Consider the following 140,313-nt stretch of genomic DNA (forward strand, 5'->3'; position numbering starts at 1 on the left):
TGCAAAGAAGCTAATAAGCCACTTGCATGGCCTCACAGAGTGCAATGGCTGTTGAAACACTCATGCATGAATATTACATTGGCCACACTGGGCTTTCTTTGCCCCACAGAGAAGCTCAGTGTGTCACATATCAAAGGATTATTTCAAAGAGGCACTGTGGAGATTAGACAAATACCACTAGTGTACAGCAGGGTGTTTGTGTGTGTATGGGGGTGGTGCGGTGGTTGGGGGGGGGGGGGGGGGGGGGGCTATAAAAAACTAGCCTTAGTGACATAAACACAGTGGATTCCTCAACGGCAGATTTCAAGGGTGCTGGTCCAAATTCCTGTAGGGAATCTGAGAAAGGGATCATTATGCAAATAAACAGGTCAGTGCCAGGAGGACGCCTGCCTTGGCCCCAGTGCTTCTAGAGGCCCCGGTATCTGGTTTACACAACAAACATGGGACACGTCGCAACGGAAGAGCCTTACCTGGATTGTACTCTCAGTGGGTGAAAAAAAATGTTTGTCAGATATTTTTTTACATGAAATTCAGCTGCGAATGGACCCAAGCTGAGATCCAGCTAGAAACTGTTGAAAATAATTTCAATCTTCAAGGTCTTAACCAGTCTATTGAGACTGGCCTTCATACTGCACATCTAAAGAATGCATACATACTGTAGACATGAAACCTGATGCAGATCAGAATGCATTTAAGGTGTAATACACAGTTAAAAGCTTTCCAGACATAAGCCTACTATAATGATATAACTTTAAAAGAACAGCAAAAATACCAATATGTTGATTCACTGCTCTGGATTTTGCATTTATTTTATGATCATTTGATGATTACAAAATTGTAATTGTAGAATGACTGTAATCCATTTTTGCATTGCAATCTAAAGCTTTCAGATGAAAAAGACTCTGTTTATGCTGGTGTGAATGTGATCAGGCAGACATGTGAGAGGCAAGCACTGCATTTGTAGAGATGCTGAAATACATAAACCGATCAATCAATTGATCAACTGTTAATTTCCAGGCCCAATAATAGACAACACAAAGATTATTGTCCTTATTACGTAACATTAATACTTACGTAACGTTAGTACTTGTTATTGTTATGTTGTCCTCCAGGTCAATAGGAAGGGGTGAGTTGGTGGTTAAGTATTTGGATACAACGTGAGGGAAAGAAGAGGAGAGGAGTAATGGAACCACAGTTGACATGACCCTCTAAGAATGGAGTTTTCTGCATTCCTATTGAGCCATTTTTCCTTGGTTGATTCACATCTTGTAAAGGAGACTATGAATCATGGCAGTGATTCAGAGTGATGATAGCATTTTGGGAGAGAGTCCCATCTTTGACTCCCAATCTCAGTCTCGGAGTAAAAATAAACTTCCCATCAAGTGGCATCGGAAATTGAATTAGTTGAAGAGACTGGTCATATGATGTGTGTGTGAGTCAAGTCCAGATTGAGACACTGTTTAAAAAAACTGTTAACCAATGTGAGGAGCATTTGGGCATCATTTCCAACCTGGGGTTTTTGACAATATACATCTTTACCGTAATCACAAGAACTTGAAAGAGTTCCAAAATCATTACATAGATCCACTACAGAACTTCAAAGCTACAGTGTCAAGCCACGTCAAGTCGACTTGTTTGTATATCCAGGGCATGACATTATTTACTGGGAGCCTGAGACAACAGAACTGGCCTCCTTAGCATGGATAGACTGGTTTGTTATAGCTGGGAGTCCCATTTCAGGGTCATAAGATGACGTAAAAGAGGGCCAATTGCTAGGAGTACCAATGCAGTGCTACTTCTACTGTAGCTCTACTGCCCCCTGGTGGAAGTGCATAATGTAGAATAAGATCATTACAGAGACTACAGTGAGAGGTTAGTGGCTGAATTAAGAATGCTGAAGTTCTCTGAAAAGTTCCTGTGATCACTACTGTCCTGTAACACCCCAGTGCTGTTCCAAGTTCAGCTTTGTCTAAAGGAAATATTCCCGTGAACACTACAGAGTCCTAGTGAGGAGTGAGAGTGATGTCTGGTCAGGTAATCAGGTCCATTCACGGTGCTCATCTTTAAAACACAAGTAGAAATGTGCTGCCCATGGGGGATTCCCACTTGGCCTGATACTTCATTCCAACCACGTCATAGAGCATTATTGTGTAACTTACTACACAATCTTTATACCATAAACTACACACATGGATATGGCTCTGTTTTATAATTGGCCTTCTGTCACTGAAAATACTCAAGATAAGAATGTCAATCCTGCTCTTGTTTTTCATGTAATCTACAAGTAATCTATGATCAAAGAGCCATCATGCACAAGCAAGAGTACAAGAGATCAAACACCATAACATTCTAACACTGAAAAAGTTGTGTCTGCCGTGGTTTATTTCTTCATTTAATCAACAGGTTGATGGCGTCATCAAAGCTTACAACAGTGAAGAGGAAACAAACATTCATGAATTCAGTGATGACCTTGACCGATCTCCCATTTCAAATTTAAGAAAGAAAATATAAACAAATTTAAACAGCTCACTTCAAGCCCGCAAACAGCCATCACACAATATTCACAAGAATTTAAAATGCCAAAACTTTGACTAAAAAAAAACTCAAAACATTATATCACTCATAACACATAATGGCCTGGCGCCACAGAAAAAGACAACTTCCAATGTCAGTCAAGTGCAGGATTTCAACAGTTATGCATGTCATTTACTGCAGTTGGCGACACTTACTGTAAGGTCACATCTTTCGTTTTTCATAGGACGGCTGGATAATCTACCCTGCTTCAATGTTTGGGTGGGTTCCAACTCTTCCCTTCCACCTCCCTCCCACAAATTAAAAGAGCAGACAACCGTGTTTACTGATGTTGAAAACAGCCCAAAGGTAATACACACAGATAGACTCTTGAATTAGCTGGCATCTGTTACTGAATTGATCAACTGAGATCCACCCTGAAACCCAACTCGGGTAACATTATTCTGATAAAGATAAGAGAACTTTTGACTGGTAGAAATACTTTAAGTGCTACCCTGTAACCATGGGTTTTAAGATCAATTAAACACTGGAGTTCAGATAGCATAGGTGCACTTATTTAAACAGGCAAAAGGAACAATATTCAACATAGTATGTTGAAGTGATGAGGGCAGTAGTTTAAAGTAATGTTTTCAACACTCAAAAGGTCAAACTCATTCCCGGAAATGGGAAAAAAATTTCATAGTGGCCAAATCCTTTGGGATACTATACCACAGTAAATATGACCACACTGCTCTCGACTCTTAGGTTTCATTAACCAAACTGAAAATCGACATTAAAGTAGAGCTTGAGGACATTGAAGCACTCCTACTGCGGAATGTGAATATAGTACCTTTGGATTGGTGCTTATTTCCTTACGTTCCTTTCCTTTCATTCCTTTTCAGAATCTGTCTTTAAATAACGAATTCATAAATAACCTCGTTGCCCTTTTGAACATTTGAACGAAATAAAACACTATGGAGAACCATAAAAATACCATAGTAAGTCAACAAAGCAAATAAAGCAAGTAAATAAACAGAAACACATTCAGCAGGCTTCAGGCTCACCATGTCAACATGGATGAGTTATACATGAATTAACAAACACTTGTATATTTCCCAACTTACAGTTTGGTCACTGAAATAAATATGCCAAAAAGAATTATATAAAAGAAAAAGTAATTAACTGAGGACCTTTTAAGTCATCTCTTAAAGTTTTGACCTGTAATGTTCCTGTGGCCAAACAGTATCAGTTCCCCACACAGCTCCTCCCCCTCACAGAGGAACTCCTAGAACTCCTGAACCTATCGCACTGTCCTCCATTCAGTGTCATCTTGCTATCTCAACTCAGATTTGTGCAATACACTTCTATGCTTCAACAGAGGATTTAACATAATCATGACCATAAACAACAAACAGGCCCATGTTCAAATAAGGCAGAACACGAAAACAAAACGGTAAATAAAAACTTTAAATAAAAAAAAAAGACCACACAGAACTGCATCCCTTATGGATGAAAGCCATAGAAGCTGTTCATATTTAGCCAGCAGTTTAACAGCTGCTCCCTCCATTTTACATCACTGGAGGTTAATTGCAACAATCCACCCCAAGAAAATGTGGTTGGAACTATTTGCCCATTATAGCAAAAATAAAAAAGGACAAAAAAAACAAACAAAAAAACCCCCACCAACAAAAACAAGGTACATCCCTCATTGAGAGCACAGACACAAAGTCACAGATTTGTCAAAGATATTGACATTATACATACAAATACAATGGATGTACACAATAATATACATGCACGCACACACACACACACACACACACACACACACACACACACACACACACAATCTCACACTCGCTCACACACACCCTTACCTGATCCGTTAAGGCAAAAGTGCTATGGATGTGTGGCTTGGCCCACACCGTTTGGAGGCTGCTACTCTGTATTAAAAGTCTCCAGGTTTAGAATGGCAAAATGTCATCACTACTCTCTAGTTAAGCAGCTACTAAATGTACCCTAACCCTTCTTTAAGCGTCTACGATAAAACTCTAGTTGGGCCACTGCTTTTGGGTTTTGTCATAGTAAGTATAAAAAGGAAGAAATCAGCATTATCAGCATAATTCATTTACATTATACACACATATCGTTGTTGGCTGGGGCCGCAGAGCTTCCGGAAACTTCCTCCAGATATACTGCAACCTCTTCTGATACAGGTATGTAAGGGCTCACTGGAATACACGAGCCGCACTGTCTATTGGTTAAGTGTGTGGAGTTTGTCCTCTACTCCAGCCTTCACTCTGCCACTTCCTGGTTGGCATCATGAGGGGAAGTGAGGCGGGTTCACAGCATGCCAAAGCCTTCACTCCCTTCACTGATGGCCAGCTTCAGCAGTTTGTGCAGCTCCTCATAGGAATCGTATGTAGGGAGGCACAGCTGGTTGAAACTAAACAAGGAAGAGAAGAGGTCAGAGGGGTAATCCTTCAGCAGGACAGTTTTGAACATTCTATCGGAAGGTTCTGTTTGGCAAACAATGTAAGGTTCTAAAACAATGTCAATGATTAATGATTCAATCTACGATACAATATGCAATATGGCCACGGCGGTGTTTGCGAATAAGCCCAATAGCCTCATGAAAATAAACAAATACCATAATATACCAACCATAACTCATAAGAACCACTTAATTAATTAAGTGTATGCTGAACAGATGTGTCTTTAGACCCCTCTTGAAAGACCTAAAACTATCACTATAACTATCACTGGCGCTTTTACCCAAGGCCACTTACAGTTATTGCAATGGCCACTCTCCCTAGAGGGTTAAGTGCCTTGCTCAAGGGCACAAAGATGGACACCAGGAATGTAAATGTTTGAGTAAAGTAAGTAATGTATGTATGTGTGCGAGAGAGAGAGAGAGACACACACTCACCAGGTGTGTGCAGTTGGCAGTGTGCTGTGTGTGGGTGCGGCGATGATCTGGAAGGATGGGCATAGCGTATTGAAGCCACCAGGTGGCAGCTGTGAGGAGCCAGTGGTGAACTGCAGCAACCGCGCCAACTCCTCCTGTGTGAAGGACGACACCACTGCCCAGAACCACTTCATCACCTGAGCAATACACACACACACACACACACACACACACACACACACACACACACTTCAGACTGGCATCACAATCACCATCATACCCTCACAATGTCCGCAGTCCTGAGGTTACATCTTGTTCTTACTGTAAGAGATGAGTCAGAAGAGATGGGATGACACTTACCTTCTCTCTGAAGTGCCACGAGCCTCCAACAATCACCGCATGGGCTTTGAAGTCCTGAACATTAATGTCACCTGTACCACACATCAACAACTACACACACACACAAACACACACACACATACCCACACACATACACAAACACAAAACAATGCTAAACGGCACTTCCAAATTGTGGAAGAATCAACATATCAGTTAGAAAAGTGAACATACCTCCAACTCATTTTCATCAAATATGGCTAGAAGGTTCTCTGGGACCAGTTCATTTAAACCTGTAAATAACAAGTTGTTGTACTGAGTACTGAGCATGGACCAGTAGCAACTTCATCAGTGAGCTCTCCTGCAAGCTGTAATGCCTCTGACCCTCACCCTTGAGAAAGTGTTCCACTTCGTCTCGCACCTGACTGGCCAGTCGGTACTGGGCCAGTAGGTTCAGGTAATGGATCTTGTTTTCGTTGGTGACCGTGATCTGGGCACCTCCTGAAATCAGCTCCACCACCTGAGGGGAATTTCAGTAAAGCCAGATCAGACCAAAACAAACAAACAAATATATATAAATATATCACAATATGACTCATGGGTACAGCACACACAAACACAAACCCCCACACACACACACACACACACACACACACACACACGAGTTGTGCAAATGTGGTCAGAGAGGAGGGTGGTCACCTTCTCCAGCTGTCCGGACTTGCTGTACTTCTCCTCAGCAAACACCAGGTCCATCTCACTCACGTCGTTGTTCAGGATGAAGCAGACCTTTGTCTTGTAGAACTCTTGGTCATCGGTTTCAAAATACTGCACAGAGGCATACCGGTCAGAGGTTTTAAAACACCCGATGGCTTGTCAAAAAAACTCATCAGGACAAGAAAGAATAAACATCATGACATGACTGCCTTGTAATAAGTGTTGTGTATGTGTGTGTACCTTGTAGTTCATACGCCAATGATCTGGGTGTGTGTGTGTGTGTATGTGTGTGTACCTTGTAGTTCATACGCAGGCCAATGATCTCTGTGTGTGTGTGTGTGTGTGTGTTTATGTACCTTGTAGTTCATACACAGGCCAATGATCAATGTGTGTGTGTGTGTGTGTGTGTGTGCGTGTGTGTGCGTGTGTGCGTGTGTGTACCTTGTAGTTCATACGCAGGCCAATGATCTGTGCCAGGAAGGATCGCGTGAACCGAGCACGCACAAGCTGCTTATAAGCTCCGCCCAGTGCTGACTCATACAGGCACTTCCCAACCACACGTCCAGCAAACTCATACACCTTCAGACGGAGGTGAGTGGGGCGGTCAGCGTTGGGGTGGACCTACCAGAGATAGAGGTATGGCTATAGTTATGGTTGTAGTATTTATGGGAATATATTACAGGATGTAAACATTACAATGGTAAAAAATGTTTTTTTTTTTTTTTTTTTTTAAAGTTGGTAAGTTTACATTAAGCAAAATAGTTAGAGAGGTTTCTTAATTTATCTACATTCAGAGTTACATACTAATGTATTTGCCTTGTTAAATTAACATCTTAAAGTTACACTGAGAACTAGCTTTGTAGGATAAAGCCACAATATATATATGGGGGAAAAAACTTCAACCAACCAGTCCCTGGTTGGTGTCACTGAAGCGCGTAAAAAGCTGATTGTTGGTGTCAAAAAGACTCTTGCAGATCAGCTCAAACCATTCCCGACGAGGACCTCCCCAGTCCAGGGCTATCAGAGTGCACACGCACACGCGCACACACACACACACACACACACACACACACACACACACACACACACACACACACACACACACACAGAGAGTAAACCTCAAAGAACACCGAACACAGAGAGAGTGTGAGATACTGTAGAGAGACATGAACTAACCTTCTTCATCCTGGAAAACCACCTCAAAGTTCTTACTCCAGTCCGACACTGAGAAGTTCCTGGTGGCCTTCAGAGACTGCAGAGGAATAGCACGACATTCAAACATTAAGAATTTTCTCAGATCTTTCCGTCAGACAGTCACCATCACTCAGACTGAAATCCACAACGGCTCCAACTTACAGAATCAAGAATGGTTTGGCGCACGATCTTCAAGCAGGTTTTCGTGCGAGGTCGTTTGGAGTGCATGTGTCGGAGCTCTCGCTGGAAGAAGCTCACCTTGTCTTGAAAAGTCTCGGAGCCACCTAGTCCACATTTTGGGGGGGAAAGAAGAAAGTATCTCAATTATACATGCATTCAAAGGAGCATGCCTGACTTTCAGATACAGAATGTGATAAATAATTGCTTTGAATAGTAGCTGCTCTGCTTAAACTCAAGTTGTCAAGCAACAGCAATAGTGTTTGTTACTATGCTAACAAATGCAAAGTGTACATTTTCATTGCTGGCCTTTCGGCTCCTATATACTGAGCCTCACCGATGTTCTTGTGCAGGAAGCGGATGAAGGTGGCTGCCATGATGTTCCTGTCTTTACAGCTGAGCTCCACCGGGGGCTGGATGCCGTCGTCCACCACCAATGTCAAGTACTTGTGGATGAGGTCAGGGCCGTGATAGGTGAACTAATTGGATTGACAACAAAAGTCATTACACAAAACATAAAACAAGTCTTTATCTCTGGAACAGTGCCTATTCTTAAAAACCTGTTCGCTCCTGTCCATTTCAAACAAAGAGGCACACAGACAACATTTTGCTCTGGTATCTTGAGTGCCCATAAGCCTCATCTTTCCACTCAAGAGCGTAAACATACTCTCCTAGATACTACTGACATGTATTCAATCCCCCTGAAAGTGGACCTCATTCACCAGCCACTCTTACAAAGGCATAATATTAAACTAATGTACACAATGAATTTACCTTCGTTCCTGGGCACACTCGGAATGTGAACAGGCGCCATGGGATTATCTTCAGGTAGAACTCCTTCACTGAGAGTTGCTGAAAGTGAAACAGTCAAATGAAACTGTAATCCATACTTATTTATTTACTTACAGTATACTGTATGTGCATGTTCCAATCTGCTATCACATATTATCACTGGTATTTCCCCTGTCTGGAAAGAGGGACGATAAAGATTGTGTACCTTTGGCGATATGTAGCAGTAAACCTTTTTCGGTTTCTTGAACTTCTCGGGCTGGCCCTCCACTGGGGAGTCGTGGTCATCGTCCTCGTCGCCCACGGAGGGCCGCCTCGGAGGCGCGAGCAGAGAGGACGCAGGAAACTGGCAGTGGGAGCTGTTATAGTTCCCCGTGCCGTACAGGTAGGCCTCAAAGTAGATGCTGATGCCTGGCGTGGACACGTTTTTCTCCACACAATTCTTCTCATTTTCTGTGTGGGTGTGAGGGGGAAAGGGAGATGTATGCATTTTTAGTAAGTCTAGTCAATGAATTCTGGAATTGATGCTCACCCAATCAAGTGTAAGTCTACTAAAACTCATGGACTACTCTATGAGGTTCAATGCTTTAAACATTACATTCTCCCTTATACATACTTCATTACATTATCCATTTTACATAATAGCAGCACATAAACACAGCAGCACAAGTCCACCAAACACAGACTCACCACTAAGCACAATGATGTCAAATTCTCCATTGCTGAGTGGCTGGTCCTTGTAGGAGATGCGGGCTCTGAAGCAGCCCATCTTCCTCAGGGTGAGACGCAGAAGCACCTGGCAGAGCTGCTTATTGGACACAACCGACTTACTGTAGTACTCCTCGTCACTGTTGTCTTCTGTAGTTCCCAACTGCACACAGGCGGAGAGGGAGGAGCAGAGACAGGTGGAGAGGCAGGAGCAGAGACAGGTGGAGAGGCAGGAGCAGAGACAGGTGGAGAGGGAGGAGCAGAGACAGGTGGAGAGGGAGGCAGGAGCAGAGACAGGTGGAGAGGCAGGAGCAGAGACAGGTGGAGAGGGAGGAGCAGAGACAGGTGGAGAGGGAGGAGCAGAGACAGGTGGAGAGGCAGGAGCAGAGACAGGTGGAGAGGGAGGCAGGAGCAGAGACAGGTGGAGAGGCAGGAGCAGAGACAGGTGGAGAGGCAGGAGCAGAGACAGGTGGAGAGGCAGGAGCAGAGACAGGTGGAGAGGGAGGCAGGAGCAGAGACAGGTGGAGAGGCAGGAGCAGAGACAGGTGGAGAGGGAGGCAGGAGCAGAGACAGGCAGAATAGCAAGAAAGCCGGACATGACATAATGATGAGAATAGCGACTTAGATCACACAGAACCATAAATCAGGTTTAAGTCGGAATGTGTGCATGTGCAGTATATAACAATACACAGTAGCTTGTGAGAATGTGCTCATTTCTATAAAAGTTAGCCAATACTTTATTAGTTTGCTCAGGCGATTACATTTGTGTGACGGTGCCTTTATTTTTTGTCTTACTGAGTGCATGTGGACACTATAGTTGACTTCATCGACAAGAGACGTAGAGTTGCTGGTAGGGTTGCCGTATTCATCTCGAGGCTCAATCTGAAGCGTGTGCTGTTGGCCATATGTTAGCACCAGTGTAGAAAAGTGGTATGCAATCTTTGTTTTGGATGGAACCACATTTCCTGAGAAAAACATAAAAACAAAACAAATTATTAATATTTCAAACAATCGTACATGCAACATAATTGTCCTGAAGCAATGGTACAATTATGATTTATTTATTTTTGCCGTCGTTTCTGCTCCCTTTGAGATATAGACACTGCTTTAACTCTCACAAGCCTTTGTAGTGCCAGTGACTGGAACACTATGCTGTGTGAGACTAGTATCAGAGACCAGTAATGTCTGTATGTGTATGTATGTTTGGATGTTCAAAATCGCTTTGGACAAAAGCGTAACCATAACCATGTATGCATATTTATATGTATATATACATATATGTGTGTATATATTTATGTATGTATGTATGTATGTATTTATGTATGTGTGCATGTATGTATATATATATATATATATATATATATACACACACACTTCACACTTGGTGGGTGTATTGCCAAGGACACAAATGAGTGCAGTATCAAGTATGATGAAATGTGAAAGAAATTGTAAAAAAAAAAAAAACTCTAGCATAGCAGTGGGGCCCTAGCAGTGGGACATTTCATGACTTAAAAAACTCTCTGAGCCACAATGAGGAGTTCTGATCCACCATGTTGAAATGAAACAGATAGCAAAATTGCAGTCCACTATCAACATCACCATTCACTTGCTTGTATACAATTCAATTTCCACTGAAAGGCATGCTTAAGCAACCCAGGAACCCAAACTGTCTCACCTGGTTGAAAGATCTTGTAGTAGGGGCTGTAGGCCACATTAAGGCCACCCAACTTAACGGCGACCTCATAGCGGCCTGCTTTGCGTACAGTGAAAGCCACCTTCACGATGTTGGCCTCGGGCTCCTGCAACACCTCCTGTGTGACGGGAATGTCCAACGCCAACTCCATGTGAGTGATGTTCACCCGCAGGCCAACCGGTCGGTGAGCAGGGAATGGCTGGCCATTTTTATAAAACAGCTAAGGAGACAGAAATAAATAATCAATTTCCTTAGTGTGCTATATCAGAGCTGTTGTGAGATGCAATATCCCATCCAAAATATTGAATAAATTAGATTACAGTCACTAGAAACAATACTGGAAATAATTAAAATAGTTACTGCATGAAATAGTTTGATTGGAAATGACATTAAGGTTGAAATTATTCTGCTTGTCTACTACTGGGATGGTAACAGGCATGTTAGACCTATTTGCTAAATTCTAAACCACAATTCCTCACTGGCAGCCTTAAAAAAACACACAAAACAAACCATATAAAGCATCATGTCTTTATCAAGCAGGCTATCTCTGTCATTTCAGTTTTGCAACTGCACTCCATGAACAGTTGGCATGGTAACATTTCCAATCCCCAAAACAATGTTACTATATCTGTATGAGAGACAAAACAATACGGAGACAACTCCCACCTGCACACGGAAAGTCATGGTCTGCCCTACTTCCTGTGGCTCCTTCCAATCCCACGCCACTTTGCAAGAGCGCGGGTCGAGGTAGTTGCCCCGTACATAATCGTAGATGCTACGATCACCACGACGTCCTGGGTCCTCATTCTGGAGAAAGCTGACCACCCGTGCAGCAAGCTCGCACAGGAATTTAATGGTGAAGACAAATGCGATGATGGACACAGTTATTCCACCTGAGAAGGAGAGGAGGAGTGAAGTGGGTTCAGTCATCATCAGGGAGATACACAGACAGATGGATATAATGAAACTATTCTTCTATGCACAGCCACAGTGCAAAGCTTGTGCACTCACCAATCACGTAAAACATGAGGTCTCGAATAAGAAAGCACAGTGCAACAGTACAGCCAAATATAACAGCTCCTGCTGCAAAAAGAGAGAAAAGTTATTTATTCATTCAACATGAATCTCATTTTTATGAAATCCATTATATTATCATTTAACAATAAGATGCTATTTTACTCAGCATTTCTTCCCACAAGTTTATTTTCCCAGCGTTTCATCTTTCCATCACAGTGGCCCTCATTTACGAAATGAATGTATGGAATAAAACATACGGCATTCGGCAACGCAGGTGTATGGTAATTTCCACGCAAAGCTTGGCATTTATCAAATCATGAATGACATAAATAGGTATTTTTCAAATTGTAAGGTATTGATGAGCGAATTGCCATCTGTTTGTACGTGGCTTAATTAGTTCAACTGTGATTGCAGTCTGAGAGTGGCTATATCGAGGTAAGAAAATGTTCTGTTCTTGGACATATTATGCATCTCCATGTTGTGAATGCTATGGCCAAGGCCTCTAACCCGAGAATATTTCCGCACAACCCCCAATGTAAGGTACTAACAGCAAGTTATGAATGTAAAATAACTTATACACGTTTTAACACTGCATTGCCTCAAGGAAGCTGACAATCAGCACACACTAACCAAAGGACCACTTCTCGTTGAGACGCCTCTCAGCGAGGCTGCGGACCAGTTGAATCTCGTAATCCTGATCACGGTGATTTCTACTGGCCTGGAGGACCTTCACGCCGGTGGACAACTTGATGTAGTCCTCGTAATAGTAGCCCCACGCGGCCAAAGACAGCTGAAGTTGGCTGTCAAACTGGGCCAAATCATCCAAATTGATGCAACCCAGGGTTTTCAGCCTAAACATACAAAGATACAAAGATTCAACCCAGTGTTTTCAGCCAGATAATGTATAGAACGCTGGTCATTATCGGAAAATAAGTCCCGACAGGGCGAACAGGACCCCGACACGCCAGTTGCTTTCACTTTTGAATGAAGTTCCATTGCACAAAGTGACCGGGCTACTTGCGAAGTGATATGAAAGACTTAAATCAGAAACACAAAACCCGTTACCATTGACAGGTAATTATATGTTTGCAGTGGTATACATAATTTACCGTAGAACGTTGGGAAATACCATTCAAGTCAATGGAGCATTCTACTAGCATTGTGAAGAGCCGTATAACAAACAAAGAGAATTCAACCCCAATGTTTTCAGCCTAAACACACACACACATACAAAGAGGATCAATGCAAAATGTCTGTGACTGATTCACCATTACTTTTGCTGTTAAAACAGCAAATGACAAGAGAGGGCAAAACACGGAAGGCTACAGTGGCATGACTTAAATAGGGTAAGAACCAGTGCAACTTTTTTTAAAGGAACCGTATGTAAGAAATGTATTTCAACTAATCATAAAATGGCCCTGATATGTTAGCCTGGGTGCCATTCCGAACTTAGTCCCGCCCCACGGGAAGTTCGGTCTGGCATTGCTCCATTGTGGGGTAAGTATGCTCGCCCTAAATCAGGCGGACCAATCAAATCAGATCAAATCACGATGATGGACAGGTGAGAAACAGCGCTTGGTCTATCACGTCATCTGAGCACGCTTAGATTAGGCTTATGTTTGAAACAAAAACGCTGTGGCTAGAAGGATACATGGCTTTTAAGACCCCATTTGGAAAATTCATATTATTTTGTATGAGTTTGTATCACTGAAAACGATTATTTCTGAAAACTTTGGCCAAAGTTGAGATGTGGGAAAACTGGTGGTTTCACTTTAATCAAGGGAAAACAGCGCTGTTGCATTGCGACATGTTCCCTCGTTCGTTTGAAATCTCTGATTGACCACCTGTTCGAGGGATTTGCGACAGCCTTTCCCAGCTGTTTAACATGTTTGTAGCATATCACTGTTCAACAGAATTATTTTAAAAACGGAGGGGATAAAGGAGCAGAAGGATGGTTCGTGTGTTTTCTTCCTACACCTCATGGTAAGCTATTTTGTTGCTCTGATTGGTTAGGTCTATCCAATTGAGTGCAGAGGCATTCCCCCCCTGTATCGGTTGAAGCAGGCCCCATAATTACGTCCCAATGGAGCAGTATCAGACTCATATTCTGACTAGAATTTGAGTATGACAACGTCAGGCTACTGATATGTCACTAGACATTAAGAAATCATGTTCATTTCAAATACTTATATCACTGACAACAGTAGTCCGGCCAGGATATTGTCATTTAAAAAGTAAAGTTGCAGCCCTCAACTGATGTTGATGTTGTGTTTTGTCATGTCATGTTGTGTTTTGGCCTGATGCGCCACCCTCTACCTATCTACTAATCACAAAGTCAGTAGTGTTTCGGCATCCGGGTTGGCAACCTTGAGTCAGGGGGGAGGGGGAGGGGATACACCACTCTACAGCAATTTGAAAGTGATTGCAGTACCAGTTTTGGCCACAATCTTACATATGGTTAAAAAAGAAAAAAGCCACATATGGTCTCCAAAATTGCAGCAATGTCATGTAACTGGAGTCTTATGGCGACATAGTCAGAAATGTCATGCTGTCATTTTTGTGGCGTTCCACTTCGTAACACAGCATAGTGCATATTCTAGATGACTGGCGGAAGTGACATCTGACCTTCACATGACAAAACACCATCAAAATGAATTTCAAGATGATATCAAAAATACTTGCCTGATAAGAGCATACTTCAAAAAGTGGCAAATTGTTGCATAGTGTTCTCACAACAGAACATTAACATTCTACACTGACAAAGTGCAGAATGCAAAGTAGCTTTTTTTTCAAAGACAAAAAGCTTTTACTTGACATTACCACCCCCCCACCCCACACTCTTTTACATCTGTGTTAACATAATCATATCCCATCCAGACTATATTGGGACTGGGAAGGTGCAAACACAGCAAATGAGAACAGTCAGCTTTGTAATGCTTTGAACGTATGCAGCTTTGTTATGTCAGCTATGTCTTTTCTAGAGTCATAGTACTACTGCAGGGGGCATAGGCTGGGGCATAGGTAATAGGGCATGTTAGAGGGAGAATGTGGTGGCTATAGGTGGCTATAGGCTACGTGCCAATGCAGCACTGCAGTAAACGTTGTGCAGCACTGGGTGACATCCCTTCTCCAAAGAATGCTCACTGCAGCAATGACCCTCTGTGCTGCAGTTGTTACAGCTGAAAGTCATTGGACTGATAACAGTAGGAAAAGCCTAAGGCTGCCCTCTAGAGGTGGACAGAAGAAACACCAACATTGCCTTCAGCCATCCTGCCAATACAGACTGTACAAACCCTTATCTGAATATTACCCATTAACAGAGTACTGTTCATTTGTCCATGAACTTAAAACGATAATGAAGTTAAAACATCTTTGCGTTAACTCACTTAACTGACGTCCTTGTACATATAAAGTTGAATATAATCTAATCTAATCTAGTTGTGCTGTGGGCAAGCACTTAATGAGCAACCACACCTAAGTAGAATGGAATTTAATCTTAGGCTGGGAATCAAGTATCAGAAATCAAGTAGATCAGGTTCTACATTTTTCAACATATCAGAATCATACGCCTCATCAATTCCTCTTATCCATGTCAGCATGTTCTTCAGACCATGGTCAAAGACTCTTTCTGAGAGTGAACAGAAAGTAAAAGTGTTTTTCTTAAGCAGTAATAAAGGTTTTATGTGCCCAAACCTAAAAGGTGTTGCAGTTCGGCTATACATTTACTGGACCTTACACTTTGGATTTGCAAAACTGAACGAGCTGAGGGGTAAACAAGTGTAGGCTACTAAATGCAGACGATGGTACTAGGCATACATGTTTATTTTTTAAAAGATGAGCTGTTACTTTATCTAGCAGTTATGGATATGATTGTACACTGCATTCAGACAGCGATAATAACAACTGTGTTGATGCTGAAAATGACTACCTTTCCCAGAAAATTGATAAAGAGGGAACTGATAGGGAATTGATGGCATCAATAAAACCCCATCAATCCCCATCTGTAATATGAGTTGTTTAATTTGGGCTGTAATGTACAACACGCCTTTGGTCACTTTCACACTAAGATTGGAAGAATATATGTATACACAGAACATAACATATCATACCACATATATAACAACATATGGTGCAGTTGAAAAAGAAAGAGCAAAATGCTAATACAGTCACACCTAAACATAGATTACCTCAGGGTACACAGCAGATTGCTCAGTACACCAATGTTTGCCCAAATGTTCCTTTGGCTCTACCTTACACATATCAGTCATGTATGATTGATCTTGCCTGTCCCCAGTCTATTTACAGAGCAGGATTCTCTGATTAAGCATTCCATTGAGTCCAACAACACCACATAACCAGTTCCGTGTATTCTGATTGGGTGATCATGATAATTGGCCAACTGATGATTCTCAGAAAATAAAATGTTGCCCAATATCAGTGGGAGTGTGCGCCAGAACAACTACACTCAGGAACACTGCCCAGCAACATTGCTCAAAGAGCTGCTTTGTGTATCATCAGTTTTAGATTTATTCATTCGGCAGATGTTTTTATCCTAAGTGAGGGCTATGCGAGCTACAAAAATCAAAAGGAGGAGACTCGGTGACTGGACATCTTCATTTCTAGTCAACTTGACGAGGTAACAAAGTCAATTCAAAAAAACAAAAACAAAAAAACAGTAGGCCTATCTGCTTGGATAACTTGTTTAGGTATTGCATCCTGAATGAAGTGAGGCCCAAGTTTTGGAGTGGAGGTCTGTACTCACGTGTGGTAGTAGTGCTCCAGACTCTGGGAGCTGAGCCACTCCTGAAAAGCAAAGTCTCTGAGGAGCTGGATGTGGGCTTCAGATATGTCCCGCCAGTGTCGCTGTTCTTGCACGACCTCCTCCAGCCTTGTTAACACATTCAGACTCAGCTCCTCCAGTGTCTGTACATCTACATACACATACACATACATTAACATATACATCTACATGCACATACATAAACATAAACATATACATACACAAACATATGTATACATATACATACATAAACCTATACATACACATAACATAAACATATAGATAAACATGCAAATAGCAATAACAGCAGGATCAAATCAAACGCATCGGAGTACAATACCGAGTTCTACAAGTTTATAGGCGGATATAACGTCATCACCACAACAGTTAATACTGGAAAGGCCTTTCTGCAGACACACTCTTATAACCATGGTGAGTCCCCTAATGTACCACAGAGTCACAAAAATGTCCGTGTTACTATGGTAGCATAAAGCCTTTTGTAACTTCAATGTTTAAGACAAAAGCTTAGAGCAGACCAGCGAACAGGTGATCTGAAAGTTAAGGACTCCTACACAGAGCACAAAGACATTACAAAACACGAGTTTAAATAAAAATGAGTGTCATTGCCTGGAAACAAAAAAAACGTTCCCAGGTTTCTCACCTCTACTGTGAGATGTTTTACTTAAAATCTGGAAGCCAAATCTCAAAAACATATCAAAGGCTGGAACTAGACCTACACCATTCTGAACTCAAATAGCCTTCATTAATCATTAATTAATCATGTTTTAAAAGGAAACTGATATGGATAACATCCACACCGAAACATCAATTCTCACATCAGGGACAGCTGAATTCTGACTGGTTTTAGAGGCTTCTTAGCATTTACACTTAACAACCACTCTGTTACACGCATGTCAAAATAAATAAATAAAAATACTACACCATGCAACAATATGCATACACAGTAAAATCACCCAGGACTGCCTGATATTATCAATGTATTGAATTAGTTATGACTAACTAACTAACCATATGGAAAGGAATATTTCTTACTACATTGTGAATTATATATACTTGCTAAACTGCAAAGAGAATCCCACAGACTCTACAAAGGATCAATAACAGATCAAGCCAACTTGGCTTGGCTTTGGCCTTGGCTTACTCCACTCCACCACAATCACCAAGCAAACAAATCATGTAGTACCACAGTGGACAATCAGGGTCAATTGCAAAATGTCATCAATCTACTTCTCTATTGTAGTGATGAAAGTGCAGTAGGCCTACTCTCTTACTGTCGTTTGCAGCAGTACACTGTCTCTAAACCAAATTTCTCCCAAGGGAGACGAATAAATGAACTTGACCTGACTTGACAATTTCATCACTGTGCCAATGTTGTCTGAGCTTGTTTATTTTATTCTATTCATCAGTGGGGGATACTTTTGGACCCTGCACACAGCCTATTCCACAACATTATCATGCAAAAAAGTCAAATCATGGTGCATGATTATCACTATATAATATATGGCAGAATCCTACTATCACAGTGTAAGTGAAGTTCAATCCATTTCCATACTAACCCTCAAATAAGTGCTTGTACTCGGACAAGCGGTGTTTTTGGAGCCATTCTTCTATCTGAGTTCCCTTCGATTTCTTCCAGCGCACTTCCCAGAAGAACACCCAGGACACAGAGCAGAAGATGAAGGTCAGCACAAAGCGTCGGTCCATCAGACCATCTTCAGTCTGAACTTTGACCTCCGGTCTTCGCAGCCCACACGCTCTGCCACTTAATTAATGTTTCTGATTGGCCTGTGATCATTAAAGTTCCCAGCCGGTTTTCTTGCTCATGTTTCCTGGCTTCACATGTGTGCTTGATTGAATCTAAGAATGAAGACGACAACGTGTAAAGTTATATCTAAAAAAATGTGCCAATAATATGAAATGTATTTAGTTCTAGAGACAAGGGGTGATTCCACGTTAGCAAAATATTTAGTGGAAACGACAATCACGTAACGTTACGACCACAATGGCTGACACATTACTCTGTAGCAAACATTATAGACGACAAACTACCATGTTCTTGTGACAGGAGAAGAACAGCTAACGTAAACGGTACAAATAACTTTACTCGCCACATTTAACACACATTTTGAAGTCACTCACCGTTGCCAAATGTTAATTGTCACGTTAACATACAATAAACACAAAATGACCCCAAGGGGCCCGAGTAAATTGAAAGCTCACGTTAAGTGACACAGAAACGAAACATGCAACGTTATTGGCATCACTAAAACAACAACAACTTGACACAAAGTAGCCCGCAATGTCTGCATTCTTGTGAACAGTATTAAGCCATCATTGACACAAGCTATCAATGTCAACGCTGTTGGCTAAGACGCTAACATTGACTGCATTTTAGGGTTAACGTTAGCTGAACAACGTTGTGGATGCGGCATAAATCAGCCAGATCGCTGTTCTCTCACGCACATTGTCGCATGTTAAGAAAAGAGACAAACTGTGTATTGTAATTAGATCATGCACATACAGTTATTCTAACCTAGACATTATTTACCAGTTACTTACGTTCTGTTATTGACAGTCGGAGTATCAGAGCACGTCAGACCACAAATTTCTCCTTCTACACTTCCGGTAGAGTGAACTAACCCTCTCATGCGAATTGCTGCCACCCACAGTTCAAGATGTGTGAACGTTTTAGGGGCCTCATTCAATTCAATTCAGTAGCCTATTAAAAATAATATTCTCATAAGAATAAGCAGAATTATGAAGCAGAAAACAGTCGAGACCTGATTTGTTAATATTATGGGCGTAGGTAAGGAACATGGAACACAGGATGTTTCATAACAGGTTGCATAACAGTGTGGTGCAAATGGCTAGATGCAGAGGGTTTCTGCATCAGAGAGAAGAAGGAAAGATGAACAGCATCCCACAGTGGAGATAGCCTAGAGTGGAGAGAGGAAAAGAAACAACATGGTTGGACAAAACTCAGATTATTATATCATCTGATATATATATGAATATATATTTCCATACAAAACTATTAATCTGAAATACAGTTAGGAACAAAAGTATTCTTATGCGTACATTTATTTAGCCTAATGTTGGTTTTCTCTTGACCAATATGTTTGTTCTGACTGTTCAATGACACTGCCACATGCCAAAAGATTGCAAGACAATGTGGTAGAAACATGGGATCAGGAAAATAAGCGATTTTTTTAAATGAAAAATGGCGTGTCCAAAATTATTCATACCCTTATAATCAATGGAAACATCTTTATTTGCCATCACAGCTCTCAAAATAGTTCTTATAATAATAACCAAGCCTCTCCATGTCTCCACAATGATTGTAGACAGCACCTTTTTAGCAGTAATCTGGGTTTTGAGGCAGGCACGATTATTTGCCATAACTCTGTCCTTGTGCTCACTTTTTTGGATTGAGGTCTCGACTGGCTGGGCCACTCTAAAATGTTGATATTGTCTTGAATCCTTTTGGCATGTGACAGTGTCATTTTCAGTCAGAACAAATATATTGGTCAAGACAAAACCAACATTAAATCAATATTTGCCAGGGGTATGAGTTTTGTTCCTAACTGTATGTTAGTGTTTAATGTGTTCTCAGGCTCTAAGGTTTACCAAATCCATTCATTAGCTATTTAATTAATTTGCTGAAATAATAATTTATTAAACAAAGAAATGTAATACATTTCCATTAGCCCTGCAGATTGTTTCATTATTATATGTCTAGTAGTAGATATTACACCCAGATATATTTCTGGGTGTCAAGGAGATAGTTTAGCCTACTGACTGCAAAGCTCTGTGTCAGCTAGCCACTCTTAGCTTAGGCTACATACACAATCCATTTAAAGGCATTACATTACCAATACAGTATGTATGAAATGCAGTCCCACTGGAGTCAAGAAAATACAAGACAATGTAAAGTGCAATGTGATAGTGCAAGCAGCTGTGATCTGTAAGCAGTTAGGTTTAGCCTGAGGCTAACTGTGACAGATGTGGTTTTGACAGAAATAATTGTTTTTGATTAGGTATTTTTTCCCCAATATAAATTAAATTCAATATAATTCACAAAAATATTATTTAAATATTATTATAAGCCCTTTTAAGAATACGTTTCTCCACACTCGAGACCAGTAGGTGGCAGTGATGTTCGCACAACCTGAATGTCGATTGTTGATGACGTTTAAAGAAGTCGACCCAACACAACACGCCGACCGAACAGAACACGCCGACTTATCAACAAAATGGTGATTTTACCCCTTTTTGTACAGCTTTTTAACAATTTCTGAAATATTCCGAATCTATTGTTAGTACACTGTACTCGACTAGTTTAACTGTAATTCACGTTACAGTATAGCCAGCGATTTGGCGAAATGCTGGTGTTTTAGGTCAGAAACCAATGAAATAGCCTCCATTCTGCGCCTCTAAAGCAAAGTATTGATTGTCTGGAATTAGCATATGGTTTGGGTGTGTAGAATTCCTTCTCATGATTTGAGAAGAATTTGTCATATTATTGATCTTCATGATGACATGTTTACATATGTGCTGCCAGGCTGGTTGTTCACTTGTAGGCTAGAGCCAGAGCAAGAATGAAGAAATGTGGAGCTCAAACTGTAACTGTTAGACAAGGAAGAAGAGTTCTGATAAGGATCAACTTGTACTTGTGTTTTACTTGTGTTTGCTCTCAATGCTGTGTGACTGTTGCGGAGAAAATAGTCCATGTAATGTCGTCCATCCCTAGGATATGGCTCACATACAGATTCTTTGTCTCACATACAGAGCTGATAGGACCTGGGTAACTACCTGGGAGAGGATAACAGTTAGCAAAACAATAACACACAATAGTTTCACAATAGCCATTCACACCAGAGTTGACTGTGGTCCAAAGCATGTCAAGAGGTGGGTAGCTAAACAGGGACTGACAACCCCAATCAACCCTTTTGGATAATCAATCAGTGTGTGGAGGCCTTGGTATGGAAGGACATGGTATTGCTACAGTGACTTGGTTTGAACTAAGAAAATTCAGAGACATGGTAACCCTAGTCGGACCCTGGTCTTTGGTTTAAAGGTGGTAGGCAATTAGATTCTTTGTATGTGCACAAGTCCAACTGTACTCACTTTCTATTGTAGGGTAAACAGAAGAAGACAAAGAAGTTTGCCACAATGAAGAGAATGATCAGTCTCAAGGATGCACGATTGTAAGTATAACATTACTTAGTTTATATCATTATAACTGTTTATGGATTTATGTCACAGTAACACTTCACCTGTGCTACACCTATGATTACCCATTAAAAAATATTTAAAATTAGCAACACAATTAGTGATTTTCAGTGACACTTGATCTTGTCAGGTCCAGCAACTAAGTAAGCAAATATCAGAAACCCCACCTGAAACTAACTTTTAAGGCCAGTGTACACCATGGTCAGACATCTGATAACGTTGAGATGGTTCATTAGCGTCTGTGGCCCAAAATTGGTGTGGTGTGTGCTGTATTGTTGACACCAGCAGAACTCCATAAGTTTGGTTGCAGCCGCATTGTAGCTTTTGGTAAAGGTAAAAGGGTCGCTCTGATTGGCTGTTTAGCTTGTTTACCTGTTGCAAGTGTGGTGTAATCATCAGATATCCCCCTATGGAGATATGATCCTAGTAGTTTTGTTTTGGCTCTAGATGACTGGATTTTCAAATTACAATGTATTGAGTATTGCAGAATTGCTGTATTGGGGTGTTATCGTTATCATGGGCAAAGTATCGTCATGGTATCGATTCCTGAGTTATTCTGTGATTCCCACCTCTACTGACAACACCGGTGCCATTTGCAACTTATCAAACATATTCTTTGTTAGAAGAAGATAATTTACAAAACTGTTTGTGGTGAACAAGAATCATGTAAAAACAGTAAGCAAACACTGTTTTGTTTGCATTTTGTATGTTGGCATTATGTACAGGCACAGAATCACGTGCAAGTTGGCCCCGGATAGTAGTCTTTGCAGTGTGTTCCAGTGCAGCTTTTTTGGCCCAATACAGGTAATGCAAAGTGACTCAACAGTCAGTCAGCATTACCGCTAGTGCTTTGAAGGCTGCATGGGGTGCACTTGGCACTAGGTCAGTGGTGACAGTGACATGTCTCTAAAGGACATTGGAAAAAAAAGCCAATTAGCATGGACGGACCAAGGGTTATTCAACCATGGTTTTAACTTGTGTCAAATGAAACAGGTTATACCTAGATTGTGAAAATTCAGATGGGGTCTGGAGTGCAACCTTGGTTCAGTACTTAACTAATTAATCCAGGGTACAGAATGAGGTGAAGGATTAACCCTGTTAAGCGGTCAGATGGACACTTTAACGCATTATAGACACAGGTGAAAAAAAACAGCGATATGACTCCATCCATGCCATCCATTCATGATCCAATTTGGTTATTAAGTCATTATGCAATAATGGGCTGATAATTCTCTTTCCAGGTCCAACGGCTCGTTTTTCTCCATAGACAGTAAAATAAAATATTTTGTCCTGCTATTCAGCGTAGCCTTTGAGAAAATGGTCATCCTACTACTCACTTGTTGCCTCAAACTAACAAAGTCCTATTTTTCACGGAAGCCTAAACGTTACCCCTTGATTATATCATCTGGCTGCCCAGCTACAGTAATTACTCTGTTAAAGTTAAGGGATTTTGTTTTACCCTCACTAAAATGGAGGCGATGGTGACAAGGTTTACAAGTTGTGAAAACCGGCTTGTTTTGCTACTAAGCAAAAAGCTGTTTTGCCCATGATGCCGGTCTTAACAAGCGAACAGTAACATTTCAAAGCAAAGTGTAAACAGGGCCTTCCTTGCTGCCATGGTAACATGCAGTTTCTTACTTCATTCAGCAAACCGGAGAGTAAATAAATGGGCAAATTTCAGTTGCTGAAATAGATGTGGCCTTTAATGTCTTTTTCTTAATCTTAATTAGAGAATTACCCAAGAAGCTAACTCATTTCAAACTGTTCTGTTATGTGATTTTCAGAAAAGATAAGGATAAATCAAAAAAAGAAGTGAGAAAGAAAGAAGACCCATCTGAAATGAAAGAAAAGGAGGTGTAAGTAATTTCTCCAAAGATATGTTATGGTTTCTGTGGAGATTCATTTGGTAAATTCAAGAGAAGCAAAAATATTGAATCCATGATGTCATTTTTTTTCCTCCAGGCCAAAGTATCCATCCTGCCTGTTCTTCCAGTACAACACACAACTAGGTCCCCCTTATCACATTCTTGTGGACACCAACTTTATTAACTTTTCCATCAAGGCCAAATTGGATGTAGTGCAATCTATGATGGATTGCCTATACGCAAAGTGTAAGTACCTGAGTCTAAACCCAGTATGTTTAACATGAGCACTTGGGGTTTGATAATCATAGAGGCCTGTCCACACCAAGTACTATAACTGGGTCATTCAACGTCAGTTCAACCAGGGCCCACGCACTTAGGTCTCAAAAAATTCTGAAAAAATTACCAGGTGTACCTATGTTAGCCAGGAGACACACTGTAAAATTACTCTTATGTAAGATCAATACTTTCCAAGATACAGCCAGTTTTACAGGGGGTGTCGATTTTGTCCAGCCTCTTTTTTTTGTCAAAGTTCACAAGCCTACAGCGCAAGAACTAAACCATGTAGGAGGCTCAAATTTTGCATGGTGGTACATAAATAGGAATAGTATGTAGCAAAATCGTCACGTTTGGTCTGGATAATCCTGCATGGTCATAGCTGTCCCTCAAAGTTAATACAAATTTTATTGGAGTTTTTGGCTGGGCTCTGTTTAAGCCTTCAGAAGACATATTTGTACTCAACATAGGCTCTTGATTTATTTTCCTTACTGAGATAAGTAGAAACACTCTCACAAAAAGCAATGAACAGAAAATAAACCCCCTTTAGGGTCTGAACAGCAGACCTCACAAGTCTGAAAAATCATTTTGGTTATCATTTTCAGAGCACCCAAACACCTTGTGGGAATGTAAAAAGATTTTTTAAATATGTTTTTCCTTATTCTCCATGATCCCTTATTTTTGAAAACACCGATTTGACTTATGCAAATCTTTCTTTTTTATTTTCCACCCTGAACATGGGCAAAATGCCCCATTGACATCAATATGTTTTATATAGAGTCACCACACTGTCACCTGTGGTTGAATAGAGTAACCTGTGGTAGCTCTATACAAAACATATTGATGTCAATGGTCAGAGTCTATTATTTGTATTATTGGTCCATGTCAATGGTTCCATAATGGAGATTTTTGACCATCATTTTCAGTTATAAACACAAGGTTGTAACAAGTGCTTAAAGAAAATTGAACATATTTGGAAGTGGTTTACAGTTTATGATTTACATACAATTTGCCAGATGTATATTAAATAGTATTGTTTACTTAAATGATTCTGTGCACCTTTAAACGTTTAAAAAGCTTAAGTGTGGTTTGTGAACTCATTTGCTTTGCTATGTATTTTGTTTGTTTGCTAGGTATCCCTTGCATCACAGATTGTGTTTTAGCGGAGTTGGAAAAGCTGGGAATGAAGTATAGAGTGGCATTAAGGTATGGAATTCATGCACAAGGCAAACTCCAACAAAGTGAGAATAGGCTCTGCAATGAAAGTGTGTTGTAAGGAGATGGATGGCTAGAATAGATCTTGAGTGAGACAGAGAGAGAACAGATCGTCATAGATAAAATAACTAAGTCAGAGAGACAAAGTATGAGATGTTGAAATAAAGATACAAAATGTTGAGGTCACAAAGATTCTACCATTTGTTTTTTGCTGGTTTACCACTTCAACACAGATTATTAACACAACTGTTGTCTTAAATGAATATCTGCAGAATAGCCAAGGACCCACGCTTTGAGCGTTTACCGTGCGCACACAAAGGAACATATGCCGATGACTGCCTAGTCCAAAGGGTGACACAGGTACCTTTTCTTGATGTATAGCTCACATTCACTTTTCATGTCATGATGCCTCGAAAGGGAGTATTATTTTGGTAATTATTTTTCTTCTGCTCTAGCATAAGTGTTACATTGTGGCAACAGTGGACAAAGACCTGAAAAGAAGGATCCGTAAGATACCTGGTGTTCCAATCATGTACATCTCCAATCACAAGTTAGTGTTCATTTTTACCTCAAACAAAACATTTCTGTGGAGTCTTTGGATTGATGCATTCTACCATGTGTGATGTCAGATTGTCAGAGTGTTAAAAGGTGCGTTCAAATATGGCAAACAGTGGCGAATGTTCGTGGTGAACATGTTTTCTTTGAACAGTTAAGTTTGAACAATTTGGTGTTAACATTCCATTGTAACGGTAATTGCATTGTTACCTTCATAAAGCTCACATCCAGTTCCACCCTATGTTCGCGGAGAACTACCTCCGCAGACTGTTTGCGATTGTTTGCAAGCGTTCCCCCGAAAACCCAAGGCAAACGGAAAACTGTTCGCAAACGTTCGCCTATGTTTGGGAATTTGAATGCACCTCAGAATTCCCACTTTAAATACATTTTACTCTAATTTGTCAAAAAATAGAATTATCTGAATTTGGACCTGACTTAATCCAGTCTTCATTTTTGTTCTAAAATGTATGCAAATTAGTACATAGCACATATTAGATACATATTAGATTTTTACACATCAAATTTGACCAAACCTGCAATACAAAAAATTGATTGACTAGTACGTAATCAAACGGTGATATCTATTATTTTTTTTTTTTTTTTTTTTTTTACCTTATTGCCCATGGGGGGCTATTTTCTTATGTTACTTCACCCTTCACCATCAGCACCCCAAAATTACAAGGAATAGCCTGCTTATTTTCCACAAATTTGCTGACAGAAGTTCTCTTTAGCGAAAATGGTCCTAGTCTATAATATAAGTGATGCAGTTGGCTCTTGAGATTAAGGCATTGTAATGTTTTGTGATTTAGACATTCTTCACAACGATCAAAAACTCAAATTTATCTAAAAAATCTTCTGGATATCAGGAAGTGGTTTAAGTTGACAAGACATTACTGCATAACCTGATAATTTTAGGATTTTTACAGATTCTTAAATGCGAGAATTAAATGGCCTCTTGTCCCCGTCTCCCATTCAGGTACAACATAGAGCGCATGCCCGATGATTATGGAGCACCAAGGTACTAAGTTACAAGAGGTTGCACCAGATGGAGATCATGTTAACCTGTATTATTTTGAACTGTTTACACATTTTAAATTCATTTGTGCATTTTCCATAAGCAGCCCTAGTACAAATGTTGTAAATAATGGTGATTTTGTTTCTGTTTGAATAAAAAAGCAAGTAAGAAATCTGTTCGAATGAAGAAAAAAATACATGTGTGGAATGTTATTTGGCATGAATGATAAATAGTCCAAAAGAAAGATGTGTGCTCCTCAATATGGGGTTGGGGGCTATAGTTAATTAGCTCACTTTATAGTTTACAGGGAAGCTGGCACCAGATGAATAGAGTGCATTTGAATTTGCTCAGCCAGATCCATCTGGACAGTGTCCCATTGAAACCGATAGCCAAAATAATCCAAATCCTAGGAACCAATCACAACCACTTATTATCTATGTGGCAGACAGAGACCACCGTTGTTGAGCACCACTTTTGTTTTTGTGCCTGTCAGTCTTTGCACTACAACCCCCCCCCCCCCCAAACACACACACAACATACTATTCATTCATTATTTATTTTTGAGGAGCAAAAAAACACAAGTATTTTACTCTCTTATACCCATATAATGAGATGTAATAAAGACAATCTTCAAGAATCAAGAAACAGTGTTCTGACAGTGGAAAAGTAAGTCACTCATTTTGGATGGTGACTAGTGTGCTACTATCTAGCTTACATGTAGTGTTGAGTGTAATTGCCACTGTTCTTTCTTAGCCACAGTAAACCTTTCTTTCTCAGGCTCTTGGGTTTGTCACTAATGTGGATTATGCAGCAAGGTGCGTTCACTCAACATTGTTTTGACTGTGAATGGTGGAATCTGTGTCATGTTTTTGAGTGAAGTATGTATGATTGTCAACTTCTATGCTGGACAAATGGACATGTATGTTTAATGTGTTGCTGAGAAGAGTCGTAATTTGTAATGATTTATGTGATCCACTGTCAGTCTCAATGATATCAAGGAGGGGATCCTATCCTGTGACCAGGTGGGAGGATATTTTAGAGTGGGGGACATCATTTTGAAAGCTAAACTGTGTTGGAATTTGCACTGATGTGGCCAGGACAGGAGTATGGCTGGGTTTAGTTTGTGTTAGTGGCTCATGTTTCCATGGTCTTCAAATTAATGTGACTATGAAGATATAATGTATAATGCGTCATCCACAGCAAAGCTTTAGCCAGAAAAGCCTTACAGCATAACCTAGGGCAGGTTTTCATATGCTTGTGGTAGTTGCGAATCTAACAAAAAAAAAGTGACCGCTACACTTAAGGCTCTTTACTGAGCTGTCGAAGGAAATGGGGATAGAGAATGAACATCTGCTCGTTCACAATGGAAAAAGTTCTGCAGAGTCAGAGTGTGGGAGCTGAGAGAAGATGTCATGGCCTACCTCAAGAATGAAGACCCTAATCTGGCCAAGCATTTTCAGGACAAGCAGTGGCGGACCAGATTTGCCTATGCTGTGGAAATTTTCAACAAGCTTGACACACTGACCACAAGGAGGATTTTGGAGCTGGAAGATGCAGTGCAATGATTCAGTGCATAGGCTATGTGCGTTTGGCTGTAGCAGTCCCAATTAACTGGCAATGTTTCTGGTGTTCTCTGCCAACCTAGAGCATTGTGCACACGTCTGGCCAACAGGAGAATTGAAATGGTATTTCCCCTGACCTGCAGGGATCGCAAAACCTTCAGTGGGAGAGGCACCCTTTCCAAGCTGTGCCATCACAGCCTCTGTCAGATTTGATGGCACTGGCCAGACTAGAGGTCAACAGTACAGTGCTGTTTGAGACGGTCACCCTTTTACAGCTTTGGATTGTTAATTTCCAGCAGGAGTTTTCCTGCTTGGCTAGAAGAGCTACAGATGTGTTGATATAATTTGGCACCACATTTGTGAGAATATGCATTTTCTACTGAATAAACAAACATATAACAAACGAAACAAACTAAATGCTCAGTATGACATCAGAATGGCATTCTGAAAACCAAACCCAGAAAAGACCTGCTGGTTAAAAAGGTCAACTTACCACATACATCTAATTAAATTCCATTGTGTGCCAATGCCAGCATCATTTTAAAATAGTTAATTAAGTAAAACTGTTGGTGTTTGGGCTGAGGGATGAAATGTAGTCTACGTGTTTGAGCCCATGAGTCTGAGCAGTGGTCTTGTGGTTTTGGTTTTGCAGACCAATGTTAGGTCGCAAACTGAATAAGGTCGTTCATTGCTGCCATCTTAAAAAAACAACTCAGATCTCAGGTCCTAATGGCTACATACCAGCCTAGGAATTTATATTCAGATGACTGGCATACAGTAACCTACATAAAATAAGCGCAATATATAGTATAGAAGACAACAGAGTATGCACACAGACAATATAAAACTGCAATGTCTGTTTAGTGCATTCCATATGGCATGGCACATATGCAGTAGCGTTGGCTACTCAGCCACAGGGTGGACAAGCTGGCCTGTCACTGAGCATGCGCACATGTAGGAAATATGTAATGCGTAAAGCTTGGCCAAAAAGTCTGGATTGGTTGATAAGCGGCACAGTTTGGTGTCACAAGAAGATAATCTGAGTTAACATTAGGAAGGGCGTTACGGAGAGAATGCAAGGGAATTTAATTTATGACAATAACGGACCGCCTCACTAGCTGGTAACATTAAGTATTTTAATCAGTTGCTATTTTATATCGTGAAGTTGTCGTTAGCTAACGGTAGATGCCGGGTATGGGTGATCTGTGGCATTCAGTCATTGTTTTCAATCATCTATGGGCAGTGGCCAGCATTGTCGGTTCATCGTGCGCGGCGAGCATTTATCGATTGGAAGATGTTCTGTGGCCAGAAATATCGCTTTAGTGAAATTGAGCTCTAGACTACTTAGTTGAGCAAATTGTTTTCTGTAGTTAGCTGATAAGCTAGCTGTTGGCTAACGGTAGGTTATAACCTGAATGCCTGTGAACCAAGAGGACATTTAACGATAGCCTATAACGTTATGTCGGACTGAATTTATTCTCTTTGGAGTCAACGACTTCTAATGTTAATAGCTAACGCTAACTAAAAAAAGAATATGAACTAGTTTACTTTCGTAACGTAAATGTGTTGAAGTCGCTCCTTGCCTTAACGTTAGTTTGAAACCCACATTGACGTTAACGTTAGAGCCACACGTTAACGCGGCGTTCGCTAAGGATAACGTTACTCGGTCAACATTTTGTGGATGTCAAGAATCGTAACCTTTTGCGATTTCTACGCATCTTGGATTAAACGAAGACAATAGAGCAAGACCGAGGTGTCTTCGGTCATTGAGTGCTCCCAAGTCAGAAGGCTTCGTTAACATGTTCCGAGTCTGCTAGGCCATCATAAATAAAGGCATTGTGCGGTGCATGGTCAACCAGACTTCTCTACCATCGAGACTGCTTTATAACTCAGTTTGTGCGTGCCTTTGGCGTTGCATCTTGATAAACAGTGGTTGACGTGATTCCAGGTTGACCGACATCGGTAATGTCATGAACTGTCGGCGTCTGTCACCTGCTGCGGGAGTGTCCATCAGAATTCAACGGACTAACGTTAAGTAGCAAAGTGCGCGACACCTCTGTGCCAAGTTTGAACCAAGACAACAGTTCAGAACAGTGGGAACAATGTTGCGGTCCACGGCAAGTTTGGGATGTGACGAGGAGAGAGAGGAAGAGCAAGAGGATGAGGGAGACGAAGATTTACGGGATGGAGGAGTCCCATTTTTCGTGAACCGGAGTGGACTGCCAGTTAATGACGAGACTTGGGAGCGAATGTGGCGGCACGTTACCCGTATACACCCGGACGGCGATGCAGTGGCAAAGAGGATACGTGGAGCCATTGACCTGCCTAAGGTAGGTTTGTTTTTGTTTACATTATATTATTCCGTTAGCCAAATGGAATAGAACGTTAGGAAGTAGCATCAATTTCTAACAAATAAACACAAGTTGATATAGTCAACAGGTAACTGTTTATGGGAAAAATAGGTTACTGCATCACTCAGTAAAATACTCACTCTATAAAAGCACTTGGATTTGTGGCACCCTCTGATAAAAAAAACAAACAATTCCCATATTATTTTGAGAGTGAGGAAATAGAAGGTCCATTTTCTAACAGTTCTAACAGTGTAAAGTCTTTAAGCTTTTAAAAGCAGTAGCTTAACGGATTATATCTGACACAGATTCCTTATTCTCTGAGCCTAGCTGAAGTGGTCTAAATCTAGTTGTTTTTTTAATATGAACGTTTGTGCAATCAAAAGTATGTGTATGTATGTCACTGTATTGCTCTGTTATGCACAGTTTGGCCATATTCAGCAGGTAGCCTTGTCTGACTCCTTGTGAAAAAAAAAAAGCCCAGGGGCTTTGAATGTGAAGAATTGTAGGGCAGCTCATCAGCCATGCCTTTCTGCTCACTTGGCAGATTCCAACACCAAGCGTGCCTACATACCAGCCAACCAACAGCATCCCCCAGCGCCTGGAAGCCATACAGAGATACATCAGGGACTTGCAGTATCCTTCTAACTAGATGAAATATTATACTGCATAGCGTCAAGTAAATGGATAGCCATGTGGTAGTCACACTGTCATGTTTTATTTTTACAATATTTGTCTACAATAATCAGAATGCTGTATTAAACAGCACCAGATGATGCTTGACATGTTGGTTTAAAAGTCTTGTTTTTCAGAGATTAGCCTGCATAGCACAAAAGGCTAGAAATGAAGCTACCAAGATGTGAAGATGTTACCAGGCTACTAGTGACCCCTGAAATATTTACTAAATATGAATATTTCATGACATGCTTGCATCCATGCAAAATGTATACTACCAGCGCCTAAAGTAGGAATTGTAAATTGGTGGATATTTCATATACAAAGTTACAACTGGTAGAATCTAGGTCACTGGGTCACGTTATTATACTATATTGTTTTAGTGAAAGAGTATCAACATTGCTGTATCAAATTATTGCCTAAAGTCTAGCAAACCATGCAATTACACATTAAGATTTGAACAAAAGTGTTAATTGATATAATCAACACTTTTGTTCAAAGCATTGGTGTTTTGTTGTACACTTAACAGTGTTTTCCAGGTACAATCACACTGGAACACAGTTCTTTGAAATCAAGAAAAGCAGGCCTCTCACAGCGTAAGTGCGCATAATTGTGTTATCAGACTTATATATATCAAGCTTACATGGAGTCTATAAAAGCTGATTTAACCAATCCACTCACAGCAAGGAGAAAGTTCTTGAGAGTTCTGGAGATTTTATATTTCAGAAAGACAGAAGAAATGGGAAGTTTTGCAGGTAGTAATAACAGCATGGGGAGCTTTGTGCCAGAATTACTAGAATGACCAGATATAGGTCTATTACATTGGTTAAGAATTATAAATGGTTCTGAGTCTTTGTTTTGATATTTTTGAATTTGTAAATATTACAAAAGAAAAAAAAGGGGTGGGGGGTTCATTCAAAACAGGTACAGTGTTTCCCAGACATTGACTTATTTGTGGCAGCCCACCACAATATCAACATTGACCACCACACAATGATTTAACAGGTTGTACTAAATTGTGATTAAAGCTGGTTAGCATCATGACCCCGCTGCGCTAATTTGTTTAAAAATGTTGCATTCAAGTTAATTCTGCAAACCAACCAACACAAATAGAATTCAATTCTGTGGGAAACACTGAGGTAAAGATAAAATCCTGGTTTATTCTGATGAGTGTCATGAAGTGAGAGTTCTGCTCCATTGCAGTGGATTCTCTGCTTAGTAGCTGAGGTAATGTATACTACTGAACTAGCCTGCTCTACCATTGCAGTGGATTCCCTGCTTAGTAACTGAGGTAATGTATACTGCTGAATTAGCTTGCTCCACCATTGCAGTGGATTCCCTGCTTAGTAACTGAGGTAATGTATACTGCTGAACTAGCCTGCTCCATTGCAAGCTAGCTGTGAGGCTTCATTTAGCAGCGTAAAATAATTTACCGTACGCAGAAATGTGATCTCAAAAGACGGAACTATTAAGTGTCTCTTCACACTTGTCACGTTTGTCATGGTTGTGTTAGAAAATGTGAGTAGCAGGCTGATCTTGTCACAAGACAGCTGTGTCTAACTGACTTTAGACGCTCTTACATTGAAAAACTAGTCAGACTACTTTTTGCATTAGGCGTGGTAGTACAACAGCTAGTATTACTGTTGACATTGTTATTTTGGTGAACATGTCTGCCCAATACCTGGCCTTACAATACAGGCCTTAGCTAAAGCATTGTCAGTTACATCAGCCCACCCCTTTTTACATTTTTGTAAAGGATTAAATAGAGGCTGCTGCCTCTCATCTAAGTGCTTGAAGATATCAGTAGACCTACTTGATTTAACCAAATTTATGTAGGCTAATTACTCTTCTGTATGATAATTAAAAATGATTCACGAGTTGATGATTGCTTATGACTTAACTGAATAGTGTTCTGTGAAGCCAAGATAAAATTTAAAATGAAAAGGTGTTCCCTGGTGAATGCATTGCAGTCAGGTGTGTGTTCACCTTTACTCTGTACATGGGTTTCTTGGAGTTCTTTTAGGGGACAGAGACCATTGCTGACACCCTACCCAGACCTAGAACAAGTCATAGTTGAGGGCTTTCAACTAGGTCCATACAAAAACAGGGCATGTTGTTTTTTTGGCTCGCTGAAATCTGTTTTTCAGTTCCGAAAAAGTCTCAGGGTAACGCCACACAGGGCATCTGCTATCTCCATAGCCTGTGTGTCTCACTGGACTGGCATTTTACAGACCGCCCATTAGAGAGTGGTCAGCCTGTTGATGGAGCAGGAATTGGAAGACCCCAGGAACTTCCAGAACGTTTATGGAAGAACGGAGTATTCTCAATGTTTAATCCATTTAGCAGCATTCTATGTTATTGCATTTAAATTGCATTTTGTTTTTAAAAATAGCAGAGCCTATCAGAACCACCAACATTCCTGAATCTAGCTCCATACTCCTGGGGGTTAAAACACAAAGCCTCATTGGTGTGTTTTTCAAACTTTCTTTCTAGGTTGATGGATATCGCAAAGGAGATGACCAGAGAAGCCCTACCAATCAAATGTCTGGAAGCTGTGATCCTTGGAATGTATCCTTATCATATAGGTTTGGAGTGCAACTGAACAAAGTGATGAGCAGGTTACTGTGGTTTGGTGCTGTCTGACTATGAGGCTTTAGTCAGATTAAGTATAACTGTTAAATACTAAGCATTGTGATATTAGTAAAAATCTATATATTTTTAAACATATCACTCCAACGTATGGACAACTACACTACATATCTTTAGTTTGATATCTTATCAATAAGTCAATCCACTTTGTTAACTTAGTCACACAATCACACACCAGATCACACCATAACACACCATTACTTCTGTCTAGCCATCCAGGCTGTGCACCATGGACGGCTTTCCTTCACATGAATTAAGTCTAGTCCTTCACTAAATGCTTTTTTCAATAGAGTTGAAAGTTTTCATTTAGTCTAATACTAGGCTTAATCTATGTACAGGAAACCAACCTTATGAATGTCAGTGGTCTGAGATGGAACACCCATGGAAGAACAGCTCTCACAGCGTGCCAGAAATATTAGTTTGCATGCTAGCAATCTGTGTCAATTGGTCTGTTGGTGTTTACAATTAAATTCCAATTCAAAACATTATTTATCCCTGAGTAGCAATTCCAAAGAAATCAGGCATAGTAACGTATAGGCTACAACAGGACGTGTAAAAACAGCACATGTCCGACAAGAAATGGCAGAGGCGGTACAAGACAATACAAGAGTGACATGACAACTGGCTGCAGGGGTTAGTGTCCAGTGACTGGTAGCCTAATGAATTAGAGACAGGTGTGGTGGCACAGCGACTGGTAGCCTAATGAATTAGAGACAGGTGTGGTGACACAGCGACTGGTAGCCTAATGAATTAGAGACAGGTGTGGTGGCACAGGGTTTGCTGTACACTCCTTGCTATGTGGTCAGAATGACCACATTTGCTTTGTCTTGGCTTGTGGCAGTGTTCCTAGCACACGCTGCCTCTGTACTTAACCCTTAAAGGTGTAGGTTTTTGAACGTTCTAAGTTCCGCAACAATTGAAGGTTCTAAAATTCTATGTTGAATTCAATGAACCCAGATATTCTTTAGAACGTTCATTTCTCAACATTCCCGTCACACCAGTGTGACGGTACTCCTTTAAGGGTTAACCATTTTTTTTTGCCTTTATCGAAACATTGTTCAGCATTGTTTCTGTGAATGCTCGTTTTCTGTTGCCTTCTCTGATGCACGTCTCCTAGGTTATATTTGGAGTTTGGAGAGCTCCAGCAGGATATCCTGTAGATGGCCAGAGACACTTCCGTAGTAGGGCTTCCGCAGAGACGCCTCGGCCCACGCCAAGGAAGCTCATGGTGGCATCCTTGTTACTCCAATGAATAAAGTGGGCTAGTACTGTAAAAAGTCTGGGGGGTTCATAGCAACAATGTACTGTATGTTCATTCACTTTTAAATGCAGATATGAAAGAACATGAAACACTGACTTAAAAACAACAACATTGAGTAAAAACAAACAATAGACAAACAAAACTATGCCAGAAATCAGCTGGTCGCCACAACAGCAGCACCACGGCATCGCCTAGGAACCTTCATACCTCATACAAGGTTTTTTCATGCATTGTATGTAGTTTAGATTGATCTGCAGTAACTGTAATTGTGCAGTTTTGTTGATGGATTGTGCTAGTAAAATACAGCACCCTGCTGTTCCATAATGTAAGTCAGAAAGACAAAGTATTAAGTGATCAGACAGACTTGTGAGATTTAGACTTTTTGTTTGTACAAACCCATTTCTGAGGGATATTGTAAACCCTCTGACAGCATTAACATAATGCTATATTGAAAGATGACATCACTTGTATGGCGTGGAACGTCACTGAAAGTAGGTCATTTGGAGAGAGACTCGACTATAAATGGAATTACAATGATATTGTAGTTAGACTTAAGCTTTATGATGATGTGTGCACAGACAAATCACTTTGAATGGGCTTTTTACGTCATATCCAACTCATTCATATACTATACGTCGCTTTCTGTGTCTGCTGCTAAATACCATAAACATAAACATCCAAAACACTTCACACTCATGCTAGGTGATATTTAGGGGCAGCCGTGGCCTCCTGGTTAGCGCTTCGGACTTGTAACTGGAGGATTACCGGTTTGAACCCTGACCAGTAGGAACGGCTGAAGTGCCCTTGAGCAAGGCACCTAACTCCTCACTGCTCCCCGAGCGCCGCTGAATTAGCCGTGAGATTAGTGTGTGCTTCCCCTGTGTGCTGAGTGTGTTTCACTAATTCACGGATTGGGATAAATGCAGAGACCAAATTTCCCTCACAGGATCAAAAGAGTATATATACTTAAAATGTAAACATCCAAACACACTTCACACTCATGCTAGGTGATATTTAAACATCCAAACACACTTCACACTCATGCTAGGTGATATTTAAACATCCAAACACACTTCACACTCATGCTAGGTGATATTTATTGCCGTCATAGTTCTGCTTTGTCCCCTCCCCTTCACCCCACCCCATTGAGGACCGCAATGGAAATAAGCTTTTTAACTTTATGCATTATCCTTGATATCTTTGTAAGAATGCACATGAGAAGCAGATATTTATGTTGTTTTCCAAAATATCGAATAAAGTTTCTATCTATCTGTCTATCTATCTTTCTATCTATATATGAACAAACTGACAGACACATGGGCACACAGAAATCCCTTGCTTTAGAAGGAAGTTTGATGTTTTAGGACATTTTAGCAATACAGCCTAGTATAACAAATGACCACCAAATCTCCACTGATTGTAATGCAAGAGGTGTTTGTCTTTAGTCCTCAAAAATCACGTTTGCACCCCTTGGTTTATTTTTTAATGAAAGGATGCTCTAGTTTTTCTGTTTCAAAAATAACAAGAGCATGCCTAACATACAGTGAATGTGAAGACAGATCTCTTAATGGATGGAGTCAGGTATCTATTTGCTTGGAATGCCCCCCATGACCTACAGAAACGTTGTCCTTAACCCAGGTGTTGTCAGTTACCTCACCAACTGTATGGCCACGGTGGAACGCTTTCCTCTCAGCTTTAAAACTCAGTTCTCAGGAAGCCACTTCCGTCACATCGTGCTCGGCATCCACAGCGGCGGACGCTTTGGGGCGCTCGGCATCAGCCGACGGGAGGACCTCATGTATAAACCACTGGAGTTCCGTACGTTGGCCGACTTGGTGCAGGAGTTCCAGGGCGCATATCAAGGCTACTGGCACACGCTGCGTAAAGTGAAGATTGGTCAGTATGTGTCACATGACCCTCATAGTGTGGAACAGATTGAGTGGAAGCATTCTGTCCTGGACGTGGACAAGCTGTCCAAGGAGGAGCTGAGGAGGGAGCTGGAGAGACACACGCGTGACATGAGGCTGAAGGTGAGCTTCGGTCAGGAGTATGAATTGTGCTCTCCTCACCAGATATTTCACAGTGTGTTCAATTTGGATGAATGACCTTGTTGGAGTTTATATGCTTGAGTCCATAGTGTTGGCAAGTTGCTAAGGGCATTTTTACTCTTAAGGTGCTTTCTGACTGCAGGAGTTTGTGTTTTTTTTCACAGGGTCAAACCCTCAGGTGAAGGGCTGGCTTTCCTGCCCTGTGGTAGCATTTCTCACTTTGGGAACCAATAAGAATTCAATTATTTGTGTGCCGTCAGTGCTTTTTTCACTCTTAAACAGCCAGCCATGTAGCAAAACAACTCTGACATTTTGATTGGTTTACTCAAAGGTTGGTTTACTCAAAGGTGTTCTTTGTTATCAACTGGTCCATTAAGGGCCCTGTAGATGGGGACATCTGCTGGCCACTTCATGTATCTCACATGTGATTTAGCAAAAGTCATGTGCTTAGATGCCGATATGTCCTTTCCAGTAATGTTTTTTTTGTTTGTTTGCTTGTTCGTGTGGTCCTGAAAAGTGACACAATAGTGAAGCTGATTTATAAAATTCATGGCCAATTTTGAGAACATGTAAAGAACATGTAGCTGTTTTGCTAGTTAGCATATTTTAGGATACTTGGGCAAAGGTACAAACAACTGTTTGCTTTCTATTTAAGAAGTGTGTTTATGAATTTGACAAACATTCAGTTACATTAGACAAAGAAAAAAAACATTTGTTGAAGGTATTCATCAAAGAGAAGTGAAGAGTTGATAAAACCGCTTACTTCCATGCACTGCGTATTGATATCGCTTCACTGATGATGCGTGATATGTATTTTAATGACAATGCATCCTGTTTTCCCAGATTGGAAAGGCGATCCCCCCCTCCCCCACCAAAGACAGGAAGAAAGACACTGGCTCCCCACTACGCAACCCGGGCAGCCCCATGCGCCGGAACAGCCGCAGCGATAGACGGTAGGGTGCCACTGACTCAGCCCTTTTCCCTTCATGTTCACGTTGCAATGTCTGCAATGATAAGAACTAATGCACACTACAGAAGTAGCCATAAACAGGAGTATTTCAAGGGCTGCATCAATATGGACCGAAAGATTTTATTTATTAGAATTGGGGATTGAAGATTTTATCCTGTATTTTAGGTAGAATAATTGAGTGCGGAGTGTTTTGTGGCTACCCTTTTCCCCAGGCACTTTGTGCTATTAGCCTTTGTGGCAGCAATCTCTCGTTGATGTATCATGTATTTGATTCCTCTCCAAGTTGCTATTTGTGTACTAGATGATTGGATGTTAAATATACTGGTCATCACAGGGTTTTATAGGAAGAAGTTATTATATTACTCACTTCATTTTTATATTATGATGATTTCAAAACTGTGTACCCAAATGTCTTTTGTGGTCTAAAAGGGCCTGGGAACTATAGTCTGACTATGCTTTTGAAATAACCCTGTCGGTAGTTGGAAATGTATTTAGAATTGTTTGGACAGCAGCGTCTATACAGCCGTACTGCATTCACGTCATGGAATGCAAAGAATCCAAGAGGAGCAATCAGCTCTCTACATTTCTGTGTGTATGAATGGCCTTTGTTTCCCGTCCTTTACGTTCTGAAACTCAACACATTATAGAAGAAGACTTACTACATTTATCTTATAGCAGGATGGTGTGCACAAATAATTCAAATAAATGAAGAGGAGCTAATAATAACTGACATGTTCTTCAGTAAGAACCTACTAAATTTATCTTATAGCTATAACTGACACATTCTTCAGTAAGAACCTACTACATTTATCTTATAGCTATAACTGACATGTTCTTCAGTAAGAACTTACTACATTTATCTTATAGCTATAAGTGACATGTTCTTCAGTAAGAACCTTCTACATTTATCTTACAATCTTGTGACGATAACAAAAATAAGTTGACTCATATTCCTTGTCTAGTCACGGTAATGAGACGTTAAACCGAGGTCCTGACTCATTGTGGTCATTAAAGATCCCATGGCACTTATCGCAAAGAGTAGGGGATTTCCCGGTGTCCTGGCTAAGTTCCCAATCTGGCTCATTCAATCTGGCCCCCTAATCATCCCCCAGTGTAATTGGCTCATTCACTCCATCACTATCCACCTCAAGCTGGTGTGTGGTGAGCGTTATGGCTGCCGTGCATCACCCATGTGGGTGTTACGCATTAGTGGTGGTTAGTGAGGTTCCCTATTCAATGTGAAGCGCTTTGAGTGTCGTGAAAAGCGCTATATGGTTATGGTTATGGTTGTGCTTTTGTCCAAAGCGACATACAAATACAAAACAATATAATACTTAAAATTTAACAGGGAACAAATGAAGATGTTGGTCAGACTATAATAAGGAGAATAGCAATAATAAACAACCATGTCAATTTAATCAATAGCCTAATGAAATAAACAATGGAAATGAGGGAAAATAGCAATAATAAACAATAATATCCATGTAATCAATAATATAATAACAATAACATGGTAAGACTACATTAAGGAGAATATCAATAAACAACAATGTCAAATTAATCAACAGCCTAATGAAAATAAAACAATACTATACTGTACAGATCGTTAGCGCATATCGAGCGCTTAATGAACTAAGTGCATGTTGAACAGATATGCTATATAAATGTAATGTGTTGTTGTTGTTGTTTCATAGGAGGGATTTTATATATTTATAATGAAATCAACTTCAACATAATACTTTTTTGTTGTTGTTATGTCTTTGTTGCAGGCCGTCAGGGGAAAAGAAGACTCTTGAACCTAAACCTCCATCTGACATGAATGGATACCAGATTAGGGTGTAATCTGGAGAGGATGTGCTTCTTCTGCTACAAGTGGATACCACTGATTTTTCTACTTTTTTTACTCTTATACAGTTGATTGTGCAGTTGATAGAACTGTTGGATTGTTTTTTTAAACAATCAACTGAGTATTTGGTCGTACATGCTGACCACCATGGGACTAATTTTAAGACGATACAGAAAAGACATGTCTTTCAAGTACACAGGGTTTGAGTGATTATCATATGAGTGTGACGTTTTGCTGTCTTTAAGCTTTTCCGAAGGTTCTGTACTCTGGTGATGTCCCCTGGAAAAAATCTAGCATCTGCATGATGCTACAGTGTCCAGAACGTCCGATGATGAACGTTCTCTGTACCTCTTATATTCTTTTTTACTCATCATATTGTACCTATAGCCTTTAGACCTGTTAGAAAGCTTCCGACATTTTGGAGATACATGTTTCCATATCACATACCTAGTGCCTTTGAATCCTTGTCACAACATTCACCTTCAGTGATATGGTCTCATGTTGGAAGCCAAGACAGCAGAATTCCAGATATGCCTCCTTGTTGCAGATCTATGTAGTCATGCAGACACCTGTCAATGTTATCGGACATGTTTTGCCTCTCTCCAGTGCACTGTCTACTGCACTCAAAAGTTTCATGTACTAGACTCTGTTTAAGTTCCGCACTGTATATCGTAGTGACATAATGAGCCAGTCGCCCCTGCCATTTCATCTAGGGCTTGGCAGATTCCGTCCAGGATGTTCAAGGAATTCGCCCCTATTGGCTAGTAGAGCTCATTACATATCAATTTTAAATGGCTGAAATACATTTTACATGGCTACATGAATTGAGATCCAGTTGTTAAGAGACTTGACAAATTGTAGCTCCCTTGGATTTGGGTTATGTTTATGTGAATGAACCCTTCTGACCTGAGCTACACCACTACAGTCCAGTGAGACCTCTACATAGAATGCTAGCTCCAACCTTGATAAATCTCGAACTTCAGAGGTGTCCCAGGTCAAAGTACGTGATAGCGTGCCGATGGGGGAAGGGTAAAGTACAACAAGAATTGTTCTGGGAGACCTTTGAAGTGGGAAATCTGACTCAAAAATGAATTCCAATTCATGATGCCATCTGAAATTTTACTTTCAGTCATTTATCAACAGTACTCAGTGGTATCCAATACCTGTAATAACCCTGATTAAAGGTAAAATGTTTATTACCATGTACTAAGCAGCTATTTTAAGTACCCTTTTAAAGTTTTGCATGGCTGGATGATTTCCATGGATTTGTTTTCCATGGGAATTGTTGATGTGACCGGCCAACTCAAACCAACTAATCAAATTAATTACCAAAGTACCAAAAAGAAGAGAAGAATACTCACAGAGAGGTTTTGCATGCTCTAACATTTGCGTTACACCACAGATATACCGATGACTAGATTCTAAGCCTATTGCTATGTGGAAAATGTTACATTATTGTCAATTAACAAAAGGACAATCAGAAATGTTAACATTTGCCACTTTGCGTAGGGGAAAGCATTCAAAGCATATTTCCTGTGAGATGGTGGCACAATTGTTCACGTAATTGTTTGTGTATTTCTTCAGATAATAATGACAAATGCCTTTCCTCTGTCATACGTCTCCAAAGACTAGAGACCACCTTAGCCCTTGAGCAGACAAGTATCATGAAGCAATCTGATGCGTTGTGTTGTTTTTCTGCCGTCCCTATAACTAGTACATTGCACCAGACTGACAACAGCATCCTGCCAGCCTGTGACTAGCATAAGAGCGATGCTATTAGAAGACATGAATAAAGTCAGATTTACTCATTTTAACCACTTTATACAATGTTTTTCCATTGGACAGTTTTTCAGTTGTATTCTATTGAAGTGTCTTCACACTGTGCTGTTAAGATTCCTGTAGTGGATCAAAATAGAATTGTAATATTGAATTGACATGTGTTTCTTTGTTATTGACTACATTTTTTTCCCTGTTTAAGCCAAACATGTGAAAGAATTTGAAACGTACACCTGTACCTGCACAAGAAGTGCATCTAATAATCTCCCACGATACAATCTCCAGTAATGACAATGTCTGATATAAGCAATCATAGAGTGACTAATATCACGACTGATATACTATCACAAGGGTTTGTCTACTGATCTGTGTTTGCCATACATTATGTCTGAAAGTATCTCATTGGATGTTATAAATTACTAGCTAACCTCAAAGTCGATCATCCTCTTAGGCTGTCCAAAAGGAATGGTGCAGTTTTCTTAGAAAATGACATGTTTATTAACAAATTATTTCCATTGATAAAACAAAGAAAATCATTTTGCCGCAAAACATCAGGGTGGCTCAGAAGTCAGAAAATCACTTCAATATTGCTTTCATGAGGTTCATACAATCTGAAATAGAAAGTCTGTATCTTCATTATATAAATATTTTAAACAAAATTGACATTGATGCCTTGGAGTGCAAAAGTTTAGAATGTACATTCTGCAACAGAAGTCTGCTCCATTGATGTAATAATGGTTATCAAATTGATGAGCCAATTCAACATTTCCTTAAGCTATATTCCAAATAACCTCTGCAAATATAAAATTCTGAAGTTTTCAACTCAACTCTAAAATTGTGTTAAAAAGGAACAAAAAAAACCCCATCGAACTGGATCGAAAATGTCTCTTGCTGAAATTATGTACATTTCTGAATGCAGCCTGAACACAAACATATGGACAGACTGTGATGAAATCTTAACAGGATGTGTCTCAACATCCGACTTGAACTGGAAATATGCAGAACCCATCATGATGCCATGACGTATAAAATGTGGTGCATGTCCATTGTCCATTAAGGCCATTAATCTATACATTTCCTGTGTTGATGGCCAACCACAGTCACATAACAATCCCTCTCTGTGTGACATCAGAGTGGACTGATGCGCAGCTGAAATTTGACCAATAGGCTGAGATGGTCAGAGGTAAAGATCTCATTGGGCAGACCTCTCAAAGACCACAGGTCTGCCTCGGACAGCAGAGACAGTCTTCCTATCAGCTCCAGGCCTCCACGCGCTCCTTTGTCTATGTGAACATAAAATGCAATAGAAATAATGATCAATCTGTTAACAGACATTTAACTTCTGAACCATTTCCAATGTCTTGATAAAACACATGGCTATTCTTTGAACAGAATTGTTTTTTTAAACTAAAAAAATAGCATGGTTTTCAGTATGAAAGTTTTCCTCCTGGAGCAGTCAGCCTGACCTGTTTGGCTTCGGCTATGTTCACTTCTTGCGGTGTAGAAGATATAATCGACTGTTGCTCCAGCACTGGAGTGTACTGTCGTCACCTCAGGCCTGTCTGTTCCAGTGATTATATGACTATAGGCAGAATTCAAGTTCAGACAGTGGCAGATTGTGTTTCGGAACCTGAAAATGCAGCAGAAAATGAAGTTTCAGCATTTCAGCACAGACAGTTGTTGTTCTACAGAATCTTTGGTTTCAGGGTACATATCTGATGTCGGTGAACTTTCAAACATTTTATACTTACGTTAGAGCACATGGCTGCTTTTCATGTTGATCTAGAAGAAAAAAGAAGGAGGAGAAAAGTAAGTGGCAATAAAGACTCACACCATTTAAGAGTCTGTGATAACACCACGGAAGAGACCATGATTATAACACAACTCAACGATTATGATTATAACACAACTTTCTGTCTTGTGATTGGGAGTCTTCAAAGTCATGGGTGGACATGACATTGAGTTACTACTGTTGGTGGTAACTGGTGGTAATCTCATTTCGACATTTATAATCATCCACCCACAATGAGGGTCTGGGAAACGTTACTGTTGAGTGGTTTGTGTGTTTACCAGGTGCATTGTCTGTAACTCCAGGTATGTGCTCCAGGTCTTTTGGCCGCACACAAGCTGCCTGGCTGTACCGTAGATTGAGCATGTAGTCATGATTGTACTTTAATTCTCCTGCAGAAGAAAGATAACACCAAAATACTCACACAAATTAAATTAACCATAAAAACGTGCCTAATTGTAATTCCACTATCAACCTCTAGCCAAACACAATACTACAACTTTTAAAACCACACAAGACAGACACATTCTCTCCTGCACTGACATGGTAAAGCATTACAGAGAAAAACACAAACACAGAGGCACTCTAACCTGGCGGTGGTGGCTTAGCCATGCTCGTAGTTACATACTGGCAGTTGTCGTTGATGCCGAGGCTGCTAGGCAACAGTGGAGCAAGAACTCTTCTGGGATGAGTTTGGTGTGACAGGTCCTCCTGTCCTGATATCTGACCGTAAAAGATTCCAAGAATACAGAAAATATCAGTTCACTGATCTTTCTGAACATACAAAATAATAATAACTATTATTTAATAATAATATAGTTTAGCAAAAGTAAATCAGGCAAACCTGCAAAAAGCAGAAGAAAACTTTGTTACTAAATGGACGCTTACCATCCAGGCTGGTAAGCCATGGTAATGGAGCTGTCCAGTGCTGATGAACTGGTACAGTGGCATATTGGGGAGGGAGTTGAAGTCTCCACAGAGAACCACCTCACAGTCTCGCCCCATGATCTTGCAGCGTTTCACCACTTTATCCACTTCCGCCAGCACCAGCACCAGCTGGGCCAGCTTGATATCACCTCTCCTGGGGTTGAACAGCAAGTGGGTAGTGGCCACACAAATAGGGGTGCCCCTCTCATCGTGGCATTGAGAGGTGATTGGCTGCAGCAGTAAAACAATAGCCACATTGTCGCGGTCCAGCAGCTCACATCTCTCCTTGCGCAGCTCCAGCAGACTCACAGAGAGCTGGGAGAAGCGCTTGTTCTGGTAGCACACAGCACATCCATCTGTCTTGGATCCTGTCCGTCGCTTGTACACACAGCTGTACCCTTTGGAAGTAGGAAAAACAATATCAACTTATTTTTCTGAAAGGTAAAATGCTTGTGTGGTGTTCTTTTTTCAGCTTTTGCAGCTTTTTAAAGCTTAATCCAATTTGGTCATAAAGCAGTAATGACTAGATGGTATATGCAGGTGATGCAGTTATTATTTGATTTATTAAATTACTACGGTAGCAATATCTAACAGTACACGTTCAGCTTTTAAAACTAATCTATCTATGTATTTCCTCTAAGTTGGAGGTGGGCCGACCCTTGCCAATGATATTCAAACCCCAAGACAATTGGGACCAGATTTAGTATTTGAACTCTCAGAAAACATTCAGCTAATCTTTAATGTTTTTTTTTTTTATATATATACTGAAGTCAGACTAATCGTTATTGAGTGATGGTGAAAATACTTCATAGCATAAATTATCAATAAAAGTCAGCTGGTTCTGGTATCATCTTCAAATTCAGTTTGATGGTACATTGTCGTGTGAAGCATAGATTTACACATAATAATAATAATAATAATAATAATAATAATAACTTGCATAATGTGGAACATTGTCCATTTTTAATACTGTGATTCCATCATTCCAGAATAGCCCAGTGTTCTGGACTTACCCATGTCACTGAGGACAGGTTGGAGCTGTTTCTTGAAATGGTCTTCCTGAGCCTCTTGCAAACATAGAATCTAGACACAACCAAATTATTTTGGACTGTTCCATTACACCACTCCAATCCTGTACCAGGTCAGCAATGAACGGCATTACTGAGCTTTAGAGTCTAGCTGTGACAAAATGAACATCACTTTTTCAAGAAAGTTTCACATATTATTTCAAGAACCATTTCCTAAAACTGTAGTATATACTATACAGTATACATGATGTTACATTATTATTCACTGCAGTAGGAACACGGGATACTACAGAGAAACGCTGTACAACATTCTACTCACATCTGGTCGCCAGGCTTGAATCTCCTGGATAATCCCCTTGAGACGGGCGCTCCAGACTAGCACCTTATCTGAACAGTGTAGGTAGAGATCAGGGTTTGCCTCCAGTAGGTCCTGAGCCAAGATATTGTAGGACATGACGGAGAACTTAAACAAAGTGTCTGGGTCTTGGTCAATCATCTGAGGTACAGCTGCTTCAGCTTGGGGTCCAGGCAGATCTTCCCATACTCGCCACATTACTAAACAGAGATGTATGCAAGTACTGAGAAAATAAAATACATACATATATATATATGACATATATACTTTTTACGAAAGACCATGTGTCTGAATCAGTAGCTACAGTATATGTTTGTTTGTTTTTTTGTAAAGCTGCCCTATCAATAAAAGAGCCTTTTGTTCCTTAGTGTGAGGCAGATAGTGAACTTGGTGGTGAAAACATTCTACCGATACAGTTAACTTGAGACATGTTCAGCTCACTACCACAGGAAGAAATATTTCCACTACATGATGGCACATGATCACATCACACCTTTAAACTCTGTGTTCTCCTGTAGGGCTGGATAGTAGCTCATGGCTGGGAACTGCCAGTAAGGGCGGTGTGCCATGTCTGCCAACCCATGCCCTACTGGGAAATGCCACCCATCCATCTCTGGTTGGGACTCAGTCTTAAACTGTGGGAGACTGTCACATGTCTGGGTCTCAGCAAGGAGGGCACCCAGGTCCATGACCAGGCAGTCCGTAATGGGACATCCCTGGGGATCACTGGACCCAGTGTGAGGATGCGTTTCTAAATCTGCCTGAGCAACATAAGCCTCTACACCAGTGTCTTGGTTATCATTAGTTGAGGCAGACTCTCCTCCCTGAGCAACTGGTGGTGTCATTCCCCCATCCTCTCTCTTTATGTCTTCCTGAGACGCATCTCCCTCAGCCAACATGTGGCTTTTTGGTTGAACTACACCTTCCTGCACTTTGGCTTCTATCGCTGGCCTAATCCCCTCTTCCTTCATCTCCACGTCTTCCTGAGACGCATCTCCCTCCGCCTTGTTGCTGCTCAACACGTGGCTTTTTGGTTGAACTACACCTTCCTGCACTTTGGCTTCTGTCTCTGGCCCAATCCCCTCTTCCTGAGACGCACCTCCCTCCGCCATGTTGCTGCTCAACACGTGGCTTTTTGGTTGAACTACACCTTCCTGCACTTTGGCTTCTGTCTCTGGCCCAATCCCCTCTCCCTTCAGCTCCACGTCTTCCTGAGACGCATCCCCCTCCACCATGTCGGTGTTCAACATGTGGCTTTTTGATTGAACTACACCTTCCTGCACTTTGGCTTCTGTCTCTGGCCCAATCCCCTCGTTCTGTATCTCCCAAAAAATGTCTTCATCGGTGGGACAGGGGATGCACCCACTGGCCACTGGAGTTGCTTTCTTCTCCATTATCTCCTCTTGCATCTCCTCAAGACATTTACTTTCATCATCGCCTATTGTTTTCTCTGAGTTTTTATGGATCAGACCACTTGGACCTAGCCACTCATCCAGCACAGCAGACTGACATTTGGCCAACTTCTGTGGACGCGGCCCGCCAGTATCCCATGCCTCTTTTCCATTCATGAGCACAGAGGAAGCCGCCTTAACCAAAGATTCTGTTGGAAAATCAACAGGAACACACAGAGATAACAAGCACATTAAGCACATTGTTTTAGACACAACGCTTCAACACGGGGCAAATAAAATTACAGACATTAACGTTACAACAATGTATAGAACCTACTCTAAGCATGCATCTGAAACCTTTGCAGAAACTATCAATAAATTGGCATCATGAGTATGCCTATGTAGAGTATTGTGAAATATCCAACACAGTTACCTTTCAAAACAATTCCACTTGCATTGTGCAGTCCACGACGCAAGATAAAGCTAGGCAGTCTCAGCTAAGCGTTAACTGCATTCCTGCTATAGCCTAGATATCTACCAGTAGCAAAGTTCGCCTTAAGGGCTGAATACGCTGTGTGTATTCTCATTCTATCACTGAATTACTTAGAAGTGATACAATACTAACGTTAATAGTGATTGCTAACAAAATCCTTTTTGTACTGCATTCAACTGAAATTCACGTCTGGATAAACAAGTAAACAGGCTAACGTTAATATAGCAAGCTTCTTCCTTGTTTCATACATTGACATTGAGTATAGTCACGCTATTGACATGACAATAATCCGTAATGCATACATAGATAAAAAGATCAACACTGTTGTCTTTTCAGGCCATTGTTTTTACCTGAAACTTTGATGACAACGAGAGTTAATGGATATAGCGCATAGAACAGAACGCTTCCCAACATGGTGTGTCTGAATCATAGCATTAGCATTTCCCTGCCAGGACAGAGCGGCCATGATATCGTCAAAATAAAAGTCCTTAATTTACAGAAAGGCTAAAGGTCAACAGTGGGGTTGTGGTACATTGACTGCTGACACACAAGCTACAGTAGATGTCTGTTCGATCAGTAATTGGGTAAGATGTAATCAAAATAACAAAAACCGGGTAAATAACAGTAAAATGTACATATAAAATGAAAATAAACACAAAAATAGAGTCTGTGCCGTGACCCAATCAAGGCCTGCAAAGCCTTTTTGGCAAACGCAATCCATGATGGGGTTATATTCAGGCTAAACATGGCTAATAGAGCAAGAAAGACACAGGGAACAAACACATCCCAGACTGAAGTCTTTAAAATGTTAATAATTGTTGTAAAGCTTCCAGTGCTGAAGTGCAAAAGTGCAGAATTGCAGTGCAGACATTTCAGTCCATGCTTGACTTTCCTTCAGTCGAGCCCCTCCTCTTCCTGCTCCTCATCTCCCCACTGAGAGTGAGTCAGTGCCTGCCAGCCTGCCTATTCCTAACCAGGGAGCTAAGGCATGAAATGTCTGCTTTTTATTCAAAATTCAGTCATTCAAATTGATTAGGGCATTGCATTGCCACTCTGCATATTGAATTTATATTGCAACATTCTTAAATTACATGACCAAATTGCTCATTCAATTGCTGTTTGCAATATTAATTTCTATTAGAATAAGTAGGCCAAATAAATTCCATACATGAAGATCTTACTGTTATTTAAATAGTATGCCTAATCTTACTACTATTATTATCTGTCCTACAGGACATAGTCTTATCTGTTAACCTACTAGCTTAATTTTTGCCTTTTTTCTAAAACTGTCTTGCCAGACCTCTAGTAGTAGCCATACTTGTAATAGTATCTTGTGTTGCTGTATAACATACAATTACTGTTGCTTTTTTCTGTATGCATAGTCCAGTCAGACTTTTGGACTTATGGTTAATGCCTCATTTCTGAATTAGTATAAGGAAAATGAAAAATAATCCAGTGGGTTAACCCAACACCTAGAGTAAATTTTTTATGATGCTCTTCCCATTGGTCAGTACAAGTTGTGTGACAACAAAGGCAGCTTAGGTTTCACATGTCACGGTTGCTAAGAATATATTCACTTCATTCTGATGGACGACATTGAGAAGAGACTGTTACTCTGCATTTAAAAACATGAATGTGACATAATGGAAATGCAGCAAGTGGAAATGAACCAGGCCTGCTTGTCATTGGACTCCCTTAGCCTTACAGATTGGGACACCTCAGCCCCAGCCTCCCAGCTGGATGATGATGAGTGGGACACAGATCTGGAGACGGAGGGTAAGACTACAAACACAAAAACACAATCTTTATACATGATTTGCATTTCAGCATGTGAAATGGCATATACTGTAATTTCCCAACTATTAACCGTGGCTTATACATTGATTTTGCAAAAAACTTTTCTGCTATGAGGTTAATACAGGGGGACATGTAATATGGTATTAATATGGCTTTGTTTCTTTTAACTTGCATAAAACACTGTCCTGCGGCTTATATACAATGCGCCTAATACACAGGAAATTACTGTAACACTTTCCATAAAACATTGCATACAGATGTAAACATTAAAAAATTGCAGCACAGATATGGCTTTTCTGACAGGTAGGTTATCAGGGGAGTAGATCATCAGACCTTATGGATGCAGACTACACACTAGTAAACGTTCATGCTTTCATCTCCCAACAGAGGTCAGAAAGAGCAAAAAGGACATGCCAATCAAGGAACTATACTTGGAAGCCTGCAAACTGGTTGATGTTGTTCCTGTCTCCTATTTCCTGCGTCACCTGGGTTCAGATAGGCTAAACCTCACACACCATGGCCTGGGACCCCTGGGGGCCAAATCACTGGCTATAGCCCTTGTGGTGAAGTCACAATCTTTCAATATACTTTGTCACTCAATGGTTCCCTGTTGATTGATATATATCTCACATATCTTTTTACAGTTTGCTTATCTTTTGAAGGAGATCACTACAATAAATCCATCATCCCGTGAATGAAATGTTCTGCTTTAACGTGGAATTCATGTTCTCTGGTGATGTGCAGACTGATATGCACATCACAACCCTAGAGCTGGCGGACAACCATCTCCTCGCTGAAGGGGCTCAGTATCTTGTGGAAATGCTCAGAGCAAATTTCACCATCCAGAATCTGGTGAGTTTGTTCAAGCTGCAAAGGAGTTTTCATAATCAGTTCCTCTACCTCCCATGTTCTACCTTCCATGTACATTTTAGGGTCTTTAAACTTCATCTCTACATTGAAAGAAATCTGAGGCAATAAGTTGTTAACACAAACGCTTATTGAATAAACTGAGCCAGAGGGAAGGTATGTAATTTCAGCAACAGAAGTAAAATATAGTGATAACACAAGTGGTTAAAATACTGTTCGACCCACATCCCTTTGTCCTGATGGCTTCATCAGGATAGCATGATTTTGAGACAACCAAATACTCTACATCTTCAATTTCATAACTTTTATTTTCAATGGAACACATTTGCCACTCCAGATTGAAATAGGCAATGTGTTTCTGATTCCCTCAGGATCTCTCCAAAAACCATCTTCAGTCTGCTGGAGCTGAGTGTGTGGCAAAAGTCTTACTGGAAAACATTTCTATCAAATCCTTGAAACTGTCAGGTAATGGTGAATTCCAAATACTAAAGAAAATAACAAATAAAATTCAGGAAAAGTATAAAAATATATTTTGTCTACTGTCTAACTAGGAAATGGATTCATTGAGGATGACGCCAAATACTTTTCTGATGCATTGGCGGTAAGTTAGAGAGCATGCCCAATGCTAATGTAGCATATAGCTAATCATAACATCTTGGGTGATGGCTGTTTGTTTCAACAGAATAACTACAGAGTAAAAGAACTGGATTTAAGTCACAATCAGTTTGGTCGGCGTGGGGGAGATCATCTGGGCCAAATGTTAGGTGAAGGAGAGAGAAATTCTAGTTATACAACAGACCTCCTAAATTTCAAACTATACCAGTGAGCCCAAAACATTGTTAAGTTGTGATATCTGATTTCAAACCTACAGCCAATAATGAAGGTTTAGAGACGCTAGACCTCAGCTGGAATCATCTGCGAATGAAGGGAGCTGTGGCTTTCTGTGCAGGACTCAAGGTGTGTAGTGTAAATACACATACTGTACAGTACATTACTGTACACAAACACACACACACTCACACAAACACACACATACACACACACACACACACAAAGACACACACACACACACACACACACACACACACACACACACACACACACACACACACACACTCACATAAAATGTAAAAGTAATTCAGTAAGAACCTCAGTAATCACTAATGTTTTGTACCTTAAAAACATAAATATTGTCGCATTTAATTACCATACAATGCGAGATAATGACAGTCTTTTTCATAACATGATGATCTGTTCAGGTGAATATGACATTGAAGTACTTGGACCTGTCATGGAATGGCTTTGGTAATGAAGGGGCTCTGGCTCTTGGAGAAGCCCTGAAATTCAATAACACCCTTCTGCATCTGAATCTCAACAACAACCGCATCACCAATGAGGGCGTGGGCATGTTCTGCAAGGGCCTGGAGGCCAACGAAACCCTCCGAGTGTTACAGGTGAGTGCCTGGAAGTGGGGGCTGTGAGCTACTGGTGTGGGGAGTTGATGACGCAACAGAAAAATAGCATGCAAGTGAAGTCATGGGATAGTATGATGATCCGTGGATATACAGCTCTGGAGAAAATGAAGAGACCACTGCACATTTTTTCTGATGTCATCCTACAGTTGCTGAGTGACATTCGAATGACTTCGGTCATACTCGAACTGAATACGGTCATATTCGAATTTGCTGTGGTCTCTTAATTTTGAATATGACTGTCAACTCATTTGAATGTCACTCAGCAACCGTAGGATGACATCAGAAAAATGCGTAGTGGTCTCTTAATGTTTTCCAGAGCTGTATAAAGATCAGCTTTATAGCTGGCAATCCACCATTGCAACACAAGGAGTGGCACAACCTCGTTTCCAAACATGCTGGGACACTGTAAAATATAAATAAAAACAGAATGCATTTGATTAACAAATCATGTTAACCCTATATTTAATTGAGAATAGTACAAAGACAACATATCAGCTGTTTATTTTTGTTGTTCTCACATGCACATTCTATCTACAGCTGGCATATAATTCCCTGACAGTGGAAGGTGCACTGGCTTTGATCCATGTTGTCAAGAACACACCCAAAAGTGCTCTAGAAGAGATCAATATTTGTGTAGGTCTACTCTTATCATTTCTATGTCATCATCACAATCTTCTAAAATCCTTGAGGGTGTAGAAAATGTTCCACTTAATGGTCAATCCCAAAAAATAATGCATACAAATGTAGTCAATGTAGCACAAATATATAAAATTACTAATAAAATATTGTTCATTGCTGGTTTAGCTCTGTGTGTGTCCATGAACCCAAGATTTCACAATGAAAGAAAAACTACACTGAATTTATAGCCGAAGTGTAATGAAAACAAGTTGCATATTCTGACATAATGTAAAAACTGACAATCCTGAGAGTCTAAGTTGTATTGTTTTGTTTCAACCTGGACCTCTGTTTGCTCTCATGTAGAATGTGCTGGTGAATGAGCATTTTGTGCAGCTACTTGACCTTACCTGTCATGAACACCCCAATCTTCAAGTTCAATATGGGGGAGTCGGTGGTTTTATAGCCAAGAAACCCCCAAAACGTCTTGATCCAATGAAAGTCATCCAGGTATAATTTCAGTAAAGTATTGATGGATTGGACACAGCCTATAACAATGTAGTTTACTTTCAGATATTGTCATAATCCATATCTGTGAGTATCTCAGTAAACAGCTGAGTACTTTGTTTTATTTCTTTACGTAAGGATTACCTTGACCAGCGTAAACTGCGTTTGTGGGACTTCTTCCGGAACATTGACAAGGATGGAACAATGCGTGTTCCTGTGTCAGACTTCAGAAAGGCTGTTCAGGTTTGTGCCCAGTAACCTACAATAATCAATAATCAAAGTTGTAATTTAATTTTAACCACATTGCATGAATTGTTATTAAAAAACATACTTTTTTAATAAAAGTAATTTGATAATTGATTCATATGAGTTGAGTTGAGGAGACATTCACCATTCATGAGTTTTCTTTTTTAGACGTTAGATCTGGCACCAGCTTGGCTGACACCAGACCAATTCTCACATGGTGAAACCAATAACATCTGTTATTTAAACTTTCAACATTAGGCACACCCACATCAAAAGTCTATTTATTTTTTTACCCACTTCTGCTCTGAGGAAGGCAGAATACAGCTCTATCAGCAGTTGTGGTAGTGTTGCTCAGTTTTGATTTCAGGTTCCTCTTTACTGTATCTGGGCCTACATTTTATATCTATGCTATATCATTTTTTTTAAACCATAATTGAATAGTATCCGAGAGTAAAATTAACTTATTAAGTGTGTAAACTGGGTACAACTTATCACTCTTTTATAGCAATCCAGCATTCCCTTGGACCGGTTCCAGATTGAGGAATTAATCCAGAGGCTGGACAGAGAGAGAACAGGCATGGTGGATTACAGGTGGGCATAGGCTACTTTACATGAATTGTTTTTGAGCAGCTTCATCGACAGTTCAGCTCTTTGGAGATTCAGCTATTGTTGTAGATACTTGCATATTTAGAGAATCATCATGAAAGAAGTACTGACTTAAGCCAACACTACATCAGCCTGTCACTTTTTGAGGTAAAGTATGTTTTTTTAATGAGCAACTACTACTGCTATCTTCTTCAAGTTCATTTTAGGCCTATATGGTCATGGTAACCACACAGGTAACCGAGGTCCAGGTTGAAACAAAACAATACAACTTAGACTCTCAGGATTGTCAGTTTTTACATTATCAGAATGACATTATCAGAATGATTTTACATTATCAGAATATGCAACTTGTTTTCATTACACTTGGGCTATAAATTCAGTGTAGTTTTTTTTTCCATTGTGAAATCTTGGGTTCATGGACACACACAGAGCTAAACCAGCAATGAACAATATTTTATTACTAATTTTATATATTTGTGCTACATTGACTACATTTGTATGCATTATTTTTTGGGATTGTAGGTAAACAAAACAAGGGCTACCATGGCTATGGAGCTCCTCACCTACAGTATCTGATCTTCTTCTGTTATGTGGCATGATAGCTGATAAATATTACTTTATGATGTGGGGCTAATTACATCCACATTACATATGCAAAACCTTGAAAGGTTGAACAATATGGTTGTCACTAACCACATGAGTGTCTCCTCTGCAGCTAGATATGGAGAACACAAACAAGTTTATGGTAACATGAGAAAAATAGTCGATGGTTTCCAAGATATGGATTGGGCCCACTCATCCACTAGTTTACACCCACTCTCCCCTAAATACACTTTTGTTTGTTTGTTTGAAAAACTTTTAAAAGTAATTCTTTCAGAAGATATCCCCACAATTTAGATCATATATATTTATATGACTGATCATTTTGTAAAGTTTAGCCTTTCCTTTCTGTTTTGATCTTTAGAGGCTTGGCTGACACCAGGAAGCAAATGATGAGAGACCATCGGCGACAGCTTCGCAAGGTGGAGTCGCGGCAAAAGAAAGAGAAGCAGAAAAGTGAGCGCATCCTAAAGACCTTTCAGAGCGCAGTGGAGGCTGTCACCCCCCACAGCTCCCTGGTCATGTCACCAGGGGGCGCCAAAGACGACTCCAACGGGCCTCAGCACTTCTCGGCCACGCCACTCAGCTCCTGGCACCACATCGTCATGTCCAACAGCAGCCGCTACTCGGTCACTAACCTGAGCAGTGAGCATGTTCACCTGCCCATGATAGGCGGCACCACATCTCAGTGTTCACCATCCACGCTTGCCATGCGCTCCTTCTCCCAGCCGAACCTCTATGCGGACTCCCCCCACTACACTCATGGCAAACCCACCTCCGCTCTAGGCCTGCTCTCCATCTCCAACGTGGGAAAGGGCACTTACAAGCTCAGCCCAACTGGGAACCACCTAACAAGATCCAGGCCTGCCCTGAATAAAGCTAAAGGCACCAAGGGGAGGAAGAGGAAAGTCAAAAAGCATGTGGAGAAGAAAGCTCAGACATACCCTTCAAAATGAAATATATTGTATATAAGTATAAGTATAAGTATATATACTTTTTTGATCCCGTGAGGGAAATTTGGTCTCTGCATTTAACCCAATTGGTGAATTAGTGAAACACAAACAGCACACAGTGAACACACAGTGAGGTGAAGCACACACTAATCCCGGCGCAGTGAGCTGCCTGCTACAACGGCGGCGCTCGGGGAGCAACCGGGGAGCAACCGGCAACCCTCCGGTTACAAGTCCAGAGTGCTAACCAGTGGGCCACGGCTGCCTGTGTGTATGTTAGGCATACACACAGCTATCAGCTATTCCTGTTTGTTATCAGCTATTCCTGTTTGCTTTTGTTTATGTAAAACACATTGAATGACCTCTGTGTATGAAATGCGCTATATAAATAAAGTTGACTTGACACACACACACACACACACGTTTCATTCTTCAGCCCTCTTAGATAAAATTCCTTAGTCAATTATGTTTGTTCAGTAATGTAGGTCCTGTAATTAAACTATATTACAGGAAAAGGAGTACTGCAGCCAGTAGGACTGAGGTGTTCTATGGAGGCCCTGTTTGCCACAAGGCATGAGGTAATAGACCAGTTCCTGTATATACTGGATATCTAAAATAGCTAATGGGGGACAAATTGAACTAGGGTCTGTCTGGGAAAGATAATAAGGAGATAAAGTCAATGGCGGGGAGAGATACACGCACAGGGGCAGCCGTGGCCTACTGGTTAGCACTTCGGACTTGTAACCGGAGGGTTGCCGGTTCGAACCCTGACCAGTAGGAGCAGCTGAAGTGCCCTTGAGCAAGGCACCTAACCCCTCACTGCTCCCCGAGCGCCGCTGTTGGTGCAGGCAGCTCACTGTGCCGGGATTAGTGTGTGCTTCACCTTCAATGTGTGTTTCACTAATTTACGGATTGGGATAAATGCAGAGACCAAATTTCCCTCAAGGGATCAAAAGAGTATATATACTATATACTTTTATACACACACAAATGTACATACAGAAGAAAGGTAAATATAACAGATGCAGTAATACAGCGTTAAGAAAATCCCTATCAGATGTGGTAATTGCAAGAATGTAGACCAAGAATCTAATCTAAAATAAAATGTTATGACTATATGTTTAACTACTGTTTAGGGTCTTTGAGGTAAGTACTATATTGAGGTGAGGGTACGTGACCTCAGCAGTGTTGAAGGACCACATGGAACACACCCCACACAGTGTCCCCTATGAGCAGGATCATGCCTCTTCCACTCTCTGATTGGCTGAGGGATAGCTGGCCCCTGTGTAATTTGACACCATGTGGTTCAGTGCACTTGCAGGGGTTTCTCAGCTGCCTTTCTCCCCTGCCCCCACACAGTCCCTTGCAACCCTCCACTGAGGATATTGTTCTTTGTGTGGTTATTTCAGAGGCTGGTTCTCCATGCGATAGCAGCTTACCCTTCATGGGCACTGATGTTCAGAAATAGATTCTATTTCCTTTAAAATGTTCTCAAAATCATAGAGGATGTAGAAGGGAAAATAAACATATTTAATACGACTTGTACAAAATAAATCTGACTTCATTGCTATAAAACAAAGCTCTGTATCTTTAAATGTGAGATCTGAGGGTGATGCGATGGCATCATCGGCCAATCGGCTTTGGTACTGTGCCGTCACTCTCCACCCCTCACATCTGTGAGCCCCTCCCAATACGGCTGTTGGTGTTGGACCAGTGATGGGTGATGATGGGTGACTCAAAGGAGGTACTGTGCATCGTGCCGTCTCTGTGGTTGATGTGTCCTTATGTACGTGTGTGTCTCTGTCAGGGAGGAACACCATGTCTTGTCCTTTGATATGATCACGGTTTGGTATAATATTGGTGCTAGAGGGCTTCATTTTTCAAATGTGAATCTCTGCTTGCTTTTGGTTTCAGTTCTGCATTAACATAATGTATTAAACAGAATTGTGAGAATCCATCTCAGCTGTTTCCTATTTGGATACATTTGAGTGAATATGGCTTAGGCTGTGATAATAACAGGGATTTTGTACTGTATTTTGTGAAAGTGGTTGCAGGTGACAAGCATGCTATGCTATCTTGTGGATTTAACTGGAATAGAGAAGTCAAATGGTTTCATTGCACTGTGCATGTGATTGTCTTAGACATGTTAGCCTGTCTTAAGACAATGCATTATGTAATAGCTAAATGCTGTGCCATCAGATTCTGCTGACCAAACTGACCTTTGTACATGATACTGTAAAAGTGTTAGTGTCACTTCCAGTGATGAGAAGATAACCAAACTAAGCTTAAAAGTGTTATATTAAAGCTGCCATCGTGTGCTTTACTGGAGCTCTCTTGCGGGGTGAACAATGATTGCCTGTAAGGGATCTGTGTCTGTAGAAGTTTCCTGACTGATTGATTGATTAATTAATTCATTGATTCAGTTGAAATTTTAGTTCCTAATCATCCAGTACATGCAGGGCGGATGTAAAAAATGTTGTGAATGTCTGTGAATATCAGCAAAGCACAATGAATATGCAGCAATTTTGATTGCTATGTTAAAGATGATAGTACTTGTAAGCAAGTGAAACGTAATGAAATTAAATGCAATCTATCTAGAACTTGAATTAAACAATTGCAATCTGTTTTCATCCTGAGCTCTACTTCAATACAGAACTAATAGTTTGTCAAAGCTCCAAGACACACAGAACAAGAAAAACATGATATACTTTTGGAAAAAGCAAGCGCGTCTTTAAAAAATATTTAAACTGTTAGCCACAGTGGTCCTGATCTCATGATGCACTCATTGGTCCTCTCTCTTTTGACTTATAAAACCAACAAAAATCTGTGGCCTATCTATTATATATTGCTCAAACTCTTTCAAGTGAACAAATTACCCATTCGTCATTAGTAAATGGGCGTGGCATTTGCAGTGTCTTCCAAAAGAAACAGGTTTTTAAGTTTTGTATCATGTTTTTGATTAAGAGAACTGTAGTTCAGCGTTTTACAAAAAGTGTGTTTTAGAATTACTAAATGGGTGTAAAGCAGAAAATGCTCTTAAGGTTTAGTAGAACCGATATATAGCTCCTAGAGTTAGTAGTTTCAATGTTTTTTTCCACAACCAGTTATTTGTGTCCTAGCAGTTGCAGAAATTCTAACCACAAAAGCACAACTATCAGGCTATAAATAAAACACTCTTGTGGTGTTTGCTTTTTTGTGCACAGACATGGCCTTTTGAAATAACGTTTGTAAATAGGGCCTACAGATCCACACAAGCTGGAAGTGTGTTATCAAATTACATACTGAGCGTAAAGCAGTATATTGTGTTTACAGTTTTGCGAAAAACATATTATCAAATTACAGTGTGCATTCAGCTTGACACACTTGGCAAATGTATTGGCAAGTGTTGGCAATGCAAATGTTAATGGTTTCAGAGAGTGTGCTTCAAGAATCACTGTTACTCTTTAAGCATTCAGAAAAAAACCTGTAATTTCTTTTGTTTCAGCCAAAAGCCTGTGGCCTTTACAGTACCTCTGTGTAGACATCTGAAACTGTATCCAGAAGCTGATGTTGGGATGGCTTCTCCTTGGACATGCGGTCAAATCTAGAGGGACTTTCAGACACCCAGATCCATCTCTCAGGGTGGTCCTTTGAGGCTTCTAGTTTCACGTGGAGGTCTGCTGAGCTGAGACTGGGTAGACATGGCCAAAAGGGATTACCTACTGGATGCGGCCCGGCAAATTCGTATGGCACTGGACCGAGAGGTCAGTGAGGACTATGAGGCTGCATTCAACTACTACAAGAAGGGAGTTGATTTGCTGCTAAATGGAATACAAGGTATTACATACTTAAACATATTCATATGGTAAATAATGATTTTATTATTATTATTTTGTTTAATGTAATTTTATTTTATTTCGTTTGGTCTTCCTCCATTATTCTGTTAATGTAATGGTGAATGATTAACATAGTAGGATTTGAGTTTCCTATATATTGGTGTTGGGTGTTTTGGTTCCGGGGGGTTGTTTTCCCCGCCGGACGGTTTTGGGGAGAAGTTTAGAGTTGGAAAGAGTGCGCGTGCGCTTGGTTACGGAGTGTTGACTTGTCAGGGTTTTGGTTGTAAAGAAAACGGAATTGTCACCTGTCTTCGTTTTGACCACGTCTGAGACACTGGAAACTCTACAAACCCACACGAATTATCAGGTTACAATGTCGTGAAATAGAACAAATTAAATTAGTAACAGCCACTTCACATATGACATTATTAACATCCCCCTGGTTGTACCGCAGCATATCTATATTTACCCAATCCTATTAAAACTCGTTATATCTACAGATGTTACACTAACATTCACACTGTTGGAATAGTTTACTATTGGGAGGTGCTGCATCTAGCTGGATACCACGTGAAAACTGAAAGTAAAACTTTACACCAATCAACTGCTCTCTCACACTAACTGTCAAAATACTGTGTTTAGTAGACCCAAATAAGGAACAGCGTGAGGCAGTGAAGCGTAAAACCACGCAGTATCTGAAGAGAGCTGAAGAGATCTTCATCTCCCACCTGCAAAACAACTATCAGAAGGGAGGATCTCAGATGGAGGTATGGTATGGTGGATGCACTTCAATTGATACTTCAGTTGATACTGCTGCCCTCACTGTTGCCACACTGGTGTCTAATCAGTCATATTTGTCTCAAAGGTTTTTTGCCGCATGTTAGGCTAGCTACCAGCATGAATAATATAAACGCAGTATACAGTATATTTACTTATTAGGATACATATTTATTTATTAGCAAAAGAAACCCCTCACAGCATCCAGGCAGGCTTTTATTACATGTCTACAGAAATAATATAGCCTATTAATTATTAACAAATAATATTTGGTTCATTTTTTCAGAGGATGTATGGCAGATTAAACATACAGTGAAAGAACTTAGTTAATATGCTTTTTGTGTCTGGATTGGTTAGCAGGGTTACAGCAGCCTAAGGTTCCGACCAATCAGACACCTGAACTCACCGGTGGAAGATCTAAAGATGTATAAAGTTGTTGGCATCATTGACAAGGTTTGCAAAAGTCTGTATTTTATAAGATGTCATCTTCAGTGTGAAGTTCATTGTGAGTCCATGGATCATACAATAACTGCTGCTGTGTGAACAACTCTTGAGATAACAACAACCTAAAACTAAATACTGCACTATCAGTCTGAAGAGCTGTTGTTCATAAATATGCCTTCCTGCCTGATTTGTACTGTCTCAACTTGAAGAACTTACCTTTGGGAGAAATATAGCTCTACAGTATTATAGTTCCAATATATCCAGCTCCTGTCAATTCATTCTTTATTGAAGTCTGTCTTTTTCTAGGTTCTGACTGTTCAGAGTCTGGTTTGCAAGGATACATTTGTGATAAAGGTAATTTTATATTTTAAACATCCACAAGTAGTTCTTTCTTGTAGTTGTATCTGCTCCAAATGCTACATATTTTCACCAAGTTTCATGAAAATCAGGGCAGTAGTTTTTGTGTACTTCTAACAAATAAACAAACCAAGCAAACAGTCAGGGGAGAAAATATAACCTCCTTGGGATAGAATCCGTCACAGATCCAGTCCAGGGGCTTGGCAGAAGTATGCATTCTAGAGCCATTCCAGTTCTATTTTGTGACCACCTGAAAATACTTTAATGCTCATACAAGGCCTGGTCCAGCTCTTTGTAGTGGCTGTCTTGTCTAGACATTGTCATACTGTGGACATACATAACAGTACATATTAAATTCAGTTACTATCTCTGTCCTTTTAGAGCCTTCCCAAATCGAGTGGAAATTGCCGTGATAGGCCTACTATCATCCCTCAGAATGTTCCATGTATGGTGAAACTTCTGAGGTATTACGTAAGTGAGGATGCAGTCTATCTGCACCTGGACCATGTGAAAGGTGAGAAACAGTGATGACCCAGCACTACACTACTTTTATGTATCACAAAATGACCCAGCACAACACTACTTTTATACATCACAAAATGACCCAGCACGACACTACTTTTATACATCACAAAATGACCCAGCACTACACTACTTTTATACATCACAAAATGTGACTGCACTGTGTGATTTTCTACTGCAATCATGTATTGTAATTGGATTGCATTAATGTTTTTGTTTGTTTGCTTTTTTTATCTTTTAAATGTCATCATGAAAAACTATATATAAACCCAGTAAATAATATTTCACTTTGGAAAAAAAGTGTGTGCTAAATGAATACATGTAATACAGTGTGGGTGTGTGATATATTATACGTGGATATGTTATATCACACAGACACACTTTATTACATGTATTAATTTAACAGACACTTTTCATCCAAAGTGACTTACATTATGTCTATTCCATTACAAGGGATTACATTGTCCCCGGAGCAATTTGGGGTTAAGTGCTCAAGGGCACAACGGTGGAAGCCAGGAATTGAACCCACAATCTTTTTAGGCTACTGCATGCTAGCCCAGCTCCTTAACCACTATGCTACCACCGCTTTATAACAATATGACAGTAGTATAGTGCAGATGAAGGAGTAATTCTGAACTATTATTCATGTTCTATACAGGAGGTAAACTATTTTCTAAACTGCACAAACTCAGGGGACAGACAGCGAAGGAGCATCCTGAGTGCTGTAGTCAGCACAAGATCGGACTGAAAAACAGCTACACATCACCAGCTATCAGTACGGAATATGGTCAAGATGATGGTCAGAAGGTCGGGAGAACCCAACCCACAGAGGGAGGACCTGCGGTCACGACCTCGCCAGCGTCCTGGTATGAGGCTCAGCAACGACTGGAGAACTGCCAAACCCACTCCTACAGTGAGGAGACAGGCTGCTTGCAGCTTTCCAAGTTGGAGAAACTGGATGCGAAGTTGAACCGGGAGTTGTCATTGCATGCAAAGACACCACGTGAGCTTTCAACATCCTCATCTGAAAAAAATCATAGTTTCACCATGCATCTCAGTACCCACTCAGATCAACAACGATCACCAAGTATACATTCAGAACCTCCCATAAATGACACTGGACCTGACAAACCCATGTACAGCTCAGAACTTGGTATCGCCTGTAACTCTTCTGATCCATTGCACAAGTGTGGGGCTTGTATGACGCCACTACACTCTGGAAGTAATTATGCAGTGGATAATGTTCAGACATCTTTGGAACACCCTCTTTCAACAGCTCAGAGGCAGACGTCAAATGACGAGGTGGGAACGACTGCTGCTATTGAACCTGCCTCTTTCTCCAGGGAAATGGACTCAGAGACAAAAGGCGAAGCCATTAATCCAAGGTGCAATAAAACATCATCCTCAGGAAATGTTTGCTCTCAAATTGTGTTGAGTAGCGATGATTTCAGTATGCAGCACTTGGCTGACCCTGCTGTTAGGGTATCAGGAGAAGTATCCGAGGAGAGGCTTCAAAAGCAAAAGGAGGAGAGAAAGGGAGATCTGGGTTCAGTTGACGGAGAGAAACTTCAGAAAGCAGCACATGAAAGTGGCCTAGGTTCTCCATCTTCTAGCCTCACCAGGGACACCCATTCTCCAAATGAAATGGAAGACCTTGAAATTGAGGTGGATGGCTGGTTCCATGTACCTCAGTTCAAGAAGCAGGTCCCCAGAATGAAGTCCCCCCATGGACACTGGGGTCTACCTGAGGCTGAGGTGTGTACATGGGGAGCCCAGATCCTTGTGGCGCTGGAGAGCCTTCACGAACAGGGTATCATCTGCTGCGACCTCAACCCAAACAATATCCTTCTCAGTACTCATAGTGAGTATCTCTTCTCCTACATTGTTGCTTGTATGCTTTACTGCATATTCATTGCACATTTTATGGATTAGTGGATTATGTCAATCTTAGCTGAAATATACTATATGGGCCTCATATGGGAAAGATGCTATGTGTCTCTTTGGGCCAAATGTGATTGTGGACCTTAAAGATGTTAGTCTACAGATTGCATACAATTACATCTAAATTTTGGTTTTGTGGCAAAAAGCAAGATGTGCAAGCGAGAACTTGACACAAATTGACAAATATACTGTACCACTCATCTTCTTCTGATTGACTGCACCACAGTTATGAACCTGCCCGAAAATGTTGAGCTAAATGTGGCTGTTTATTGCAGTATGATAGTCGCACATGGTAAGATATGTCTGGCCCTGTGAGACTGTTCTTACTTGAGAATGAAAATGAATGTGATGTGTTTTGAACAGGTAAATTAATGTGATGTGTTTTGAACAGGTAAGGTCTGCCTGACTTACTTTGGCCAATGGAGTGAGGTGCAGCCAGTGATCTGTCCAAAGGCAATGGAACAAATGTACTGCGCTCCAGGTAACAGCACTGTATGTTCTGTGTTCTGATTTTTGTTCAGCACCTACACAGAACCAACATTCTGTACATGTGACTCTCTTAACCACCACACGTCACGTGACGCCAGGCTCACCACAATGGGAATACGGGCCTTCTCCTATACTACACCCAGACTGTGGAACTCACTCCCCTCACACATCCATGATTTCAATGCCATGTCACAATTCAAAACAGCTCTTAAAACCCACCTTTTCAAGCTAACTTATAGACTTCAATGTGCCTTTTTAAGATTTAAATGTTGTGTGCTGACATTTATTTTATTGTGTTATACTCTGAAAAGCAACCTTGGGTGCTTTGAAAGGCGCTGTGTAACAAATACAATGTATTATTATTATTATTATTATTACCCCTTAGTCAAAGTAATAATTCTGTTTAAACCTTGATGATATACTGGTACTGTAGTTTCACAATCAGGGACAGTAGCTTGTTTCAAAGGTTCTAAATGAACCTTCTTCAAATGTCTTTTAAAGTGTAATATCTCTTTAAGGATAAAAAAAAACTAGTTCATGGCAATTGGTCAACTCTAAAACATAACGGAAATGTGCTGGATGGAGGTTAACACGATAGGTGTTGTTATGTATTTATATATATTTTAAGACGCCTGGAGGGGCAAAGTCAAACTCAAAATGGCAACAGTAACTGAAATAGCCCGAGTTTCTCACTCCATGACCTATAGCACTGCACAACCTCTCAAGCAAAAACAGAATAGGCAGAAACAGGGCTATTTAAAGGTGCTCTAAGCGATGCTGGGTAATGTCACTTCTGTTGACTTTCAAACAAAACAGAGAGCTAGTTCGCAACTTCCTCCTCCTCCCTCCCGTGCTGCTCCCGTGCAATTGAAACTCTCCTAAACGCGCATCTCGTCTGTGATTTGCTGGAACAGTTTGTTATGTTTTCATGAGCTAGGTTTGGCCAGGTTGTTTTTGTAGCCGTTTTTGGAGCCTGGGCTGTCCACAGAGATCGCGTTTTTTTTACAGTGTATTCAGGACACTGACAGCTAGCAGTTGGTTAGGTGATGTTTGCCGTAAGTGACATAAAATGTTTTAGCCTAAAAAACCCATGGCATAGCTTAGAGCACTTTTAAGGTGTGGACACTGATTATTGATGACACCCAGGTCTCTGGAGCAGATTTCTGCTCCCATCTGGTGGTAGACTTGCAGTATGACAAGTACAGAATGTTCTCATTTTCTCTTTTTTAAGTTTTTTTTTTCAGTTTCTTTCTTTAAGTTTTTATTTTTATTTCAGAAACATGTATGTGGGTAATTTTGAATAAGCCTCTGAGATGTTTAGATTCATGTGTGTTTCATGTGTGTTATCCACAGAGATAGGTGGGATGGCTAAGATCACAGAGGCATGTGATTGGTGGAGTTTGGGGGCCTTGCTCTTCGAACTTCTTACTGGGATGGTAAACCTCTTTGGCTTCTTTGAATGACATTCCTTCATTAGCTCCGAGGCAGGCTGTCCTCACACATACGCACTTTATCTGATGAAACCTACTGGTCAGAGTGTATTTTCATGTGGAGAAAGCAATGTTCCATACAGTTCAAAGCACCTTTTGTTAACTTAGAGAAACAGGCCCTCAGAAATCTCACCATAGCACAGAAACTGTGGTGGAACAGCCTGTCTAATGACTAAAGGTGTCATTATTTGACACCATACAAAACCATCAGTATGTCAGAAGCTGCATGTCTGACATTTTGTCCTGATCACGGGCAAGTAAAAAATGAAAGCCACCATAAATGGGCCAATACTGCTGTGACATTGGTCATCATATGCCTCTTGCCCACAGCCGCTGTGGCAGTGTCACCCCACAGGAGTGGACTCACACACCCAGCTCCTCGTCCCAGACCACCTAAGTACGGCGGCAGCCTCACTGCTCACGGAGGTAAGACCTATTTATCAGACCCTTGCACAAACATGGCTTACATATAAATCTCTTGCTGTACATCCTGACCCTATTCCCTGCTAGTACAGTACATTCTGAAGAGTCTCACATCAGTATCACATAGGTTAATTAACATCTTAATGCCCCAACAGCTCCTTCAGTTTGATGCTGGCTATCGTTTGGGCTCTGGTGGTGGTGGTGTGAGCGACATCAAGTGCCATCCTTTCTTCCACTCAGTGGTGTGGCCCAGTTTGGACAGTTAATGGTGATCCCCCAAGATAAACATCTTGGGCTCTTTTGGATCATTAGCACCCTCAGAAGAATTATTCATATCAACTTCAAGCTCCTCAGGAGTAGAACCTAACCAGGGCCACGTTTGAACTTTTTCCAAGCTGGGTGATGTCCCTGGACCTGGGGTAGTGATTGTGGTGGTCATTGAGTGTGCTTAGGTGAAAGGGTCTACTGCTAATAGGTGAAGGGAAAAAATTATATACAAGTGTGGCCAAATTTGTTGATACCCTCCACAAAAAAAAGAAAAGCCCTCAATATTTATCTGAAATAATTTGAAACTGCTAACAGTAGTGGACTATAAGCCAGCATGTTTATTTCCAGCGGAGCGTAAGTAAGGGCATTTTCTGTTATGTTCTGCTCATTTCGTGTTCACTCTGACTCCAAATATCTTGTTCATGCCCAACAGGGCAACTCTTTATTCAACTTTGACACACGCATAAATCCTTCAGCATTTAGCATGCTTAGTCACTAGGTGCAACATCCAACAGGGTCCACAGGAATGCTAAAACAATAGCCGTTACATCACATTTTCTTCTTCCGTGAACATAGAGCTGATGATGAAGCTCTGGTTTCATCTCATGAGTCCAAAACACTGATACATTTTAGCCAGTTTCAGTCTGGGTTTTTAATGTGCTTCTTTCAGCAGTGCAGCCATGTCTAGGTTGAATGCAAGTGTAGTCACAGGGACATCAAGTCACTTGGAGATGGTCTGATAGCCTTTATACCTTTAACATGTGTGTCTGTAGTTTTCCCTCTGATCCCCTAAGACAACTATCTCATGAGCTCTCCCCGCTCAATGCTCATTATGGTGCACACAATGATACCAAACTGAGTGGCTACTTTTCTCCATTTAAATAGGCTGAGTGACTAAGTACTACACCAAATTAAAAATAAAATAAAAACAGAATGTAATGATCTGCAAATCTCTTGAAATAGTCAACATTTTCATTTTCAACATGTGATATGTCTATGTCCTTTTTGCTGCTAAATATGGGTTTACGAGACTTATATTATCACATTCTGTTTTTATTTGCATTTTACACAACATCCCAACTTTTCCTGATTTGGAGTGTGATCGAATACATGATAAAATAGTTTTTAAATGTCCTCTTTGCACAAGGCAAACCATTCTTTTAACTGAGTTAGGTTCCAAAAAATGTGGCCATGATTGTACCACTGCTTTCTAACAGTTTCTTGTAATCCACAGCTTGCATCCAAACTTGTGTTTTCAAAGTCAGACTTTTCTTAAACTTTTTCTTATTATTTCTTAAACAATATGGATTTAATTGGTCAACACATTGGAAGAACTTGGAGCCAAGATGAGATAATGATATTGATTGTTAATGGAAACCATATGCATGTGCAATGCATCTTAAAAAATCTCTTTGTATCCCCTTATTTAAACAAGGAAACCTCTCTGAGAACTAAGTTATCCTTTTTAAGACTTGAAGAATAGACTATTTTTTTAAGAAAGTGTAAGAAATAAAGAGTAAAGAAAAAAAACTGACATTACAGTAATATGTCACATCTGTAACAGTAACATGTATTGCCCTGTGAACAAATTAAAAAAATGTGCAACATCCATCTTATTTGTTTTCAAGTAGCAGGGAATTCAAGCCAAACCGTTGCAACTCTGCCATCAATCATTATGTTAAGCCCGCCTAACGACTACACGATTTGATTGGCCTGATAGAAGTTTAATTTTTCGAGCTCACAAGCCAACAGAGAGTTGCTAGATTAGCCCTGGAAGCAAATGTAATTTGCTGCCGCTAGGGTGCGTCTAGATTTCTAGGCTTTCGATTGCCTGGTTTTCTACAGAATATTTGTGATGATGAATGAGCACCTCCTAGTGGACAAATTGAGGGCAGCCCTTTTAGTCTTCTTGCAGTTACCATTATTATGAACCACAACTAAAGCTTCCTTCACATCCAAAGACAAAGGGACTATGAAGAATAATATCATTGATGTTTCTCTGTGGAATTTTGGCATTTATAATTTATTTGACTTGCAACTTTTATTTATTTATATCTTGTGCAATTTATAAGATGCCTCTTGATACTTCAGCCAGAGACATTAAATGTTAACAGCACTGTAATGTATATACAGTGTGTTGATGGTCTATGATATACAAATGTTGCATGAATACAGGTTTCCATTGTAAATTGTTCTCTAAATAACAACTGTTTGAACACCCAAGCACTGTCTCTATGCAGTAAATCTCTGCCAAATGAATCTAATGAAACAATTTTGTGATTGTCCTGTGCTCTGAATGAGTTTCTCTTGTTGAGAAAACTAGTGTGTGATTATTGTGTCCACTGCAGTGCATCTCTAAGCTACATAAAAACCGCTTCCTGTCTTGTGAGTCTGGCAGCTAATCCTTTGTGGGTTTTGTTTCTAGTTGAAACTCAGTCTTCTCAGAATACAGGTCCTCAGGCCACAAGCCTGAGGTTGAAACTATTGCCTGGGTGAAGTCTTGTGATTAAGGTTAATCTCACATTGTTTCCTTTCAATCTCCAGTAGTTTTTTTGTTACAGTATGATTTAAATAACCTTACACAGATTTGATATCAAACACTGCTTTTGAGTTTTGTGTTATTTGTAGAGAGCAATAACTCAGCAGGCAACAAACATGAGTAAAACAACGTTGATGACACATTTGACTTGAGTACATTTTAGAATGGAAAATGTACTACCAATGACCACAGAATGTACTAATTCCCACAATACCACAACTATTTACAGAACCTACCCTCGCTCAACGTCTACATTAAGGGTCAGGTCAGGTCCACCCATTTTAGAGGTTAGACATTCTCACAGGACAGAGGACCCGCCTCTCCTTCATACAATTTAACATTATCTATAGATGTGAAGACACAAACCAACGTCCTCTTACTGTGTCATTCATTTCCGTTTGCTTGTCACTTCATATGATGAAAGTTTTCCTTGATATTATAAGTATAAGTAAGTATATATACTCTTTTGATCCCGTGAGCAAAATTTGGTCTCTGCATTTATCCCAATCTGTGAATTAGTGAAACACACTCAGCACACACTAATCCCGGCGCAGTGAGCTGCCTGCATCGACAGTGGCGCTCGGGGAGCAGTGAGGGGTTAGCTCCAGGGCCCTAGCTCAAGGGCACTTCAGCCATGCCTCGAACCGGCAACCCTCCAGTTACAAGTCCGAAGCGCTAACCAGTAGACCACGGCTTCCCAATGTTATAATGACATTCATAACATTTCATCACGTCTTAAACAGACTCATAGTACACATTTTTCTCTAGATGAATTGTATGGATTTATGCAGTATTTGTCCTAACATTTCCATCATTAAATCCCCCTGATTCACTGGCATACATCACTGAAGCACTGATCATACAGAGGATGTCAAATATCTACATGCCTTAGCCTACAGAATGAATTGCAGTTAGCATATTAGACATAGGGTTGTGCTGTATCACCAGTAGCACGTTCATTTGAAAGGCTATGTAGCACTGGCTTTATGCTATGTTCACACTTGGTCTTTTTTTGACAAGATAAGTTGGCCAGGACAACTCCATAAATGAATATGGTGATACAGTTTAACTTCCCCGTCATATAGCTCATTGTGCTCAAAGTCGATTGTAATAAGGTGGGTTATAAAATAAATTAATTTATGTGTACATTTATGTGTACATTTCTGTACACTCATCGGGCTGTAGATGGTGGTGTTGAGTGAAGGGTTGCTAGTAGAGGATGATGAGAGGAGCTACAATGCAGGACTGTCTTACACACACTCTCTCTCACAAACACACACATAAACACATACGCGCACACACACATGAACACATACACAAACACACATGTACACACACTCATATTCTGATTTCCAGTATTGGCATTAAGTAGTTGGTCCACCAGATGGTACAGCAAGACAGAGCAGTATATGGCTCTGCTGCAAGACACATTCATTACTCTACTTCACTTCCAAAAACTACAATGGATAGCTTACGGTTTCACAGCATTGTGTCTTGTGTATTCATGGTAGGAGGATTTTCAGGTAAAACGTGATTAGTATTTCTTCTTGAAGCTGAAATAAACCTGAGAATGTTTATCGGACATACTTGGTTTTTACTGCAGGTAGGCTACTAATCTTTCACCAGCTTAATGTTATATCCTAGGTAAAATAATGTTAACGTTTGCATAAGTTGAGTGATGGAGGCTAGTTTGATTGTTGGTGTAGTTGTGAAACATAAATGTGGTTATACGAGCAAATTTATAACAGCACTGTAATTGTCTCTTTCAACTGTCTTCCCATTGTGTTCTGACCATACTGACAGGAGCTAGATTAGTTAGCCACAACACTAATGTTCACTAATGCGATGGTTTGCTGATGGAAGATATAGGACACCTGTCTACGATGCACCCTAAATACCAGGCTAGGACATTTCTGCTTGCTAATTAGGGTTTTCTGCTGTTGACTCGCTCACAGTCCTTGGTGGCCCTGTAAAGCCCTTGGTGGCTTTGTAAAATGTTGCATTAAAACCACAAAAGGTCTACACAAAATAAATGTGAGCAACTGAGCTTTCATTCTCAAACACTCACTAGACTATGTGCAGCGCCAAGTTTGACGTCATTTGGATTAGTAGGCCTAATGCATGTATTGTTAAATATATCAGTAAAAGTAGCACACATTGGCTTTTTCCGGTCTACTACCCCTCTTACACAGCACAGCGCAGGACCAGGGTACTTGGGACCAAAGACTCAGGGGGTAGCGGAGTTTTGGCAGCACTGAATCATCACGGGTCAAAATGCAAGATGTTTGGATGATTATCATGTCCGACATCAACAATTAAGGCTCCCTGTATGCAGTTTGCTTGCATAAAATGATTCCGCGGATTTTGCAACAACACGCCAACAAACACGGGTATGCAGTGTCTATTGAAAATTACGAAAAAATTATGTGCAATAAACTAACAATTGGAATAGCCCAGGCTATTTTGGACTTGAGACTTAAACACAATTCCGACTGCAAGATCTCAAATAAAAACAAGCGATATGCTAATGGTCCCGAATGTAAGGATGTTTCAGAATGCCACAGCTACAGACAACGATGGGCAGACAGAGCCAGATGTCACTTATGCTGCCTACCAGAGACCGTTTTTAAGTCTCATTGTTGCAAATTTCATATGATGAAGCATCATTCCACAAAATGGTTTGTCTTATCTATCATAAAGTTATTTAATAGGCTTAACAATAAACATAACTTAAAATTGCTGTTAGGCTTATCATTTTGATGTGTAAAAAATGTCACTTGCAGCCATGACTAAATTCTGCTCACTGCACATTTATTAAAGGCTAATGTATTATAATATAATATTCAATGTTCTTTATTGAATGCTTAGCTGGAATGCTTTTCCATATCATCTTATTTCTAAAGCATGCCTACCTGCAGGCATGCAATTGGGCTATGGGTTTTCTACAGGAATAGCATGTTTGAACAGGCACTGCAAGTATGCTCACAATGTAGTTTATGGCAATGTGGTTATCACAGAACAACGTCCTATTTTATTCTTATTCTTTGTATTTTATACACTCTTTTATTTCGTAAACAAATACATTACTGTATATCATTAGGAATCTAGATAATTAGGCCTATTCAAATACATGATGCCCCACCTTGATTAGAACCTTGTTATGGGAGAACTTTTATTAACAAATTTGATTAAAAATGACTATCGGCCGATATATCGGTTATCAGATTTTGAATAACTCAAATATCGAAATCGGTAGGTTATCAGCCTTTAAAATCCCATATTGGTCAGGCTCTAGGAGATGGAGACAAATTGACATACACACACACGCATGCACACACACACACACACACACACACACACACATCCACATCCACACAATTAGACACACACACACACAGGCACACACACACACACACACATAGGCACGGCACGCACATACAAGCATACACAAAAGTTGCAAGAGTGGAGTAGGAGATGGAGACAAATTGACAAGCGGGAGAGGATGAACAGGACTGAGCAGCGGTCATATTTTGTACCGATACAATACAACCGATACCGATGTACCATCTAGTTTAATTAATTTCAGTATTTTGATGGCCTAAAAGTTGAAGTGACACCTTCAGTGCAAAATTAGGTCTTATTTAGTGAAACCATTACATGGTTCACACCAAACACTTATTGGTCCAATTGCGTTGTGCTGATTTGAACCAAGAAGCATACAACCAGTAAACAGCGATGAGCTGTAAGGTCAATGTGAACTCCCCAAGCTGTGGTTGTGAAACCACTTAGAGTTTTAGGCACACACAGCCAGGCTAGTATAGATGAAACTGACTTCAGGATGGGGCTTCTATGTAGGCCAGGTTAAGGTGTGGGGGGGTGGGATGGGGCAAAAAGCCACCACGTCCTGGCCTTTTCAGGCCGTGACTCTGAGGACGGGGGCTGTGGTTGGGTTGAAAGTTGGCATGCGAAAAGTGATCTTAAAAAAGAAGACTGCTTAACCACACACATGCTTAGTGTGGTGGACTGACCTTTGCTGTGGTAAGGAGAGCATGTGTGCCAAAAGAGGGTGCAGAGATGGCATTGGACGGAGCTAATAGAGCATCAGCACTGACTGCCTGCGGTCATTTATAGCATATAGGATGCAGGCTTCTCATAATTGACGCAAAGCTTAGATTAATATTGTTCTTCCTCAGAAATGTATTTAAATAATGATTTCCTTTCCTTTTTATATTACTGTGATGTTGCTTCACAAGGTCAAGTAAACAGCTACATTTGCACTGGCTCTTTGCATGCAATGCAGACATGACATAATCAAACTGTGATAACTGCCTCATGTTTTATTTAATGATTTTTTTTTACTGAAAACCCAAACAAATAAGACTACATCTTTACACAAATGTACATTTTCTGAGTGTCTGAGAGAATGATGGCACTTGTGGTGCTCCTGTTAATTGCGTGTTTTCCTGTTCCTAACCCGCTTTGAGCTCTAGGGTTTCTCCACTAAAAGCATTACCTACCTCCCAAGACACATGCCCTTCGAGAAAGGAGAGAAGAAGTGATAAAAATCTTCACTTTGCAGACCCTTAAAATCTTATTGGGCACCGTCGTAAAAGCCCATATCACTTCATATGTCTCTCACCCCCCCCCCCCCAAAAAGCTCATCGCTTCCCACTGTCTGCCCACTCCAGCACTCCACCACCCTCTCCACTCCCCTCTATCTCTCAGCTGAGTGTGGGTCTCTAGAGATGGGAGCAGATGCTTTCAGCCCAGGGCATGACCATGCTCCTTGGTCACCAGACTGCTGCAGGTCCGCGGAGTCTTGCTCCATCCACTCAATAACAACTTGATTAGTGTGCAAAACAAAAAAAAGCCCTGAAGAGCTTGAAAGCCAACACCAACCATTTGCATTAGGGAGAAATCCTCAAAGTATCATCTTTTAACACACAGGAGGGAGGGTGGTGGACACCAATATTTCCTTCTAAATTAATAAAGCACATTTTACCTCAATCTTATCTTATGTTTTCACTGACATTAGGAGCAAATATTTACATTGGCAGAGTTAAAGAGGAGTTCAGGTTTCAGAAAGCTCTTCCTGCTCCACAGATTGTAATCTATAACCATTTGTGTGATATGGTTTATGTCTTAATTGTTTTTAGGGCTGCACAGAACATGCTTTTCTACTTCATGTTTCTAGTAAGCTATCTTTATCTAAAAGTAGCACTATAAATATGTTGTCCTAATACGTCAATGCAGCATTCTTTTCACAGTTCTGTTTTTAAAATGTTTTCATTCAGGACTTCAGTGTTTTTGTGAAGGAGAATTCCTGCACTTTCCTTTGGATTTGCAAGAAGTAACATTTGTACAGCAAAACTGGCTTCAGTATCTAAGAATTAGAATTCAGAACAGATTCAGGGAGCAAGATGTTGCTGTCATGCTCTGACACATCATATTTCTGAATTCAGTTGGGCAGATGTATACCATTTTCACCCAAAAGTCACCAGTAAATTAACATTTTCCCTTTTTTTGTGAAAATACAAAGCCTGCACTTATCCACTGGGACTATCTTACACCTAGTGCAATAGCCTCAGGTGTAAGGGAGGGATCTTTTATAGTTACTAGTGCAGTGCCTGTTCAAACATGCTATTTCTGTAGAAAACCCGTAGCCCAATGTCACGCCCGGCTATGCCGTGCTGGGTGTGTCTCTCCCTGACTTGGCCCTGTGTGGGTAATCCAGCCTGCATTTCCTACTGCTGCTGTTCTGTCGCCTTTAGGTGGAGCTGTTGCGGTGGGCCGTGCCGCGCTAATTGGTGGGCCGATGAGCGGGTCTTTAAAATCACCGCCTTCCAGTCGGCTCGCTCTCTCTTTCTGCTACCTTGGCCTGACGAGAGGCTGGCTGTGGTCGTCGCTCCTTGCCCGTTCACCTTTTTGCTTTACACTTACATCATACTGATATGCACGACACTTTTGGTTTGCTTACCATTTACTGACTTCGGACAAATCATTCGTTAATAAACTAACATCATATTTAAACATTAAGTTCAGTGTGGTCTCCCCTATGTCAGCTCTACTTTGAGCCAAGTGGTCCTGACATATGGGGGCTCGATCCGATACATTTTGATCCCGAATATTGGTACGTATAGTCTACTTTGATTCCCACTGTCGGCTATGGCAGCGTAGTGCGGTGTGTAGCTACGTCATCGGCGTGATTTTGTGAATGAAACCAGTGGGCGTAGTTTGAGGCCTACCGGCTTTTCGCCGAATGCTTTGTTTTGGGGAGATCTGCGCTGATCCTTTTGGTTTAACTTTGGATTTGAGGTTAATTGGGTAGCATTACTTTGTAGATTGGAGCATTTAGTGCAGCCACTTTGTTTGTAAGGTGCGATTGCTGTTTATGTAGTGGGGCGACTAATCTTGTGGAGCTATCGTTATCCCCGTGCTAGAGCGCTTCCGCGCTGGGATTTAGGTTGTCACTGGAGTCTGGATCAGGGCACCGCCGTAGAGAACCGGCTGAATTGGCTTTGGTCGGGGCAGTACGTCTCTGTCGGTATCGGTGAGTAAATTATCCTGATTCTTGGACTCGGTGTGAAGATAGGTTTGTATAGTTGGGGGGAAAATGTTTAGGGGGAGAGCTCCGTGATTTGTTTGCTCTGCTGCTTGAACCGTTTTTTCACTTTGCAAAATTGTTTATGTGGTTGGGTAAGAGTAACTGGAATGCCTATATTTAGTTTGATTTTAATAGTATACATACTGGTGATCGTTTATTGAATAGACTGTATAATGAGCGCGTTGGAGGACTTTTTGGCTGCTCCTTCAGAGAGTTTGTTAGTGGCGCTAACAAAAGAGCAATTAGTGAATGTTGCAGATCATTATGGGATTGAACTGACACTGCCAAAAGCAGCAAAGAAAGATCAATTAATAGATTTTATTTGTGATCGTTTGAAAGAAAATCAGGTGTTGCCTGGGGGTACTCCGGCAGAGCTTACCCCACCAACGACATTTCCAACAGACCCGTCTGTTCCAAGTTCCTCGGCCAAAAGTAATGAATTGACCTATGAGCAACAAAAATTACTTTTGCAGATGCAATTGGATCAAAAGAAATTTGATATAGAGCAAAGGAGATTTGAATTTGAGCAAAAGAAACTGGAAATGGAACAAGAGAGGGAGCAAAAGAAATGGGAGTTAGACCAAGAGTTAGAACGCATGAGAATGGAGTCTATCGAAAGAGAAAAAGATCGTTTGTTTGAAATGGAAAAACTGAAGCGTTTGGAGTATGAACAGGAGCAGGCTCGTGAACTTGAGCGCACCAGGCTTAAGCTGGTGGCCGAAGGTAAAACGGGTGGAAATTCCACCCTGCAATCCGGTTTAGCAAATATGATAAAGTTTCTTCCAAAATTCAACGAACGTGATCCGGACATATTTTTCTCATTGTTTGAAAATGTTGCTGCCGACCAGAATTGGAGCGATGAGGACAAAACGTTGTTGTTACAAACGGTTTTAGTTGGTCGCGCACAAGAGGCATTTGTGGCACTGCCTTTTGTAGAAAGAAAGAGTTACCGATCAGTAAAAGAGGCTGTGTTGAAATGCTATGAACTAATTCCTGAGGCATATAGACAACGTTTTCGCAATTGGAGAAAGTCGGAAAAACAAACTCACGCTGATGTGGCCAGAGAGCTTAGTAGCTTTTTTCATCGCTGGCGCTCAGCGGAGGGGATTGATTCGTTTAATGACTTGTGCGATTTAGTTATTTTGGAACAGTTTAAGAACATCTTGCCCGAACGGATTGCTACATATTTAAACGAACATCAGGTGAAGACAGCTGCCGAGGCTGCTGTCCTCGCTGATGGATATGTATTGACGCATAGAAATCATAAATGGGACTTTTCTCCGCGTTACGATAATCGCAGGGAAAATCGATCTGTCCGCGTTAATGCTGGTCCTCCTGGGAGGTCCTATCCTGCGCCTCATAACAGAACACGGGAAAGTGATGCCGACAGTCAGTGCAATTATTGTTTTGAATTGGGTCATTGGAAAAATGAATGTCCAGTCTTGAGTGCCCGTAACAAGAGTAAAGTAAGCCATGTCAGAGATGTTGCCTGTGCCTCGTCAATTCCTGCCGTACAGTTGAGGAATGTTAAGTTAAATGGGACTCAAACAGACCCTGAGCATTCTAAAATGTTTTGTGGTGAACCTAAAATCACAGTGTCTGATTACGCTCCTTTCATCACTGAAGGGTTTGTTTCACTGGTAGGAGATGCTCATAGAGTACCAGTTAAAATATTACGTGACACTGGAGCTTCGGAGAGTTTCATTTGCCAATCGGCCCTGCCTTTCTCCGCTTTGTCTCATATTGGGAGTTTTGTGTTAATTCGAGGAATTGGGCTCCAACCGTTTCCAGTGCCATTGCATCAAATTCAGTTGCAGTCTGGGTTTGTGAATGGAGAGGTGACTATAGCTGTACGTCCGACTCTACCTGTTGAAAATATTGACATGATCATCGGAAATAATTTGGGAGGGGATTGTGTGTGGCCGGAGAGGTTATGTCCGCCTCCCGTGGTCAAAACAGTTCCAACGCCATCAGCTGAGCTGGACAAAAGTCTTAAAGATTTTCCAGAGGTGTTCACTGCCTGCGCGGTGACGCGAGCAATGGCTCGCGCTCAGACAGTGAGTCCATCTGACGTATCTAGGGCTAATAGAGTTAAAATGTTTGTCCCAGATTTACCAGCACCGTTATCTCTCAGTGAGGTAATTGAAGCTCAAAAGAATGATTCTACTCTCGAAAAGTATTTCGCTTTGGCCTCTGGCGAGGATAATGTCGATCATGGTTATCTGATCCAAAATGGTTTGTTGCTGCGCAGGTGGTCACCTCTGGCAGACACTGATGTGGCAGATCAGGTGTTGCAGGTGGTGATGCCTGTAAAATACCGAGACTTAGTCTTAAAAACAGCGCACGGGGAAGCGTCTGGCCATTTTGGGGTGAGGAAAACGTACAATCGTGTATTGCAGCATTTCTATTGGCCAAGGATAAGACGGGACATAGCGAGTTTCGTAAAAGGTTGCCATGCTTGTCAAATTGCTGGTAAACCAAATATTTCGATTAAACCTGCGCTGCTACAACCCATTTGGTCCGTGGGCACTCCGTTTGAACATCTGGTCATAGATTGTGTGGGCCCTTTGCCACCGTCAAAGTCTGGCAGTGTTTATCTTTTCACTGTGATGTGCCAAGCGACACGCTACCCTGCGGCATATGCCCTAAGGACTATAACCACGAGATCAATTGTGAAGGCTTTATCTCAGTTTGTATCCATTTTTGGCCTACCAAAAGTAATCCAAAGTGATCGTGGGTCAAATTTTACGTCCAAGACATTTGCGGCAGCGTTAAAAGAACTGCGAGTAAAACATAATTTAAGCAGTGCATATCATGCCCAGAGCCAGGGGGCTCTGGAACGTTTTCATGCCACATTGAAATCGTTGTTGCGTGCTTATTGTGTTGAACTTAAGAGAGATTGGGAAGAGGGCTTACCGTGGCTATTACTGGCGGCCCGTGCGGTAGTACAGGAGAGCACGGGGTTTAGCCCTAACGACTTAGTTTTTGGGCACAAAATGCGCACCTTTCTATCAGTGAGCCATGAGTTAGAAGGTGGTGTGGAGCCACCTGAAGATTTGGCCGATTATGTGTATGGCTTTCGCCGAAGATTGTTTTTGGCTGGGAAATTGGCTAGTGGAAATCTGTGTGTGGCGCGGACAGAGTTGAAGCGACGGTGTGATCTTGCGGCAGGGGTGTTTAGCTCTGGGGGTCGAGGGGTTGCGCCGTTGTCAATTCCGGGTTCTGCATTGGGGGCTGGATGCGCTATTCCATGTGCTGTTGTGCAAGAGGTGTCGGTGGGCGGCTGTGTGGTGTCCATTTCTGAGCGCAGAAGGAAAACAGAGCTGTCCTGTCGACCTATCAAAATCGTATTGTTCCTCACCATTGCGGGTGGTGGGAGATAAGACTGCTTATAGACCTGTGGGGCTGGCAAGGATGCACCCGACGCTTCTCAGGCGGCGGATGGGGGTGCAGGGTCCAGATGGTGCGGTTCTGCAGCCTTGGCTAAATAATACACAGATGTTGGCTAGTTTGGATAGCATTTTGGGGCATTTGGATGGGGTACAACATACTCATTTAAAGATTTTAATTTCTGATGTTTTGTCTTTACAGTGTCTCATGCAGCCCAATCTACTGTCTAATAGAGTGCCGCTGAGAATGTGTTAGCAGATGCGCTTTCTTGGCCCGGATGAGTTGATATGATGTTGTCCTTTTTCTACCATGTCTTTGTCTCGTCTCTGTCCTCCCTTAATTAGCTATCCTAGGCGCCAGGATTTTGCTGGGTGGTAAGAAACGGTGGAGATCTGGGGTGAGAGTGGTCAGTGTTGTTTATGGGTTGTGACAGTTGTGTTCACACGATAAATGAGTGAATGTGCACGATTAAGTGTGTATGGGTATTCCAGTGTGAATGAGTTTAGTTTAATATTTTCTTTGTATTTATTTGTTACTTTGGTGGTTGGGAGTGTTTAATTATGAATCCAGAGTCCCGCTAACGTGGGCCTCTGTTTTTTTTGGGGGGGAGTGATGTCACGCCCGGCTATGCCGTGCTGGGTGTGTCTCTCCCTGACTTGGCCCTGTGTGGGTAATCCAGCCTGCATTTCCTACTGCTGCTGTTCTGTCGCCTTTAGGTGGAGCTGTTGCGGTGGGCCGTGCCGCGCTAATTGGTGGGCCGATGAGCGGGTCTTTAAAATCACCGCCTTCCAGTCGGCTCGCTCTCTCTTTCTGCTACCTTGGCCTGACGAGAGGCTGGCTGTGGTCGTCGCTCCTTGCCCGTTCACCTTTTTGCTTTACACTTACATCATACTGATATGCACGACACTTTTGGTTTGCTTACCATTTACTGACTTCGGACAAATCATTCGTTAATAAACTAACATCATATTTAAACATTAAGTTCAGTGTGGTCTCCCCTATGTCAGCTCTACTTTGAGCCAAGTGGTCCTGACACCCAAATACATGCCCATAGGTAAGCCTGCTTTAAAAATAGGATTATAGGGGAAAACATCATCCTATGCCAAGCATACAACTATGAATACTGAATATTATATTATAATACTTTATAATAAATGTGCAGTGAGCAGAATTTAAGCATGGCTGCATGCATCCGTTTTTACAGATCAAAATGAATTTCCCCTTGAGGATCAATAAAGTATCTATCTATCTATCTATCTATCTCATGACATAAGCCTAACAATTGTTTTGAGTTAAGGCTTTTATGTTTAGCCTAATGAATAACTTGATGATAGAGAACACAATACTAATATTTTGTGGAATGATGCATCTTAAATTTGCAACGATATGACTCAAAAACAATCTCTGGAAGCCTATAAGTGACATCATGACATGCTCTGTCTGCTACTCGTTGTCTTTAGCTGATCAAAAGGACATAAGCCTAAAGCTTTGAGTTAAAGTGTAATTCCAGCGAAAATTGAACCAAGGGTGTTTTTCTGAATTAAAACACATCAAATAGGCCGTGGAGACAGTATTTTTTGTTGATCAACAGCTGCAGAGCATGCTCCGGTATATACGCTATAGCCCCAAATCGCAAACAATGGATTAGCTAAGGGCCATGAGCAAAACGCTTCCCAAATAGCATTTTTTAACCAGTAATATTGTTCAAAACTGCATCAAACCTCGTCAGTAGCTTGCTCAAGGTCCCTACACATAAAATGAAGCACCAACAATGTAGTTAACGAACCCGGAGTTTATTAAAGAAGACTGTTAATCTCACAGAAGACTGAGATCTCACACGGAGCATGGCGTTTATTGCCGGAAGGTAATGCCTTAAACGTCCCACATACTCGACGCACCCGACCGGTATACGGACTTTCCTTCAAGAGGAGCTAGTAGGGGACAGTTGATAAGTGTTCTTTTAGTCTTCTGTAATAAACCCCGGGTTCGCTAACAAGATAGTACAAGCACAGGGATGGGCAAAAATACATGAAAATGCGTTTTAAAATAAAATATCAAATACTGTCATTTTAAGTGTATCAAAATAAACTTCAAAATATAGTAGCCACGCCATGTGTTCAAATAAAATACTGTATTTTTGTATTTTGAAAATACAAAAAAAATACTCTTTAAAGGGAGCATGATATCACTTTGCAAAGTTTCCATATCTGTCTTTTTATCCTGTTACATCTCATAGCGCAATAGCCTACTGTATCAGAGATACTGTAGCCTACACTGACCGCAGTCAACAACTATGCTGACCTGCCTGTTACATCTCATAGCCTAAATACTATATCAGAGATGCACTGAAAAAGTCACAGCTGAACTTTGTGGTACAAAGTGGAGACAAGTCTCTGACACTGTCAAGGCGTGCATAGATTGCTTAATATTGCACTGTGTAAATAACCTGACCCTCGCCAGATGAATTTCGCTCCACTCATCCATCTGGAACCGATCCATTGGAATGGTGTTTCAGAAGGCTGGGCCTAATCAAAAAATGCTTGCATATGATTGAATAAGCCACTTGTCCGTCATCTATTGACGTGCTACTTCAACCACTCACATCGAAGCCAACCCGTGACGCTGATAACAGTCTCACGGTCGCTTCTCCACTACGTCACATCTATGAAACTCCTGCCCTGCGTCCTGAGTGGCTGAACCATAAAGTCGGTTGCAGAAATCACTCTCAATGGAAGAGGTCCCAGATGGATGTGAGTGAAGCTAGGCGGAGCTAAGCGGAACGAAATTCATCTGGCGAGGGTCAGGTTACTGTGTAAAGCTGTTGATCAAAAAGGCTCATGACCCTTTTAGTTGTTTTTTTAACTAACCGTGTAAGCCCTAAACGGTGTAATTGCCATCAAGGGGCAACTGCATAACCGGTTCCATTGGATTATGAAAGTTCTCATGAAAATGATGATTTGAGGTTGGTGCAGGGCCGGTTCTAGCCATTCCTGCCAACACTCCCGTTTTTCCTGGGTTTTTTCCATATTTCAAGGTCATCTCACGGCGCTCCCGTTTTGTTATTTCTCCTGGGAAACTCCTAGAATTTGCATGACCATCAAATTCATTTTAAAATCACTGATCCTATCATTTTTCTGTTAGTCTGACATTTCCTGGGTTGCCAAATTGTGTATGAAATACACCCTACACATAGCCTAGACTTAGCCTGCACTATGACCCAAATAAGGAAGCGGGTGCACACTGTGCAGCCACTGAGTCTCGTAAGCAAGCGGGCTAGTTGAATAGACTAGTTTGTCAAATTGTTAGAGAAGAAATGTTGTGATTAACACATCACATTATAACTGTTATTGAGTGAGTGTTGATACACAATTAGCAAATTGTGTCCTCGGAACATAATCTTTGGAGCAGCTTTGGAGTTTTGGAGGAAGGCTGCAGGCAGCAGGTGGATACATAACTGTCATGCGTATCTATTTCGGTAAGGTAAAAGCAACGACCGAAATCCAGATGCAGTGTTGCAAGTAGTGTATGAAACTCAAATATGCAAAACACTTGGCAGGTATATTCTAGCCTACTACATTTGGGTGGACTGGTAGAAATGTCGGTGAACAGCAAAGCGGTCAAATTGGAATCAAAATGTACATAAATACAAAACGCAACCACAAAAAAGAGTTACTGCAGCCAACAGCCAGGGATGGGAAGTATTTCAAATACAAAATAGTATTTTGTCATTTGTATTTTATTTTGTTGGCTTCGTATTTTGTATCATATTACTTTATATGTGTGTATTTTTTGTAAAACCAATAGCCTACGTTTGGTGATGTGGTGACATCATAAAAGTGCAAAACAATGAATGCAGCCTCTGACTGGTGCTGACTTGGTAACTTGCCCTGACTTGTTGTGATTATAATATTGAGATTCAGAAAGATTATTCAGTGCAAGATGAGTACAGATAACAGTAACTTGTAGGTTGCTCACACATACAATACACCCCCTCATAAACCAACCTCAAGTTTTAGAACTTTAATGATTAGTTTCTTGAGAACTTTAATCATGTTATTGGAACACATGGAACCGGTTATGTGGTTGCCCTGCAATATTGCTCAATCTGGGCATGCTTTCAAGATGTCAGAGACTCGTCTCCACTTTTTATCGCTTGACAAGTTCAGTTGTGACTTTTTGAGTGCATCTCTGATACAGTATTTAGGCGATGAGAAGTAACAGGCAGGTCAGCATAATTGATCTGTTGACTGTTTGCAGGTTATGGCACGTCTCGTAGGCAGAGAAAAGCTGTGGCTGTCATTTAGCTGTGGCTGTGACTTAGTCAACAGAGTCAGTGTACTAATGAAGCAATAGATTAAATAGACAGATATGGAAGGTTTGCAATGTGATATCATGCTCTCTTTCCTCTTTCAAAGTAACAAAAATACATTTTAAAAATATGTATTTTATTTAGATACATGGTGTGACTAATGTATTTTATTTTGATACATTTAAAATCAGGATACTTGATTTTCTATTTTAAAATACATTTTGATGTATTTTTGCCCATCCCTGCTTACAGCTACAGCAGCCAGGTCGCTACAGTGCTACACTCTTCATCTTTAAAATCATGCCCCTAGAGTGTAGCACTGTAGCTGCCCCCAGAGTGTAGCTGTCGTGAGCTCTCTCTCCCTGCCTGTTAACGAGCCTTCATTGCTCTCAATTATCCGCCACTCCCAGTCTCTGTCTCTGCTCTGATTAGCCGCACCTGTCCCTACCCTTGCTCTCTCGTTGACCTGCCAGCTGCACTGCATTTCCTGTTAACCATCCCCTGTATTTAAAGCCCTGTTTTTCAGTCCATCTTTGTCAGAACGTCTGCAAAGCCTGCACCTGTAAGTCGACATGCTGCGCCTGCGACGCCAGCTTTTGTACCTGGACCCGCTTGACTCCCCTTTGCGCTCCTGCCGCGGTAACTCGGCCTGCCTGCCACCTTTACTATTGCGAGTTCTGCCTTGCCTTTGTCTGTGCTGCTGCCTTGTTTTGCCTGCCCTGTTCCTCTGCTCTCCTGGTGTGTGTGTGTGTGTGTGTGTGTGTGTGTGTGTGTGTGTGTGTGTGTGTGTGTGTGTGTGTGTGTCCCAGGACTTCCTGGCGTGTAAGCCCAGACCCTTCGTCCCCACCAACGTTTGATGCCTCTCTGCCACTGGGACACACCCACACACTCCTTTTCCCCCAACCCTTTAATAAACTGCAAGAAATGTGACGCACTTGTGGTCCTCGTCTCTCTTGCCCGTGACCGTAGCACCCTAGCTGCCCCCAGAGTGTAGCACTGCAGCAACTCTAGCTCGGTCGGGGTTTTTTTTTTTTCTCGTACCGACAGTACTCAGTGACTTAAAGAAACAGAGATCTATATGAAAAATAGAAAAAAAAAGGCATATGGCATCAGGAGGAGGGTTTATCTAACACGCATACATAGGCCTACTGCACAATTATGCACCAGCTAGCTACCACTACATTCAACACCAACTCGTGTACATCCAAGCTGGGTTTGAGGCTGCAGACTGCGCAGATGCACAACTGAATAAAATAAATTGGTTGGGCAAGACACAATGACACAAAGCTTGAGTGGGCGTAGCCCACCCTGGCCCCTGCCTAGAGCTGGCCAGGTTGCTGTGAGAGGGAGTGTATTGTGTGTGTGTGTGAGCAACCTATACATTACTCATCGACATCTTGCACTGGGTCATCTTCCTGAATCTCAATATTCTCCTAGAATTTAAGCGCCGCCGTAAAAAAGTCACGTAATTAAAAAAACTCACCTGGAATGGGCGGTGGCACTCTGATTTGCTTATTGCGTGGTATACCCAACACACCCTCATGATTGATTAAGAGACATTTTTGGACCATGCGCCTGGTAAGCAACATCAAACATTTAGGGCCCTGTACAAATAGGGGCCTAATTGTTTTGACCACTTGAGATGATTTTCTATAGTCTTGAGAATGCTATACACTTCAGAAATATTTGTATTGACAACTTAATGTCTGTCTAACATCTAGTATCTAAAATGAGTACTTAAAAATACTTACTTACTTGTAACTGATACTAAGAAACGTCAACGTTGTAAATTAAGGTAAATTGTCATAGGCACAGGTTTAAGTGTGTTGCGCTTATGCATGTGGTGAGTTTTCTCACACTCGGAGGATGGATTGTGGACTGGTAGCCTTACTGACCTAGTTTGGCTTGGCCTGGTACTGGTGTCAACAGGCGGGTGTGAATGAGGGTGTGAAGCATGCAGGTCTTGAGCTGAAAGGGCTGGTGCTCTTGAAGTTCTAGAAATATCATCTAAAAGGGACAGAAATAAGTCCCAGTTATGAACATTTAACCTAAGAGTTCCTCCATAGTATCACTGCCATTTTGTGTCATGGTTTATTCAGTCAATCATGTTTACTAGTTTCACTGAGACACGTTAGAAACAAAATACAGACAAACAAATAAAATGAATAAAATCTTTCAAGACATTATGTCCTCTGAATAGACGTTATTATTGTCGTCGTTATCTTCGCTGTAAACACCATGCCACAAACTCAAGCTGCGTTGTGATGTGACGTTGACCTGCTTCCAAACCAAGAACCAGGACAATTTCTCTGGGTAAACAGAATGGTCAACCTCAGCCCGGAGTCGTCATGACACTGGGCTTGCGGTGTGCTGGAGCTGGGTCACTGACCTGTTTGTGAACGCGGAACATCTGAATGTCTCCATCTATTTCACTGCCATGAAGAACCAAGAGGACTTCGATCCCTCCTGCTACCAGATACCAGAAATGCACATCCGCATGCACATCCATAGACTGTGTTATGCAGTAAAAGTCCCTGTAAACCAAACATTTTGAATGAATTTCTCATTCGCATCTCAGAAAAGGGTACTATTAACCACTGAATCAAATCTGAATGAATAAAAATTTTGACAAGCATGTTAAATTGGGCCCCTATATCCAGCAGCAGCCATTCGGTAAACCTCTGGTCTGTCAATGGCAACTTTGACCACTGACTTTGAGTGGAAGATACTGTCATCGGTGATCAGACCGCCGAACGTTGGGAAGGCCCATTCAAGTGAATGGAGCATTCTGCAGCACAATGAAGAGCCGTGTAATAAAGATATCTATCTTTATACGGCTCTGGGTTCACTGAATTCAACATTGAATTTTAGAACCTTACATTGTTGCGGAACAGAATCTTCTGTTAGAATGTTCAAAACTCCCCTCCTGTTATGGTTCACTTTTGTTTTTTTGCTTCATGTTTCATGACTTTTCCTCAATTGAAGGGTACAACAGAGTAAGCATGAAATGTGTATACAATAATATGTTTTCAATGTCATGTACAAATATTTTGTACATTGGTGTTCCTTGGGGTCAGTTTGACCCCAGCTGTATGAAACATAAGATACATGAATATTCGACACATTATTGTAATAGTATGAGAACATATTGTTATTATCATTTTTACATATACAAGTAGATATTACATAAGTCATTTTGGCAGGACTATATAAGTCAAAAGGTGAAGCAACAGCAAGCCTTTGGGCTGCTGACACTGGATGGGCAATATTGCCTGCCAGGGTTCCAAGGTTCATAAAGGGGTGTGGGGGGGTGGGATTGTTTTGTAGGGCTTTTGATGGTAGTTATTACACTCTTGTTAGGTACCTGTCACAAAGCTGGGGTCAAATTGACCCCAAGGATGAAGCATGTCGGATTTGAGAGTAATACAAGGGTTAAATAGCTAAGGTAACATGCAGTAGGCTGAAAAGTTGTGGGTTCAATTCCCGGTTCCCACCGTTGTGCCCCTATGGTTGTGCCCTTGAACAAGGCACTTAACCCTGAATTGCTTTGGGGACAATGGCCCTCCTAATATAATTGACATATGTACTGTAAGTCACTTTGGATAAAAATTATCTGCTAAATGTAAATATAAAGAAATGTAGCGCATGTAACCTGCGTTGTGTTGAACCTGCGCGATTCAGCCCTGCACACGCCCAGACTCAAACCCACGAACAGCAGCACCTTGGATTGGGAGGTGAGCGCGCTAACAATTGAGCCAATAGCCCAGGCTACTGGCTCGCATGCCAGCAGCACTCTTGAGGCGTCGGGGAGTGAGGCAGTGATGTAGTACTCGAGTCCGGTCGATTTCTGCTTTCTTGGACTCGACTCGGACTTGTTCCTTCAAAGACTCGGTCTCGGACCACAGTGGGAGGAGAAGGACTCGTAATTTCAAAGTCCTCGAGACCAACACATTTTTTTATGTTTATATTAAAAAAAACACACAACACATAACAAAAATAATAATAAAATGCAACGTTGACGTAGCCTAGAAATCTAGACGCGCCCCTAGCGGAAGCAAATTACATTTGCTGCCAGGGCTAGTCTAGCCACTCTCCATTGGCTGGTGGGCTCCAGAAATCGAAACTTAATCAGGCCAATGAAATCGTGTATAGAGTCGTTAGGTGGGCTTAACATAATGATTGATGGCAGAGTTGGGTTTGGCTTGAATTCCCTGCTACTTGAAAACAAATAAGATGGATGTTGCTGCTAGCAAACAGTATGACACGAGTTAAGCTTTTATTAAGTTGGCAAACGTTTGAACTAGCCAACTAGCTCTGCTGGTGGGAAACGCATGGGACTCATAGCGCTGCCGCTGTCCTATTGCATGCAGAGGGAATTTGAAAGACAACTGATTATCCCACCCCTCGGACTGAGCACTGCGAACGGTGAGTTTCCAGACACTACATTTTAATGTGGGTCTGGCTCGTCAGGCTAACGTTGACGGGCATTACTTGAAAATGACATCCGCAAAGATACTGCCGTCTGTAGGGTAGGAATTTCACGGCGGCCACATCTTTGCCCCTTGCATTGGCCTTGGTGCCCCCTTCGTTCAATATTCTGCTTTGCGTCCGTTTAATAGCGATTTTTATTTAGCCTATGGCCTGTCAAAATAATCTTAGCATCACAGCGCAAACTAATTCAGTCTTACACAGTGGAGAAAATGACAGCACATGGCAAGACAGAAAGTGCGTCCAAATTCACCCATTCTTCTCAATTGAAATACTCGCGATCGCTAAGCCTACTCATCACACAGACACATGTATCACATCACATGATTTTTCTCAGCTTTTAAACGATATATCAGAATAAACAGCAGACCTTACCGAACACAAAGGTGTAAAGCAGTCCCCTGTACAGTAAGCCGTTCCAGAGTATTACATTTAAAATGTAATTTGCAGGAAGGTCTACATTCATGTCTCCAACTTTGGTCTTTAGGTTTCAAAATGTGTTTAAATCGTTCTACATGATTTCATAACAGGCCTAATGCAAAATAAATGTTACAAATATTGCCTAGCTATAGGTAAATATTAAAATCAGAGGATACACAGCTGAGTAAGAGTTTGTGAAAGGAGTCTTAATGATCAAAAAATGCTAAGCATGCATCTAGGCTATTTGAGTTTCTTAAAGCTGAGCTGTGCTTACATTTTTCAATACATGATTTCATAACAGGCCACATATAAAATAAATATAGATATTAAATATAGCCTAGACATCTAAATATTAGATGATCAGATGATTTACAGTTCTATGTAATATGTCATGTTTCATGTTTTTGTAATGTTTCATACATGATGCAGGTCTACTGCTGTGAATAGGCTAAATACAACTTTGATTATTTTTATAGCCTACTACTGTATAGTTAACTTTGGCCTTGGTGCCCTGACATGTGGCCTTTGTGCCCCCGACCAAATATGCCCAACTGAAGGCCAAGTGGGCTTGCCCCTAAAATGGTGAAATTCCAAGCCTGGGCATAACTGTTGATTATTAATTGGGGTGATATTAAATCATGAATATGAAAACTGACATGTTTTTATGGTCTTGGTCTTGACTCGGTCTCAACTCCTAAAGGACTCGTTCTCGACTCGGACTTGCTTCCTCAAAGACTCGGTCTTGACTCGGACTCGACTGTATTTGAAAACCAACAGACTCGGTCTCGACCCTTCAAAGACTCGGTCTTGTCTCGGACTTGGCATAGCCGGTCTCGTCCCCATCACTAGAGTGAGGTTTACCAACGTTCCACAAGCACAGCTAAGCTAGCTGGCATCTGTTACACGCAGACACAGCAGGTGTTCTCCAGCTGCAGTATCCTTGGTCTCAGCTGTCAGTGGTAGCTTCTGCATGCTGAGCTCTAGTGCGGGCAGTACCTTGAGTGGTTTCAGGAAGACCTCTCGGAAGCAGGTTTGGTCTCTGCAGGGATGATGGCCTTGGTGCAGCGGGCTCTGAAGTGAGTCAAGTTCTCCGCAAATAGGAGACATAAGTCTACGGTCACTTGCCAAGCACATCAGCGGCAACATTTTTTACTGACAAACATTTGGTAAACAATGGATTTTATTGAGCGGCACCGACAAAAATAGAACTGAATTGTAATTGACGACGATTGGTGGCGGCGGTAAAATTACATACTAGTTTTTGGGGCTATACTGAAAACAATGGAATCTAATATAATCCAATGGAATCCAATGGAATCTAATGGAATCCGATGGAATCTACTGTAATGTAATCAAAAGCCTAGTGTGCCACACTGTCGCCGCCTATATGTGGTGGCCTTCAGGCAGCAACTCTCCCCAGTCTGTAATAAGTTCAGTGTCAGCTGAGGTGGCAGGGGCATGATCTTTGGGCCCCATCAAGGTGCTGGCAAATCACATCCACACATGCAGACACACATGCATGCACACACACACACACACACACACACACACACATGCACAGACACACACGCACACACACACACACACACACACACACACACAGCCAGGCACATACAAGCATACACACCACAACAAGTTGCAAGAGTAGGGGATGGAGTAATGGAGTAGGAGATGGAGACAAATTGACCAGCGTGATTTATTTTTGCAGAGAGGATAGGACTGAGTCATATTTTGTACCGATATGCGGTACATCTAGTGTTCATTTATTTATTGACATATCAGTAGCTGATGTTTGTTTGTACAGTGTTCTTACATCTACTTCATATCTGTGTTAAACTTGTGTTTGTTGTGAAATGTTACAGTAATTGCTGCTGCAACACCACAATCTCCCCTTGGGGATCTATCTATCTATCTATCTATCTATCTATCTTACATTATCTGTTACTGAATTTACATTTGTAAATGACAAAACAACGCACACAACGCGACTTACCTGCACAATCATACCATTTAGGCCTGCATAACAAAAGATGCTAAAAGATTACATTATAATCTTCATTTGTTACAAAACAATCTATTTTGAACATCAGATGTGTACCAAGTAAGCTAAAAGAAAATACAAAAAGAAAATACAACGTTTACTGATGGATTTAGTGTAGGCTATCACACAACGGAGAAAATTGAGGCACTATTTTAAGGCTCTGCACGGGGCACTATAACGACATGCTTTCATCTCGTTGTAAAAAATGTATGGTTTTAACTTCATCATAACTATATCAATACCCTATTAATAATAATGAACCTAAATAGCGTAAATGTTATGATGAAATGAATAGGCCTAACAGTAATAAATATAGTAGGCCTAGTTGTAGTAATCGTGGTATGCCTATACGATAGTAGACATAGTAGTAATAATAATAGTATGAAGAAGATGAAATTTTGTTTACAAATAGGCATTTGATGCTACCTAGGCCTATTTCATTTATCTTATGAGCTTAATGGGAACCTAGTTAATAATGGAACAAAAAGAAGAGCGTAAAGATATAGCCAGCTGTTAAACATGAATACACGGGCCTTGTCTGGGCCTAGGCTATACGAGGAGTATTAGGGCCACACATGAAGATTTTCTATTTGCCATGACGAGATTAAACTCGAAATTTGAGAATATCGTTGAAATATCAGATAGACTTAATCTCGACATTCCGTCTAAGGCCTATTCTTGACATTCAAAACTAGTTAGCATGTTACCCGGTTCTGAAATACAATTTCACAAAATTATCTAGGCTAGGGATTCATACACTTTTTGTCTGGTGATCCCCCCAGAACACATGGGCCAAGTCACGACCCCCTTCTCTCCAACTGGCGAAATTTGGTTTCGAAATGTTGCAAGATAGGCATTGGAAACAGAGGCGGAAAACGTCATCTCATAGGTAGGCTATGTCAACACCAAGGCATTCATGTCAATGGCAGCCTTTGACAATCTGATTCATTACATCCAAAGGATAACTAGCACTCATTCAATGTATAGCCTAACTGCGCTCCTGTGGCAAAAAAGACTGCATAGTGTCCTGTCACTCATTGGTAAGCTACATACAGCATCTTTGAGCTCATCATTGCAAGAGGCGCAGGTTTACGTTAACAGAGCATTCACTTTCGGAGGAACATTATGGAAACATGGAATTGTAAGCATACATCTAGGGCTACTGAATATCCGATATTTTTGCGACCCCAGTTTAAGAACCACTGATTTAGGCTACACAAGGCATTTTGTTGAGTCGTGCGCAAACTGATTGAGTCTGATTGTCTGATTCAGTAGCAGCTACTTTGGAGCGGTCGTTCTCTCTCCAAACTAATTTTGATGGACTTGTCCAAAAAGACATTAAAGTCGGTCGTTCTCTCTCCAAACTAATGTTGATAGACATGTCCAAGAAGACATTAAAGTCGATATGATAGCCTATGTCAACTTTATTCTCAAAATGTCGAGTTTAATGTCAATATTAAAGTCGACATGATATTTCAACTTTATTCTCGAAATTTAGAGTTTAATTTTCTTGTGGCCCTAATACTCCACTGGTTCTGTGAGTCATCCCGAACAAGCGTTTTTAGCCCTGGGAAGCTGATGATTTGTTCTCAAAAGCCACACCTTCTTCCCTTCATTACTTTCAGATGTAACGTTAGCATCATGCACATAGCTTTCGATGTCAGTCACGGCGCCTCAAGCCGCGCAACAGGTTAGACGCTTCTCTATTCAACTCTCTCTTGCAAGATAGATAGGTAAGTGTGAGAATTCACAACATGTTGGCCGATATGGTCAAGCTCTTATGTCACACTTTCCTTGGTAAGGTAGACAGGAAACGTTTATTGAGTTTATTGTTAATGATAATTCGACTTTGTTATTATTGTAAAGATCATAGTGCAAAATGTCTCTTAGGATTCTGCTGTCTTAATGCTAGTTTTTCCAGTTGAGTCTGTACAGCTTTTTTTATTCAAGTTGTTGGTAAATACATTATCTTTAAAATTAGTTTATACTTAGTTTAAGTATAAAAAGCCGTCACGTTACAAAGGTAGTGTCGCTATACCAAATTGCATTTGGTTGACATTCCAGCTAAGATAAAGAGATTGAAAAGTGATAACCTTAGATCTTTCTGTGTTTTTGTTTACCGGAAACTATACACTACATAGTAGTCAGTAGGCTAATATTGTCAGAGACTTTGGTCAATATTCAGCTGTGCCTAGCCCAGTTTTTGGACAATTGTGTGTCAAAAACTTGACAATATGTTATTAGTCATAGGTCTTCATATGTTGTATACGTTGTATTTCTCATCTATTTTTGTAATACATTATCACACAGGATAAACGAGAAAATACTGATTATGGTACATGGGATACTGAAGTAAAATGTGAGAGAATTGCTGTTTAGCTTTTGTAGGTGTCAGCAAGTGTCATTGTAAATAAGGTGTATAATATGTAGGCTATGGTGCAGGTTTTGGATAAGTCAGCTCTAGCCTATTATTGAGAAAATTGGTAAGCCTCAAAGCAAATATGTAATGCTTGTTGACATATTGTCACTATATATTATCATTCATTCGTTCTGTATGAAGATATGTCAAGTGATGTAAATTTAAAGAGGAGGTTCCGATTAAAGGAGTAGGTTACAGGCACAGTGATTCAGACTCTTATTTACAGTTTCTTGTAGTAACAGAGGTAGATTTTGCACCAAACATATATTTCTTGGTTTTTTTTTTGGCTGTCCAGTTTTGTTGTTATAGCCAAGGTGCAGATAAAGTAAAGATTGACAACAAATTTAAAGTGAATTTTATTCTGGACTCTATTTAAGTTATGTGTTAGGATATGTGTGTGAGTTATGTTTATTAAAGCCAGTTTCATGTTATATAAATACCTGCTGTATCACTACATAGACTAAAGATTTTAGTTCTGAGCGTTCCTATGGTTAACATGTAAAACTCAGTGACAACTAAGTGACCACCCAGAACCCTAACCACAGCTCCAAGCCAAATGCCTTGTGGCAATATTTGTTATGTAGCTCTAAACAATAAACAGATTTGAATTATATGCTAAATTATTAATTTTGGGAGATACAACCAGGATGTCAAAATTAAATAAGGTTGGTGCAATAGCCAGATTATGCTTTTCAGTTTGCAGGGGAAAAAAACAAAATCATATATGTTGGGCATAGGCTACAAGTCTCTATAAAGTCACCTTTGAAAAGATCAGTTGGAATGTTGTTTTATATTTGACCTTCTAACAATGTCTTGTTCTTTGACTTGATTTTATTGTTTTTATTGTCTTATGTTTGCCTTATATGCTTTGCTGACATATTCAGAGTCAAGAGTCTTTTAATGGTCTGTGCTTTTGATGTGAAGTCATGCATGACAAAAGATAGAGGAAGGGAACTACATTATATAGATTTCGAGCAATGACGTTGGAGGTCTCTTTGACGTAAAGTTTTACTAAACAACCACCTACACATGTTTTAATAAGAACATAGTCAACATACGTTAAACGTGTTTACAAATCAATGAGAAATTATTTGTCTCGTTTATAATAGCAATAGTCATATTATGTTGGGGTTTGCCATTCAGGCACATGTTGTAGAAGAGAGGATTCAGTGTGGGAGAAAGTGTAAATGTCCCACATTTAGATGGATCTAGAATGACATTAGTCATTTTCTACTGTATCTGAGCGGTAGAGAAATTCACTTATAGAATTGTAGTATTTTGGAATGAATATGGGTAATTGATTTGTTAATTGGATGAAATATATGTATGTGCCTTGAAACACATTCTAAATTGTACAGTCGTATATAATTGTACATTGCTTTTTGGGGTCAAAGCGTACCTTACCTTAAGCTGCAAAAAAGATGTACAAAACCTATGAGACTTAAGATTGGACAGAGTGGCACGCTGTGCAAACTAAATTAAATTAATAAAATGTAGACTATTTAACATGTCTGTTAATGACTTAATAACTGAACCTGAAAAAATGCAGTAAGAATAACTATGGAATTAAGCCTATTATCATAGTTTGTACCAGTCTTATGAATTAATTTACAAATCAAGCTAAATAGTGACCTACTTAAGGGGGAATAGCTACAATGTTATTACTGAAATCATTTTTTCTCTTTTGTTTTAGATACATTTCATCAAGTACCGTACTTATAAACACCTTTGCTGCTCTCTGTCTTGGTGGCAACACTGGTGTTTTGAATATGAATCTTCCTGACCACAGCATGCATAGTCCTGGTGAGGGCTGTCTGAAAGAAGACAAATCTGAGATGATGGCCTCCTGCTGCCGTAACATGTTTGAGGATCCTCTGGCCGCCTATCCGAACAACTCCATCATTTCTCATCTGCTCCGCAAGACCATCCACAACAAAAGAGCTATGAATGGAAACATGTTCTATCTACCACCTCCAGCCACCCTCTCTGGCCTAGACGACACAAGCATGATGGTGTCCAAAGACAGCATGGAACCCCCAGACCTTCGAGAGCACCACCCTCCAATTAGCACAAGCGTTGAGGTGGAGCGACCCCTAAGTGACCATCTCCAAGCAAAGAGAGCTCGAGTGGAGAACATCATACGGGGCATGGCGGGATCACCCAACTCCAGGCTCCAGGGAGAAGAGGACATTGGTGACCCCGATCTCGAGCTGGACAGAAAAGAGCTCAACAAAGAGAACAAGCGGAAACAGAGACTTCCTCAGCACCAGGAGAGCAGCGCAGATAGCGAGATGCTAGCAAACATGGCCGGCAGCAGAGGCGGCAGCAGCAGCAGCATCAGCACCAGCAAGAACCAGGAGTGTCACAAGCTGAAGCAGCAGCTCCAGAGCATGCAGAGGCTCCTCCAGCAGCTCGAGGACAAGTTCTTTCAGGTCTACAACCAACACGACTCCGAGAACAGCAGAGCAGAAGACGAGACTGGCGACATTGACATTGCTGATCATAGCAACAGTTTGATCCAAACAAAAGCTGCCAGTGAAGTAACAAATGGCTTGAGTGTTAGTGAGGGATGTGAAAACAGGCCAGACTGGATGGCAGGCTGTCCGAGAGAAAAAGCCATGGTGGACATCAACTGCCTGAGCAGCAAGAGGGATGGGAAGAACCTGCAAGAGACTCTTAAGTATGAGCTGTCTAGAGCTGTGAATGAAAGCATTGACACTGTGTTCCAAAAGCTGTCATCTACTCTACTGAGTCAGTCGTCTCCATCATCGTTGTGCCATCCTTGCACTCCAGACAATGCAGGATCTGTGAAGAGGACTCACATGTCATGCAGTCCCCTTGTGCCATCTAACACAGAAGAAGCCACCATCAAACCAAGGCCTCTTCCGTATTATAGGAGCTCAACTCCACAAACCCCGGAGCAACAAACTGAGGCCCTATCTCTCGTTGTTCGTAAGTCCCCAAACAGCCCGCTGAACTCGACCAGTCAGTCTATTAAACAGCCCTATCCATTCCATCAGCCTCCATTTCAGTTTGGTTATGCCGCTCCCCTGCATGATACCCAGATCCTAGAGCATCTCCTTAAGTATGGTCCCCATGGTAACCTTGGGGGCCTCACGTGCCTCCCACCCTCTCTGGACAGAGCCTCCCCGGACTCCGAAGACCTGCCTTGGGAGAGTATATCCATGAGATCCAAAGTGATGTCCAGTCACCTCGGGCAGCACAGCAGACCAGGGGTACTGGGCTCAGTGTCGGTGGACGGTCTGTGTCTCCCGCATGTGAAGATGGAGTGTCGAGATCTTCAAAGTATGGCAGAGAGGAGCTCCTACATATCACTCAGTATATCCTTTGCAATCGCATCTGGTGTGTTATTCACTGAATTGGTTATTACATTAGATTTGTGTCATATTTCCAGATCACAGATACTTTTGCATCATATTTTAATACGCATTAGTTCATTTATATTATCCGTGGCTCCTACTGTTTTACTGTGTGGGGTCCCAATTAAATTTGATCTTCATAGCTACTAATCAATAGATAGCAGAATATCACAGGTAGAGATTTAAGTTTTATGTACCATGTACCACAAAATTTCACTATGAAACAATATATAACAACTCATCCCATGTTTTCACAGCAGTTTTAATAAGATATTGCTGTTTCTGTATAGGTGAATATTAGTCCACCTCTTATGCTGACAAATTGTTTCTGGTCTTTTATATATTTCAAGGGATAAAAACAGGCAAACAAACTTCAGGTTTTTCTCCATCCTGGGTGAACAATGACTTGTTGAGTAGAGTGGTGAGCAGATCAGCCAGCGCAGACTTCAAGGAGAATTTTCACTTTGATCTCGGTAACCCCAAAGAAAATTATAGCATATTCTTTAATCTGAGACCAGTAATGACTTTAAGTTCAGAAAAAGACAAATAAAAAGGAATACAAGGCTTTGATAAGAATTGTCAGGAACAAAAGGCAATTTTCAAAGCGAGAAAAAGCAATAGTTTCTGTTCAGGAAACCCACTCTTTTTTCTCTGACTTGAAAAGGTGCATCTCAGAGTACCTACCAACCTACTGTAGCACATCACTGAGGTGATGTTGTTTTTTGAAGAGAGCTTTCAATTTACCTTGCTGTGAAAGGTTACTGTCTGTGTTATATTGGGCATATTCGTATTCTTATTCTTATTAGATTTGGTCTTAAGTTGTACACATGCATTTACTTTAGGAATTTCAAAACAGCCTACACCTCCGAAACTATGCCATGGGACTGGGTTACTGCAATCCTGTATTCTTTTCAAAATAATTTGTGTGATAGATTGAGAAAAAAACACTGGCCATCACACTGGTGAGGGAAGTAGTTAAACATCTTGTTTTAGGTGTTTTTTATGTTCCCAAGACAAAGAACCAGGCAACTCTTTGAACAAGTCCTCATCAATCTTTCATTTCCGATTCATCATTTCAAAGTAAAGGTTTTCCAGCCCAGCACAGGACCAAAAGACCTTAATAACTAAGGTGTGCTTCTATACAGGGAAATCTATCTATGGAGTGGGATACAGCATTCATCATATTTTTGTTTAATATGGACATCTTAAGAAAATAGACTAACAAACTAAGGCGCCTAAATCTCAACCGGTGATTTAAATACAAGTCAGTCAGCAACAGGTATGAACAGACAATACATTTTAGTGCTGAAAATATATTTAGTTTTGTTTAAATGTATTTATTTTGGTATAAACGGTTCAGTTAAGCTTGTACAAAGACTAAGCTGACTGAAATTCAAACATTCAGTTTTTTATCAGAATAGACTATAGAAACAAAAGAACAAATAAGGCAGTATAAAACCTCCAAATGAAATGGATATTATGGACACTACATCAAACAAAGAAAACCAAGAACAACGAAATACTAACATTTTGGAAAACATCCAAAGTGAAATGTTAAAGTGAAATGTACGAAATTCACATAGATCTTCATTTCTCAAGGTCATCAAGTACTGTCGCTACAACCCCCCCCAAAAAAAAAAAACTTGAGTTGCTAGTGTCAACAGCTAAAGCAGTCAAGCAGCTACAGCGCTACACTCCACGAGCCCCTATGTTCATGTCGGAGACGGAGATCCTTTAAGAAAGTTTCTGGAAACATGGTCATGTACCATACGTTTTTGAGGTGGATAGAGGTTTTTGAGATCCTAACCTAAGGTTTACCATCTTGAAACAGATACTGTACTTTGGGTAGTTGGGTCTTACCTACCTTAACACAGTTTTGAGTTTTTAGAGCTTTAGTGCCACAGGAGTGTAGAAAGATAAACTGTTTCATACTCATGCATAGGGGATTGGTCATGTATTCTGGTGGTTGTATGAAAACGGCGGATGACTGCAGGTGTATATATGTTGGAGTTAAATATGTGAATAGGAGAAACATTCGGAAGCAATGGAATCAGTAATCAGACCAGTTGTGCTCATATGTGCCACTGCCTTTTTGTGTAATCCACTTCCCTACATAGCTGACTGCTACATTGTTCAATTAGCTATTAGCAATAATGAGGGCAAGTAGTGTTATAGCTGCAGAGAATATTTTTGAGTGGCAAAGAATTGCTGCACTTTCTATGACGACATCTTATTATCACCATGCATTATACTATTTCCTGATGGCTACGTTTTCTATTCCTGTTAATGTTATCACTGGTTAATCCCAGCATCTGCTTTCTGCGGAAGTTTCCGTTTGTCTTGCTCTCTCTAATGTACGCACATCCTTCTCTCTATCAGGTCCTCTTACTGGAGTTTGTAATATTTAATCTTCATGTCAAATTGCCAATCCCACGTGGTTTTTAAAAATTCAGTTGCGTTTTTATAGGCCTACATTCACAGTACATACAGAGATTGAATAGAATCATTAATAGTCATTTTCCTTTTCATGTACTAGTGGTTGGTTTTCTCTGTCAAACAATTAGTATATTTTACAGCCTTAACTTTGAACACATTCAGGAAGGTTTGACTCCCAATCATCTGAAGAAGGCTAAACTGATGTTCTTCTATACACGTTATCCCAGCTCCAGTGTTCTAAAAACATACTTCCCTGATGTAAAGGTAAGAGACTATACTGAAAGTACTGGATACATTTGGAGTCAGATTCTATTTTGCACCCATATGTCAGTAGCCAACGGTGCTATTTGTACCAGGTATATATGGCATGGTATAGCAGACACAAGCTCCCGGGTGTCCTGAAGACAACAATGCTACTTACACCTGGACACACTTACTGTTTTTTTTTTTTAGAAACCGCATCAGATTCTTGATCTGCTGCACCACGTAAAGGACAAAGATGAGGGGGTGCTTCAATGTCTGAAAGAGCAACTTAGTAGGCATCACAGGGAAGGCCACATGGAGTCACGTTAACTCTTATCCTTAGTAGGCATCACAGGGAAGGCCACATGGACTCACGTTAACGCTAATCCTGTGTTGTAGCATACTGTGCTTCAGAACCGGCACTTACAAACTTTTTAACTTTTTAGGCTATATACAGTACACACATAGATGTTACACACACAGTTCCATTTTTATATCTATCTGTGTTTGCATCTATCCATGTTTCTATCTAACTATCTATCTATCTATCTGTTTAACTTTTGTGGAATTTATGGAAATATCTGTCTCTGACGTTACTGTAATTACACTCCCTTGGGCTACATCACCTTGAGCGCCCACTGTGGGACGACCAGTAACGGTACATCTTATCTAGTAGCCATTCACATCTGAATGTTGTATATTAGCCATATCTGCCATAAGGACTCACTACTCTGTTCTTGAGTGCCCGATCAAATCAAATCAAACAAATGGACTTGGTGGGTCTCTCCTCGTGTTACTCAGGAATGTCTGCTTCCTTACAGGAATACGCTGCCAACTTTTCAGGAAATTAACTTATTTGCCATCTACCCTAGAGTTACATAAGAAGATACATACCCTTATCTTCTCTGTGTGTGCAATAACCCTGACACCATTAGCCTATCTTAGCATAATTCACAGGAAGTGGATTACACCAGTTAGTCCCTATAGGCTAGCTATAGGCTAACTAGTGTAACCCACTTCCTGTGAATTATGCAAAGCTAGGCTATAGCCTACTGAGGCCACCCACGGTGGGTTTGGTGCTTCCCTGGGAGCTTGCCATAGTGCTGAAAGCTCCTGTTGGTATACTTTTGGAGGAGATCCGACTTGCAGGACACTTAAATGCACTACGTTAGTCTACACACAGATCAAGACTTTTGAAAAACAATGAAGAAATTGACTCTTTGCAGTGTACCTTCTCATGCACGCAGGTACTAGGAAATGCTTCCATTGCTGGAAATGTTAGTATGTCTTTGCAATTATCATGAAAAATGACAGAATCCATCCGAATATCTTAGTTTACTGTTTACAATGACTTTGTAATTGGATCGTCATAAAACACAATTATGTGTCATATTATGTCAATTTATATTAGGCCTAGAAGGACTAAAGATCCAGTTCAAGCCTTGGATTGGAAAATGGCTTGTGTAGGCAGCCACAGCCTATCAATAATAGTTGGCCTACAAAAAAAAAATGGAAATAAATTCAAGTGTATAATGAGATTAGTTTATCGCATGTTAGAATTTCTTTATTTTATGTTATATTAAAGTTAAAGTTGATTAGTAGTATTTAGCGACACAGACTCGCAACGGCAGGTTCGGGAATCGAATCCGGGTTGACTGATTAGCAGGTGACGTTACCGCTGCTGGTGTTAGCAAGGCTAATAAGGTCCAGAAACATGACATTTCTCCCATAAGTGGCACTGTAATGATCAATTTTGCATTGTAGCTCATATTTCTAGAACAGTGTAGACCAATTTCCAAATGAATTAATTGGTCTTGTAGCCTGGAGTAGTCAGACTCGAATCCATCAGAATTTGAGTCTGGTAACACACCATTGGATTTGATTATGGGATGTGTTTCAACCTAGCCTGGACGGCAGCCTGAATTGGCCTCGCCCACAAACTTCAGGATGTCAAATGCCTTAATTGCTGTTTCGATGAAATCAGTGTAGCCATTGGTTGTGTACAAAACTGCCTTAATGGTGCTCTTCTGTCATTGTATAAAGCTCACTCCATATTGGATAAGTGGTTGTGATTGACTCCTGAGATTTTGGTAGGGGTAGAAGTTAGTCTGTGAGAGGGTGTCAGAGCAAATACCATGAGCTCTCAGATTTTTCTGATTCTCAAGCTAAAGTGTGAAGGACCCAGTCTGCTATCCAGAGGAACTCTTAATGCTGTAGAAATGTTATGAGAGAAAATGATCAAAATGATAAACAATATTACGCCTGGAAACATGCATCAAACTTCTAAATATATCTAGACATTTTTCAGGAAAAATTACTTTATCTTGAACAGCTTTGAGCTGCCAAATGCTAGCTTTGAGAAACATGAAATTGCAGTATTATGTGAAACTTTTGAAAGTAAAATCCCAGGAAATTAGTTATATATGTAGAATTGGACTCATTTCATCGGACACATTTCACCCTTATAGTTTTCAGTCTCATCCACACCACTGAGTTTATTGACACTATATAGCCTACTGTAGGTGTATACAGTATCGAGAAGACTAATAGGTCACATAAAACTGTATCTCTCAGAAGGATACCTTTTCCTCATTGCTTATAGTTGACCGATTGGCAACCGTGAAAAGCAGCAATGATTTCCACTGATCTATTTAGGTGAAGCGCAACCAGCAGCCACTAAGGCAATAGCAGACCCTGAGAGGTGCCCACAACCTGCCCCCACCCCTGTCTGCTTCACACCACCCATGCCCTTCCTGATGGGACCATGGCATTACACTAACCCCCTAGGGGTGTGGGGGTCAGTGGGGAGAGCCTGGCCCAGGCCTTGTCTCTTCCTTGTTCACGGCTAACCCCAGGAAAGTTAGACAAAAGAGGGTGGCTAATCCCGATGTCTGATTCCATTCTGTCTGTTGGAGCCAGTGAGAGGGAAGTCTCCTTCTGCCCATAGGGCTTCCTCACTGAGCACGGAAGAGAAGGTGAAGAATCTCGGATGATGACTCAGCAGTTTTTTTCTTTTCTAATCTTTTTATGTTGTCAGATGCCTCTGTATGAGACATACAACAACAACAAGACTAATGTCAAGATGGGATTGTGACTTTTTGGTCAGATGTTTTAAAAAAATTACACTGGCTAGATAATAGTGAATGCATTTTTTGTGAACCTTCAATAACTAATTTTCATAGCTAAACATTAAAAATAGTTACGCACTAAACACATTTACAATTTAATTTACAATTTATGAATTGGCAAACCTGGCACAATGCATATTTTCTTGTTGTACAAGGTTAATGTCTTATTGTGCGCTGTCGCTGTCTTGAAATAAATAAATTACAAATTAGAAATACCATATAGACCCCACAATGCTATGTTATGGCACATGTGTTGGCATTCAAATTGCTATTTGAATGTAACACTCTGGGCCTTCAGTCCAGTCCAATTATTGTAACATTTGTAATATTGTAATTATTGTTTTTTTTATGTATCCCAGTTCAACCGCTGCATCACATCCCAGCTGATCAAGTGGTTCAGTAACTTCCGAGAGTTCTACTATATCCAAATGGAGAAGTTTGCTCGACAGGCCATCGTTGATGGTGTGAACGATGTGAAGGGGCTGTCCGTCACACGAGACTGTGAGCTTTTCCGAGCTCTCAACATGCACTATAATAAAGCCAACGACTTCCAGGTATTTCACAGGCTTTTTCACTTGTACACTTAGAGACACACCTAATGTATACACGTGATGTGAAATACACATGAACACGTGATGTGAAATATTATTATCCACTCAGAGACGAGTTCCTCAGCAGAAATAAATGTTGTTGAACAGAATCTTATTATTTTATAATAGTTATCTAGAATGAACAGTATATTCCATCGTTACGATGCATTTTGTTTCATTTTAGGCAGTTTTTTGCATCAGGTGTAGTGTTGTATGAAGAATGCTATTTCTTCTTTGTTACCAATTCTTCATATTGAAGTTTTGCTCAAATGAGTTTTATTTTGCAGACAGTAGTTAGTAGTCTGTTGAAGATCACTAAAATATTGTCCCTAAAGTAAACCAGAAGTAATGGCAGCTATATTGTCAAAAAGCAGCATGAGTCGGGACCCCTTACATGTGACCACTGTCCCTGGTCTGACCCTTTGTGCTGCGCTGCACCTGTGGCTATGTGGCCCTTCTGCAGTCATTATCCAGAGCTGCAGTGGCGCTTTATCAAACTGTGGGAAGAGGAAGCTGCAGAATCCTGCTGAAACAACTAAGGATTATCTCATTGCCATGCCTGGGTGCATCAGGGATTGCTACTGATGCGGAATGCTGAGAAAGACGTGGCAGATTCCCTGGGCGAGGTGGCGGGCGGTGGGAATGAGCTGAGACAGTTTTCTTTACCTTCGGACCAAGACATTCCTTTCCCAGGGTCTCTTTGTGTGGAGGCGAAGGGAAAGAAAATAGACCCACTCCCCCGACCAACAACAGCAATGTTTTCTATTCGTCAAGACCTGAAGGTTTAGGATTGGTCCATTTTCTGCTCTCCACACCCCCATGCTGCCTGAACTCAATTCAATCCTAAATACATTTTTATGTTGTCTGGTGCCTGTAGAAAAACCCTTGGAAGAAACTTGACACTTCCTAACAATTAATTTCTAACTGTTAGTATAAGGCAATAATCCCAACAAAAAAGGCAAAAAAAGAAAAAAAATCAAAGCGGTCTTACACGGCAGCCTTCTATTGATTTTAACGCAGTATTTGTTTTATATATAGGAGAGAGAACAAAGGCCAAAGGAGCTAGCTGTGTTTGAAGTGATTGCATTAAACAGTGCACATGGTGATAAAGGGATCTGCAGTGTTAGTTCAGCACTCTATGTCAATGATCAGGTATAAAAGGCCCAGTCATCCTGCTGCTTCATTGTGCCAAACTTCAAAGGGCTCAAGGTTAACATATTGATTTAGATGAGATGTGGTTATAGACACGGCCCCTTTTGAATGCCTTCTTCAGTTAAATTGGATGAAAACCTGGGTGCATAGCCCTAAACTACCCATTGGGGGATAATTGTTCTCACTGACGATAGTTTATCGCTAATTTTTCTCTTTGACTTTCATAACATAAAACTAATTGCTTCTCTACATACAGGAGGGAGATGTAGTTTTAAAGCAGGTTGTTATGCAGATATTGTGCCGCTATGCAATTATCATAATATTTTTCATGGATTTGTACCTAAATGTCAGTACAAATAGTCATTCTCACAATGTATACATCTATTTTTATATCTTTGTTCACAGGTTCCTGAACGATTCCTAGAAGTAGCTGAGATCACACTTCAAGAGTTTTTCACTGCTGTTTTGCTGGCCAAAGATTCAGACCCCTCGTGGAAAAAAGCCATCTACAAGGTCATCTGTAAACTGGACAGTGAGGTTCCTGAAGAATTTAAAACATCCACCTACCTGTAAAGAACTTGATAATTTATTAATTCTAAGACATCATGTCTTAGAATTATGAGATGAGATGGATGGATGGATAAGTATTGGGTGAAAAAAATAGATTTAAGTAAACATTACATTATTGAAAATATAAGATTTTACCATATTTAAGGTAGCATTGTGTTAAGTGTTACACAAGTGCAAGTGCTACACAATTATATCCAGACATCAACTTAAAAAAAAAATCCAAATTCTACATGACCCCATATCAGGAAATGGCACTATCTTTCCTTTTAAAAAGTCCCTCATTCATTTCTTATTTTCTGTTCTGTTCTGTTAACCAAATGTCAAGTGTTCATTTACGGATGATAAATTAAGTGGCTAGACTACATGAATGTAAAAAAATTGTAAACAAGACATTTCGACATTACCATGTGGTAATGACCAATGGGAATTTATTTTCATTTTAAATTAACTTTTAGAGTATTGCTTAAAATACATTGTATTCTTACAATGTAGAAACATGTGTAATTATGATATAAAGTTTTCATGGTACATATGTTGCATTGTTGCATATGTTGCATTGAGATGGTAAAGCAGAACTAATGACTTATATAGGAATTTAAGCTTACAGTTATTTTGTGAAATCCATAGAAACATTTTATAGCAGTGCTTTGATGTGCTGGATTTTTCATATTTTAAGTAGGTAAAGTACGTAGATCTCTTCATGATTGTAAATTACATTAATGTTGTAAATTAAATTAAGTTACCATGTTACTTGTATATTTTTAAATACCCTTCACCTATTGATGAAGATGAAGATGTCATCATTGTTTTTGTGCCATATATTGTATCTGCAGCTTTTGGTTTAACATTAGGTAAAGATTTTTTGCATAGATTAGAATTTAGAGTTGGGTGTCTTTAATAATTGTGAACCAACAAGCTTTTTTTCTGTCTCAGGCCTCTCAGGTGCCACTCATTCATAACATAAAGCCAACGGTTAAAAACCCACCAAACTATTCAGCAGGCATTGTGCTTTGGCTTTGGTCAATTCAACTCACATTTCTAAGGCCTGCGTTCAGCCTGTGGCCGTGGCAAGCGCCTGACACGTCTTAGAACAACAACGATACATTCAGGCCTACTGACTAATGCACAGTGTGACCTCATAACACGATGTGCCAGGAAAGCAAAATTCCTTTCGGTGACTTTTTCCTCCGAGCATCCAGCCCAAAGCTCATCACTCCAAATGCATGTGCACGCACCCACTGAACCACAACTGAGGGGACCACATCTACAGTCATAGGAATAGAAATGTTACTTTATGTCTCAGAGATGAATTTAGCATAATCTACATTATGATGCATTGCCACACACAAACCTGTCATTTCATGAAGGTCCAATTTCTTATTGCAATTATACTGATGACAGCCAGTTTGACCCTAAATAATGTAGCAAAAATTAGAGGCTGAAGGATGTGACAACTGTTTTGATTATGTGACACGTCTTTTATTTAATGAGCTTGGTAATTCTGTCTGTAAGAAAAGGGTTTAACAAGTTATTTCCTTAACAACATGGATTCATTCAAAGGGAAACCCTCCATGGTGCTTGAGAAATTACAATGGAGACAGTGGAATTAAAGAAAACGAAAGCAGTAATTGAATTTGCTTTGCCAAAGGGTAATTGAATTGCACAGTAATTATTTATCAGACATTTCTTTTCAATTATATTGATAAACAAGACATAATTGATTTAAATTTTCAATTAAACATTGCATGTAGTACAAGGTTGTTTGGCAGAGTTAATTTGTGCTGACATTTTGAACGTGGAACACTGTTATGATGGATGTGATTTTATAAACGTAATAGATTAAGGAGTCTGAACATTTATCTTACGTTTCAAAAAAAGTGTATTGGTTATGTGGAAGTTGATGCATAATTATAAAGACAGGGACGTAAATCTACAACAAAGCAAAGGTTTAACCAGTATGCATTTGCCTATTACAATTGCACCACTCTGTAGGTCTTATACAACTGATCAAACAGAACTGTTGAAAAAAAAAACCACACTTATAGCATTATTTTACATGGATTGATTTTTAAAAAACATTTACATGAAAGGAACACCATTACAGAAGTGGTGATGTAACAATCTTTCCAGAGTGATACATGATCTCTGCTACCGTGGCAGGTCAGTATCTCTGTAAAGTCATTACAAAATGGATCCTATTTAGCAAACTGAACATTTGGCTACTGCTATTCTCTAACCACAAAAAGCGATCTCTTCTGTTGCACTCTCTTAGATTTGGTCTCAATTTTAGCGGTTGAGTTTGGAAAATTACTGCAGTAAGTGAAATAATTTTTATTGTGTGTTGAATCAGTGAAATGAGCAAATAAAGTTTTACACATATTCATTTATGGCCAAAAACAGTTTCTCTTTAACGCCATCATCATCGTCATCTTTGGAGGACGATGTTCTCCATGTAATAATTGAAATGTTATGACTGTTTCAAAAATATGTCAATGGCAGAGAGCAGGTTTTTCTATCTACATGTTTAATTGGCTGTTTGAAATGGTACATCTAATTTGGTAAAAATGTCAGGTGCCATTCTTTGGTTCTGCCTGTTGACCACAAGAGGTCCTCATTAACACGGAGATGCCATAAATGGTGCAGTGCACATAAAGTATGTTTAAACAGCTCAGTTTGTCTCTCTAAAAATGGGATCATTGTTATATATATATGTGTATTTTCCAAATTTCACAATGTATACAGTTGTAAATTGTAGGTATACATGTAACAGATACATGTTCATAAAATAATCTGTATCTACATAAAATTGAGTTTAATATAAATACAAATATGAAAAATGTGTAGTACTCTAAATAGTTTTTACATTCAGGTAACATTGCAGATGATTGGCAGTGTTTTCCTTGTAAGTTTAAACATGTGTGCTTTATCAATAAAGAACATTGAAAAGAAATCTCATGTAGATATACAGTAGGCCTGATTACAAATGGTATCACTCTCTATAAATGTTAATTCTAATAATCAACTGGTTGTATTTTCTGAAATGCTAATTGTTATTTTATGTATTATTATTATTTTTAAACATTCGATCCACATTAAATATATTTTCAATATATATTTAATGTAATGTGTATATACTGTATATGATAGCACCAACAGTTCTGATAGAATTTTGATATTAAAAACACAATTGCCACACTTCTGGAAATCTGGTTATGTTTAGGAAAATAAAAAAAAAACTATGAAAGGAGGTTGAAACAGATTGAAGTAGAGAGGAGCTGGAATTTTGACTGATTTTGACGGCGCAGACAGAAAGTGTGACTTGGGTTGAGTGACTGACCGTGCAACCCATGCAGGGTTGGTTAGCTGAGCCGTGGGACACCAGGCTCAGGAGAAGGGTATGGAACTTGAGTGGTGAAGAGATCTGACTTTTGCCTGCCCTTCAGACAGCCACTTCCTGGCATAGCTCTACATGATCACCAGTAAATCTTTATTAATTTTAATTGGGCTCCCCATTTAAAAGAGCAATTAAAGCGGATTAATCGAGCCCATCCCGTATAATGTCTTCTGTTAATTAGTTTGTCAGCACTGTTTTAATATCGCCTAATGACTTCATATTTCAGAGCTGACATTAAAGAGATGCTGAGAGAAAAGAAACGGCCTTATCGAAGTGCGGCGCTTTCATGGGAGATGTCCTCCCACTGCCATGCAAGGTCGAGGGGCTGAAGGGGTCCACTGAGAGAGCTGGAGCACCAGACCACAGGGCATCAGCGGACTCCGGGGACACTAACAAACACGCACGCGCGCGCACACACACACACACACACACACACACACACACACACACACACACACACACACACACACAAACACATACAAGTCTACTCAAACACATTCGCATGATGTGCAGTCTATTAATTCAGTGAGGGCACTTTCAACAGAAGGTCAGGAGGATATCATGACCTGCTTGGTCATAGAATGAGACTGATTTACTGTGTGTTTTATAACATAATTTCTTTCCTATACACATTCCTCACTTTGTTTCTATATTCCTTAATTTTCTTCCCCCTCAGCCAGTAATGTTTCACAAAAGTGAGTAAAAATGCACAGTGCCAAAAAACAGTGCCCAGCTTTCGTTTTTGTTTGTGGAATACAGTGGGGTCCACAGAAGGAGGCCTGGATGACCTCCTGCTGACCTGTCCATCTGAGGGTGCCTCAGTGACTGGACACTGCAGGGAGGCGGCGCTCATTTGCATTCTGTCACCACCAAGACTCAGGTAAACACATCACAAATATGGCACCTTGCAGCAACGGCTCTGGCTTATGGACTTATAGACCCCTAATAAGGAGAGTGGACCGGTAGACAGGTGCTCGCTATTTTAGACTCAGGAGACTTACACCTGCCTGTTTTATTTTTTTTATTATTTTGCGTTTTATTCTACTGGTTTATTTGATGGGGCATGTTAAACATACAATCAAATGTGTCAAGTTTTTAGTGGTTTCCCCTTTAGGTTTTTGGAGAAAAGGCCTTCTCTAGAGTTCATATTTGGACTAAATCTGCAGAATGACTGGAATGGTTTCCAGACATGTAAAGGTTTGATAAATAAATAAATGAATAAATAAATAAATAAATAAATGAAAAAATAAATAAATACATACATGCTAGTCTGTCATAAGCTACCTTGACGCAGTCACACACACACACACAAACCTTCTCAGTCCCACCCACAGCACAGCAGCCCTCAGTTAGCGCTCTATTAGTGATGCTAGATAAACATAATAAGCCCCAGGAACAGGGACGAGGGCACTGCTGCTTTCTCCATCTGCCCAACCATCTGAGAAGCACCCATATGTTAGCGCCCCCTCCCCCATCCAGGGTTCACAGTGGCTGCCCAAATTTACAACGTTCAGCACTGACCCCCTGTCATTCGGATCTGCTGAGCTGGGAATAGGGTGGGGGTGAGGGTGGGAGTGGGGGTGGGGGTCTGGTAAACATGCAAATTTCTTTCAATGAGTTGGCCTAATCAAACTTGATAATCAGCACGAGCGACTTCCTATTCACTAGATAGAGTCAAGGTACCCAACCTTTTGGGTACCTTGTACTCCACATTTATACCCAGTTGGGGGGGGGGGGGGAATAATGTTATACTGTAAAGTGAAAAGTTGATCTGAAAAAACAACAGTATGAAAAGAAGAAAGGGAGAGCTCGGAGGATTTATTGCAGCTCTGAAGTCTGGAGTGCATCCTTGCTAATTTGAGCTCACCCCTCACACCTCCGCGCCTCTCAAACCCGATTCATAAATCTCTCTCCCATTATCCCACTAATTAGCCAGGATTACAGGAGCATGTAATGCCCCCACTTCTCCACGGATTGATCGGAGGAAGGTCTCTTTGTTTTGAAATCACTTTCTGATTGATGTACAGAGCCCTGGTTTGCAATTGTAATGGCCCAGATGTTAACAATCAAATGTGTTTCCGCTCCAGGAAGTAACAGTCTGTCATGGAAGAGGGACTAGCGGAGCGTGTAACGACACATCACTGGGGTGCAGGAAAGGCGGGGGTGGGGGTGGTGGTGTAGACACAGTGGTAGGACAGTGGCTAAAAAGATGAAACTGTCTCACTTCCTGTACTGTACTCAACATAATATCATCTTCAAATGGTCACACTGCAGCTGTAATTCAACAATCATTTCCAGATACTGAGGGATATGCACATTTGGCAAAAGAAGTATAACCAGGGTTCCAGTATAGCTACACAACACATTTCTTGATCTCTCTCACACACACACAAACACACACACACAGAAATGCGCGCGCGCGCACACACACACACACACACACACACACACACACACACACACACACACACACACACACACACACACACACACACACACACACACACACACAGCTGCACCCTTCCAGTAAACCATATGCCACACACAAACATCCCGACACACAACATTCACCAAAATACGAGTAGAGCATAAAATATTCAGACGATACACATTGAGTGGCAGATGTAGCAGCTCTGGGTCAAAAGCATCCATTTCGGCATACCCTACGCCCACCTTTCAACTCAGTTCCTTCATAGAAGAAATGTGGGTTAGGTATTCTTACCAGTAGAGGGCACAACTGTCTTACACGTCCTCAACTTTGCTCCACGCTCATTTTTATCCCTTTCTTGGCCTTTCCACTAAATCACTTTTCTGGATATTTAATGTAGAAGATCATGAGTGAGCTATCTGCTGGGTGATAATTTTAGTGAAGATATCCCACACTGATTGTAGTGAGAGGTTATTTATTTCAACAATGACAGGCAAACTGCACAGCTGCAGCACACTAATAAAAGGGAGGGTATAGTCTACCAGGAGAGATGAAAGGTGGAAACAGGGTTCACGTTCACAACTGATATCAGCTCCAGATGGTTTTATTCCAACTTTATGCCGTTTCTTCACTCCTATTCGTGAACGTTATGCATGGGTGTTGTATATGGCAATGTATAACCATGGTGAAATCCCTCTCTCTCTCTCTCTCTCTATCCCTCCCTCCTTCTCTCCCTGCGTGTGCATCTAATGTGAGAAAATGTGAGACCAGAAAGGTGTTTTATGAGTCTGTGTGGTTTTGGCCTACTGTTGTGCTCTTAGGACCCCTCTCTTACTACGTCTACTGTATGTCTTTGTTCACACAAGGCTGAGGAGATCTGAAAACACGTCTATGTCTGTGTTCACACAAGGCTGAGGAGATCTGAAAACACGTCTATGTCTATGTTCACACAAGGCTGAGGAGATCTGAAAACAGGTCTATGTCTAGGATGAGGAGATCTGAAAATGTTATATTAAAACCATCTCCATCCACACCATCGGTTTAATACTATTCCATATCCAGGTTTTTGGTGTTTCAATGTACAGCAACCTAGTATGGTGGTGACCATATAGTCAGAGTTTACAGACTTTATTATTCCTGTCTACTCTGCAACACAAACCTGGAGCTTTCAAATAGATATGCCTAAGAGAGTGTTTTCAAAAAGTATAATTTGTCGAAGACGGAAAACAAAACTGTTTTTGTGTGGACAGAAAGGCTATAAAAAATATTTTTTTCAAACTTACCTGTCTTAGTGTGGACACGGCTTTTTGATGGACCCCTCTGCTGAGGTCGTGCTGTCGACTTAGGCCATGAGCTGCACATGAGCTGCTGTTAAGGACCATGTTATTGAGGGTTGGTTGTGTCATGAGGAGGAGTAATGCCCAGAAGCAAATGCTTCCTGCCCAAGACAGCTGCTCTGCTGCCGTCTCATGGAGGATGCTCAGGTTGCCATTCAGTGCAGTCATATGAAAAGAGCATCAAAACACACGTGTCAATGTCAATGATGCCTCCATTTGTTAAATGTAATATTGCTCAGTCATTTGATCATTGCCATTTGCCAGAAAATGTTTCAATGCCAGTGTTCTATTATTTTGTTTAAAATCAATGCTAATTTTGTTTATTTTTTCAATGCCAAATTTTATTTGTAATTTATAAGTATTTGTGTTAGCTCCATAATAGACAGGATGAATACAGGAGACAGGTTGTGCAGTGGATACTACAATTCCAAAGTGCATGATCGTGGTATGAATATATTTCCAATACATTCATTTACAGGGTTCCCATAGTCATGGAAATCCTGGTTATGAAATACCTTAAAATCTCATTTTGCAATCATGAAAAAGTATTGAAAGTTAGTTAAGTCATTATATTTTAAAAAAAGTCATCCAATTTGATTTTGCTGTAGGTAGGTCTGATGACATTTATTATGCTATTGTGTTCTTTTTTGTTTGAATTTCTGCAGTGTGATGCAGCTTCCACTTAAATGTGTCACTTTCACTTTTAGAAAAGCTTATTGAGACCTGTTTATGCTTATTTTCTTTAGTGTACAGTACACAGTTCTTAGTCCAGACCTAAACAGATCAGAGTAAAATCAAAAGTCCAGTTGGAAAGCAGGTGCTGAGGCCCAGTCAACACTGGAATAAAGATGGAGACATGTATGAGTAAAGCTTTCTCCTCCTCCACACCAGGGGATTGGTGCCAGCCATCTGGGAGAGCGAGAGCCACCCAGCTCCCAGATGAGCTTCCCCAGCAGACTCCCTTCCCCCAGAGGGGGATCCATCTAGAAGCTCCTCCGTGCCACTCCGCTCCATACCACACCCAGATGGCTCCAGTGGAAGGGGCTGTGGAATGCTATGAAGGTTCTGTGGAACGCTGTTCCATCCCGGGGGGGGGGGGGGGGGGGGGGCACGACCTGCTCCTCCACCAGGGACAAATGGTGACATAGCTCTGCTCTCCTGATGGGTTAGGTGCTGAGGTCCCGGAGGAGATGACAACAGAAGGGAGCCTAACAAATCCATATGTGCGGATAAATAATCAAGTGGGGTGGGCATATGGGAGGACTGAAAGAGAGAGAGAGAGAGAGACGTTGTAATGGAAATGGGACAAGAGACAGAGAAAGACTGTCAGTGTCAAAGAGATTCTAGTTTGATTTTGCAATTCGCAATAAACAGCTGTAAATAACACCATGCATTAGTACAAAACATAATAGCACTTCCTGATGGAAAGTTATTGCTTCTTTGATAAAAGAGGGACTTTATTTCTTAAAATCAATAATATTGAAATTCATATAAAGTATACACACCACTTTTATACACGACAGGCTTTTGGAGGGACTTTTACAGGCTTTTTAACAGGCCATGTTTGTTCTAGCAAAGAAAGAAAGGGCACTGCAGCATTGGAATCCAGCACATGAATGGAGCAGAGCAAATTCAGACAGAAAATGCAAAGGCGGTTTAGCTTCTGTCAAAAACAGGCTATGACACTGTCTTAATAAAAAGGTCTCCACCCTTTCCTCAGAACAAAGGTTTTCATGCATGGGCAAAAAGACAGGAAACAAAATGGAACAAAGATGGCTCACCTCCTTCTTTTTCATCGAGCATAAAGCCATGGTGATTGATACACTGTCATTTAGTAAGATAATCATACACACCACCATTGGCCCAGCCTTGTGTTAGCCACACAGAATTTTTTTTATTATATATTATCAAACCTAACACATCCCCCTAACCATTCAGAAGCTGTAATTGAATGAGTTTTTGTCATTATTATGATTAATAATATTAATTTGTACTAATTAAGCGGTGGTGTGAAGTGATAATTAGATTAATGAAATTCATTTTAACTTTTTCTCACCCCGCCCCCTTCACACCCACAATAGCAATACCAGTCTCTTTGCCTCGCCTCAGTGCAAAGACAAAAACATGGCCTGACGTGTATCTAAAGATGTTATAAAAATAGCTGAATGAGGAGAAACAGAGCTAGAGAGAGATGAGGGAGAATTGAATGTCTGACTTTATTAATGATGAAATTTAAAAGTTTAAAGAAATGTAAAGTTCTTGGGGGGAGGAATGCAGCTTCAGCTTGCAAAAAGAGGAAATTAATTACAATTCCTTGATTGGCTTCTAGAGTATTGCTGTAGTAGTTGACATGCTCAGCGTGGTTATTGTTTATTCCCCTCACATGAAAGTTGATGGAGCTTTACTCTTGACTTCACAAATAGTAATACCTCATGCCCCTGGTGTTAAGTGAGGTTGCACCGCATTGCCTATGTTTCTGTTTATGGTGTTTGGCAGACGCTTGAGTCCGAAGCCTAGCCAACTATGTACTCAGTAATGATCAGCTAATCAGTCATACCGTTGGATTTCTCACAGCATTTTTCAGAGAGAAGAGGTGAGTTACAATGTTCTGTTGAAGGTAGAATGCCGTCAGAATAGCCCGTCATGCATGCTTAAATATCTAAAATAGCTGGATATCATCTGCATCAGTGCATGGACCACATGAGCACAGAAGAGTTTGAGTCATTGACCTGAGTCATTAGAATGACCTGAGATTGAAAAGAGAATGCGATCAAACAATAGCCCTTTTGGAACACCAATAGAGAAGTATAAAGTAAGAATGAGAGAGAGAGAGTGTGTGTGAGAGAGAAAGATTTGGACAACTCTCCCAGATTGTTTATGTGACAGATGATAGTTAACTGAAAAATACACCACTAAATATTATTTATGTCTTTGTGTTTTGTACTTTGTGTTATGCATTATTTGATACATAATATTGCATTATGTAATTCACTGTGAGGTGTGCATGGGGTCTAGCCATCATATTCTGTTGAGATAAATGATACATTGGTCAGTTTAGAAACTAGGACATGTAACCCTGTCAAACTGTAGATGTTTGAAGCAAAGACGTTGGTTACATTTCAATGTGGGAAATGACAGTGCATTATGTTCAAAACAATTTACATGAAACCCCCACCTTTGTGATCACATGATGTTTCAAGCCAGGCCTTCAGAAAAACCCAAAAGCATAATACAACATTTGAGGTCTTTGGCTACTAGTGTTAATACATAAGACAAGGGCATCAATGTTTTTAATAACTTTGGAACAAATTAAAATTCAGTATTTATAAATGAATATCACATTGCATAGTGCATGGTGTTATATTCGAGTACCACTGCCTTTCATGGGAAACAACAAGCAAAAGATTAGATGTGAAAAAAAACCCTCCGCTGTCAGGATAGCCGAGTCTACATCCTGTTTCCCAGGTGCTGCACTCTGGGTGGATGATTGATGTTTCAGGCAAACCTTGTTGCACTTGATCCGATGGGTCTGGGAGGTTGGGACTTCGATAGCCATGTTGGACAGACACTGGCCGCTGGGCTCTGCTTTGCATATTCAGCTCTGCTGTCTCCCTCTCCACAGGCTACCTCATAATTAACAGCTGTTGAGTTGTCAGATAGTGGCCCTGACTGTGGCACATGCAAATGGGCATGTAGCCTATACCCAGGACTTCAGTGTCATGATATTACTGGCTGGGATCCTGTCCACTCTCTCTCTCTCGTCCTCCCCTCGCTGGACTCTGTCTTTCTCTCTCTGTCTCTCTCTCTCTCTCTTCCTCTTCCTGTGTGATGGATACTAAGGTGTAGTCTAACATTTTAAAGCTTCTGAAAAAAACTCTGCTTGAGCATTTGAAGACCCCCCCCCAAAAAAAAAAAAACACACAGCCCCCCCCCCCACCCCAGCAGGGCCAGGTGCTAGTGCTCTGGCAACTTCTGCATATGTCCGCCCTGTCTGGACAAATAAAGTGGGTATTCAAATGAGGTCTCTCACATTGTGTATGTATGTGTGTGTGTGTGTGTGTGTGTGTGTGTGTGTGTGTGTGTGTATGTGTGTGTGTGTGTGTGTGTGTGTGTGTGTGTGTGTGTTTGTCATGCTTGTTTAGCTAAAGTTGAAATGTAAATACAAAGCCCAAGAGATCTGGCTGGCGATATGCTGCTTGAAATTCTAATAAACAGGTAGCTGTCTCCTTGTTATAAATGATACCCATAAAAGGGGTGATTCCTTTAACTGATAAAGACGAAAAGTAATTGTTTGTGCTTGCAAAAAATTAATCAGATCAAAACAGGTGCAATCATTTTAAAAAGACAGAGACCCTATAAAAGAAAAAAGTAAAATGTGATAAAGTATTGGCCATCACCCAGCCAAGCTTGACGCTGCATGCCCATTAAAATAATACAGAGACCCGGTATTCAGCGAGGCCAGAGATAATATTATTGCATATATTTAAACTGAGGGATGGGTGGTGGTGGGGTGGGGGGGCTGTTTATATGTACAGAGAACACAAAGGTGCCTGGAAGGATACAAGGTCACAAATGAGACACAGTGCCACTCCTGTGAGCTTTATGGGAAAGGACAAAGACATTGCTGTTCAGCACTTTTTACTCAGCACTTTGAAATTAAAGATCAAGGATGGGAGAGAAAAGTTAAAGCTTGGACAAGCACGCCAGCAGATATGTCAGTGTTAGAGTAGACGAAATATGTTAAATCTGACTAAAGCCGCCTCATATTATTTTACTAAATAGTTTTTTCCTTTTGTTTTTCAAACATATTTCTTGCACTCATACTCCGCCTGAAAAAAAATATTTGATCTATACAATTTTACAACAAAGTCAGAAATCAAATTCTTCATGTGAAGTTGCAAAAAATCAATGACATGCACATTCCAACTGAATTAAAATGTAAGCAATACTATTTATTTGAATAACAATAACAGACAAAGACAGTTTGGCAAAATCAGACACATTTCAGCAGAAATCTGCATACCATAGCTTGCAGAACTGAATGCAAGAACTCTCCATAAATGAAGCCAGCACTTCAATAGTTTGTGAAACAGATTAATCAGACTTTATTGGTATATCAACCAATGTCACAAAAAAAACTTTTGGCAAAACTCTGACCAAAGACTACCGTACATAATGCAAAAGGCTTCTGCTTAAAATCTATTAAAACAATGTCTAAACAGTGTACTGTGACTAATGAATACTCACACATCCCACACCCCCACCATTTCCCCCTCTTCCTTTCCTTTGGACATTTGGTTATCAAGAAAATAATTCCTGGGTAATGTTGTGAATGCTGATGAAAGGTAAGCACCTCCGATTCTTCTGGCATTTGCTCAATAACTCTCGTTCGCAGAGAATCTTGACAAGGTTGCTTTAAACATTCCAACCATGCTCCTTTTCAACTATAATGGCTTTTGCCATTTTTTCCTCCTTTGGAACAGGTATGTGAGTTACCAGATTTCAGAGAGAGGGTAGCACTTACTGATGTTTATTGTATTGTACTCATGCTGTATCTGAAATAATATTTCTGTATCACAAGGTCAATACTTTCAATGTGTTTTTATTTGTTTTGCTTAGCTGACAAGTTTTTCAGTGTACTTCATTTGAGTACAAACTACAAGAATGCAAGGTTTATATCTTACGTCTTTAGTTAAATGTGCAAAAGACCACTTTAGTTAAAGACTGTGCCGCTTTTTTCATATTTCACAATAATATTTTTAGAAACCACTGTATCTGGCCAATGGCTTAATTTGAACAGCAATCATTTAGTCATTATTTGCCTTTTTGTGCCATTTGCATTCGAGTCTGTGGCTCATTCCGGCTTAGCTCACTCTCAGCATCCAAATACCACAACAATGTACACACACAGACTTATTTCATACAAACATTTCCTGTGCTGGTGACAATGAACCTGTCCTGAGCCAAATGTGATGGCCCACCTGGGCAGGGAGGAGGCCATGGTAAACATGTTTATTGTCTCAGCTTGGACACTGGTGGACACACAGGGCTAGTAAAAGTGTTCAGAGTCTACCAGGGGGATCTTGCCTCACAGGTCAGTAATTCAAACATAACACATACCACACAACAAACTGCACTCCCTATCTGTTTGCAGGTTTTGTGTATTTGCATGCATGTGTGTGTGTGTGTGTGTGTGTGTGTGTGTGTGTGTGTGTGTGTGTGTGTGTGTGTGTGTGTGTGTGCGCAATGCATGCATATATATATATATATATATATATAGTTTTCATAATCATTTCCATTTACGAAGGTAAAAAGGCAATTTGCAAATGTTTATATCCAAAGAGACTTACAAAGACTTACGTAATTCAGGAGTTGAACCCAAAACAACTGCACCACCATGAGCACAAATCTTTGTTTAAAGTTAACTTATTTAAATGTAAAGTTATTAGATTTCTATTCATTGAAATGTTAAACATAGGATATTAGGCCTACAGACGGCAATTTGGTTGATTACTAAATGCTAGGACAATGCCTGTCTAGTATTGGAGGCTTACTTCATGTACTCAAATACGAATACACACTGGACATATATTTTCATTCCGCTGCCAGGTATGATGGGAAAAAATATGAAGAAGTATATGTTGATTTCTGACAATTGCAACTATTACTCAAGGCAGTGAGGCCAGTTGTTGCCTAGTGTAAGACCTGTTGCCTTGAGAACATGTTTAACTGATTAGGGTCAGAATGTAAGGCATAGAACTCTGTAAGGCATAGAACTGTAATGTAAGGCATAGAACTCTGTAATGTGAGGTATAGAACTCTGTAATAAGGCATAGAACTCTGTAATAAGGCATAGAACTCATATATCCCTCATCCTTTAGTCGCACAATCTGAGAGCCGTTCACCTAAACATGAACCGTCCCATCTTTGAGAAGCGTCTGACCTGTGTCTCGTGTGTCTCGTCTGGTTAAGAGCCACAGATTACATTTGAAAGCAGGGTGTCAAAAGACGCTATGCTCACCCAGCGCTCACCGTGGAGCCCCTCCAATGTTGCACTGTGAGGCTCCTATTCTCCAGGCCCTGCTCGTCCCAGTGCCATGCCACTTGTCAGGTTGTAGTGGAAGATAATTGTAAAATAAAAAGCTATTCTCTAAATCATTTCCTCTCTGTCTGCACAAGATTGATTATGCTGCCGATCCGTCCTCACACAGCAATTTTCATATTTAATGAGCGTGACTCCAAAACTATTACACTAATTAGTCAAATCTCACATATCGTTAATGATGCTCGCAGTAATTAATATTGTATTTAATTAAAAAATTACCCATTTCAATACCTTACACCCAAGCAGGCGGGAGCTGGAGGGCTGGTTTGCCCAGGGGTGTGGCAGGAGATGGATGTGGGCGTGTGTGCACATGTACAGAGTGAGTGAAGAGGGGAAATAGGAACCGAGAAGGAGAGCAAGATGGAACAGTGAAGGAAGAAAGAACATTATGCGATGGATATACCTATTTCCTATTTACATTAGCATGCCATGGATATACCTATTTCCTATTTACATTAGCATGCAATGGATATACCTATTTCCTATTTACATTAGCATGCCATGGATATACCTATTTCCTATTGAGCTCAAGTGGAAGTACAGTCTTATTAGTAATGCTAACACACATCTTGTGAAATTAGATCTACATTTTTTGTGAAGTTCTAAACACTAAACCCATACAAAAAATAGAATATTGGCCTACCCATATAACTATTGTGCTACATGAAACATTCAAAATAATCACCTTCAAATTCGCAGCACTACAATAGAGCAGTTACTGTTGTAGCTGAAAGATATCATTGCAGTCAACTGAAATATGCAGTCACTTCATAACAACTACAGATTTCAACTATTGATGAAACACTTTGTAATTTGTGTAATTACCATTTGTACATGACAATAAAAATAGACTGCTAACTGGGTCTCGTCACAGGAACTCATCAATATCACGACCAATGACCTTTTTTGAAACTGGTACTGTACAATGTCTGATTATGTCATAATAGAATGTTTGTCATGTGTATAATAATATGTTATAAAGACGTGCTATATGTGTAAATGACAACTGTAAGACAGATAATTAACTTTTTCAGTTTGGGCTTTGTTTTGTTAATGACTCAGCACTTTGACTCTCAAAAGTGTGAGACTTTATATAGAGAGTACAAGGAGTGTTTCACTATGTATGTGTTTCATATAGAGATATGTATAGGCTATATATTATTTTGATTCATTTGTGTTCTTACACCTTACAGTGCATGGACCAGTTTACACAATAATTACCAGAAAATGAAAACCGGTGGCTACATTCTTTTCATTAGCCAGTTCCGCTACAGCCCAGAGTGAGGAAGCATGCACTAGCAGGGTAATGACTCGGAGCTGCACAGCCCCAACAGCTGGTGGTGGTGCCTCTGATTAGCACCTAAAATCTCGCCACTAACAACAGTGTGATTGTTTTGTTTACAGAAGAATTATAGAGGGAAAACAAAGACAGCAGACCTTTTAAAGATGTTCCACACTGTCTGCTTGTAATTGATTTCCCACATTCTATCTTAAACATAGATAGATATTGAGAGAGAATACATCTGTCGATGAATATTTACTTTTTTTCCTTGGACAACACATTTGTTTCATGTGAGCTGTGATGCATTGTAACAAAACAAATGACTTATTTTCTGTTTGTGAATGCATAGCTGATAGCTGATCTAGTATTTCATTGAGTGAGGGTGTTGCTGAGAATATGAGCCTCTACTTGGCAGCACACTCAAAATGACTGAGCTAATGAACATTTATCATGATGGGGGCATTGGTTCCCATTCATCTTTTTGGACACATGCAGCCAATACTCCCTCTTCTCCTTCCAAGCCTCTTCCAACCACTACCTGTTCTCTACACACACACTCCTCCAAAGAACCAGCAATAACTTACCTGTCTTCTAATGTGACTAATCTAATCATTTCTATGGTACGTATAAGCAGCCAGCTTAGAGCGTAAATACGACGGTCTTGCCACTGCCAGTACTTGGTGATGGCTGGTTATGGCACATTTCATGCTGTCTTGAACAACTCATCAGGGTCCTTAAAAGTCTTTATGGCCCCCTCCCTGATAACAGAGATATGAGGATATGTATGTGTGTGTGTGTGTGTGTGTGTGTGTGTGTGTGTGTGTGTGTGTGTGTGTGTGTGTGTGTGTGTGTATGTGGTGGTGGTGGTAGTGTGTGTGTGTATGTGTGTGTGTGTGTGTGTGTGTGTGTGTGTGTGTGTGTGTGTGTGGCTATGGGAGAAAACAGTAAATTAGGGATGTGGCTTGAAGTTGATTTAGACAGAAGTCCCAATCTGATGAGGGGAAATGAAGGCTTTAGGAAATGTTACCATAAATCATGGTACCATAAATCTTACACATCTTATTCCAAAACAGTACAAACAGCAGGAGTAAATATACTGGGGCCTGCATTTGCTTATATATAAATGAAATGTATTTATTATTATTATTATTATTATTATTATTATTATTATTATTATTATTGTTATTATTATTATCCTAATTCTTGGCCAAGTTAATTTTTTATTTCTGCTCTCAGTTTTCGCCTCCATACAGTTCATCCATGAGTTTATACCATGAGGTTACACCAGGGTTACATCAAGAAAAAAAAAATTGCTAGTCTCTCTCTGTCTTGTGCTTGCTTTGTTTTAGTTGATGGCAATAATAGGAACACATCTGCAGGGACAGTCACTCCCGACCCGACACATTCGGACAAGTTCAATCTGCCACCCGTGTCGTCATAAAGTTAACACAGGATTTTGCAAGCTCTCAGATGAATACATTATTTCTCAATAAATTATGTTTTTTTGGTGTTCTTAGATAAGGATGGAACAGAAGTGGGGAGTATTTGCCTGATTCATTTGGACTCAGAGAAAATATTTAGAATGTGTTTGCCGTTTGCTGCATCCTGACCAACATCCATGCAAACACAGACAAACACAGATGTATTGAATGCTTGTTTATGTACTGAGAGGTTTAAAAATGAACACAGTCAGAAATGCATACGGATGTATAGACATACAGTACTTACACACACATTATGTCAATACTGAACTGAAAAAACCTAGATCAGCCTGTGAGGGCCTCCCTCAGTAAGTACAGTATAGAGGTACTAGTATAGTATATGAGGTACTAGTACAGTATAGAGGTACTAGTTAGATGTGTAGTACAGTATAGAGGTACTAGTATAGTATAGAGGTACTAGTACAGTATAGAGGTACTAGTATAGTATAGAGGTAATAGTTAGATGTGTAGTACAGTATAGAGGTACTAGTATAGTATAGAGGTACTAGTACAGTATAGAGGTACTAGTTAGATGTGTAGTACAGTATAGAGGTACTAGTTAGATGTGCAGTACAGTATAGAGGTAATAGTTAGATGTGCAGTACAGTATAGAGGTAATAGTAAAATTAATGCATTAATAGTTTAAAATGTTGGTTCTAACAATGCAACAAAAATTTATTATTTGCTATTCACCAACCCATACCCGTTAGCAAATCACCTGTGTCACTCAGCTATGTGCTACATTGGTGGGAGCACAGGCCATACAGATGAGTCAGAGCAGCTGAAGCTGTTGACTTGGTTACTCATGATATGAAATTAACATCAACAATACAGTAACAGGTGTATGTGTGGGTGGAACAGGTATTTGCAACTATCAGAGCAACTTAACTCTATTTATATTTAAGATGAAATAGGTTAGAGTCAGACTCACAAACCCTTCAATCTCACAAGGTCTTCAACTACTTGTTGGGCTTTCTGCCCTCTCATTTTCCCATGAAGTCCAGATCTACAGAGCTAAGCTAAACTGTCCCTGACAAGCTGCTCCTGTTTGATGTGTGGCTAAGCTGACAGGCTAGGCTGCTATCTGCAAGTGCAGTCCGGAGGGAGAGAGGGGAACATGTGTAGCTGTCTCTGTGCTGATCATTAGTGGAGAGGCTAATGGGAAAAGGCGGATCCCCAGTACACAATAAAAATGGTGGAAGGTTGGCCGTGACAGACAGTGAGTCAATGGTGCCAGTTGTGGTGATACAATTTGGTTGCCTCTCTGCCAGGCCATGTCAGGTCTGCACATGTGAATGGGACATCTATAAATATGGGCAGGGAGTGTGGGTTGGCTTCTCGAGTTCTTCTGGGAATGCAGATGGGATTCCTTAATCACTATCACAACTACACAAACTGTATGCAATAATACGATTTTAAGATAGATGTGGGAACTGACATTCATTGAAGAGCGAAGCTCTACTGATATTAACCAATTAACCTACAAAACAAATGAATAATACAATATATAATATAAATATATACTGGCGTGGTGTATATCAAATGAGTATTTTTCAGGTAGCAGAAACCAGTACATAATGGCTACACACCTGCTTATGTGCGTCGTACTACACACAGGACACTCAACCATTTTTACTGTAATTTGAACGGAGTGGGCATCTCGATGTGGATAGATCACTTTTTTTTATGTCCTTGTTATACATTATCATCCACCAATAAATAAAAAGCGGAAAAAGAAACAAAGAAAAGTGACTGCAATACTTTGCAGGGAGACTGCTATTAGGCCAGCCATTTACTGGACATGCATGCAGTTGTGCTCTTTTTCTGTGAAAAAGCTACAATGAGGAAACCTGGCAATAGACCTACACAATAATGCAAATAATAATAATAATAATCTTCATCATCATAATTTAATAATAACAATTTATAAATACATAACTATAATAATAATCATTTTTGTAAGTTGAAGTAGGTACTTGCTACTGTATATGCTTGTGAATTCAACTACTCTCTGGTTCGGGTGTACATTGGCTGTCCCCAGATTTATAACTGCCAGTTTATGCAAAAACAATAACAACATCCAGCAACTGCATCAATTGCCTTTTTTAAATGTTATATACTTTATATCAATGCAATGGGTTAACAGTTTGAATGTGCATGGCATCATCATGGGGTAACATTACTGTTCTTAAGTAAATAGTCTGTAAATGAACCCAGAAGAAGAGAAGTCAGATTCTTGTAATAGTCACTAATATAAATAACTCCATGAGATGTTTACACTCATCCTATACTTACACAGACAGCATGTGAGCATTGCTGTATACACCATAGTTCTCATATTTTTCAGTATATACTACTGTCATACTGTTGTAAGGACCTATAATTCTTAAATCTAATACTATCATAGGCTATAAAATGAGCTATATGTTACACTTCATCAGCAAAGACTCCAAGTATCTGAGGTGCGTGCATGTGTGTGTGTACAGTACGTGTGTGTGTGCATGGTGTGTGTGTGTGTGTGTGTGTGCGTGGTGTGTGTATGTATGCATGTGTTTGTGTGTGTGTGTGCATGTGTTTGTGTGTGTGCACGTGTGTGTGTGTGTGTGTGTGTGCATGTGTGTGTGTGTGTGTGTGTGTGTGTGTGTGTGTGTGATGTGTATGCGCGTGTGTATGTGTATGCATGCGTTTGTGTGTGCTTGGTGTGTGCATGGTGTGTGTGTTCATATGTGTGTGCGTAGTGTGTGCACGTGCTGAATATGAAGCTGGGGGTAGGGAGAGAGGTGGGGGCAGGGGACGCTCTGCTTGTCCAACTACACAATGCGCTGCACACCACTGTTATCATTATTCACAGATTTATGTCTCTTTTTATTCATGAGGTGTAAAGCAGCGTCTGACGTAGACAAACGTGGGTCCTGCACAGCGCTGTGTTGAGAAGCCAGGCTTTCGCCTGAACTTTGCTACTCTTTAGAATAATTGCATATCAGTGCACACCATCAATGCACGGCACACCAAACATGGTTTTATGCATGACATATAGGAGAGTTTGCATAAGTCCATTTGTTATCAGTGATAGTGATGCCTTTTCTGACATTTTGTAAACCAAAATCATCTAATCTTGTTGGGCTTGATGCTTATTAAAAGGAGGAGGAATGGGGAAGGTAAAGGAACTGTACCCAAAACTCTAATCCACTCCACGCCTCCTCTGCAAACATGTGCTGATAGGCTCTCAGCGCTTCCTGTTTAAAATAAATACATTTGTCTTGTGGTCTTGTGGTGTCTGCAGGTGAGAGGCGAGGTGTCACAGGCTTTCTGCTCAATCACATGATTTATGGACGAGGTCCCATCACCATGCTGCTCGGGTCTCTTACTGAGTCGTCTAGGGAGAGACAGAGAGAGAGAGAGAGAGGGAGAGAAGGAGGGAGGGAGAGAGAGAAGGAGGGAGAGAGAGAGGGAGAGAGAGAGAAAACAAGAAACAACCAGCCTTATAAAGGAAACCATGAACCTGAAACACAAGCTGCTTAGCAGATGCTATTATTCAAAGAAACATAAGAGTATGTGAGTGAAGATGAAAGCCAATGAGGGGAGCTGGTGGGGAGGCTGAAGGGGGTTAGGTTGGAGGCTGGTACTGAGGGTGTTAGATCGAGGGCCGCGTTTTATAATAATTGAATTTTACAATGGGCTTGCAGTTATCTGAATGTGACTTTGCCAGCCCTGATCCTTTATCCCTTAAACCTTTAAAGTATCGACAGCTAAAAACAACAGCCATTATCTGTTAATTACATTAACATTTTATCAACCCCACAGGGTGTGTGTGTGTGTGTGTCTGTGTGTGTGTTTGTGTGTCTGTGTGTGGTGTGTGTGTGTGTCTGTGTGTGTGTGTGTGTGTTGATGGTTGTAAATGGTGTCAGTCATAGCATTGGAAGAGTCAGCAAACTGGGGAATTGTATTGGACCAATGCCCCAAGCCCTCTCACACGATCACACACGACAGACTCAATCACCCTCACTGGATTAAGACAACTAATGTCCATAGCATAGCTCATGGTCTTAGTGCGAGGAAAAAGGTGGCAGTCAGAGCACAATGTGTCCAATTAAGGATGGGAGAGCAGATGCTGAAGAGGGGGTTAACCATGGGAGGAGAGATGAATAGGGGGTTAACCACGGGAGGAGAGATGGAGAGGGGGTAAACCATGGGAGGAGAGCTTCTCTGTTAGCAGTGGTGGAGAGGAGAGAGCATAACAACGCCCAGTTTAAATAAGGTCACTCTGCTGTTTATTGATCAGGGTCTGTCCACCTTCATGAGTTTTTATTCTGTCGTGTCCCCCCAAAAGAAGCTGCATGGTGACTGTCACTCCATCTAGATGGGGATCAATAGGAAGCTTGTCCCAGCAGATGAAGGTCTTACCTTGCGTCTGCTATGCCTGACAGGGACCTGGCCTCAGCTTGGCAGATATACAGACAGCTGACATCAGAGAGAGGAAAAAAAAACATTGTCCTCTGATACGTCAACCCAGCTCCCAGACAGAATATTGTCCTGAATATGATCACAGAAAAGGCAAATTTCTCATTCTGTGGAGGCTATCCTAGGCAACACTACATCTACTAAGGGATGCCTAGAAAGGGACTTCTCAAGAAGCAGGGAAGGGAAGGGTTAAGGTCTGAGCTGAGGTGAGAAAAAGGGGGAAGAGAGAGTGAGGCACTTTGTCCACGTTGCCTCTACACAAAAAATGCTAATGACTGCTGCTGACAGAGAAAGAGTAAGTAAGAAAGAGATATCAAGTGTAGTGATCAAAATGAAAAATGGGGCTCTGGCTACTTTAAACAAGAGCTAATTTATCAGCAGAAAGTACGGATAAGTAGCTGAATTGTTGCCGTTCAGTAAGTGCCCCGTTCTAGACCAAATTATTCCTCCCCTCCCTGTGCACAACCATAAATCATACACTTCCACAGATCTTTTCCTATTAGCAGCTATGCTAGGCATGGCCGCATGCTCAGCTACCAAGCACTAATAGGCTACAACTTTTAATTTTAAAAATGCCCCCTCACAACCCCCATACACACACACACACACACACATACTAGGAACACGCATGTGCACACATATATTCCAACATACAACTTGTGTGGAGCATACTCCTGCTTGTAATCAGCTGTCACCCACTACTCTGCCCTTCACTGTTTCCCTCCCTTGGTCGCCCTGGGTGGTTTTATGTGCAGCTGAGGGACTTTAGCCTTGCTCTGAGATATCCATGATCTCTTGCCACTGGGGACCGAGGGGGTCATACTAATACACTATCAAACCCGTTTTTCCTGCCATCAACTAAGAGCGTTGATTAAGCTGGGTCCACAGGAGGCTCTAAGCTGTGCCAGTGTTTACAACAACGGGTAGGAAAAGAGGCCATCAGCTCTTCATTTCTGGTCATGCTGTAGTTCAGTTTACAAAAGACTGGGAGGCCATAATATGCTTAAAAGTCACCATTTAAGTGTTATTGTTTCCTAGCATAATAACTTCAGCAGTACAAGTTTATTCATGCCGTTGTCTTCCTAGGATGAAGGTCACACCAGTAATTATAATGAGCATGAGGGTCAATTATCTATATAATTTTAGAAAAGGCTGATTTGGTGGCTTTGTTCTTCTCAACATCAAGAACTATGCTGTGGTATAATTTACCATTTTAAGAATTATTCTAATTATCTATACAAAAAGTGAGAATTGTAGGTATCCTATGTTTGTTGTAGTCATTTATCAAACTAGATGTACCGCAGAGCGGTACAAAATATGACCGCCGCCCAGTCCAGCACATGTTTTCCACAAAAATAAGTCATGCTGAAAGGCATATACTGTATGATTCTAACTGTCTCACTGAATTGCATTATGCACACTCAATTCTCACTGGTATCTGCTAGACAACAAGTACCAAAACATGATTAGTTCATAGATTTCACATGTAAAATACATTTTATACAACCCCACCCCCATCTTGCCTGTTCATAATTCTGAGAAATTCTTGAATTGTGTGCATGTGTGCGTGTACATGTTTATGTTTATGTGTGGGTGGGTGGGTGTGTGTGCGTGCATGTGCTTGTGTGTTTGCCTGTTTATGTGCCTGTGTGTGTGCATGTGCATGCATGCGTATATATGTCTACTGTGTGAGTATGTGTCATACGTAGGATTACTGTGAATGTATGTGTGTGCGTGTGTATCTGTTTATGCACGTGTGCATATGGAATGGGTTTACATGACCCCTGGAGGCAAACATACGCAAAAAATTGGTCATCCTAGGCCCTACGGTTCTCAAGATATTCACAGAAAACTGTGTCTGCCCTACCCTCCTTTCGGGGGGTCCAGTCCAGCGGGGCGGCTACAGATCAAAACGAAAAATGATGGTTCCATGCTATCCATGTGGGGTTACATGCCCACCAAGTTTTGTGTACCCCGGTCTTTCAGATACCCGGGAATCCTTGTTGGTGTACGGACACTAAATGTACACATAAATTATTTTATTGTAAGGCCCCCCATGAACGAAAGTCCACGAAACTTGGCATGCATTCGGAGGGTGTCCTACACTGTAATGATCCTACACTTTCAATTTCGTGCAGTTTTGACCATGTCAGCCAGAGATATTGTGATGAAAACACCTCATGTTTTGCTTTTTAATTTTTAACTAGGTGGCGCTATACATGAAATAAGTGGTAATGGGATAGGTTGACATGCCCCCTTAAGACCAACATACAAAAAAAAGGTGGACCTCCTAGGCCCTTAGGTTCTTGAGATATTCACAGAAAACTGTCTCCGGCCACCTACAGGCCAGTTGGTGTATAGTAACATAAATTAATTTATTGTGTGGCCCCCCATGAACGGAATTCCACGAAACTTGGCGTGCATTCAGAGGGTGTCATAATGATCCTACACTTCCAATTTCGTGCAGTTTTGACTATGTTAGGTCACAGATACCTGCGATTACAACACCTCATTTTTACTTTTTTGTGTTTAACTAGGTGGCGCTATACATGAAATGAGTGGTTATGGAATGGGTTGACATGGCCCTTTGAGATCAACATACAAAAAAAAATGGTCCTCCTAAACCCTAAGGTTCTCGAGATATTCACAGAAAACTGTGTCTGCCCTACCCTCTTTTCGGGGGGTCCAGTCCAGCGGGGGGCCTACAGATCAAAACGAAAAAAGAGGTTCCATGCTATCCATGTGGGGTTACATACCCACCAAGTTTCGCGTACCCCGGTCTTACAGTGTCTCGGGAATCCTTGACGGAAATTTGGACATGCGAAAAAGACCGCTTCGCTGCGCGGCGGTCATAATAAAACTGGGTTGTTTGTGTTGCAGTCATCCATATTCAAAGGCAGACTTATCATTAGGCCAATTTAGTTTTTTTTATTATTCAGTAAAGTTAATGTCTTTCTAAAATGTTGTTAGAATACTCAATTCATGATTGCAGGTGTGAAATGATCATTGGGAAGTTAAAGAATTTTTCGATTTAGTAAAACAAGCGCACATTCTCTCGATATACCAAAAAAAAAAAATCTTGCAATGTCTGCTCCGTAGGCATAACATTGTCTGTACAGATACTCAATATAGGCCATCTAAACTGCAGCGGGTGTGTAACCTGCAATATCAGTGAGAGTTTTTGCAATTCACAATTACTGTAGGTTAGCAATTTAATTCAGAATTTGAGTCCGGTACTGCATTGGGATGTGATTATGGGGAGTGTTTCAAACGAAACAGGAAAAAAAAAAGCCTCTGCACCATACCTGTCAACATTTAGCTTTCCAAAAACGGGAGATTTTTTTTTCGGGGGGGGGGCAGTGTTTATACCGGATCTGTGTTTGCATATTTAATACGTTTCATACACGTGTTTCAACACTGCATTTCGGTCGTTGCTTTTACCTTACCATTCATCACCTTACGCATGCCAGTTATGTATCCACCAGCTGCTGCAGCCTACTGTACTTCCAAAACTCTAAAGCTGCTTGCTGTCAGATTTGGTTCCGAGGGCACAAGTTCAGTGTATCAACAACACTCAATAACAGTTTATGTGATGTGTTAATCAATTAAATTCCCAACAATTTCACAACAGCTAGTTCTGGAATAGGCCATTCAACTAGCCCGCTTGCTTACGACGAGACTCAGGCTGCACAGTCGGCACCCGCTTCCTTATTAGGGTTTTGGGTTGCCAGGTTTTAGCCTATGACAAAACTGTTGAAATTGAAACTAAGTGATCGTGTATGTGTAGGGTGTATTTCATACACAATCTGGCAACCTGAATGGATCAATGATTTTAAAATGAAGTTTGATGGCCATGTAAATTACGGGAGTTTTCCGGGAGAAATAACAAAACGGGAGGGTGCTGGGAGATGACCTTGAAATACAGGAGAAACCCGGGAAAATCGGGAGTGTTGACAGGTATGCTCTGCACACAACTGGATAGACCTACCCAATCAGAGTAACGGAACATGTGAATCCTCTAAAGCGTACATACTTGACGCACCCGACCGGTAGCGCGACAATGTGACGTCAAAATTGCGCAAATAGGGTAGCAGTACACGCCCCCGCACATTTATGGTGCATTCAGAGCACCTCGGAATGACAAGGACCGCCCAAATGGCTACTTTGTTTTTCCCACAGCAAGTGTTCATGTGCTTTGCCATCGGAATGTGTGACAAACACGGATGCCACAACAAAGGTTGAAACATACACTCACTAATCCTAAACAAACAACTGTATTTTCTTAAAATATAGTGTAAGATGCTCGTGAAAGAAAGATATGCAGCTTTCAAGTGATAAAAAGGGCAAATTCCCAAGTTCACATTAAAACTGTTGGACATGAAAGGCCACATGGACTACAAACGAACTACAACGTGACGAAAAAAGTGATGACGAGCCCCTAACTGGGCAACTCTGTTAGCAAAATCTAGCCCCAGTTTCCGACCTCTGACTCACACATTAAGTGACGTGAATGACGCGGAATGATGATGTTTTCACTCGGAGAAAGGTTTTTCCGAAGCCAGAGCCCGTCTACGGAGAGCCTGGCCACTCCGTATTACAGTTTTTTCTGATTGCTTAAGCACATTTTTTGTAACTATGGCTTTTTTTGCAAAACTCTACACACAAATGGCAAAACCTCTCACCCAATCAGCAAAACATTGTAGTTCTCTTGCAAAAGCTAACACACCTTGCTTAACTCTTCACACCTTCGTAAAAATGGTGTTTTCGTATCTAGCAGTAAACACAAGCCATCACAATAGTAAGCACACAATGTGCCAACAACACACTGATGGTATGAATAAAAAACACATCTGGCTTTTGCTTTCTCTGTGCACAAGGTAGACTATGTCAGTTTGAGGTCATACTTTTGTCATAGTTCTGTAAACATACAGGGATCCCAACTTCAAGTATTAGTGTTTATTTACACACATCAAAACAAACACAAGTGTGTTTTTCCAAGTCAAAACACAAAATTGCATTTCACTGAGACAAAACAAATCAGTCTACATCGGGTCGTCTCTCTCAAAATTCTGTCTACATCACATGCAATGTCCTAGTCCAAGGCACCGGGAAAAATATATTCTGGAATGACGTATCCAGGCCTGACATGACAATATCCCCACATGTAGTTTTTTTGTCTGTTTTTTTCTCTTCTCACTCTTCCTGCTCACTCCATCGTACCCATTGTACATTACCTGTGGCTTATTTATAGTGCTTAGGCTGATTGCAAAGTGAACTAATTATCTAAAACAGTTTTCACATGAGAAAGTGTGCCAGAGAGTTGGCAAAATAGTGTAAATAATAGCCATTGTGCCTACAGTTGTGCAAAGTGTGTGTTACAAAATTGCAAACTGAGTGCAAAGCAGTGTTTGTGCTTTTAGTTTTGCGAACTCAGTGAGTGGTTTTGCCATTTGTGTGTAGAGTTTTGCAAAAAAAGCCATAGTTACAAAAAATGTGTTTAAGCATTCAGAAAAAACTGTAATTCCCATTGTACCGAATTTTGGTTGCAGTTCCACCAGATTTCCACGGGGGGCAATCGCCATGAGTGCAGAATGAGAGTCAATGGAGCTAGACGGCTAAATTTGTCTCTTTCACCTGATTGTCGTTGACAAATCTCAGATTTGATTGTAGTTTGTATAACTTCAACATGAGTTATAGGTCAAAAGTTGAATGAACGAGTACTTATGTCCTTTTGATTTCTTACAGTTTGGGTCGTTGTTGCCCATAACACGCTAGCATTGTGCTAATGAGACATCATTGACACGTTTGAAAGGCTTTTTAGAACAATTAAGTGACTTTAAAAAATATAATACTCCACCAAGTGTATTTTCTTTGCCTCCCCTTTCGAATACAATACTCAAATTACTTGAAAAAAAATTATATCCCGAGAAAAGTGGATTTTGAGGGGTACAGCTCCATAGACCTCCATGCATTCTGCACTCGTGGACGAGCGCCCTCATGTGGAACCACAGAAGGAACTGCAACCAGGTCAGAAACCGGAAGTTTTCCGAGAGTGGCAGTTCTCCCCTTATTAGACATTCTCTGCCGAAGCCCATGAACGCTAGGTAAATGGTTACGGCGCTCCCGTGACGTCACATTGTCGCGCTACCAGTCGGGAGTGGCGAGTATGTGGGACGCTTAAGGAGGACAGCACAGCAAAACGTCCTTCTTCTCAACAAATGCCTTAGTCACAGTTTTCTGTTCATTTGTGTTGTCAATAAATTGTACAACAGACGCAGTAGCGAAATCTAAAAATCTAGCTTCTCTAGCGACAGCCTTTTTGTCGTAAACAAAATCAACCAAAGCACGCTCAGATGAAATTAATGACTAGGCATCTGTCCATCATCGCATGAAGCCTGCCCAGACAATTTGATTGGTGCCCCCAGTTTTTATCATTTCATTTTGTGTGTTAAATTCTACTCCTACTGCACACTAGCCCAGCCCCTTAACCACTACACTACCTTCACCCCTAACAGTAGGTTACTCCTCAAACAGTTTGTGCACGTGAGGAGAGTTGCGAGGAGGCAGCAGTAGTAGTTGAGCAGAGAGCAGGGTGACGTGTCATGCTATAGGTCCAGTGTTTCTGGCCAGGCTTAGCTCTGTCTGCGCTTGACGTGCCCACACTGTGAGGAGCCCACAGCCCTCAGACCCAGTAAGGGTTAGAGCTCTGGGTGGCATGTGGCAGGAGGAAGTACAGGCCAGTGCCACAGGAAGTGACAAGACGGACATGCCGGCTAATCCACCAATCAGCAACATCGACAGTCAGGGAGGCTACCACATGATATGCCTACTGCTTACTTTGCAGACCAGCCTTATCAGACTTGCTCCTAAGTTTTTACTATTGCTGTATATAGTGAAGGCAATCACATAGTGAAGGCAGTACCATATAGTGAAGGCAATACCACATAGTGAAGGCAATGCCACGTAAGGCTCAGATACGTGTAGCCATCCTCAGTTGCTTGTGTCAAGCTGGTGTGTGGTGAGCATTCTGTCGCATAATGGCTGCCATGCATCACCCAGGTGGGATACACATTGGTGGTGATTAGTGAGGTAACCCGTTCACTGTAAAGCACGGGTGCCTTGACAGAGCACTATATACTGTACGTGCAGGCTATTGCTGTTGCTGCTTGTTCCTCCATATGTATTATCCCTCTCCAACTCATCCACCAAGAACTGGACAGAGTAAGGGGCCGTTCACTCCAGGAATGACAACTATAAAGATAACTATAACGATAAAAGCATCCACATATACCGTAGGCCTACCAACATAATATTTTGACGGATTCTGATTGGCTGTCAGCTTTTTATCATTCTCAACATCGCTCAGAAAGTGATCCCCAACGATATTGTTCTTCATGTCGTTATTGTTATAGTTTATGTATGGACAGCGTCATTCATATTAGCTAAAACAATACTTTTTAGCCGTTATCGTTCTTGGTGTGAACAGCCTCTATTGGCTGGCCAAACCTACAGGGTTAGGGTTCAGAGTTAGGGATACTGTATATGTTAAGTATGGAAACAAATCAAACAAGTCTACACAATATTTTAAAGTAGGCCCAGGCTGTGTACAGAAAATATGGATCCTTTTCACGTGATGCATAAAAAGGGACTGGGTGATCTCACACAGCCTCTTATTGGGTCTTGTCACTCTCAGTGCACACATGGACGGATTATGAACTTTCGGGTCCCTGGGCCCAGATGTATTAAAGGCCCCACTAATTGACGCATTTGTTTCATGTGATTTCCTGCATTTTGGGGATGGCCAGTACTTTAATTCAATCAGATTCATAGCCTGCATCCTGATGTGTTGATATTTTTTTTTTTTAAACTGTCCTAAAATTGTGAGAATTGTTCTAAAACTTACTGTTTACCATGTTGTTAGTCGCTTTGGTTAAAAAGCGTCAGCCAAATGTAATGTAATGTAATGTAATGTAATGTAATATTGCGGGAATGATTCCATGCAATAGCTTGGGCTTCAGGACCCCCTGACCCCTTGGGCCCCTGGGCCTGGGCCCAGTAGGCCTGTGCAGTAATCCATCCCTGAGTGCACAGCCTGATTTCAGCTGACAGGCACACTTGTCAAATGTACCTATTGGAGAGAATACTATAATATCTTCAATAAGCAATTAATCCTTATTAGCCATTCTAAAACAGATAGTTCCGGTCTTTGATAATGATTGGCTGAGCCACGTTGGAAGCGTTGTAAAACACACTACTGAGATGCTGTCTGGGCTAAACGGAGGAGAGGGGAAGCATCTCTTTAAGCCGTCATTAACAACACAAAGCAGCTCTTTGCCCCATCATACGCTCATTGATGTTCCCTTCTTGCCCTGTCCTCCAGCCAATCCACTATTGACATATATTGACTAAAGCAGAGTGACAATGAGATGGTTAATTTGTACATGAATCAGGGACTGGGATGTGTGGGCTGTGCCACACATTTGAGCTTGACACAAACCACTAAAGTCGCATTACTACCATGTCGGGACGTGCACAGAGATTTTGGGGGGCAGTGGCTCAAGTGAAAAAAAGGACACTTCTCATAATTTTCCAAATAAAAATGGCTTTAAAGCGTGTGTGTAATGTATAGGCTAGCAAATGTCTGACTAACCGATTTATTAAATTACCCTCACACATGCAAATATTTAATACTCAACAGATTTCTACAAAAGAATCAGTAGTGGTAAGGAGTTAATAGTTAATGGGTAAGGAGCCTACAATCAAAATGCAGTTAATGATTAAGGCAGGACACTACTGGCACAACATTCCCCCATAGGCTACTGGTTAATTTTGAGATTTTGGATGACTGTGTCTTCTTTCTATGGAAGCCTGTTTCAGCCACAAAAAAAAACAGTTTTGAGAAATTTCGAGATACAAAGTCTGAGATACAATAATCTGAGCAACATCCTAGCAACCAGCTGCATCACTTTCTGTGAGGCACTAGACTTACGACACTCAGCACAACGCCATGCACTTCAGCCAGCAAAGCCAGAATTTCCTCATTTGTAACCTCTTTTAAAATATTCCCTGAACCTGTGACAGTGTTCCTCCAATGCTGTCATCCTAGGGGGTTCCGGGGGCATGATCCAAAATGTTGCATATTTTAACGTTTAAATGCATCAATCTGGTGCACTTTAAAAAAAGAAATTCAGAGGTTAGACTTATTTTTTATCTATGGATGGAAATATTTCTGCTGCCTAAACCATTTTGCACTTCAGAATTTTAACCATGCACATACAGGTAGAATAGTTATGATGATACTGCAAATGAGTTTCACAGTTCAGAAATAGTCAGACATAGTGTACATTTCAGCACTCCATTAAATTATGCAGAAGTGGTCACCTGTGTTGTTCAGCTAGTTCAGGGGTCAGCAACCTTTTTTGCCTGGAGAGCCACTTTTACCAAATGTATCTTTTTTTAATCTCAGAAGAGCCACATAAAGACGGTTACAAGAAAAAGTTTGGATATTTAACGTACAGTTACTTTCATTCAACAGAGGATTTTTTTAATACATTTTCTACTAGTGGAATGACAGAAGTATAGGCCAGGCTTCCCATATAGGTTAAACATCACCCCCTATTTTCCCAGTGTCCTTTGGTATGCAAAGTAACATCATAGTTAACAACACAACACTCAATTTTCATTGTCATTGGCGAAATTGAACATTAGGCCTACCAGAGATTAGATTTGGTGATGGCCTGGGAGTCTGGCTGGCTCATATTCAGTGAGGTGAAGTTTCATGCAAGAATTGAGGCTGTCATCATTTAAGGGCAATTCCACGCAAAACTGTCATATATCCATAACGGCAACACATTTAGTTGGCATTATGGATGTGACAGTTTTATGCGGAATAGCCCTTAAACGCAAGCACAGGTTTGTCTTTATATTTTTCATATGTGAGAAAGATTTCTCACATGCAAGAGGAATAGGGTCAACACAGCAATACTAACTCGTTGCAGTGTGCGATATATAACAGGCAGTTCATTTCGCGTTTTCAGAATCAGTCTTCGGATGGAAACGTTCCCATTTCAGCTCGCTTGTGTTCGCACTCGCAAGCTGTGATCGCTGACGTTTCCTTTTTGAAATTTTCCGTATCTAGCCTACAGCAAGCGCACACATCAACAATAACAATTAAAGTGTTCTCGTTGACTGAAATGGAGGGAAATTTAGTTTGATATTGACATGGCAACGAACCACGAATGTAACAATATTGTGCAGGCTACGGTTACGGAGTCAAGTGAGGTGGAAAGTTATATGAATTACTCAGATAGACCTACAATGTTACATTTTCAAAAATGAACTAAAATAAAATGCATTTTAATTATTTTCAAAAGCTGAGCCGCATCAGAGGGATCAAAGAGCCGCATTCGGCTCCGGAGCCGCGGGTTGCCGACCCCTGAGCTAGTTACTCTAATTGTAATGTAATGGCAATCAATACATGCTATATCTTCCCTTTTCAGCCAGGACAAAAATATATTTCATAGCTATGTAAGTGGGATTGTCTGGAATCTGGCAATATAAGATTGTGGGATACTCTATGGATAAGCAATTTATAAAAAGGTATGTACTGACATAGTTTACATGGTTAGAGACCATGTAGAAATTTGCTGCCATTTCAAAACTGGATTACTCGGAAACCGCTTATTGCACATAGGCATGCTTTATATCCTAATATACGGTAGGTCTGTTGTTTATTGTGATATATGGTTTGTCATGTGTTGAGTGAAGAGTTTGTGAGATCTTTCACCAAGAGTAATGGGTGTGCAGAGCTTGCAGAATGCAAATATGATTCATGCAGGTTCAATGTTAATTTTCTCGCAAACCATTTATACCAGAGGGTCCCCGTTAAAAATTGACACTTCATTCACGATAATGGTGATTCACGCAGCTGGGTGACATGTAAGTACAACTGCAGCCGCTTGGGGGCAGCATAGTCCGCTGTGGCGTTCAACGGTCGAACTGGACGGCGCATTCGACAGCAAGGGCTGTGATTGGCCGAGTTTTCAGTGCGTTTCTCTGTTTTTAGCAGCCCCTGCAACATGCTAATCCACTGTAGCCTAAGCTTTGTACATAATGTTAAACATAGTTTTGGATTCAGTGGCAAGGTTTCTTGATTGTATAGTGCCTGTCTCTCAGTAATGTTTTAAAATGAGAGCTTCGTCAGCTGGCAGTAGGCTACTTTGTCGGTAGTCATGAGAAGTTCGCTTGCTAACAGAACATAAAAATGCTGCCCAGAAGCCTTGTGAATAGTTCTGACACTAACGAGGTTGAAATATAGCCTTTGCCTACAGCATCTCCTTAACAGTAAAGTTAACAAAATGACAGCATTCATATGACAAAGGAAAACGAATCCGGTCACTCAAGACTGTGCCGCAGCCGTGGGGCAGAATACGCTTGGTGGCCGTCCACAACGTTATAAACTTAACCTAAATAGTCGGCTGCTGTAAGCTACAATCGGATTTTATTGTATACCCCTGTTGTCTTAATGATGATAACATCTCATTTCCGACTATATTTCAAAGTGTGCCGTTCATTTGCATTATTAACATAACATCGTATATTGTCATTTTTGGCGAAGACATGCATTCCATTAGGGATATTGAACATATTTAACATTCTCTAACCATCGTGATTTCGAATTGGTGCAGTTGTCAGCACAAAAACTCATTTTATTCTTTTGCTCTTTTGCATTGCTCTATGCTGTTCTATGGTGCTTTCTGCCTCTTAGTTGCGCACGCATGTTTTCGTGGCGTTTCATAGAAATCCATATATAATGAGCGCATAAAACGACTTGTTGACGTTTTGGGACATTAATCTACATGTAGGCTACGTTAAGCTTTAAGGATTGTATGTCCTTAATTTATTTATATAGGCCTATTTAGGCTACTTGCGCAAACCCTGGATACTTTTATTGCCACACAACAATATTGGTGGTATTTGTTACATTAGCTTCAAAAGGCACCGCTTCAGAAAGCTGCACTGCTTGTGAAAGAAGGGGGTGGGGGAGGGGAGCTTGCAGCCAAGTGTCCGAAAAATGCATAGCCTACAACACAGAACCCGCTTCTCGCATTAGTCACTGACAGTAGACACGCTTCCAGCCTAATGACTTTCACACATTTTGAATGATTTACAGCAGGGGTCTCAAACACCCGGCCCGCGGGCCAAATCCGGCCCGCGTCCTGCCCAATTCCGGCCCGCGACGTATGACAAAATAATAATGTAATCCGACCCTTGAGGCTATTAATTGCGACAAACAACGATACTGCTTAAAATAGACGATAGATCCAGGTACGGTGACAAATCTCATTTGTAGGCCTACTCTACTCTTCAAACCCAAAATCGCTGCGCAAAGTTTTCAGAAAATACTTGTATTACACGCGAGAAACACAAAGACGTGCATATGTAATGACGCGGAAGCGATGCAGGCCATAGTGTTGCAGAAATTGAAGCAGAAATTAAGCAGAAATAGGCCTACACCAAATGTTGAAAAACGTTCACGTGTGATGAAGTCTTAGGTAAGCTATGTTATTCACCTATTCTAATTCTGAAGAAGAATATCCTTTTGGAGATTATGATCGATCGTCTATGACAGTGATAGTCACGGTGCGTCTCTGAATGGAGGTGCGTGTATACAACGGTGTCCACTAAGCATACCATGCTTGTTTCGACCCTCTGCCCAACATAGCTTGGAGGTTGCAGTGGTAATCGTGATAATAGTGTCCGTAATGGATGTGGTACAGACAGCAGGGCTAGTAGAAATAGGGCTCTAAAGAACTACAAAGTCACCCGCAATATGATGCGAACTTCTGGGTACTGCAGAAAATATTTCTTAACTTCAAAAACTCAATGTCTAAAACTCGGTGTCATTCAGACTCAACCCTCTTGACGTTTGGTGATTAATTGACAGCTGTTTTGGGACACGTTAAACTTTCTTTATAATGAGCGCATAAAACGACTTGTTGTTTGGGACATTAAGCTACGTTAAGCTTTTTCACGTTAAGGATTGTATGTCCTTAATTTATTTATATATTTAGGCTACTTGCGCAAACCCTGGATACTTTTATTGCCACACAACAATATTGGTGGTATTTGTTACATTAGCTTCAAAAGGCACCGCTTCAGAAAGCTGCACTGCTTGTGAAAGAAGGGGGTGGGGGAGGGGAGCTTGCAGCCAAGTGTCGGAAAAATGCATAGCACAGAACCCGCTTCTCGCATTAGTCACTGACAGTAGACACGCTTCCAGCCTAATGACTTTCACACATTTTGAATGTCTTTCTATAGGCTAAGCATATAATGGAGATAGAGTAGAAAACTGGATTTAACTAAACAAATGTAACTAAGTAAACTGATTGTTTACTCTACAGTAGGCTATGTTCCCCCTCTCAGGCTGTACAGTAGGCCTATTGAAAGTAGGCTAATGAGCTCAATAGACACGTTAGCGCTTCCATTAGGAAACTTTCGTTGCAGACTTTCACAACTGATTGTTTAGCCTACAGTAGCCTACTGTGGGCCTACTCTACAGTAGCCTAGGCTATAGGTTATGTTCCCCCTCTCAGGCTGTACAGTAGGCCTATTGAAAGTAGACTAATGAGCTTAGACACATTAGCGCTTCCAGCCTAATGACTTTCACACATGAATGATTTACAGTAGACACATTAGCGCTCCACGCAGTGGCGTAACTAGGCCTAGTAGGTGCAGCAAGTGCAGTCGCACCAGGGCCTATGACCTCCGTCGCTACCCCCGCAATGCAATTGCTGGAAAATTCTATACCGGTCCTTTCTGACTACCTGCGTGCCTTTGACCAGGCCAAGGCTACAGCGCAGACACTCGCAAATAAATGGGGGTTCAGAGTACATTTGAAAATGTGAAGAGTGAAGCGTCACTTTGACGAACTATCGGAAGATAAACGCTTAACCGATGCAGAGAGATACTTAAAAGTGCAGGTATTTAATGCAACTCTGGACATCATAATCAGTCAGCTCTCCCAAAGATGTGCAAGCATGCGGGAAACATGTTATGTGTTTGAGTCTTTACGTCCTATGATCCTTCAACTCGCTGGTGATGATGAACTGCTTGAAAAGGCAGTACGTTTGTCAGACCATTATAGCATGGACATTGCACCGACATTCCCAACACAACTCCTCTCATTTAGGTCTTGCCTTAAAGCAGAGATTTCACAGAAGTCATCTATTTTTCAACTTGCCAAAAGGCTGGTGGTAGATTATGACAGTGTAACATCCACATTCGGGGAAGTGTGTACTGCTCTCATGTTGTTTCTACATTGCCTATGACTGTGGCAACAGCTGAGCGATCTTTTTCCAAATGTTCAACAATTGCTGGTGTACAGGCTATAATCAATTAGCTAAATCATTTGTCCAGCTGTTTAAACATTTTTTCGTGTTACATTCAAACGCAAAAGGTGCTTTGATATATTTTGTTTAAACGTTGGCAAGCAGGCATGCTGCGGTTGCAATGAATGAGGATAATTGGTTTTATCTGCGGTGTTATTTTTTGCATTTTGAATATGACTCACTCCAGCACGTCTACTTTTTTGCACGGTGCTTTCTTAAAGGAGCTGCACCATCTTACAACAATTGCATCTACATTTTCATATTAGAATGTTTTGTCAAGTGTAAGCTTAAACTACCGTGATCAAATTAAGTTTCCGTGCCCCCGCTGAAAGTCTCTTATGCTCTTATAGATTTGATAGTGTAACGATAAGTAACCGTGACAAATAGGGTATAAGATATATAAACTCACGCTATTGT

General features: G+C 40.8%; 7 protein-coding genes across 14 annotated transcripts; 5 read left to right on the forward strand and 2 right to left on the reverse strand.

Moving 5' to 3' along the window:
• Window positions 1-2,364: 2,364 nt before the first annotated feature.
• Window positions 2,365-19,517, reverse strand: arel1 (apoptosis resistant E3 ubiquitin protein ligase 1). Of its 2 annotated transcripts, none has more exons than XM_042071202.1 (22): window positions 19,408-19,517; window positions 18,405-18,705; window positions 16,810-16,978; window positions 12,678-12,898; window positions 12,042-12,113; window positions 11,697-11,923; window positions 11,013-11,250; window positions 10,133-10,302; window positions 9,320-9,500; window positions 8,838-9,082; window positions 8,615-8,692; window positions 8,178-8,319; window positions 7,826-7,947; window positions 7,646-7,721; window positions 7,377-7,486; window positions 6,911-7,090; window positions 6,455-6,580; window positions 6,146-6,275; window positions 5,990-6,048; window positions 5,780-5,869; window positions 5,441-5,616; window positions 2,365-4,957 (listed from the first exon to the last, which is right to left on the reverse strand). In XM_042071202.1, exons 2-22 carry the CDS (start codon window positions 18,550-18,552, stop codon window positions 4,855-4,857), a joined length of 3,063 nt encoding a protein of 1,020 aa, XP_041927136.1. In that variant the 5' UTR covers window positions 18,553-18,705; window positions 19,408-19,517; the 3' UTR covers window positions 2,365-4,854. The 2 variants fall into 2 exon arrangements, with proteins under 2 accessions (XP_041927136.1, XP_041927137.1); XM_042071203.1 differs by having other exon boundaries at window positions 19,397-19,461.
• A 1,474-nt stretch (window positions 19,518-20,991) lies between these two features.
• fcf1 (FCF1 rRNA-processing protein) lies at window positions 20,992-27,175 on the forward strand. The gene is made up of 8 exons (XM_042071210.1): window positions 20,992-21,104; window positions 21,988-22,055; window positions 23,865-23,936; window positions 24,043-24,191; window positions 25,352-25,424; window positions 25,706-25,793; window positions 25,889-25,983; window positions 26,965-27,175. The coding sequence occupies exons 1-8, from the start codon at window positions 21,102-21,104 to the stop codon at window positions 27,011-27,013; spliced, it is 597 nt and encodes a 198-aa protein (XP_041927144.1). The 5' UTR covers window positions 20,992-21,101; the 3' UTR covers window positions 27,014-27,175.
• Window positions 27,176-29,529: 2,354 nt separating this feature from the next.
• On the forward strand, window positions 29,530-42,296 carry vash1 (vasohibin 1). 2 transcript variants are annotated; one of them, XM_042071209.1, is made up of 8 exons: window positions 29,530-29,696; window positions 30,514-30,895; window positions 31,461-31,549; window positions 32,128-32,184; window positions 34,082-34,156; window positions 37,147-37,528; window positions 38,390-38,499; window positions 40,286-42,296. In XM_042071209.1, exons 2-8 carry the CDS (start codon window positions 30,668-30,670, stop codon window positions 40,356-40,358), a joined length of 1,014 nt encoding a protein of 337 aa, XP_041927143.1. In that variant the 5' UTR covers window positions 29,530-29,696; window positions 30,514-30,667; the 3' UTR covers window positions 40,359-42,296. The 2 variants fall into 2 exon arrangements, with proteins under 2 accessions (XP_041927143.1, XP_041927141.1); XM_042071207.1 differs by having other exon boundaries at window positions 29,530-29,686.
• A 328-nt stretch (window positions 42,297-42,624) lies between these two features.
• Window positions 42,625-48,587, reverse strand: angel1 (angel homolog 1 (Drosophila)). Of its 2 annotated transcripts, none has more exons than XM_042071204.1 (10): window positions 48,472-48,587; window positions 46,731-47,837; window positions 46,202-46,437; window positions 45,868-45,937; window positions 44,816-45,252; window positions 44,518-44,650; window positions 44,209-44,319; window positions 43,890-43,920; window positions 43,605-43,768; window positions 42,625-43,421 (listed from the first exon to the last, which is right to left on the reverse strand). In XM_042071204.1, the coding sequence occupies exons 1-10, from the start codon at window positions 48,533-48,535 to the stop codon at window positions 43,267-43,269; spliced, it is 2,508 nt and encodes an 835-aa protein (XP_041927138.1). In that variant the 5' UTR covers window positions 48,536-48,587; the 3' UTR covers window positions 42,625-43,266. The 2 variants fall into 2 exon arrangements, with proteins under 2 accessions (XP_041927138.1, XP_041927139.1); XM_042071205.1 differs by lacking the exon at window positions 48,472-48,587 and adding an exon at window positions 48,062-48,459.
• Window positions 48,588-48,626: 39 nt separating this feature from the next.
• On the forward strand, window positions 48,627-55,795 carry LOC121692553 (leucine-rich repeat-containing protein 74A). The gene is made up of 14 exons (XM_042071206.1): window positions 48,627-48,705; window positions 49,821-49,897; window positions 50,306-50,481; window positions 50,663-50,770; window positions 51,157-51,250; window positions 51,337-51,386; window positions 51,468-51,549; window positions 51,657-51,742; window positions 52,045-52,239; window positions 52,798-52,893; window positions 53,242-53,385; window positions 53,521-53,625; window positions 54,134-54,219; window positions 55,199-55,795. Exons 1-14 carry the CDS (start codon window positions 48,683-48,685, stop codon window positions 55,788-55,790), a joined length of 1,914 nt encoding a protein of 637 aa, XP_041927140.1. The 5' UTR covers window positions 48,627-48,682; the 3' UTR covers window positions 55,791-55,795.
• Window positions 55,796-57,488: 1,693 nt separating this feature from the next.
• On the forward strand, window positions 57,489-67,991 carry rps6kl1 (ribosomal protein S6 kinase-like 1). 5 transcript variants are annotated; one of them, XM_042072797.1, is made up of 11 exons: window positions 57,489-57,528; window positions 59,269-59,600; window positions 60,242-60,366; window positions 60,734-60,829; window positions 61,127-61,174; window positions 61,559-61,691; window positions 62,358-63,560; window positions 64,032-64,121; window positions 65,483-65,565; window positions 65,950-66,045; window positions 66,198-67,991. In XM_042072797.1, exons 2-11 carry the CDS (start codon window positions 59,465-59,467, stop codon window positions 66,306-66,308), a joined length of 2,121 nt encoding a protein of 706 aa, XP_041928731.1. In that variant the 5' UTR covers window positions 57,489-57,528; window positions 59,269-59,464; the 3' UTR covers window positions 66,309-67,991. The 5 variants fall into 5 exon arrangements, with proteins under 5 accessions (XP_041928731.1, XP_041928732.1, XP_041928733.1 ...); XM_042072798.1 differs by having other exon boundaries at window positions 60,737-60,829; XM_042072799.1 differs by having other exon boundaries at window positions 60,245-60,366.
• Window positions 67,992-75,994: 8,003 nt separating this feature from the next.
• prox2 (prospero homeobox 2) lies at window positions 75,995-105,814 on the forward strand. Its single transcript, XM_042073152.1, has 7 exons — window positions 75,995-76,175; window positions 77,244-77,509; window positions 86,833-86,885; window positions 94,213-95,860; window positions 98,492-98,599; window positions 102,066-102,260; window positions 103,854-105,814. Exons 1-7 carry the CDS (start codon window positions 75,995-75,997, stop codon window positions 104,019-104,021), a joined length of 2,619 nt encoding a protein of 872 aa, XP_041929086.1. The 3' UTR covers window positions 104,022-105,814.
• Window positions 105,815-140,313: the final 34,499 nt, after the last annotated feature.

The sequence above is a fragment of the Alosa sapidissima genome, chromosome 19 (assembly GCF_018492685.1).
Source record: "Alosa sapidissima isolate fAloSap1 chromosome 19, fAloSap1.pri, whole genome shotgun sequence".
Classification (NCBI taxonomy): Eukaryota; Metazoa; Chordata; class Actinopteri; order Clupeiformes; family Clupeidae; genus Alosa; species Alosa sapidissima.

Coding starts and splice junctions, on each gene's coding strand:
- arel1 (XM_042071202.1), bottom strand. CDS start 18,552: ATGGACCGACGCTTTGTGCTGACCTTCATCTTCTGCTCTGTGTCCTGG. Junction 9,501..10,132: donor ATAGTGTCCACATGCACTCA/GTAAGACAAAAA, acceptor GCCTGTGTGCAG/TTGGGAACTACAGAAGACAA. Junction 6,276..6,454: donor AGTCCGGACAGCTGGAGAAG/GTGACCACCCTC, acceptor AATTCCCCTCAG/GTGGTGGAGCTGATTTCAGG.
- fcf1 (XM_042071210.1), top strand. Junction 24,192..25,351: donor GGATTGCCTATACGCAAAGT/GTAAGTACCTGA, acceptor TTTGTTTGCTAG/GTATCCCTTGCATCACAGAT. Junction 25,794..25,888: donor TAGTCCAAAGGGTGACACAG/GTACCTTTTCTT, acceptor CTTCTGCTCTAG/CATAAGTGTTACATTGTGGC.
- vash1 (XM_042071209.1), top strand. CDS start 30,668: ATGTTGCGGTCCACGGCAAGTTTGGGATGTGACGAGGAGAGAGAGGAA. Junction 34,157..37,146: donor GAAGCTGTGATCCTTGGAAT/GTATCCTTATCA, acceptor AGGTGTTGTCAG/TTACCTCACCAACTGTATGG. Junction 37,529..38,389: donor CGCGTGACATGAGGCTGAAG/GTGAGCTTCGGT, acceptor CTGTTTTCCCAG/ATTGGAAAGGCGATCCCCCC.
- angel1 (XM_042071204.1), bottom strand. CDS start 48,535: ATGTTGGGAAGCGTTCTGTTCTATGCGCTATATCCATTAACTCTCGTT. Junction 46,438..46,730: donor GGAGAACACAGAGTTTAAAG/GTGTGATGTGAT, acceptor ATCTCTGTTTAG/TAATGTGGCGAGTATGGGAA. Junction 45,253..45,867: donor ACCTGTCCTCAGTGACATGG/GTAAGTCCAGAA, acceptor CTACTTCCAAAG/GGTACAGCTGTGTGTACAAG.
- LOC121692553 (XM_042071206.1), top strand. CDS start 48,683: ATGTCTGTTCGATCAGTAATTGG. Junction 50,771..51,156: donor ATTTCACCATCCAGAATCTG/GTGAGTTTGTTC, acceptor TGATTCCCTCAG/GATCTCTCCAAAAACCATCT. Junction 51,387..51,467: donor ACTTTTCTGATGCATTGGCG/GTAAGTTAGAGA, acceptor TTGTTTCAACAG/AATAACTACAGAGTAAAAGA.
- rps6kl1 (XM_042072797.1), top strand. CDS start 59,465: ATGGCCAAAAGGGATTACCTACTGGATGCGGCCCGGCAAATTCGTATG. Junction 61,175..61,558: donor AGGATACATTTGTGATAAAG/GTAATTTTATAT, acceptor CTGTCCTTTTAG/AGCCTTCCCAAATCGAGTGG. Junction 63,561..64,031: donor TATCCTTCTCAGTACTCATA/GTGAGTATCTCT, acceptor TGTTTTGAACAG/GTAAGGTCTGCCTGACTTAC.
- prox2 (XM_042073152.1), top strand. CDS start 75,995: ATGGAACAAGAGAGGGAGCAAAAGAAATGGGAGTTAGACCAAGAGTTA. Junction 77,510..86,832: donor CAATGGCTCGCGCTCAGACA/GTGAGTCCATCT, acceptor TGCGCGATTCAG/CCCTGCACACGCCCAGACTC. Junction 86,886..94,212: donor GCAGCACCTTGGATTGGGAG/GTGAGCGCGCTA, acceptor CTTTTGTTTTAG/ATACATTTCATCAAGTACCG.